The 136,966-nt window shown below is 43.4% G+C and overlaps 5 protein-coding genes across 9 annotated transcripts; 3 read left to right on the forward strand and 2 right to left on the reverse strand.

The window, feature by feature from the left end:
- Positions 1-3,172: 3,172 nt before the first annotated feature.
- On the reverse strand, positions 3,173-35,108 carry LOC123331736 (AP-3 complex subunit delta-1). 3 transcript variants are annotated; one of them, XM_044936664.2, is made up of 4 exons: positions 34,831-35,108; positions 15,221-15,357; positions 13,198-13,240; positions 10,571-11,910 (listed from the first exon to the last, which is right to left on the reverse strand). In XM_044936664.2, exons 1-4 carry the CDS (start codon positions 35,041-35,043, stop codon positions 11,899-11,901), a joined length of 405 nt encoding a protein of 134 aa, XP_044792599.1. In that variant the 5' UTR covers positions 35,044-35,108; the 3' UTR covers positions 10,571-11,898. The 3 variants fall into 3 exon arrangements, with proteins under 3 accessions (XP_044792600.1, XP_044792599.1, XP_044792597.1); XM_044936665.1 differs by lacking the exons at positions 10,571-11,910; positions 13,198-13,240 and adding an exon at positions 3,173-3,233; XM_044936662.2 differs by lacking the exon at positions 10,571-11,910 and having other exon boundaries at positions 12,258-13,240.
- LOC123331701 (translation initiation factor IF-2-like) lies at positions 35,100-45,133 on the forward strand. Its single transcript, XM_044936510.1, has 2 exons — positions 35,100-35,483; positions 44,868-45,133. Exons 1-2 carry the CDS (start codon positions 35,303-35,305, stop codon positions 45,131-45,133), a joined length of 447 nt encoding a protein of 148 aa, XP_044792445.1. The 5' UTR covers positions 35,100-35,302.
- ZBTB33 (zinc finger and BTB domain containing 33) lies at positions 45,044-52,725 on the forward strand. Of its 2 annotated transcripts, none has more exons than XM_006048789.4 (2): positions 45,044-45,233; positions 47,594-52,725. In XM_006048789.4, the coding sequence occupies exon 2, from the start codon at positions 47,596-47,598 to the stop codon at positions 49,591-49,593; it is 1,998 nt and encodes a 665-aa protein (XP_006048851.1). In that variant the 5' UTR covers positions 45,044-45,233; positions 47,594-47,595; the 3' UTR covers positions 49,594-52,725. The 2 variants fall into 2 exon arrangements, with proteins under 2 accessions (XP_006048851.1, XP_025132834.1); XM_025277049.3 differs by lacking the exon at positions 45,044-45,233 and adding an exon at positions 45,270-45,802.
- A 1,906-nt stretch (positions 52,726-54,631) lies between these two features.
- Positions 54,632-102,089, reverse strand: TMEM255A (transmembrane protein 255A). Of its 2 annotated transcripts, XM_006048793.3 has the most exons (10): positions 101,900-102,089; positions 94,960-95,102; positions 86,631-86,693; positions 84,384-84,473; positions 78,875-78,943; positions 77,064-77,135; positions 76,568-76,656; positions 69,122-69,284; positions 62,245-62,388; positions 54,632-55,328 (listed from the first exon to the last, which is right to left on the reverse strand). In XM_006048793.3, the coding sequence occupies exons 1-10, from the start codon at positions 101,955-101,957 to the stop codon at positions 55,170-55,172; spliced, it is 1,050 nt and encodes a 349-aa protein (XP_006048855.2). In that variant the 5' UTR covers positions 101,958-102,089; the 3' UTR covers positions 54,632-55,169. The 2 variants fall into 2 exon arrangements, with proteins under 2 accessions (XP_006048855.2, XP_006048856.2); XM_006048794.3 differs by lacking the exon at positions 77,064-77,135.
- On the forward strand, positions 67,830-68,069 carry LOC102391265 (cytochrome c oxidase subunit 7C, mitochondrial). Its single transcript, XM_006048790.4, has one exon. It carries the CDS (start codon positions 67,867-67,869, stop codon positions 68,056-68,058), a length of 192 nt encoding a protein of 63 aa, XP_006048852.1. The 5' UTR covers positions 67,830-67,866; the 3' UTR covers positions 68,059-68,069.
- Positions 102,090-136,966: the final 34,877 nt, after the last annotated feature.

Consider the following 136,966-nt stretch of genomic DNA (forward strand, 5'->3'; position numbering starts at 1 on the left):
AACTAAGACCCTACATGGCTCAGAGCAACTTAGCCACTCGCACCCACAACTACAGAGCCTGTGCGCCAAAATGAAATATCCCACATGAAGCATTGGAGATACCATGTGTCACAACTAAGACCTGACATAGCCAAAGAAATTAATAAATATTTTTAAAAGGTTACTTCACAGCCATGAATCATGTGCTCAATATGCACCAAGGGCCAATAACAGGCCAATAATTGTGTCCTGAGCTGAGTAAGACACTGCCCGATTCATCTCCAGATTTACCAAGAAAAGTACAGGGCCATCACCATGCAGATCCTAGTGGGACCCCCTGTCAGGTTGCTCATAATCTGATTCCTGGCCCAGATTAGAGTTCTTTAGGTGGGAAAGCCCATGAATCTCCCTTGAGGCCCCAGGATTGAGTGAGAAGACCCAGGGATGTCTTCGGGAAAACCCTTGCCCAGAAGGTCCAGAAGAGGGCACCTGAATACCATTTTTACATTATTCTTACCCTTGGTCTGTGCTGTGCTGAGTTGCTCAGTCCGACTCTGCGAGCCCACCAGACTCTTCTGTCCACAGGGATTCTCCAGGCTAGAATACTGGAGTGGGTTGCCATGTCCTCCTCCAGGGGATCTTCCCAACCCAGGTCTCCCAAATTGCAGATGGATTCTTTACCATCTGATCCACCAGGGAAGCCCATGAATACTGGCATGGATAACCTATCCCTCCTCCAGGGGATCTTCCCGATCCAGGAATCGAACCTGAGTCTCCTGCATTACAGGTGGATTTTTTACCAACTGAGCTACCAGGGAAGCTCCAATTTTTGCTATTTTTGCAGTAACTATTTTTTTCCTTCTGTGGCCAGGAAGAGGGGAGAATTCTGGTTTGAGGCGTGCTGTGGCACCAGAGGTTCATAGCAGTTGATCTGATGGGCTTTGTGGGATTCGAGCAAGTGAGAAGAACTGAGGCCAGTCTCCAGCATCAACAGTATTCATAGCTCTGGAGTGCGTGTGCTCATCAGTGAGGGGCCATGCAAATCCTCCTTCTTTCTTGGCTGCCTGGTATTGACCTTAGTGAGGGAGAGCTCAAGACACCTCGGTCCTTGTGGCACTGAGAAAATTCTCCCTGCTTCTGGGAAGCAATGGGCTCTTTTTGATTCCTCTGCTTTTTTGTTCTGTCTGCTGTATTAGTGTCTTCATCATATTCCTGGTAGCAAATGTTTCTTGAACATCTACAGCTTGCCATGTTTTCTTCTGAGTGCTCCACGTGAATCTCATCTTTTTTTCAGCTCTATGAACTAACTACTATTAAGATCTGGTTGTATACAACCGGAGGCTCAGAAAGCTGAAACAGTCTGTTCAAACTCACAGAGCCAGTCCATTGCAGAGCTCTGATTTGATTCTGAGTCCACAGTTTGTCTTCTTCTTATGAAGCCAGCTGCCTCTCACACTTCCTCCTCCCCACCCACATGCCTCTCCCTCTCCAGGTCGTCTCAGCGGCATCGTCTCCGTGTGGGTCCTGGGTTTGTGTGCTGTCCTCCAGGCAGTGAGCTCAGAGATGGCACTTAGCCAAGCACTTCCCTTTCTTTGTTGGGACGGAGGCATTGTCTTAACGGGAGAAACCAGCCACTCCATATACAAGCACCATGGTTAAGGGCAGGGGCTCCAAACCTTGGAGATTTCATAGACTAGTAATATTAGTAAAATAAAACTGGGTGTGGACAGAAGTCATAATCTTTTCATTTTACCAATTAAGACCTTGTCATTCTCCTCTTCCTACTAATATTTTAAGAGAAATAATATCTAAAGCTTATAGAGAAAGATTACCATGTACCATATACTATTCTCAAACTTTCAATGAATTACCTGATTTAATCCTCACAAAAATCATATGCAGTAGGCATTGTCATTTTCCCCATTTTGGAAGCAAGGAAATTAACAAAAAAGAAATGTTTTGTAAATTACTCCTGACTCTGCTGAAAACCATTACTGTATATTGTCTCTCATCTGTGTTTGATAAAAGATATTTTTTAAAAGAAACTGTCAAAGGTCTTTCCTGGTGGTCCAGTGGTTAAGACTCTGCACTTCCACTGCAGGGGGCACAGGTTCATTCCTGGTTGGGGAGCTAAGATCCTGAGTGCCATGTGTGGCCAAAGAAAGATAAGAAAAGGAAAAAAAAATAAACCATCAAGCACAGCCAGAGGCCCTGATCTCAGAATTTAGGAATAACCAATGGATGTCGGAAATTTGATCTCTAGTTCCTCTGCCTTTTCTAAATCCGGTTTGAAGGTCTGGAGGTTCTTGGTTCACATACTGTTGAAGCCTAGCTTGGAGAATATTGAGCATTACTTTGCTAGCATGTGAGATGAGTGCAATTGTGTGGTATTGGAATGAAACCTGACCCTTTCCAGTCCTGTGGCCACTGCTCAATTTTCCAAATTTGCTGGCGTATTGAGTGCACACTTTCATGGCATCATCTTCAGGATTTGAAATAGCTCAGCTGTTGCCATAGCAGCACTCAAACTTTCCTTCTAAAAATCCTGGGGAACAGGGAGTCATAAACTTCTTCTGAGGCTTTTGCCGCAGCTGCTTGCAGGTTGGATGGCCACTCAGGTATTTATTTATTTATTTTTCATTGAAGGATAATTGCTTTACAGGATTCTGTTGGTTTCTGCCCAACATCAACATGAATCAGCCATAGGTGTACATATGTCCCCTCCCTCTGAATCTCCCTCCCACCTCCCTCCCCATCCCACCCCTCTAGGTTGTTACAATGCCCCTGTTTGAATTCCCTGAGTCATACAGCAATTTCCCATTGGCTATCTATTTTATATATGGTATTACCTCTCTCCATACATCCTACTTTCACTAAGGTATTGAGGGTTAGTAAGGGAGGGCTCCTCAAAAGTCATCTGCAGTGGTTCTCCTCATTCATCACCCAGACCCCAAACTTGACCATGCTCTTGACCTTTCACACCCAAATAGCCTCTCATCGGGAAGGTAAAGGGAGGAAAGGAACTAGGAAAGGACAGGGCATGCTGCTGTGCTAAGTCAATTCAGTCGTGTCCAACTCTCTGTGACGCCGTGGACTGTAGCCCAGCAGGCTCCTCTGTCCATGGGATTCTCCAGGCAAGAATACTGGAGTGGGTTGCCATGCCTTCCTCCAGGGGATCTTCCTGAGCCAGGGATGGAACCCCAGTCTCTTATGTTTCCAGAATTCTTTGCCACTAGCGTCACCTGGGAAAGGCCCTTAGGAGAGAGAATAAAGAATGATTTTCCTCACTCATATGTGAGAATAAAATGGCATCCTTTTCCTTCTCATGTTGGAGCACGGGGCTCCACAAGGGAGTTCTAAATAGGATCTTTCCGTAAATAAACACCCTGCCTCATTGGCTTGGCCTTAGACGTCTTGGATTTGGCTCCAAGTCAATTCATCAAAAGCCATCCTTTTACCAAAAGTCAAGACACAATGACCAAATGAACAAGTGGGTCATTCTTTGAAGGAGTAAGATACTATATGAGTAATGTGCCAGAGCTTACCAAACTTACTGACCGACCAAAAACTTTATTGTTGTTCTATGTATTTCAGCTTCTTGTTACTTAACATACAAAAATGCACATATTTAATGTATACATTTTGACGAGTTTGGACATATATACAAACCCATGATACCATCACAGTGTTGTTACTTGTTTTAAGAGAAGAAATAATCTGTTTTGGCTTTTTTTTTTTTTTTTTTTTTTGACACTCTAACCCAGCAGTTCTTTATTTGGATGTTGGCCTGGCTTCCACGGGTAAGGGGTTGACAGGGCATGGGGGGGAGGAAGCCTAGAAATGGACATGGGGAATGGGGGTAAGAGACAAGTGTTTTGGCTTTTTAAAAATATTTTATTTGTTTTTCCTCACTGGGTCTTTGTTGCAGCAGGAGAGATCTTCCATCTCCGTTGCGGTATGTGGGGTCTTTAGTTGCAGCATGTGAACTCTTAGCTGCTGCATGTGAGATCCAGCTCCTTGACCAGGGTTAGAACCCAGGCCCCAGCATTGGGAGTGCAGAGTCCCAGCCACTGAACTACGAGGGAATCCCAATGCTCTTATTTTTAGAGCCAGAATTTACTGCAGTTCTCTTTGGACGAATCGCCTTGGCCAAGGGCTGGGGAGAGCCAGTTCCCTAAGGTTTGGTGCCTGGATGCATTCCCTACCAGTTCTTCAGTCCTTCCCTCTGGGATAGACAACCCAAGAAGACTCTTCCTCTGCTAGCAAATGACGCCCTCCTCCACCCCAACCACCAGCTACAATAGGAACTTGGCTGAGGGCCTTCTTTTCCTCACACAGCCTTTCCTAGAGGTTTTCTACCTGGGAATTCCATTTGAAGAAGGCAACACAAACAAAAGCAAAGTCTTCCTGCTTCTTTTAAATAACATGATTATCCAGCAAAAACAAGACCAGGAGCAGACTGTGGCTCAGATCATGTACTCCTTATTGCAAAATTCAGACTTAAATTGAACAAAGTGGGGAAAACCACCAGACCATTCACGTATGACCTAAATCAAATCCCTTACAATTATACAGTGGAAGTGACAAGTAGATTCAAGGAATTAGATCTGATAGATACAGTGCCTGATGAACTATGGACGGAGGTTCATGACATTGTACAGGAGGCAGTGATCAAGACCATCCCCAAGAAAAAGAAATGCAGAAAGGCAAAATGGTTGTCTGATGAGGCCTTACAAATAGCTGAGAAAAGAAGAGAAGCAAAAGGCAAAGGAGAAAAGGAAAGATATATCCATCTGAATGCAGAGTTCCAAAGAATAGCAAGGAGAGATAAGAAAGCCTTCCTCAGCGATCAATGCAAAGAAATAGAGGAAAACAACAGAATGGGAAAGACTAGAGATCTCTTCAAGAAAATTAGAGATACCAAGCAACATTTCATGCAAAGATGGGCTCAATAAAGGACAGAAATGGTATGGACTTAACAGAAGCAGAAGATATTAAGAAGAGGTGGCAAGAATACACAGAAGAACTGTACAAAAAAGATCTTCACAACCCAGATAATCACGATGGTGTGATCACTGACCTAGAGCCAGACATCCTGGAAGGTGAAATCAAGTGGGCCTTAGAAAGCATCACTATGAACAAAGCTAGTGGAGGTGATGGAATTCCAGTTGAGATATTTCAAATTTAAAAGATGGTGCTGTGAAAGGGTTGCACTCAATATGCCAGCAAATTTGGAAAACTCAGCAGTGGCCACAGGACTGGAAAAAGCCAGTTTTCATTCCAGTTCCAAAGAAAAGTAATGCCAAAGAATGTTCAAACTACCGCACAATTGCACTCATCTCATGCAATAGCAAAGTAATGCTCAAAATTCTCTAAAATAGGCTTCAACAGTACGTCAACAATAAACTCCCAGATGTTGAAGCTGGATTTAGAAAAGGCAGAGGAACCAGGGATTAAATTGCCAACATCCGTTGGATCATCAAAAAAGCAAGCAAGTTCCAGAAAAACATCTACTTCTGCTTTATTGACTAAGCCAAAGCCTTTGACTATGTCGATCACACAAAGTGTGGAAAATTCTTAAAGAGATTAGAATACCAGACTACCAGACCTGCCTCCTGAGAAATCTGTATGCAGGTCAAGAAGCAACAATTGGAACCGGACATGGAACAACAGACTGGTTCCAAATCAGGAAAGGAGTATGTCAAGGCTGTATATTGTCACCCTGCTTATTTAACTTATATGCATAGTATATGATATGAAATGCTGGGCTGGATGAAGCACAAGCTGGAATCAAGATTTCAGGCAAAATTATCAATAACCTCAGATATGCAGATGACACCACCCTTTATGGCAGAAATCAAAGAAGAACTAAAGAGCCTCTTGATGCAAGTGAAAGAGGAGAGTGAAAAACCTGCCTTAAAACTCAACATTCAGAAAACTAAGATTATGGCATCTGGTCCCATCACTTCATGGCAATTAGATGGGGAAACAGTGGAAACAGTGACAGACATATTTTGGGAGGCTCCAAAATCACTGCAGATGGTGATTGCTGCCATAAAATTAAAAGACGCTTGCTCCGTGGAAGAAAAACTATGACCAACTTAGACAGCATGTTAAAAAGCATAGACATTATTTTGCCAACAAAGGTCTATCTAGGCAAATAGATACGAAAAGCTATGCTTTTTCAGTAGTCATGTATGGATGTGAGAGTTGGACTATAAAGAAAGCTGAGTGCTGAAGAATTGATGCTTTTGAACTGTGGTGTTGGAGAAGACTCTTGAGAGTTCCTTGGGCTGCAAGGAGAACAAATCAGTCAATCCTAAAGGAAATCAGTCCTGAATATTCATTGGAAGGACTGATGCTGAAGCTGAAACTCCAATACTTTGGCCAACTGATATGAAGTGACTCATTTGAAAAGACCCAGATGCTGAGAAAGATTGAAGGCAGGTGGGGAAGGGGACGACAGAGGATGAGATGGTTAGATGGCATCAGCAAATCAATGGACAGGAGTTTGAGCAAGCTCTGGGAGTTGGCGATGAACAGGGAAGCCTGGCATGCTCCAGTCCCTGGGGTCAAAAAGAGTCAGACACTGAGCGACTGAACTGAGCTGATCCTGCATCAGTGCTCACGAACCACTCCTCATGTCTTCAGGCAGCACTCAACCAAGAGCCTCCTTTGCAGTGCTGAATTAGCAGAACCCAGGTTCTCCCCAGGAGGTTGTAGGTGACAAAATACATCTGAAGGCCTCTGAGCTGAGGAAGGAGGGCTATGGTTTCCACCTCTTTGAGAAGGGAAGGGGAGGAAGGGAAAAGGTTCTCACATTGGCCTAGACAGAGCCTCCTCTTACGTTTCCTCTGAAGAGCCAGGACTCTCACCCCCACCCCGCATCCCCTCCACAAAAGGGAAAGCAGTGAGCAGAACTATAAGAGAATCCGTTGAATGCCCAGCTCCCTCTCCTCCATAAAGCCTTGGAGACTCTCCTCCCTTGGAGATTCACGCCACTTGTCTTCCATATCTCGGTGGTCCCAGTGGGGCAGGGTGGGGGGAGGATGAGGGTGGAAGAGAACAGATGGGTCTCTGTACACCCCTCCTGGGCACCTGGGAAACTTTGGAGATGTGCGTGGCCTACTGATGGTGACTGTGGCTCAGCAGTTTCCATCAGATGCAATAACCCCATGTGACACACAGAACAAATATGCAGAGAATTCACAACTTGATTGGAAATACAGAAAATGTGCCCTAAAATAGTGGGACAACGTCTTGGCTCTTGTATTTAACACACTTGACAGGCACTGGGGGAAGTGTGCTTGGTGGTGAGGTATCAGAACTTCAATCTGGCTCAAAGGCACTTTGGAAGAAGCTGTCACGGAGACCGTTCAAGAGGAAATGGGGCTACAGAAAGGCCACCAGTGGTAGGGGACCAGGCCAGGCCACGTGAGCCCAGCTAGAGTGAATGAAGGGTGGAAGAATCCAGGGCAGAGGAGGCAGAAATGGAGGGGGAAGGTAGCATGGCAGCAAGGGCAGCCTTGGCATCAGCTCCAGGGGCTTCGGCCCCAGGGGCATCAGCTCCAGGGGCTTCAGCTCCAGAAGGACTCAGACCCAATCCGGCTCCTGAATGAGGACGGTGTTGCAGGGTCCACCCCAGTTGCTGACCACATGGTGGACCGGGAGCAGAGGTGGAGCATCCCTGAACCTCTGGCATTTCCTCCACTTGGCCCTTCTATGCTTAAACCACACCTCCAATCAGAGAGAAAAAGGGGGCTGGGTTAGTACATGGACCAGTTAATGTCAGACAGGAAAAAATGGAGCAGAGAAATCTTGGTGACTTGAAGATGGGAAACTACACCAGGAGAAGAAGCTATTTCCTTCTGGTTAAAATTTTTTAGGACATTTACTTAAAGGCCCTCCCATCACCCCCCCCACCCCCCACCCCCAGCAAGTGAGCACTGATGATGTGCCTGGCTCTGGACTGGCTTCTCGCCTTGTCTCTCCTCCCACCTATTACTATTCGTGCCACTAACGCCACTCACTAGGCAGGCGCACCTTCGTGATGGGGGAAGTTGAGCACATGATAAAGTGGGTGCCTTTTAAAATCATACTGAGAGGAACGGGACCCATTTTGAATGACCGGTCTCTGGTGCACAGTAAATAATCAATAGGCACGGGCTGGGTTTGTAAATAAAAGCTGTCCCCAGGGACTGCTGTGACGGTTCTAGAGACGGAGCTGGTGTTGCCAGTGAGGTTTGGTCGTGGGGGCCCAGGGACTCTGTGGCTCGTCTGCTGACACCAGTGGAGTTGAAGCCCTGGACACAGCCTTAGTACCGGACTGCAGATCAGAGAGGTTTATACCGCTGCTGCTTAGTGACTTCAGTCTGTCCGACTCTGGGCGACCCTATGGACTGCAGCCTGCCAGGCTCCTCTGTCCATGGTATTTTCCAGGCAAGAATACTCAAGCAGGTTGCCATTTCCTACTCCGGGAGATATTCCCGACAGGGATCAAACCCACATCTCTTGCATCTTCTGCATTGCTCTACCAAACACATAAAAACAGCAGGAAGATCGGGCACTTGGAACTTTAAGCTATCCCCCTCCCCATCAGTCTCAGCTAAACTAAACACACATTAGTTGCTCATATGCTGTGTTCTGAGGTGAATTATTCCCTTATGCAAATGGCTGAATACTTGTAAATTCACTCCTTGCAGAAAGAGCTGATGCCTGGATTAAAATATTTTAAATAATTTAGTATACTTGGATCCCCTTGTGTGCTTAGTCACTCAGTTGTGTCCAACTCTTTGTGTCCCCATGGACTGTAGTCCACCAGGCTCCTCTGTCCATGGGGATTATCCAGGCAAGAATACTGGAGTGGGTTGCAATGCCCTCCTCCAGGGGTGGACCCCCTTATAACCCTGAAAGGGTGCACCCAAAATCTCACATGCACCGGGACCCAGGGCAGAAGAAATGATTTGCAAGGAGCCTTAAGCAGACCTATCTGTTGATCTGGAGAATCTCCTCAAAAGGCAGGAAACAGCTACAGCTCACCCTGTGGACAACGACGCTGGCAGCAGCCATTTTAGGGTGCTTGTTCTACCGTGAGGACTCTGCTGCTGGCAAGCGCCATTTCAGAATCCTCCCTCCAGCTTATTAGTACCCAGCCCTGCCCACCAGTCTATTGGCACCAGTCCTGGCACACCCCAAGCCAAGCAGCTAGCCAACATGGGACACAGCCTCACTCACCAACAAGTCATTTGCCATAGGAGCTTCTGAGTCCCCAGTCACCCAAGAACCACACTTGCCCACCAGAGGTCCCAGGACCCAGCCCCAAACACCGGTGGGCCAGCAGCCTATGCACTAGGCAATGCCTGGTAACCAACAGACCAGGGGTCCACCCATGGTCCTCAGCCCACCACAACAGAAGGGCTCATGCAGCCCATATAGAAAACACCCCTGGAGCATATAGCTCTGATGACCAGAGGAAGTGACAGAGTATATTTAATGTGATCAAAGGGGAAAAATCTACAGCAAAGAATACTCTACCTGGAAAAGCTATCATTCAGAGTTGAAGAAGAGATAAAGACTTTTAGAGACAGGCAAACGCTAAGTGTTCAACACAAAACATGCTTTACAAGAAATGTTAAAGGAACTTCTCTAAGCAAAAAAGAAAAGGCTATTAACACAAATAAGAAAAGAATAAAAAGCAAAGTTATAAGCTTTTGCACAGAAAAAGAAGGCATAAAGAAAATGAAAAGTCCATAGGTTTACAAACTGGAAGAAAATATTTACTAAGGATGCAATCGACATGAGCTGAATTTTTAAAATATGCAAATAGCTCATACAAATCAATAACAACAACAACAACAAAAGCAACCCAATCAAAAAATGAGAGGATCTAAATAGACATTTCTCTAAAGAAGATGTGTGTGTTTGTGTGTGTGTGCATATGTGTGCTCAGTTGTGTCCGACTCTTTGTGAATGTATGGGCTGTAGCCCATCAGGCTTCTCTGTCCATGGAATTTCCCAGCCAAGAATCCATGGGGTCACAAAGAGTCGGACACGACTGAGCACATGCATGCACATGCACACACACACACACACATACACACACACACACACGTCTTCTTTGGAGAAATCTCTGTTTTGGTCTTCTGCCCATGTTTTGATTGGGTTGGGTTTTTATTGTTGCTGTTGTTGTTAATTTGTATGAGGCATTTTGGAAATTAAGCCCAGACATTTCTTCAAAGAAGACATGTAGATGGCCAACAGGCCCACGAAAAGATTCTCAACACTGCTCATCTCACATCTGGATATATATCTAGAAAACAGCAAAATTCTAATTAGAAAAGATACACGTACACCAGTGTTCATAGTGGCACTGTTTACAATAGCTAAAACATGGAAGCAACCTTAGGGTCCACCAACAGATGAATGGATAAAGATGTGGTGTGTATATACAATGCAATATTACTCAGCCATAAAAAGAATGGAATTCTGCCGTTTGTAACCATGTGGATGGACCAGGAGAGTATTACACTAAGTGAATTAATTCCGACAAAGACAAACTTTATATGCTATCAGTTATATGTGGAATCAAAAAAACAGTACAAATGAACTTTTTTACAAAGCAGAAACAGATACACAGATGTAGATAACAAATTTATGGTTGCCGAGGAGGGGGAATAAATTGGGAGTATGAGATTAACAGATGCACACTACCATATATAAAATAGATAAACAACAAGGATTTACTGTATAGCACACGGAAGTTTATGTAATATCTTTTAATAAACTATAATGGAAAGAATCTGAAAAAGAATACATATACAAACATATGTATATGTAAGTATAACCAAATACACTGCTATCTATATAAACTTCATGGTAACCACAAACCAAAAATCTATAATGGACACACATACAACAAAAGAGAAAGGAATCCAAACATAACACTAAAGAAAGCCATCAAATCACAAAGGAAGAGAGCAAAGAAGAAGAAAAGAACAAAAAGAAAAGAATTAACAAAATGGCAGTAAACATACACCTACCAGTAATTACTTTAAATATAAATGGAATAAATGCTTCAATTGAAAGAAACAGAGTGGCTGACTGTACACAGAAACAAAACCCGCATACATGCTGCCTACAGGAATCTCCCTTCAGATCTAAAGACTCAGAAAGTGAGAGGAGAGAAAAAGGTATCCAAAGCAAACGTAAATCAAAAGAAAGCTGGGGTAGCAACACTTGTATCAGATAAACTAGTCTTTAAAAACAGAGGCCATAACAAGAGACAAAGAAAGACATTACATAATGAACATGGAATCAACTCAAGAAGATGTAACAACTGTAAATATATAGGCAGCCAACATAAGAGCACCTAAAATACATACAGTACATACGAAAAAACATAAAGGAGAAACTGACAGTAAGCATCATATTCAGAACTTTGACACCCCACTTACATCCATGGACAGATCATCCAGACAGAAAATCAATAAGGAAACACTGACCTCCAGTGACATGTTAGACTTAATGGACTGATAGAGCATCCCATCCAAAAGCAGCAGAATACACATTCCCAAGGGCACACAGAATATTCTCCACAAAAAAAGTCTCAATAAACTTAAGAAATTGGAATCATATCAAGCATCTTTTCCAACTACAATGCTGTGAGACTAGAAATCAACTACAAGAAAAAAAAAAAAAAACTTCAAAAAACCACATACACGTGGAGGCTAAACCAAATACTACTGAATAACCAATGAGTCATCGAAGAAATCAAAGATGAAATAAATAAATACCTGGAGACAGTGAAAATGAAAACACAATAATCCAAAATCTATGGGATGCAGTCAAAGCAGTTTTAAGAGGAAGGTTTGTAGTACTTTAAGCTTACCTCAGGAAAAAGAAAAATCTCACATAAGCAACCTAACCGCACACCTAAAGGAAGTAGAAAAAGGAGAACAAACAAAACCCCAAGTTAGTACAAGGGAAGAAATCATAAAGATCAGAGAAGAAATAAATGAAATAGACTCTAAAATATATAAAATAGCAATGCAAATAAGAGTTGATTCTTTGAAAAGGTAAATAAAATAGATAAAACCTTTAGCCAGACTCATTGAGAAAAAGAGGGTCCACGATACTGGATGCTTGGGGCTGGTGCACTGGGACGACCCAGAGGGATGGAATGGGGAGGGAGGAGGGAGGAGGGTTCAGGATGGGGAACACATGTATACCTGTGGCGGATTCATTTTGATATTTGGCAAAACTAATACAATTATGTAAAGTTTAAAAATAAAATAAAATTTGGTTAAGAATTGGCCTGTCATTGCAGGGTACATGGGTTCGATCCCCCGTCTGGGAAGATCCCACGTGCTGCAGAGTAACAAGTCCCATGTGCTGCAACGACCGAGCCTGAGGGCTGCAACTACTGCAGCCTGCATGCCCGAGAGCCCGTGCGCCACCGTTAGAAGCCACCATAGGAGAAGCCTCCACACCACAACGAGAGAGCAGCCCCTGCCTGCTGCACCTAGAGAAAGTCCATGGGAAGCAATGAAGACCAAGCCCCGCCAAAAGTAAATAAATCAAACTGTGGTCTAAAAAAAAAGAGAATTCGTAAGGAATGTCAAGCTGGTCCCTTTTCATGAGGTGACATCCCTGAGTCACATTCACTGGGCCCTGCACTTCTCAGGCACATACAGGTGAAAGATGCGGTGGGGAAAGTCTCGGTGACAGAACGGTGTGCCTCAAAACGTGGCCAAGCTCCATTCATGATGAGGAGTTCAGGCACGAGCCTGGACACTAAAGGAATCTTCCTAAGAAACTACTGTTCATAGGCCTTTCTGGGAAGGCAGCATCCGAACATTCCCCTACTTTTGTTCTAGATGCTCCACATTCTGTTCACTGCTCTCCCTTTTTGTGGAGGATAGAGGGGAACAAACCATTCTGGCCCAAAGGAAACACAGGAGACTCCATCAAGTCCAGAAGGGCTCTTCTCCCTTTTCTCCCCTGCCCCCACCACAGGAGCCATATTATTGTCATCCCCGGCTCAGGAGTGACAATCATGCCTTCAAATGTATTCTGTCTCATTCAGAATCCTTGAGAGGAACCCAGTTCCTGAGGACTAAACACTAAAAGGAAACCTTTCAGTTGAGTGCTGCTGGAAGCAAGAGGGAGGCCTTGCTTAATATTCCACATGAATGGATCATTGAAAAGACGCGATGAGACCTTGGCTTTCTTCATGCTGTCTTCCTCATGTGAAACTCCCAGGCTACAAACAAACAAACAAACAAAAAAATGAACTGAAGAATTACTGTCAAATTTTTGGGCACAGTAATGGTAATACGGTTATGTTGAAAAAAGAATGTCTCTCTTTTAGAGAAACATGCTGATTTGTTTGTACATGAAATGACCCCTGGGTTTTGTTTCAGAATAAATGGGGGTGGTGGCAACTTCCCATCAGTTGATGATTCTTCAAGTTGGTTTGTAAATGAGAGATCATTACACTGTTCTCTATACTTGTGTATATATGTGACCTTTTCCATAATAAAAATTAAAGAAAAAAACCTGGTCATTTGTGTTTCCTTTCCTTTTGCTGGGCTTTTTTCCCCCTTCCTTTTGTATCTTCATATGAAAAGTAAAACACATTAAAATTGATAAAATGCTTAGCCCTAAAACATTAATATCTTTGACCAGGTAGACATAATTTTGCTGTCGCATTTGGTATATAACATAGATTCATTCATTGGGACATTTATGTCATGAACTGTTGTAGGAATTAGAAGCACAGAAATTACAGTTACACTGGGTATTAGATGATATAAGGAATTATTAATTTATTGAGTGAGATAATGGTATTGCATTTAAGAAAACTTCCTTTTTTAATGAGTTGCATACAGAAATACTTAATGTATTTTACCTGGAATAGCTCAATGACAACAAAAGATCCCTATCTGAAGCAAATGTCAAAGGGCTAACATATGTTACACCTGAGTGAGTGACAAGCACTGTATATGGCATTAATGACACTACTCCCTTCACTTTTCTGGATGTTTTGAGTATCTTCGTGATGTGTGTGTTTGGGAGGATGCTTTCCAGGAGCTCAGTCTAGTGGAGGAGACAGAGGGAAAGGGGTCAGTAGCATCTGAGTGACAGGGATGTGGGGAGGGAGGGGTGCCCAGGGCACAAGAGGAGTCTCACCTTCAGGCTGATTTCGGGAGGGTGGGTAAGGAATGGTTGACCATGGAAAGGTGACTCTTAAGCTCGTTCTTTCTAAAGTCAGCTTTATTACAAGAGTAATGCATGTCCATCTATGCAGCGAGTACGGCAAGCCACATGCAAGGAGAGATTGGACTGTAGGCAGCTGGAGTCTGTACCACATGGCAGACTCAGGAGAAAGGACGTGCAATATGAGGGGATGAAAGTCACTCTGAGGCCGCACAGGACGCTGCAGGAAAGCGAAAGTGTATGTGTGATGAGAGATCCACCGATCCACAGGGATCTGACTTTACCCTGAAGCCAAGGAGAGCTCTGGAAGGATTTTAAGCAGGGACTTCCATGCTCAGATCTGTGCTTCAGGAAAGCTCAGTCTTCCAGCAGGGAGGAAGAAAGGTGACATCAGAGGAAGGGGGCCTGCCTGTAATGTGTCCCCAGAGGAGGTACCCTCTGTCAATCACCAGCCAGAGGAGGGCATAAAAAGGGGGCTTTGTTGTGATGCAGCCCCACAGGAAGTGTCTTCTAGAAATCCACGGCTGGCCTGAAGGGTCCCCTACCTTGTGCCTCTTTGAGGATCGCACAAAGCTGCCCACTGAGTGTGAGAATCTCACAGAAGAGCCACTCCACTGGGCTGATGCAGCCCCCTATGGCCTGGTTTGGCACCTCATGTCTCACAGACTGACCCCAACTTGGTTCTCTGCCACAGGCCTTGTGCAGCTACACACAACCACCCTGGAGTCACATCGCTTGGCTAAGAGTCCCAGCTGTGTGACCGTGGGTGCAGGCGGTAATTTTAACCTGCTCGGGTCCTCTGTCTCCCCAACTTGAAGATGCGTCCTACAGTGCCTGTGTGGATTAAAGAGCAATAGTGCATATCAGGCACCCAGCAGGGTCCCTGACACTAAGTCAGTGAGTGTTCCAAACTCTTGGCTATTAAAAAAATAGTCTTGGCTATTATTAAGTACCTTCTTCTAATATCAGCTTTCAAGAAGTAGAACTTGAAAGCAAGGCGGGCTAATGATATTGGCTTTCTTACCACGGAGTCTGTGTCAGAATCAGAGTCGCTGTCACTGTCGGCACAGTGCTTCTTGTGTTTCTTTTAGATGACTTTTTCTTCCTCCTTTCCTTGGATCGTTCTTTTGAATGACCAGACTTCTTTTTTCTTGTTTTCTTCTACATAAAATATAAATAAAGTTTTATTGGAAATCTTCAATGCCAAAGTGTTACTGCCCACAATATAACGAACTGCTCCTCCCAAAGACAAGCTTCCAAAGAGCACATTAGTGATGGGCACACAAATGTCACCTCCTCTCCTCCACACCTGCACCTGTCATTAAGAATGAAATAGTTGAGGGACTTCCTTGGCAATTCAGTGGTTAAGCTCTGCACTTCCACTACAGGGAACACTGGTTCAATCCCTGGTGGGGAAAACTAAGATCCCACATGCCATGCAGCATGGCAGAAGAAAAAAAAAGGAGAGAGGTTTAAAGAATTTATCAACAGAATTAATGTTGATAAATGACAACAATGATTAATGTCCTCCAGGATAAAGGTACCTAAGAGGCTGTCTGATCAAATCCCCGTCGCCCTCAAAGGCAGGCTGGCTGATAGAGCAGCCTGGGCTCTGTCTACCTACTCCTGCTTCTCTATTCCAGCCCACTGGTAGAAGAGGGGCCACATGTGAAAGCGCAGTGAGTGGAACCACTTCATCCTCAGGGCAGCACAGAGCTTGTCGGTTAGTGACATTGAGCGATTCCACCCTGGTTTGACTTCTTTTAAAAGGGGGGGTGGATGATGATAATGATGAGGGGGCAGGTAGAAATAGGATAAATCAAATACAACATCAAGCACAGCACTCATAGGTAGGAGCTATTCTTAATATCCAGGATATTCACATGCCCTAAGACACCTGTAAACACCTCTTGTACAACCATAAAACCCTCAGTCTGGCCTGCCTTTCATTTCGCACTGCTCAGTGGAGAAAGCGAATTCCAGAAGTTAGAGGAGAAACAGAGCGGGAGGGGAGGGGAGGGGAAGGATGGAGTAGGGAGAAGGGAGGGGAGGGAGATGAGGTGCAGGAGAGAAGGGCAGCGAGGGGGGAGATGGAAACTCTTCCTGATCTAGAACACAGGCCCAATAAAGGGCAAACATGCCCCATTGTAGGGTGCCTGCAGCCAGAGGTGGGGAGCTGAGTGCAGCCTGGTATGCAGAGGTCCACAGTTACCTTCACAGTCAAAGGAATGGCCCCCTGCCCCACTCTTCAAGGTTGAGTTGCCTATCTAGATTTTGGGGGATAAAAACTCGATTTGAATTCTATCTATTATAAAAGAATTAAGTATTTCACATAGCTCTACTAAGCAATGTCATGGGTGTTTTACATGATCTGCTTCATTTAATTAAAAAAAAGAAAATCTACGAGGAAGGTGTTATCAACATTCCCAATTTACAAATGAGGAAACTGAGAAACAGGCATTATTAAAGTTACAAGTTGGTGAAAGAGATGCTTTTTGGAAAGCGTATTAATCTATCCTTAATAAACATTGTGGGAAAGGGCATTATCTATCTAGATTCTTGGGGGAAAACTTGTTTTCAATATTCTGTATTGAATAAAACAACACAATCAAGTATGTTACTTAGATCAAAGCCACGTCCTTAGTGTTTTACATGATTGGCTCCATTTAGTAGAAAAGAAAATCTATGAAGATGTTATCAACATTCCCATTTTATAGATGAGGAAACTGAGGCACAGAGGTATTAAAGAACTTAATAGTAAGTGAAGGAGATACTTTTTGGTCAGTAAATTTATGTATACTTAATAAACTTTGTGGAAAGGGCATTATTACATAGATTGTCAGGGAAATAAAACTCAATTTCCTATCTATTAAAAAAACAGAATATGTTGCTTAGATCTATGAAGCAGTGTACTCAGTGTTTTACATGCTCTTCTTAATTTAGTTAAAAAAATCTACGGGGAAAGTGTTATCAACGTTCCCATATTACAGACGAGGAAACAGAGGCACTGAGGCATTAATGAAGTAACTAGTAAGTGAAAGAGATGCTCTTGGGTTAGCATGTTCATGCATACTTAGTAAACTTTGTGGGAACGGGCATTATCTATCTAGATTGTTGGGGAAAAAATCGACATCTATACTCTCTATTAAACTTGGTCGGAAAGGAATTGTGTATCACGTTTGTTAGGGAAAAAGACTCAATTTCAGTTCTATATTTAAAAAAAAAATCAAAACTAAGTATGTTACTTAGATCTGCTAAGCTTTTCCTGGGTGTTTTATATGCTCTGCTTCATTAAAAAAAATTACTTGAAAGTGTTAACAATATTCCCATTTTATAGATAAGGAAACTGAGGCACAGAGGCATTAATGATGTTACTAGTAATTGAAAGAGATGTGTTTTGGTAAGCGTATTTATCTATACAAGTAAACATTGTTGGAAGTGGTTTGTCCACCTAGATCTTTGGGGAAAAAAATTGACTTCTATTCTCTCTCTTGAAAAAAACAGAATTAAGTCTGTTCCTTAGTTCTAACAAGCAATGTCCTGGGTCTTTAACATGCTCTGCTTTAATTAATTATATGGAAAATCTACAAGAAGCTGTTATCAACAATTCCCAATTTATAGATGAAGAAATTGAGGCACCGAGGCATTAATGAAGTTACCTGTAAGTGAAAGAGATGCTTTTTGGTGAACGTATTTTATCTATATTTATTAAACTTTGTGGGAAATGGCATTGTGTATCTAGATTTCTGGGGAAAGTTACTCGATTTCAATTCCATACTAAAAAAAATCAAATTAAGTATGCTATTTAGATCTACTAAGCAATGCCCTGTGTATTTTACATGCTCTGTTCAGTCAATTAAATAAAAATAGACAAGGAAGGTATATCAAAATTCCCATTTCATAGATGAGGAAACTGAGGCACAGAGGCATTAATGAAGTTACCAAAGTGAATGAGATGCTTTTGACGAGTGTATTTATCGGAACTTTGGAAACTTTGTGGTAAAGGGCAGTAACTGTCTAGATTGTGGGCTATATAAAACTCAATTTGAATTCCCTCTATTTAAAAAAACCCAAAATTAAGTATGTTACTTAGATCTACTAAACAATAATCTCAGTGTTTTACATGCTGTTTCATTTAATTAAAAAATCAACTAGGAGGGTGTTATCAACATTCCCAAATTATAAATGAGGAATTTGAGGCAAAGGGGCATTAATGAATTTACTAATAAGTGAAAGAGATGCTATTTGATGAACATATTTATGGACATTTAGTAAAATTTTCACAAAAGGTTATTGACTATCTAGATTGTTTGCGAAAGAAACTCAATTTCAATTCAATATAAAAAAAATTAAGTATGTTACTTAGATATACTATTCAATGTCTTTAGTGTTTCACATGATTGGGTCCATTTAATTAAAAAGTATATACGAGGAAGGTGTTATCAATATTCCCATTTTATATATGAGGAAACTGAGGCACAGAGGGATTAAAAAGTTAATAAGTGAAAGATTCTTTTTGGTCAGCGAATTTATGTACACATTTTAAAGTTTGTGGAAAGGGCATTGTCTGTCTAGATTGTCAGTGGGAAAATAGTCAATTTCCAATCCATCTATTTTAAAAAAAAGTATTAAGTATGTTAGTTAGTAAAAAAAGTTGGCTTAAAGCTCAACATTCAGAAAATGAAGATCATGGCATCTGGTCCCATCACTTCATGGGAAATAGATGGGGAAACAGTGGAAACAGTGTCAGACTTTATTTTGCTGGGCTCCAAAATCACTACAGATGGTGACTGCAGCCATGAAATTAAAAGACGCTTACTCCTTGGAAGGAAAGTTATGACCAACCTAGATAGCATATTCAAAAGCAGAGACATTACTTTGCCAACAAAGGTCTGTCTAGTCAAGGCTATGGTTTTTCCTGTGGTCATGTATGGATGTGAGGGTTGGACTGTGAAGAAGGCTGAGCACCGAAGAATTGATGCTTTTGAACTGTGGTGTTGGAGAAGACTCTTGAGAGTCCCTTGGACTGCAAGGAGATCCAACCAGTCCATTCTGAAGGAGATCAGTCCTGGGTGTTCATTGGAAGGACTGATGCTGAGGCTGAAACTCCAATCCTTTGGCCACCTCATGTGAAGAGTTGACTCATTGGAAAAGACTCTGATGCTGGGAGGGATTGGGGGCAGGAGGAGAAGGGGACAACAGAGGATGAGATGGCTGGATGGCATCACCGACTTGATGCATGTGAGTTTGGGTGAACTCCGGGTGTTGGTGATGGACAGGGAGGCCTGGCGTGCTGCGATTCATGGGGTCGCAAAGAGTCGGACATGACTGAGCAACTGATCTGATCTGATCTGATCTGATGTTAGTTAGATCTATGAAGCATGTCCTGGGTGCTTTCCATGCTCTGTTTAACTTACTTTTAAAAATCTATGAGGACCCATGGGATGGAATGGGGAGGGAGGAGTGAGGAGGGTTCAGGATGTGGAACACATGTATACCTGTGGCGGATTCATTTTGATATTTGGCAAAACTAATACAGTTATGTAAAGTTTAAAAATAAAATAAAATTAAAAAAAAATCTATGAGGAAGCTGTTATCAACATTCCCATTTTATACTTGAGGAAACTGAGGAACAGACACATTAATGAATTTAGTAGTAAGTGACAGACATGGTTCTTGGTGAGCGTACTTGTCTGTACTTAGTAAACTTTGTAGGAAAGAGCATTGTCTATCTAGATTGTTGGGTATAGTTGATTTCAATTATCTATTTTTTAAAAATCAAAATTCAATACGTTACTTAGATCTACAAAGCAACGTTCTGTGTGTTTTACGTGCTCTGGTTCATAAAATAAAATAAGTATCGACAAGGAAGACACTATCAACATTCCCATTTCATAGATGAGGAAACTGAGGCACAGAGGCATTAATGAAGTTATCAAAGGAAATGAGAAGCTTTTGGTGAGTGTATTTATCTGAACTTTGTATATTTTGTGGTAAAGGGTATTAACTATCTAGATTGCAGGTAATATAAAACTGGATTTCAATTCTCTTTATTAAAAGCAAAAACAAAATTAAGTATGTCACTTAGATCTACTAAACATGTCCTGGGTGTTTTACCTGCAATACTTCATTTAATTAAAAAGAAAATCTACAAAAATGGTGTTATCAACATTCCCATTTTATATATGGGGAAACTAAGCCTAGAGTCCTTAATGAAGTTATTAGTATCTGAAAGAGATGCTTTTTGTTGAGCGTATTTATCAATACTTAGTAAAATTCTTGGGAAAGGGCGTTAACTATCTAGATTGTGAGCAAAATAAATCTCGATTTCAATTCTGTTTAAAAAAAAACAAAATAAGTATGTTAGATCTACTAAGCAATGTTCTGGGTGTTTTACGTGCTTTGCTTCACTTAATTAAAAAGAAGATCTACGGGGAAGGTGTTATCAACATTCCCATTTTATAGATGATGATACTGAGGCACAGAGGCCTTAATGAAGTTACTAGTAACTGAAAGAGATGCGTTTTGGTGAGCATATACATGGATACCTAGTAAACTTGTGGGAAATGGCATTGTCTATCTAGATTAATGGGGAAAAACAACTCTTTCAATTCTATTTTAAAAAATTAAGTATGCTACGTAGATCTAGTAAGCAATGTTCTGGGTGTTTTACATGCTCTGCTTCATTTAATTAAAAAGAAAATCTACGAGGAAGGTGTTATCAACATTCCCATTTTATAGAAGAGGAAACTGAGGCACAGAGTTGTTAATGAAGTTACTAGTTAGTGCAAGAGGTACTTTTTGCTGAGCGTAGTTATCTTTATTTAATAAACTTTCTGGGAAAGGGCAGTGTCTATATAGATTGTTCAGGGAAAGAACATCATTTCAACTCTCTCTTATAAAAGAAAAATGAAGTATGTTTGTTAAATCTACTAAGCAATGGACTGTGGTTTACGAGCTCTGCTTCATTCAAATAAAATGAAATTCACAGTTATAGATGAGGAAACTGAGGCACAGAGGCATTAATAAAGTTACTAGTTAGTGAAAGATGTTTTTGGTGAGCGTATTTATTTATACTTAGCAAAATTTGTGGGAGAGGGCATTCTGTATTTAGTTTTTTTCAGAAAAACACTAGATTTCAGGTCTGTATTAAGCGAAATCAAAATTAAGTATGTTACTTTGATCTACTAAGCCATGTCCTGGGTGTTTTACATGCTCTGTTTTGTTTAATTTTGAAAAATCGACTAGGAAGGTATTATCAACATTCCCATTATATAGATGAGAATACTGAGGCACAGAGGGAGTAATGAACTTAGTAGTAAGTGACAGAGATGCTTCTTAGTGAGCATATTCAACTATACTTTGCAGGAAAGGGCCTTGTCTATCTAGATTGTTGGGGGAAAAAAATCTTGACTTCAATTCTATTAAAAAAATTAAATATGTTACTATATCTACTAAGCAATGTTCTTGGTATATACATGCTCTGCTTCATTTAAATAAAAAGAAAATCTATGAGGAAGGTTTGATCAACATTCCTATTTTATAAATGAGGAATCTGAGGCACAGAGACATTATTAAAGTTACAAGTTACTGAAAGATGCTTTCTGGACAGTGTATTTGTCTATACTCAGTAAATTTTGTGGGAAAGGGCATTATCTATCTAGATTATTGGGGGAGGGGACTTGCTTTCAATTCTTTGTACAAAAAAAATTATGTCTGTTACCTAGATCTAAGCAATGTCCAGGTGTTTTACATGCTCATCTTCATTTAAAAGAAAATCTACCTTCTCATTTATGGATGAGGAAACTGAGCCACAGAGGCATTAGTGAATTCACTAGTAAGTGACAGACATGCTTCTTATTGAGCGTATTTATCTATACTTAGTAAACGTTGTAGAAAAAACCATTGTTCATTTAGATTGTTGGGGAAATATACTCGATTTCAATTTTATCTAATAAAAAGAAAAAGCAATTCATTTAGATCTAGTAAGCAATGCCCTGGGTATTTTACATGCTCAAGTTCAGTTCAAATGCTCAGTCATGTCCAATCCTTCGCGACCCCATAGACTGCAGCACGCCAGGCCTCCCTGTCCATCACCAATGCCCAGAGCTTGCTCAAATTCATGTCCCATCGAGTCGGTGATGCAATCCAACCATCTCATCCTCTATGGTCCTCTTCTCCTCCTGCCTTCAATCTTTCCCAGCATCAGGGTCTTTTCCAAAGAGGTATTTCTTCACATCAGGTGCCAAACTTCAGCATCAGTCCTTCCAATGAATATTCAGCACTGATTTCCTTTAGGATGGACTGGTTGGATGCTATGCTACATTTAATTTTTTTAAAAATCTATGAAGAATTTGTTATCAACATTCCCATTTTATAGATGAGGAAACTGCACAGAGGCATTAATGATTTCCTAGTAAATGCCAGAGATGCTTCTTGGTGAGTGTATTTATCTATACTTAGTAAACTTTGTAGGAAAGAGCATTGTCTATCTAGACTGTTGGGTAAATACACTTGATTTCAATTCTATATGAAAAAAAAAAGAAAAATTCAGTATGTTACTTAGATTTATGAAGCAATGCCCTGGATGTTTCACATGCTTTGCTTCATTTAATTAAATAAATATCACAAGGAAGGTGCTATCAACATTCCCATTTCATAGATGAGGAAACTGAGACACAGAGGTATTAATGAAGTTACCAAAGTGAATGAGAAGCTTTTGCAGCTGCTGCTGCTAAGTCACTTCAGTCGTGTCCGACTCTGTGCGACCCCATAGACTCCACCATCCCTGAGATTCTCCAGGCAAGAACACTGGAGTGGGTTGCCATTTCCTTCTCCAATGCATGGAAGTGAAAAGTGAAAGTGAAGTCGCTCAGTCATGTCTGACTCCTAGCGACCCCATGGACTGCAGCCTACCAGGCGCCTCCGTCCATGGGATTTGCCAGGCAAGAGTACTGGAGTGGGTTGCCATTGCCTTCTCCGAGAAGCTCTTAGGTAAGCATATTTATCGAAACTTTGCAAATCTGTGGTAAAGGGAATTAACTATCTAGGTTGAGGGAGATATAAAACTTGATTTCAATTCACTCTTTAAAAAAAAAAAAAAAACAAAATTAAGTGTTACTTAGATCCCCTAAACAATATCCTGGGTGTTTCACATGCTCTGCTTTAGTTAATCGAACAGAAAATAAACGAGGAAGGGGTTATCAACATTCCCAATTTAAAGATGAAGAAACTGAGGCACAGAGGCATTAATGAGTTAATAGCAAGTTAAAGAGATGCTTTTTGTTGAGCCTATTTGTCTATATGTAGAAAACTTTGTGGGAAAGGGCATTTTCTATCTAGATATTTGGGGGAATAAACCTGCTTTCATATCTATTTGAAAAAATAAAATTTATTTAGGTCTACTAAGCAATGTCCTGGGTTTTTACATGCTCTGCTTCATTTAATCAAGAAAAAAAATCAACTAGGAAGGTGTTGTCATCATTCCCGTTTTATAGATGGGGAAACTGAGGCTAGAGGCCTTAATGAAGTTACTACTAAGGGAAAGAGATGCTTTTTGGTGAGCGTGTTTATCAATCAGTTCAGTTTAGTTCAGTTCAGTGGCTCAGTCCTGTCTGACTCTTTGCGACCCCATGGACTGAAGCACGCCAGGCTTCCCTGTCCAACACCAACTCCCAGAGTTTACTCAAACTCATATCCACTGAGTCGGTGATGCCATCCAACCATCTCATCCTCTGTCGTCCCTTTCTCTTCCTGCCTTCAATCTTTCCAGGCATCAGGGTCTTATCAAATGAGTCAGCTCTTCGCATCAGGTGGCGAAAGTACTGGGGTGTCAGCTTCAACATCAGTCCTTCCAATGAACATTCAGGACTGATCTCCTTTAGGATGGACTGGTTGGATCTCCTTGCAGTCCAAGGGACTCTCAAGAGTCTTCTCCAACACTACAGTTCAAAAGCATCAATTCTTCAATGCTCAGCTTTCTTTATAGTCCAACTCTCACATCCATACACGACCACTGGAAAAACCATAGCCTTGACTAGATGGACCTTTGTTGGCAAAGTAATGTTTCTGCTTTTTAATATGTTGTCTAGATGGGTCATAACTTTTCTTCCAAGGAGTAAGCGTCTTTTAATTTCATGGCTGCAGTCACCATCTGCAGTGATCTTGGAGCCCAGAAAAAGAAAGTCTGCCACTGTTTCCACTGTTTGTCCATGTATTTGCCATGAAGTGATGGGACCAGATGCCATAATCTTTGTTTTCTGAATGTTGAGCTTTAAGCCAACTTTTTCACTCTCCACTTTCACTTTCATAAAGAGGCTCTTTAGTTCTTCTTCACTTTCTGCCATAAGGGTGGTGTCATCTGCATATCTGAGGTTATTGATATTTCTCCCAGCAATCTTGATTCCAGCTTGTGCTTCTTCCAGCCCAGGGTTTCTCATGATGTACTCTGCATATAAGTTAAATAAGCACAGTGACAATATACAGCCTTGACATACTCCTTTTCCTATTTGGAACCAGTCTGTTATTCCATGTCCAGTTCTAACTGTTACTTCCTGACCTGCATACAGATTTCTCAAGAGACAGGTCAGGTGGTCTGGTATTCCCATCTCTTTCAGAATTTCCCACAGTTTATTGTGATCCACACAGTCAAAGGCTTTGGCATAGTCAATAAAGCAGAAATAGATGTTTTTCTGGAACTCTCTTGCTTTTTTGATGATCCGGCGCATGTTGGCAATTTGATCTCTGGTTCCTAAGTATTTACTAAGTATTTATCAATACTTAGTAAAATTCATGGGAAGGGGCTTTGACTATCTATATTGTGAGCAAAATAAATCATGGTTTCAATTCTCTCTGTTTAAAAACAAAATTAAGTATGTTAGTTAGATCTAAGAAGCAATGTCCTGGGTATTCTACATGCTCTGCTTCATTTAAATGAAAAAAGAAAAATCTACAAGTAAGGACTTTTCAACATTCCCATTTTAAAGATGAGGAAAATGAGGCATAGAGGCATTAATGAAGTTAATAGCAAGTGAACAAGATGCTTTTTGGTGAACGTATTTATCAATACTTAGAAAACTTCTTTGGAAAAAGCATTTTCTATCTAGATTGTTTGGGGAAATAACCCGCTTTCAATTCATTTTTTTTCTTAGGTCCTAGCTAACCCTCTGATTTTACCTACTATTTCTCCGTTCCCTTCAGCCTAAGCTGGCTTCTTTAGTATACTGCAGACACACTAAGCCCCTTGCCATCTTAAGTCTTGCTGTGCACACTGACTTAACTCTGTTTCCTGGTTTTGTTTTGTTTTTTTAGTTCTTCAATTGAAGGATAATTTTTATACAGGATTTTCTATTTCAATGCTATCTATTAAAAAAATTAAATGTTACTTAGGTCTACTAAGAAATGTCCTAGGTGTTTTACATGCTCTGGTTCATTTAATTAAAAAAAATTCAACTAGGAAGGTGTTATCAACATTCCCATTTTATAGATTAAAAAACTGAGGCACAGAGGGATTAAAAAGGTAATCATAAGTGAAAGAGATTCTTTTTGGTCAGAGAATTTATGTATACTTAGTAAAGCTTGTGGAAAGGGCATTGTCTATCTACATTGTTGGGGAAAAAAAAAAAACTCAATTTCCAACCTGTCAATTAAAAACAAAACTGAATTAAGTATGTTACTTAGATCTATGAAGCAATGTCCTGGGTGTTTTGCATGCTCTGCTTAATTTAGTTTGAAACATACTACAAGGAAGTTGTATATCAACATTCCCATTTTATATATGCAGACACTGAGGCACAGATGCATGAATGAAGTTACAAGTAAGTGAAAGAGACATATTTTGGTCAGCAAATTCATATATACAAGTAAACATTGTGGGAAAAGCATTATCTATGTAGACTGTTGGGAGGGAAATTTTACCTCTATACTCTCTATTAAAAAAAAAGCAAAATTAGTATCTTGCTTAGTTCTACTAATCAATGCCCTGGGTGTTTTACATGCTCTGCTTTACTTACTTAAGAAGAAAATCTACCAGGAAGGTATTGTCAACATTCCCATTTTATAGATGAGGAAACTGAGGCACAGAGGCATTAATGAAGTTACTACAATTTGAAGAGATTTTTTTTTGTGAGCCTATTTAGCTATACTTAGTAAACTTTGTGGGAAAGGGTATTCTCTATCCAAATTGTTGGGGGGGGGGACTCATTTTCAATTCTATCTATTAACAAAAATGAAGTATGTTCAGTTCACTCACTCAGTCGTGGCCAACTCTTTGCAACCCCATGGACTCTCAAGAGTCTTCTCCAATACCACAGTTCAAAAGCATCAATTCTTCAGCACTCAGCTTTCTTTATAGTCCAACTCTCACATCCATACATGATCACTGGAAAAACCATAGCCTTGACTAGACGGACCTTTGTTGGAAAAGTAATGTCTCTGCTTTTGAATATGCTGTCTAGGTTGGTCATAAATTTCCTGCCAAGGAGTAAGCGTCTTTTAATTTCATGGCTGCAGTCACCATCTGCAGTGATTTTGGAGCCCAAAAACATAAAAGTCTGCAAACTGGAAGTGGTCAAACAGGAGAATGCAAGAGTGCTTGCTTTCAGTGAGCATATTTAACAATGAAAGGGCAGGTCTGTCTAGATTGTTGGGGGAAAAAACTCGATTTCAATTCTATTAAAACAAAAAATTAAGTATGTTACTTAGATCTACTAAGCTACATGTTCTTCTTCATTTAATCAAAAAGAAAATCTACGAGGAAGGTGTTATCAACATTCCCACTTTATAGATGAGGAAACTGAGGTACAGAGGCTTTATTAAATTTACTAGTAATTGAAAGAAATGATTTTGGTGAGTGTATTTATCTATACTTAGTAAACGTTGTGTGAAAGGGCATTGTCTATCTAGATTTTGGGGGGGAAATTACTCTATTTTAATTCTATTTAAAAAAAATTAACTATGCTACTTAGATCTACTAAGAATGTCCTGGATGTTTTACATGCTCTGCTTCATTAAATTAAAAAGAAAATCTACAACAAAGACGTTATCAGCATTCCCATTTTACAGATGAGGAAACTAAGGCAGAGGCAGTAATGAAGTTATAACAAGTGAAATGGATGATTTCTTTGAGAGTGTATTTATCTACACTCAATAAACTTTTTGGAAAATGGCATTGTCTATTTAGATTGTTGGAGAAAAAACTCAGTTTCAACTCTCTCTTACAAAAAAAAGAAATTAAGTATTTTTTTTAGATCTACTAAGTAACATCCTCGATGTGTCATACGCTCTGCTTCATCTAATTAAAAAATATCAAAGAGGAAGGTGTTATCAACACTCCCATTTTATAGATGAGTAAACTGAGGCACAGAGGCATTAATGAAGTTACTAGTAAGTGAAAGAGATGCTTTATGGTGAGCATATTTATGGACACATAGTAAAATATGCAGAAACGGCACTGTCTCTAGATTGTTGGTGAAAAAAACTCAATGTCAACTCCATCTATTAGAAAAAAAACAAAATTAAACAAAGTCCGTCTTGTTTTACCTGCTTGCCTGCATTTAATTAAAAAGAAAAACTACACAGAAGGTGTTATCAACATTCCCAATTTATAGATGAGGAAACTGAGGCAAAGGGGCATTAACGATTTAACTAGGAAGTAGAAGAGATGTTATTTGGTGAACGTATTTATGGACATTTAGTAAAATTTTCACAAAAGGTCACTGGCTATCTAGATTGTTGGCAAAAAACTCAATTTCAATTCCATCTTAAAAAAAAATACCTAAGTATGTTACTTAGATCTACTATGCAATATCTTTGGTGTTTTATGTGATTAACTCCATCTAATTAAAACCAAAATCTATGAGGAATGTGTTATCAACATTCCCATTTTATAGATGAGGAACCTGAGGCACAGAAGGATTAAAAAGTTAATAATAAGTGAAAGAGATTCTTTTTGGTCAGCGATTTTTATGTATACTTAGTAAAGTTTGTGGAAAGGTCAAAGTCTGTCTAGATTGTCAGGAAAAAAACTCAATTTTCAATCTATTAAAAAAATTGAATTAAGTATACTACTTAGATCTACAAATCTCCTGGGCGTTTTCCATGCTCTGCTTAATTTACTTTAAAAAATCTATGAGGAAGGTGTTATTAACATTCCCATTTTATACATGAGGACACTGAAGCACAGAGGTATTAATAAAGTTACTAGGAAGTGAAAGAGATGCTTTTTGGTGAGCATATTTATCTATAGTTAGTAAACTTTTGGGGAGAAGACTATCCATATTGTTGGGGGAAAATACTCATTTTCAATTCCATCTATTAAAAACGTAAACAAAATTGAGTATGTTACTTAGATCTACTAAGCAATGTCCTGGGTGTTTTACATGCTCTGCTTCATTTAATTAAAAATAAAATCTACAAGGAAGGTGTTAGCAACATTCCCATTTTACAGATGGAGAAACAGGCTAGAGGCATTAATGAAGTTATTAGTGAGTGAAACAGATGCATTTTGGTGAAATATTTATTGACACTTGGCAAAATTCATGAGAGTGGGCTTTGACTAGATTGTGAGGAAATAAATCTAGATTTCAATTCTATTAAAAAACAAAATTAAGTATGTTACTTAGATCTACTAAGCAATGTCCTGGGTATTTTACATGCTCTTCTTCATTTAATTAAAAAGAAAATCTACGAGGAATATGTTATCAGCATTCCCATTTTATAGATGAGGTAACTGAGGTCCAGAGGCATCAATGAAGTTACTAGTGAGTGAAAGCAGAGAAGGCATTGGCATCCCACTCCAGTACTCTTGCCTGGAAAATCCCATGGATGGATGGACGAGCCTGGAAAGCTGTAGTCCATGGGGTCGCTGAGGGTCGGGCATGACTGAGCGACTTCACTTTCGCTTTCATGCATTGGAGAAGGAAATGGCAACCCACTCCAGTATTCTCGCTTGGAGAATCCCAGGGACGGGGGAGCCTGGTGGGCTGCCGTCTATGGAGTCGCACAGAGTCGGACACGACTGAAGCAACTTAGCCGCAGCAGCAGCAGTGAGTGAAAGAGATCCTTTTTTTTGAGAGCATATTTATCTACACTCAGTAAACTTTGTGGAAGGTGCACTGTCTATCTAGAATGTTGCGGGGGGAGGAATCAATTTCAGTTATCTCTATTAAAAAGAAAAAACAAAAGTAAGTATGTTACTTAGACTACTAAGCAATGTCATCGGTGTCTTACAGGGTCTGCTTCATTTAATTGAAAACAAAATCTATGAGGAAATTGTTATCAATATTCCCATTTATACTTCAGGAAACTGAGACATTAATGAAGTTGTTAGTAAGTGAAAGAGATGCTTTTGCTAACCATATTTATCTATACTTAGTAACATTTGTGGGAAAGGGCATCATCTATCTAGAATGTTTGGGGGAAAAATTTTGATTTCAATTCTATTAAAAAAAAATAAGTATGTTACTTTACTAAGCATGTCCTCAGTGTTTTACATGCTCTGCTTCATTTAATTCCAAATAAAATGTACAAGGAAGGTGTTATCAACATTCCCATTTTATAGATGAGGAAACTGAGACACAGAGACATTAACGGCATTACTAGTTAGGGAAGTACATGCTTTTTGTTGAGCGTATTTATCTATTTAGTAAACTCTGTGGGAAAGGGCATTGTCTGGCTAGACTGTTGGGGGAAAAAAACCCAATTTCAATTCTATTAAAAAAAAATTAAATGTGTTGCTTAGATCTTCTAAGCAATGTCCTGGTTGTTTTGCACCCTCTTCTTCATTTAATCAAAAAGAAAATCTACGAGTAAGGTGTTATCAACACTCCCATTTTATATATGAGGAAACTGAGAAACAGAGGCATTGAGAAAGATATTAGTAAGTGAAAGATGATGTATTGGTGAGCATATTTATCTAGACTTAATAAACTTTGTTGGTAAGGGCACTGTCTATTAGATTCTTGGGGGAAAAAACCGAATTTCAATTCTATTAAAAAAAATTAAGTATGTTACTTAACTCTACTAAGCATGTCCTGGGTATTTTACATGCTCTGTTTCATTTAATTAAAAATAAAAATCAGTAAGGTAAAATAAAATCTACAAGGCTGTGGGGAAAAAAATAAAGATTTTAACACTCTTTAAAAAAAAAACAATATTATGTATGTTAGATCTCCTAAGCAATGGTGGCTGTTTTATATGTTAAGCTTCATTTAATTAAAAAGAAAATCTATAAGGAAGGTGTTGTCAATATTCCCATTTTATAGATGAGGAAACTGAGGCACAGAGACTTAATGAAGTCACTAGTAAATGAAAGTTTCTTTGGTTAGCATATTTATTGACAGTAAACTTTTGGGGAAAGGGCATCATCTAGCTAGATTATTGGGGGGGGGGCTTGAGTTCAATTCTATTAAAAAAAACTCTAGTATGTTACTTAGATCTACTAAGTGATTTCCTGGGTGTTCTACATGCTCTACTTCATTTAATTAAATTGAAAATCCATGAAGAAAGTGTTATCAATGTTCCCATTTTATAGATGAGGAAACTGAGGTACAGAGGCATTAATGAAGTTACAAGTAAGTGAAAAAGATGGGGGTTTTGTGAGAGTATTTATCTGTACAGTGGCACCCCACTCCAGTACTCCTGCCTGGAAAATCCCATGGACGGAGGAGCCTGGTGGGCTGCAGTCCATGGGATGGCGAAGAGTCGGACACGACTGAGCGACTTCACTTTCACTTTTCACTGTCATGCATTGGAGAAGGAAATGGCAACCCACTCCAGTGTTCTTGCCTGGAGAATCCCAGGGACGGGGGAGCCTGGTGGGCTGCCGTCTGTGGGGTCGCACAGAGTCGGACATGACTGAAGTGACTTAGCAGCAGCAGGAAACTTGTGGGAAAGGGGTTTGTCTATCTAGATTGTTGGGGCAAAAAACTCGATTTCAATATTATTTAAAAAAAAATAAGTATGTTACTTAGATCTACTAAGAAATGTCCTCAGTGTTCTACATGCTCTGCTTCATTTAATTAAAAGGAAAATCTACGAGGATGGTGTTAACATTCCCATTTTATAGATGAAGAAAGTGAGGCACAAAGGCATTAATGAAGTTAACTAGTAATTGAAAGAGATGCCTTTTGGTGAGTGTATTTATCTATACCTAGTAAAGCTTGTGGGTGAGGGCATTGTCTAGCTAGATTGTTGGGGGAAAAAAAAACTCCATTTCAATTCTATTAAAAAACAAAACAAAACTTAAGTTTCTGAATTTTCCAAAGTCAAAATTTGTCTTACTCCATTTCTTCCCTCTATTTTAAAGTATTTGCACTTTCCTGTCACGTAGGCAAAATAAGCACACTCTACTCCTCTCATTCTGTCGCTTTCAGCATGCTATTCCTCCACCATAATCACAGCCCTAGAAAGGAGGTTAATTTGGACTAGCATAAAGGGGGCAGAAGAAAGCCCTGAACTCACTGTTACTCAATTTTTGTGCAGAGAGCAAGTGAAGTAGGCACTCTGCCCTCTTGAATAGTTCCATTCTTAAAGTTTTGATCACAGAATTGGGCTCAATATCCTCTCTCTCCTAATTCTGTGTTAATAATCATTCTGGTCAACTGTGCCGACAAAGGACCATCTAGTCAAAGCTATGGTTTTCCCAGCAGTCATATATGGAGTTGGACTATAAAGAAAGCTGAGCACCGAAGAATTGATGCTTTTGAACTGTGGTGTTGGAGAAGACTCTTAAGAGTCCCTTGGACTGCAAGGAGATCCAACCAGTCCATCCTAAAGGAGATCAGTCCTGGGTGTTCATTGGAAGACTGGTGATGAAGCTGAAACTCCAGTACTTTGGCCACCTGATGCGAAGAGCTGACTCATGTGAAAAGACCCTGATGCTGGGAAAGATTGAGGACAGGAGGAGAAGAGGATGACAGAGGATGAGATGGTTGGATGGCATCACCAACTTGATGGACGTGGGTTTGGGTGGACTCTGGGAGTTGGTGATAGACAGGGAGGCCTGGCATGCTGCAGTTCATGGGGTCACAAAGAGTCATACATGACTGAGCAACTGAACTTAACTGAACTGAGACATCTCCCAGCTGTTGTCTTGTCAATCTGCCCCTCAATGCCTGTAACGTTTGTAAATTTCTCATTTTTAACACATTCAAGGCACCTAGCAGGTATGAATACTTATAGAGCAATAATTAGAACTTTTCCTTCTTAAATTGGGATGGGTCAATCCTTATCCCAATTCCCAAGAAGAGTAGTACTGAAGAATGTGCTAACCATTGGACAACTGCACTCATCTCCCACGCTAGTAAGGCCATGCTTAAAATCTTGCATGCTAAGTTTCAGCATTATGTGAACCAAGAACTTCCAGATGTCCAAGCTGGCTTTAGAAAAGGAAGAGGAACCAGAGATCAAATTGCCAACATTCGCTGGATCATAGAGATAGCTAGGGAATTTCAGATAAACATCTACCTCTGTTTCATCAACTACGCTAAAGCCTTTGACTGTGTGGACCATAATAAAGTGTGGAAAGCTCTTAAAGACATGGGAATACCAGATCATCTTACCTGTCTCCTGAGAAAACTGGATGAGGGCCGAGAAGCAACAGTTAGAACGTGTATGGAACTAGTTCAAGACTGAGAAAGGAGTACAACAGGGCTGTCTGCTGTCACCCTGTTTAATCTATACAGGGAGCACACTATGAGAAATGCCAGGCTGGATGAGTTACAAGCTGGAATAAAGATAGGCAGGAGAAACATCTACAACCTCAAGTATGTGGATCATACCGCTCTAAAGGCAGCAAGCAAAGAGGAACTAAACAGGTGACGGAAGAGAGTGAAAGAGCTGGCTTAAAACTACATATTAAAAAACCTAAGATCATGGCATCCAGCCCCATTTCTTCATGGCAAATAAAGGGAGAAAAGGTGGAAGTAGTGACAGATTTCCTCTTCTTGGGCTCTAAAATCACTGTGGATGGTGACTGCAGCCATGAAATCAGAAGATGTTTGTTTCTTGGCAGGAAAGCTATGACAAACCTAGACAGTGTGTTGAAAAGCAGAGACATTACTCTGCCAACAAATGTCCCTATAGTCAAGGCTGTGGTTTTCCCAGTGGTCACGTACAGTTGTGAGAGCTGGACTATAAAGAAGGCAGAATGCCAAAGAATTGATGCCTTTGAACTGTGGTGCTGAAGAAGACTCCTGAGAGTCCCTTGGACAGCAAGGGGATCAAACCAGTGAATCTTAAGGGAAATGAACCCTGAATACTCATTGGAAGGACTGATGCTGAAGCTGAAACTCCAGTATTTTGGTCATCTGATGCGAACAGCTGACTCATTGGAAAAGTCCCTGATGCTGGGAAAGATTGAGGACAGAATGACAAGAGGGAGTCAGAGGTTGAGATGGCTAGATGGCATTACCGATGCAATGGACATGAACTTGGGCAAACTTACCCAGATGGTGAGGGACAGGCAGGCCTGGAGGGCTGCAGTCCATGCAGTCACAGAGTCAGACATGACTGGGCGACTGAACAATTTCTTAAACCATTTTCCCACTCCAATACTCACTTTCATTAGAGGAAAATTGATCTCACTCTTCCCTCATTCCTCAAGGTTAAGATTGAAATCACTTCACAAAAAAGTGGTCTCAATCTTAGCTTCATCTACTGTTACACACATCACTTTTCCTACATTCACCCAATCGTGTCTTCGGAGAAAGTTTTCTCTTTTCCAATGTAAACTCTTTCATTTCAACCCTTTCCTGCTGCTGCTGCTACTGCTGCTAAATCGCGTCAGTCGTGTCCGACTGTGTGCGACCCCATAGACGGCAGCCCACCAGGCTCCCCCGTCCCTGGGATTCTCCAGGCAAGAACACTGGAGTGGGGTGCCATTGCCTTCTCCAATGCATGAAAGTGAAAAGTGAAAGTGAAGTTGCTCCGTCAGGTCCGACTCTTCGCGACCCCATGGACTGCAGCCTACCAGGCTCCTCCATCCATGGGATTTTCCAGGCAAGATTACTGGAGTGGGGTGCCATTGCCTTCTCCACAACCCTTTCCAACTCCCTACAAAGAATTTCCACTTACACATCCCGTTATCATCTCAAACTGATCATTCAGCACACAATGGTTGAGCTCTTACTAAGCGCTATGCATTGCAAATTCTATGATGAATAAAATCAGGCTCCTCCTTTCCAGGAATTCAGTCTGCTGCTGCTGCTGCTAAGTCTCTTCAGTCGTGTCCGACTCTGTGCGACCCCATAGACAGCAGCCCACCAGGCTTCGCCGTCCCTGGGATTCTCCAGGCAAGAACACTGAATTCAGTCTAGTGGAGAATAAAAACTTGCTCACAAATGACAAAGTAAACACTATAAATCGATCTGGGACCCTTGGCCATGCCTGCTGCCAGACCAGAGCTGAAAGCGGGTGGAGGGGTCAGGGGCCCACATGAAGGCGCCCAAGGATGAGTAAGAATTAAGGGAGAAAACGGGCGAATAAGGAGCTGTCAAGGACAGAAGCAAAAGATGGAGATGGGTGCAAGGAAGGTAGAAATGCTTAACTGAGACCGTTCAGAAGCGGGACGAGAGATGAAGCGGACTCTGAAGGCAGGTGGGCTCCTCAGAGCGAAGGTGGGGCCGTATCACTCACCTCCTCCTGGTCCTTGTCCAGGAGATCGTCCCGGCTCGTTGCTCCCGCAGCCGCGATCCTGGATGCAGCGCTTGGAGGACTAGGAGGCAGAAGCGGAGGAGGGTCCGCCCCGAGGAGCCGAGGGCCGCTCTCGCGAACGACACCGCGAGCCGGGGTCTCAGGGCTGGTTTTGGGGGCCTCGGAGGAGGACACCCAGCTGACGACTGAGGCCATTCCGGTCCCCGGGCCAAGAGCAGGCGAGAGCGCCGGCTCCGCGGGGTCGGGGCTCTTCCAGGAACTGCGAGGCGTTCCACTCCAGACTGCGCGAGCCAGACACCAAAGCCAGTGTTGCCACGAAAGAGGGCACACTCACGAGCCGGGGAAGATCTCTGGTCTCTTTGGCCCCCAGAACCCGCCGCTGCACAAGCCCTACCAATGCCGAGGAAACCGCGGAAACCTTCCGGGTACGTCGGCAAAACCCTTCCCCAGGCCTATGTGGCGTCCAGCAGAAGTGAAACGACGTGCACATCCGTATAAAAAAGCCGCCGCTGCAACCGGTTCCGCGCATCCTTCCGGTTCCTCAGGAGGCTCGCCAGGTCTAAGTTGCCTCAGTGACCATGTCTTCCTCAACCTTGTCCTTGAAATGACTGAAAGGAAGGATGACACACCACAAGGTACATTTCAGAGTGGCCGTATCACCAACACAGCCAGTTCTGCTTGTGTTTCAGGTGCTTTCTATGCCTGTGTGTTACGTTATACTCTATACTATTGAGTGCTTACTGTTTCTCGTGTGTGTGTGTGTGTGTGTGTGTGTGTACATATACATAGTATATGCAGGTGCGTGCTAAGTCGATCAGTCGTGTCCGACTCTTTGCGACCCTATGGACTGTAGCCTGCCGGGCTCCTCTGTCCATGGGGTTCTCCAGGCAAGAATACTGGAGTGGGCTGCCTTTCCTTTCTCCAGGGGATCTTCCTGACCCAGGGATGCAAACTGGGTCTCTTATGTCTCCTGAATTGGCAAGTGGGTTCTTTACCTCTAGTGCCGCCTGGGAAGCCCAATATATGCACAGATGTGCATATATATGTACATACAGAATATATAGGAATGGCCCAAATCGAGTTACATTATTTTTTTAAGTCTGCTGCTGCTAAGTCACTTCAGTCGTGTCCGACTCTGTGCGACCCCATAGACGGCAGCCCACCAGGCTCCCCCATCCCTGGGATTCTCCAGGCAAGAACAGTGGAGTGGTTGCCATTTCCTTCTCCAGTGCATGAAAGTGAAAAGTGAAAGTGAAGTTGCTCAGTCGTGTCCGATTCCGCGAGACCCCATGGACTGTGGCCTACCAGGCTCCTCCGTCCATGGGATTTTCCAGGCAAGAGTACTGGAGTGGGGTGCCATTGCCTTCTCCTTTTAAGTCTATCTTGATTTAAAATAAAAATCTAAGTGGGAAGAAAAGAAAAGGCACAAAGTATTTCCTATGCAACTGACTGTGTGTTTATTTTAGTGCTGTCAGATTTAGCAGGAAAGAAAATATAGTAGGCTTGATTACATTTGAATTTCACTAAACAATGATTACTGTTTTAGTATAAGTTATGCCCCGGGCTTTCCAGGTGGTTCTAGTGGTAAAGAACTTGCCTGTGGATGCAGAGACTTGGATTCTATCCCCGAATCAGGAAGATCCCCTGGAGGAGGGCACGGCAACCCACCCCATTATTTTTGCTTGGAGAATCCCATGGACAGAAGAGCCTGGCAAGCTACAGTCCATAGGGTAGCAAAGAGTGGGACCCGACTGAAGTGACTTAGCACACAGGCATAAGTATATCCCATACAAAAATAATGCACTATCAACTATTTTCTAGTAAAGATAAGGAAATGGCCACTATTATACCTCCTCTCCCACCACCTCTAAAGTTTATTCCTGATATTCTAAGGTTTTTCACTTGCTGTTAGAGACAGTGGGTTTGAAAGCATCCCCTGATATCTGGAAGCCGGCTAGCACTCAGGCCATGTTCTTCTGTTGGACATAAACTTACAGAACACCAGTCTAGATGTCAGTGACTGACAACATGAGACAAAACTAAACCACTTCATTATTTTTTCTAAGCAGTTCAGTTCAGTTCAGTTCAGTCGCTCAGTCGTGTCCGACTCTTTGAGACCCCATGAATCGCAGCACACCAGACCTCCCTGTCCATCTCTAACACCCGGAGTGCACTCAAACTCATGTCCATCGAGTCGGTGATGCCATCCAGCCATCTCATCCTCTGTCGTCCCCTTCTCCTCCTGCCCCCAATCCCTCCCAGCATCAGAGTGTCTTTTCCAATGAGTCAACTCTTTGCATGAGGTGGTCAAAGTACTGGAGTTTCAGCTTTAGCATCATTCCTTCCAAAGAACACCCAGGACTGATCTCCTTTAGAATGGACAGGTTGGATCTCCTTGCAGTCCAAGGGACTCTCAAGAGTCTTCTCCAATACCACAGTTCAAAAGCATCAATTCTTCGGCGTTCAGCTTTCTTCACAGTCCAACTCTCACATCCATGAATGACTACTGGAAAAACCATAGCCTTGACTAGATGGACCTTTGTTGGCAAAGTAATGTCTCTGCTTTTGAATATGCTATCCAGGTTGGTCATAACTTTCCTTTCAAGGAGTAAGCGTCTTTTAATTTCATGGCTGCAATCACCATCTGCAGTGATTTTGGAGCCCCCCAAAATAAAGTCTGACACTGTTTCCACTGTTTCCCCATCTATTTCCCATGAGGTGATGGGACCAGATGCCATGATCTTAGTTTTCTGAATGTTGAGTTTTAAGCCAACTTTTTCACTCTCCTCTTTCACTTTCATCAAGAGGCTTTTTAGTTCCTCTTCACTTTCTGCCATAAGGGTGGTGTCATCTGCATATCTGAGGTTATTGATATTTCTCCCAGCAATCTTGATTCCAGCTTGTGCTTCTTCCAGCCCAGCGTTTCTCATGATGTATTCTGCATATAAGTTAAATAAGCAGGGTGATAATATACAGCCTTGATGTACTCCTTTTCCTATTTGGAACCAGTCTGTTGTTCCACGTCCAGTTCTACCTGCTGCTTCCTGACCTGCATATAGGTTTCTCAAGAGGCAGGTCAGGTGGTCTGGTATTCCCATCTCTTTCAGAATTTCCCACAGTTTATTGTGATCCACACAGTCAAAGGCTTTGGCATAGTCAATAAAGCAGAAATAGATGTTTTTCTGGAATTCTCTTGCTTTTTCTAAAGTTAAGTCGCTCAGTCGTGTCCGACTGTTTGCGACCCCATGGACTGTAGCCTACCAGGCTCCTCCGTCCATGGGATTTTCCAGGCAAGAGTGCTGGAATGGATTGCCATTTCCTTCTCCAGGGGATCTTCCCGACCCAGGAATCAAACGCCGGTCTCCTGCATTGCAGGCAGATGCTTTACCATCTGAGCCACCAGGGAAGCACAGACCAAAAAAAAAAAAAGGTTGCTCTACCACCCACAAAACACCAAACACCCCTTCTCTTCACCAACATGGGTGACTGCTTCTTTATCCATTACAGATTTATCCTTGCCCTAGTCTGTCCTCCCTACAGATGAGATCATTGAGATGCCCAATGCCCTAAATCATCCAAATACTACAGTAGGTTCTTGCTAACGTTCTCTTACTGAAACACCTCTACAGTTTCCTATAGTGTTCGTTCTTCCTCCCTGCAAAGAAAAATAAACCCAACTTGTCAGCTATGAGTATATTCCTGGTGGTCTTTGGTTGAAGGGCATTGACATGTTCCACTGCCTAGAATGTTTCCCCAGATATTTGCATGACTCTTTCCCTTAGTTCATTCTGTTCTTTGCTCATGCATCATCTTTTCAGGGAGGTCGTCCCTGAAAAGATTTACAGTACCACCCTCATCATTCTCTCTCCCTTTATGCTGGTCATTTTTCTTCATAGCACTCATTGCTATCTGATATTATATTATATATTTAGATAATATGTTTATTGCATGTCTCTCCCATTAGAATCTAAATTTCCTGAAGACTAGGACTTCACCTTTTTTTTTAATGTGGACATGCCACATGGCATGCAGAATCTTAGTTCTCCAACCAGGGATCAAACCCATGTCCCCTGCCTTGGGAGGGCGGAATCTTAACCTCTAGACCGCCAGGGAAATCCCACTAGGACTTCATCTTGATGATGATTGTATCTACAGTGTGTAGAGCATTTCCTGGCACAGAGTAGGTACTAAGTGATATGAATTTAATGAACACATGAATGGATTTTTATTGTGTCAGGGTGTATATAATATTAATAGTTTCTTCTATCACATATTCATAATCAACCTTGTTGTCTGGTCTTAGTCCTCCATTTAAGTAAATTGGCTCATTGCAAAATGTCCATTCTTAATTCTTTATTTTGACTCATTTTTTATCGGATTTGATTTCATATTGCCAAATAGTTTTTCACAAAGGATGCCTGGGTAGTGCATTCTCTCAACTTTTTTCATATTTGAAATAGGCTACCTGTTGCTTTTGGGGGAGTAGATTGTATTATTGTCAGCAATGTCCACTTCCTCTTTCCCTGTAGAAGGGTTATATATCCCTATGCAATTGCCTTTGTAAGGTTTTAGGAAGAAAAAGAGAATCAGCAGTTATCAAGCAAGTCACTTAAAGAGATAATTGAGAGAGAATTGTTGGGATAAAACAGAAAAGGGGAGAGTGATGAAAAAGCAAACATATTTAGCACTTATAAGGTTCTAGACACTCATTCACTCAATAGTTCAAGTAACCACATCAATCTACCATCTGTTGGGTCAAGGCAGGCCTCACAATGGAAACTGTAAGCAGTTTGACACTATCCATAGTTAATTCATTTAATCCTCAAAACAACTCTATGGGGAGGTATTATTATCTTTATTTTACAGATGAAGAATCAGGCTCAGGGTCACACAGCTAAGTGGAAGTACCAGAATCCCAATGCTTTCACTGCTGCCCACGTCTTTGTTTTTTCCATGATACCTTACTGTGGTTTCTTCTTATACTCATGCAGTGACCTTTCTAAATTTGTATAGCTAAGTACAACTCAGGGGAAGGGCTATAGGACTGAATAAATGTCATTTTTTCTCTTTTATCATCATCAATTAATACATATTAAGCACCCACGAGGTTCTCTGTGTTTTAATATAGGAGAGGACAGTTGCTGGCTTAATGGAATTCTTCAAAAAAGGCAAAGACAAACAAACACGAACACGCAGTTTTAAAACCTGACTCCATTATCAGCCAATCAAAAATCTCTCTAGACTGTGAAACAATTGATACCTCCAAATCCATTTGATAAAGGTTCTTGTCTTTAAAAACTACGGCAAACAAATACTTTTTAAAAAAAAAAAAGCTACTAGATTATTTGAAGTAAGGTTATGCCTGGAGATAAAAATAAAGTGAAAGGTGAAATAACTTGTTGAGAAACAGAAAATTAGTGACTTTCCAAATATCTTGTCTCCAAAGCAACTGTTTAGGCCACTCAAATTTCTTGGTCTGACCTGCTTTTCCTATCAAAAAAGTCCTTTCCAGATTATTATTGTTGTTTAGTTGTTAAGTCGTGTCTGACTCTTTTGGGACCCTATGGACTGTAGCCTGCCAGGCTCCTCTGTCTATGGTATTTCTCAAGCGAGAATACTGCAGTGGGCTGCCATTTCTTTCTCGAGGGGATCTTCGCAACCCAGGGATTGAACTCACATTTCAGGATTATTAGATCCCCTTTGATTATAGCTAACTTTTTTCTTTTACAATTCTTTTTTAAAAAAGATTTTATTTATCTATTTATTTATGGCTGTGCTGGGTCTTCGTTGCTGCACGGACTTCCTCTAGTTGCAGCATGACACGTTGTGGTGGCTTCTCTTGTTGCCAAGCACAGGCTCTAGGGTGCTCGGCCTTCAGTAGTGTGGCTCCCGGGCTCTAGAACACAGGCTCAGTAGTTGTGGCACATGGACCCAGTTGCTCTGTGGCACGTATGATCTTTCTGGGTCAGGGATCAAACCCGTGTCTCCTGCAGGGATAGGTGGATCCTTTACCACTGAGTCACCAGGGAAGGCCTTAAATTCTTTTTAAAATTGAAGTGTAGTTGATTTAGGGCTTCCCTGGAGGCTCAGAGATATAAAGAATCCACCTGCAATGCACAAGACACAGGTTCAGTCCCTGGGTGGAGACGATCCCCTGGAGAAGGAAATGGCAACCCACTCCAGTATTCTTGCCTGGAGAATCCCATGGACAGGGGAGCCTGGCAGGCTACAGTTCATGGGGTTGCAAAAGAGTCGGACACAACTTACCAACTAAACAACAATTGTTGATTTACAATATTGTGTTAGTTTCAGGTGTACAACAAAGTGTTCAGTTATATATATTAATTTTTTCAGATTATTTTCCATTATATTATAAGATATTGAATATTGTTCCTGGTGTTATACAGTAAATCTTTGTTGTGTATCTTTTATATATAATAGTTTGTATCTGTTAATCCTATACTTCCAACTTGTCCCTCCCTCTCTCCCTCTCCCCTTTGGTAACCATGAGTTTGTTTTCTGTGTCTGTGATTCTGTTTCTGTTTTGTATACAGATTCATCTGTATTATTTTTTAGATTCCATATATAAATGACATCATATAGCATTTGTCTTTCTCTTTCTGACAAAATACTCTGTAGGTCCATCCATGTTGCTACAAATGGCAATATTGCATTCTTTTTTATGGCTGAGTAATAATATTCCATTGTATATATGTACCACATCTCTTTAAGTCAATCATCTGTTGATGGATACTTGGATTGTTTCCATGTCTTGGCTTTTGTAAATAGTGCTGCTATGAACATTAAAGTGTATGTATCTTTCTGAATTAAAGTTTGTGTTTTTTCCAGATATATACCTAGGAGTGGCATTGCTGTATCATATGGTAGTTCTGTTTTTAGTTGTTTTTATTTTTATTTTTGCTAGGGTATAATTGTGCTTTAATGCTTCTGTGTAATGTTATGATCCAATAGTTCTCAGGTTTACATATTATTTATACAATGATTTTCTGGTCACAAATGATAGCATAAGGGTTGTTTTTTTTAATCTACTTTTTAATTGAAGGATAGTTGCTTTACAGAATTTTGTTGTTCAGGAACCTCCATACTGTTTTTCATAGTGGCTGCATCAACTTACGTTCCCAGCAACAGTGTGTGAGGATTCCCTTTTCTCCACACCCTCTCCAACATTTATTATATGTAGACTTTTTGATGATAGCTATTCTGACTGGTTTTGACTTGTATTTCTCTAATTATTAGTGAATAATTTTTATGTGCCTGTTGGCCATCTGTATGTGTCTATTTAGGTGTTCTGCCCAGTTTTTGATTGAATTATTTGGATATTGAGTTGTATGAGCTGTTTTTGTATTTTGGATATTGAATTGTTTCGATATTGAGTTGTATGAGCTGTTTTTGTATTTTGGATATTAACCCTTTGTCAGTTGCATCCTTTGAAAACATTTTCTCCTATTCCATAGGTCGTCTTTTCGTTTTGTTGATGGTTTCTTTTGCTGTGCATAAGCTTTTAAGTTTGATTAGGTCCCTTTTGTTTCTTTTCACTTTTATTTCTTTTGCCTTGGGAGGCTGAGCTAAGAAAATATTGCAATGATTTATGTCAAAGGATGTTTTCCCTATGTTCCTTTCTAGGATTTTTATGGTGTCATGTCTTACATTTAGGTTTTTAAGCCAGTTTGAGTTGATTTTTGTATATGGTGTGAGGGAGTATTCTAATTTTATTGATTTACATTTAGCAAGCTTTCCCAGCACCACTTGTTGAAGAGACTGTCTTTTCTCCATTGTATATTCTTGCCTCTTATGTTGTAGATTAATTGATCTTAGGTGTGTGGGTTATAGGCAGTTTCTTAATTTTAGCTTATTTTTTGCTGAGTTAGGGAGTGAGCCATGTGGACAGAAGGGAAGAGGCAGTTTTCTACATTTTGAAGTAACAGGCCTTCATCATACCTCAGCTGGGGTTTCACACGTTGAAAGCCCTTTCAGGAAAGGGACAAAGACAAGGCAGTTTGGTTGGAGGTCTTGGTGCTGTTGGTGCTGATGTAAAAGAAATTGTATTGCATCTTACAGTTTACTGAGAGGTAACCAACACCTATTTGATATCAAGAGTGGCAGTTACTATGATCTATATTTCAAAGAAATATCTTGTTTTAGTTTTTGTCAACTAAGCTACTGAAAGATAAATAGATCCTAAACTTTCAAGATGTACTTTGTCCTATTTCCTAAATAATTTTTTGCTACTAAGTTTTGTGAGAGGATGACTCAGAAAAATGGTCATTAATGTTCTAAGTAGTTTTGTTAAGTGCTCAGTTGCCAGGAAAACACTACAATCTATTTTAGTTTCTTTGATAACAGCACACTTCTATTTTCCATGAAATGTGTTTATGTTAATAATGCAGTGATTCCTACATAGGTTTTTTTTTACCACAATACAAAACTTTGGAGAAACGCCTAGGGAATTTCATATGGATTTCTTATCTCCATGTGAAAATACAGCTGTATTACACTACTTTGATATTTTACTATGTGACTTGACTATATTGAGAAGAATGTAGAATAGATTAGAGGTCGATAGATGATGACATCCTTGTCTGCTTTTATGTTGAAGAAAATTAAATATAGTTAGTAGATCTGTTTTTATTCTGGAATATCCTGGTGGACATTTTCTCCAGGATTTTTGTAGGAAGGAAGTGGAAGGATTCCAACTGAATGGTAAATAAGTGCCGATTCAAGTTTTTGGAAACTGATGCAATATTATCCTGTATATATATATATATATATATATATATATATATATATGTATTTTTTTTTAAGAAAATGAACATAGCGAATGGCTCTAATTGTTGAAGAAAATGCTACTATTTTGGTTCCTTAGTTGAATATGATCAATAACCAGCCTGAAGGGAAATATTTGGCTCTTCAAATACCCATCCTGTCACTTCATTCATCATGGTACTCAGTCAGAAGTGGATTACCAGAGGAGTTTTTCAAATTACCACAACTCATTCATGTATTCATCCACTTAACAATTATTGACCACCTACTATGTGTGGACAGTAAAGCCCTCTGTGCAGGCAATGCTATGTAAATAAAAGTAATAAGCACACACAATGCAAGTGTTATTATTTATCTTTCAAGATGCAGCTCTAATTCAGTTTGCTAGTTCCTTCTCTGTGTTCTGTATTTTGTCGATGTTTGTATACCTATCTACTGAGCTCTTTGAAAAGGTAGAGACCTTGGCTTATTCATTTTGTATTCCACACAGTCTAACATAAGATTTGGTACAGATCAAACAGGTGGTCAGAAAAGAATAATTGCAATAAAGGAATTAACAATATTGCATCATTTAGTATTCAGTTGAGAAGATAGTACTTACCCCAAAACTGATTTCTTCAAAGTAGGTGTTAGAATGTGCTTGTTATCCTTCAACTTGAATTATAAATCATGACTTGATTCATTATGTTTGATTATATTCATTCTGATTATATGTCAAGGTGGTTTCAGTTTAGTTTAGTCGCTCAGTCGTGTCCGACTCTTTGCGACCCCATGAATCGCAGCACGCCAGACCTCCCTGTCCATCACCAACTCCCAGAGTTTACTCAAACTCGTGTCCATCGAGTCAGTGATGCCATCCAACTATTTCATCCTCTCTCATCCGGTTCTCCTCCTGCCTTCAATCTTTCCCAGCATCAGAGTCTTTTCCAGTGAGTCAGTTGTTCACATCAGGTGGCCAAAATATTGGAGCTTCAGCTTCAGCATCAGTCCTTCCAGTGAATATTCAGGACTGATTTCCTTTAGGATTGGTTTATCATCTAACAACAAGCTATTAAATAGGGCAGTCTCGAACTTTCAAAAGAAATGAAACCTTATTAGTCTCTCGAAGTTTTTACGCCCTAGAAGCTTACACGGAACGTAGAGGAAAGGGACTAGTATCCCTCGCATCCCAACCGTTATTGCCGCGTTACCCCATCTTTCCCTTTCCTTTTTCCCACCCTTTCGCCCTCCGGAAGGGGCCGAGCGCTCCCGGCGCTTCCCAGTCTTCCTCCGCCCCTTGCGGAAGGAGCCGAAGGCGGAGCCGGGCGCCGAAGTGGGACGGCCTAGCGCTCGGGCCTCTCCGGAAAGAGCCGAACCCCGCTCGGAAGAGGAGGGCTCCTTCGTCTTCTGCGTCTCGCCCCCGCGCGGTGCCCTCTGTCGGCGGCGTGAGGCAGCTGTGGCAGCGGTGGCGGCGGGAGGCGGTAGCCGCGTCGACGTTGACCAAGACTGGAGCGACGTTTAAAGAAGGAGCCGAATCGCCGCAGAGTCCGGCTTCTGACTGTTGGAGGATTCCTACCCTTCCGCGCGGGCTGACGACGGGAAGCGGCGGCGCCGGGAAGCAGGTGAGGAACCGGCTGCGACCCGTGAGGGGGCGATGGAGCGCGCCGGCTTCCTCCGTCTCTGGGCCGCGCCAGCCTTCGCTTTCTCCTCACTTGAACCAGGAAGCGGCGGAGTCTGAGGCTCCGCTCCTCCGGCCCTTTTCTTTGTGTGGGCTCGGGAGCGAAGGAGGGGACGAACCAGGAGGGCCGCGGCGCGGTCTCCTCCGCCGTCAGGGGCCGTCAGGGCCCGGGGTAGGCCCGGAGCTTGGGGAGCCCACCGCGGAGAACCACTCGGCGTTTTCCACGGCCCTCGCCTGCCTTTTTGCGCCAGTTCCCCCTCCTCACCCCGACTTTGATTTAGAGCTTTTCGGCCAGGCCCATCCTCCCCTTCCCAGGGCATAACAATGCCGCCTGCTTGGCCACATCCCCTCCCAACACCCCACCCTCCGCTTCGCCACCTTCTACTTTCCCTGGCCGGCCGCCTCTCCCGACTACCCCAGCCCTGACCGTGCTGGCCGGCCTTCCATCTGTATTTGCAAGAAACTGCTTTTCCACGTGAATCCGGGTTGAAAACCTCGGTTGCAGCCGGCCGGGTGCGAATGGGGAAGAGGGGGTGGACAGAGGGAGATGGGGTTCAGCTGCCGCGTGTAGGTTGTTTCACTCTCGCGGGTGGCGTCTCTCTTTTCCAACGTCACCTGCCCTCGGTCAAGGATTTGTCTCACGGACGTGCAGAATGGCTTTTCCACGGTCAGGTCGCGAATCTGGGGTTGGGATGGGTTCAGACCGATTTGTGCTGTTCCTGGGTCCACCTGGACGGGAAAGACAAAATGAAACAACAAAATGAAACCAAGTCCTGGTGTCACCTGGACGCATACATTGAAATCCTTGCCCCGTTGGGAAAACCCATTTGCAAAGGACAAAAATAGTGGGACTGTATTCAGAAAACCTGTCTATCCACTGAAAAGTGACTTGTGTCGAAATGCCCGTATTTCGGAAGCACTGGTAGCTGGCTCCCTGTCCAAAGGTCACCCTTTCTGATGAATGCCTTTATGGTAACCTGGAATTCCCTGGTACTGTTAACAAGCAATGCCTTATAACATGATGTTTTAAATCCTTGATTTCTAGACATTTCTCCTATTTTTTTTGTTTTTAAGCTATAATTTTGAGAAATTTAGAAGACATTTGAGACGCCCTGCCTTCCACATGTGTATAACTTAAGAACTGTGACAGTTGTACTATTTTGGTAACTCTAAAGGGAAAGAATATATACTAGCAATAGAGGTGTCTCTTTACCAAAAGTACTTATCAACTAATTTTTAATTATATATACATGTATCATTTTATGTATTTAAATTGTTACCAGAAATATCTTCTGTGAAGTGCTGAAAATTGTTTAGAGGGTGGTACACAGCAATACTATTTATTGACATTCCCTCTCCTCCTTTTCTAGAGTGATGTCTGGTCTGTTCCAGTAAGTTTATATCTTCGTTTTCACTAAATCATTCTGTGTGAAGAAAATTCTCATATCAGTGCTCATAATTCTTTCCCAACAAAATGAAATGTTTTGTGTTTTCATGCAGTTGAGCTTTAAGAAATGGTAAACTTTTCCCTTGTTTGGTTTTTCGCAATAGTATTTATTGACTTCATTTGGCGTTCTAACATTCCATCTCTGCAGATTGTGGGGAGTAGATAGGTGAGGGGAAGAAGAAAAGAGGAGAGGGTAAGAAAGGTGTTTCATAGTTTATCCAGATGAAGCATCCCAGTTAAAATAAGAACATAAAAACTTTAGAGGTAATAGTCACCAGTGTTTATGAATGCTGGTTCAGTCTGGCTGCAGGGAGTAGCTGTTGAATATGTTGTTAAAGATAAGTTAAATGTTTAGGAAGACTACCTATTTTGGACTTAGTATTGCACACATCAAGCTTTTCTGACACATCATTCATTTACAGGTGAAATAACTTTTTATGTGTTCACAATGAAGATTTTTCTTAAAGTGTTCAGACAGTTAAAAATTAACTCTAAACTCTTGAGGAGAAAATCCAAAATTGGAACAAAAAAATTAACTTTAGTCTTTAAAAATTGCTTAGTGGTGATGCATGTATCTAAGATTCAAAGGAAGAGATTAGTGTTCAAATCTGTAGATCAGTTTAAAACTTGCTTGTCTCTTCTCAGGGGGAAGTCATGAGATTTAACATGTGGTCCAAATAACAGTTATATATAAAAATCTGTAAGAACAGTTTATATAAAAACCAAAAAGTTACACCAAACTTCCACTAAAACTCCAATAAACTATTTAATGAAGCTGTAGCTCAAATTCTAAATAATGAAATACTTGTGTTTTTCTTTCCTAATGCACGCATCTCCCCTTCTCCTTTCTCTTACAGGGATGGAGAGTAGAAAACTGATTTCTGCTACAGACATTCAATACTCTGGCAGTCTGCTGAACTCCTTGAATGAGCAACGTGGCCATGGACTCTTCTGTGATGTTACTGTTATTGTGGAAGACCGAAAATTCCGAGCCCATAGGAACATTCTTTCAGCTTCAAGTACTTACTTCCATCAGCTCTTCTCAGTTGCTGGGCAAGTTGTTGAACTGAGCTTTATAAGAGCAGAGATCTTTGCAGAAATTCTCAATTATATCTATAGTTCTAAAATTGTTCGTGTTAGATCAGATTTACTTGATGAGTTAATTAAATCAGGGCAGTTATTAGGAGTTAAGTTTATAGCAGAGCTTGGTGTCCCGTTGTCACAGGTTAAAAGCATCTCAGGTACAGCTCAGGATGGTAATGCAGAAAACTCACCTCCTGAAATACAAAAATCAAAAGATGAATCCCAAGAAAATGGGGCCACTATAATGCCAATTATAACAGAATCTTTTTCCTTGTCTGCTGAAGATTATGAGACAAAAAAGATCATTGTTACTGATTCAGATGATGACGACGATGATGTCATTTTCTGCTCTGAGATTCTGCCTGCAAAGGAGACTTTGCCGAGTACCAACACAGTGGCAGAGGTCCAGCCTAACCCAGGCTCTGTTGCTATTTCAGATGATGCACCTTGTGTGAGCAATAGCTCTCCCCCTTTAACAAACATCACACCTACTCAGAAACTTCCTACTTCTGTGAATCAGGCAACTCTGAGCCAGACACAGGGAAGTGAAAAATTGTTGGTGTCTTCGGCCCCAACACATCTGACTCCCAACATCATTTTGTTAAATCAGACACCACTTACTACACCACCAAATGTCAGTTCTTCACTTCCAAATCATATGTCTCCTTCAATCAATTTACTTGTACAGAATCAACAGCCACCAAACAGTGCTGTTTTACCAGGAAACAAGGCCAATGAAGAGGAGGAGGAGGAAATTATAGATGATGATGATGACACTATTAGCTCCAGTCCAGATTCTGCTGTCAGTAATACGTCTTTGGTCCCACAGGCTGAGATCCCCCCAAATACCACTTTTGATGGATCGTTGATACAAAAGATGCAGATTCCTACACTTCTGCAAGAGCCAGTTCCTAATTCTTTAAAAATTTCAGATATAATTACAAGAAACACTAATGATCCAGGTTTAGGATCCAAACATCTAATGGAGGGTCAGAAGATTATTACTTTAGATACAGCTACTGAAATTGAAGGCTTGTCAACGGGTTGCAAGGTTTATGCAAATATTGGTGAAGATACTTATGATATAGTTATCCCTGTCAAAGATGACCCTGATGAAGGGGAGGCCAGACTTGGGAACGAGATACCAAAAACACCTAGCAGTGAGACGGCAAATAAACGTATGAAAGTTAAACATGATGATCACTATGAGTTAATAGTAGATGGAAGGGTCTATTATATCTGTATTGTATGCAAAAGGTCATATGTCTGCCTGACAAGCCTGCGGAGACATTTTAACATTCATTCTTGGGAGAAGAAGTATCCTTGCCGTTACTGTGAGAAGGTCTTTCCTCTTGCAGAATATCGCACAAAGCATGAAATTCATCACACAGGAGAGCGAAGGTATCAGTGTTTGGCCTGTGGCAAGTCTTTCATCAACTATCAGTTTATGTCTTCACACATAAAGTCCGTTCATAGTCAAGATCCTTCTGGAGACTCGAAGCTTTATCGTTTACATCCATGCAGGTCTTTACAGATCAGACAATATGCATACCTCTCTGATAGGTCAGGCACTATGCCTGTAATGAAGGATGACGGTATTGGATATAAGGTTGATGCTGGGAAAGAACCTCCAGTAGGGACCACATCTGCTCCTCAGAACAAGCCCATGACCTGGGAAGATATTTTTATTCAGCAGGAAAATGATTCCATGTTTAAACAGAATGTAACAGATGGCAGTACTGAGTTTGAATTTATAATACCAGAATCTTATTGAACTCCTTTGAAATATCATAAAGTTTTGGTTTGGATTTAAGGGTCAGGGCTTTCAGAAGACCTGTAAAACAAAGGTGAAAACAAGTTCATTTGATCTGCCATGTCATTTGAAGGTAGTCTAGTTGGATTATTTGTTCATAATTTTTAGAAGCAAATTATTCTGAAAGTTTGAATAGAGGTTGAGAACTTCCCCCTCCCCCAAGTATCTGTTTATATAGTTAGCTTTCAGCACATTTAAAAGAGGCAAAAAGAAAAAAAAAGCTTGGAGAGATAGTTTCCTGAATAGAATTTGAATCAGTTTGAATGTTCTTTGAAAATAACTGGAGTTATTAGCATACCCTAGTATATCTTGCAACTTTCCCCTTCCGTGTTAGCACTTTACTGCTGAATTCTCAATTTTCTTATTATTGAGACTATAAATGTGTGTTGTGTCTTGTATATGGCATAAAGAGTAAATGAGAACTTCTAAAGTTGTCCTGGAAATTTTCAGAGTAAGTCTCTGCTTGGTTGTGTATTTTGCTAACCCAAATGGATAGCAGCCTCCTGCCTCCCACCCCTCATGAAAATAGCCCTGCAGACAAGTTTCTCATTTGAAGAATGAACAAGTTTTAGCTAATTAGAATTAAACTTCACTTTTATCACCATAGTCTCGAAAAGACTTTGGTGCCTGGACTACTGTATATATATACCTTTGCAGTGTGGTTTCTATGGGCAAAAAAGAAATCTCTGTAATGCAGACAGGAAGAGATTAAAAGTTTTTATCATATTTGCTTTAAATTCTGTGCTCTTATATGATAGAGACAGAGAATGGAAGTGAATGGAGATTTCCTTTTTGCTCATTATGGTTAAAAAATATTCCCATGAAATTTTTCAGATTTTGAATTTGAATACCACCAAACTAATCTTTATGTATGCATCTTTATAAATGACAAATTTCATAAATGAGACTCTTACATATTTTGGGTGGGAGGCCACTGGCATGTATTTTTAAATGTTCATATTACTTAGAATCTCTAATAGGAAGTTTTTATTTGACATAGCTGAATCAGATATCTAGTATTTTCCTTTCAGCAAGACCTTTTAGGTTTTTACTCCTAAAATAAGTTCCATTCCATCTGCAAATTGCTGCAGTATTATAGCAATCAGAAGCTATACAAGGAAGTTAAATAGGCTTGTTGATTCCCATTTATCTTGAGAACAATGAATACCATCTTTCTCCCTTTTAAAATGACACATGTTTAAACACTTAGAAAATAAAGTCAAAACTTATTGAAGTGCCAGTACTAAAAGGGAAGCAGGTTGGAACAAATATATAGCCTAGCGTTTATAATAGATTGACTTGTTGAACTTCTGTAAATTTTTGCAAAGGAAAAAAATATGATTAGATACTGAAAAAGATTGTTGTGCATAGTTATTAGTCCTTTGTAACCTTGCTTAAGTATTTCTTAATTCAACATAGATATTTTCTTTCTCCTTAACGATGTATTTTTGAAAATAGTCTATTTCTTGACTTTGAACTTAAAGCTTTAATCAATTTCTCATGTATACATCATCCTTCTGACAGTAAGCTAGACTTGAAGATAATGATTTCAGTATTTCTTGAGATGGTAACTGAGAGTATCAGGCATCAGTGTTTGCAGTAATACAAGGAGAAAGAAAAATTAATACAGTCCTTTGCTTACTGAGGGTTAGAATGATGTGCATCTTTTATGTTTTCCATTCTGTGAGTTGAGACCTTAAGACCATTTTGTAAACTAATCCTTGGAAAATTTTTAAATTACCATACAGCTTACAAGTCTGATCTCTGGAATTGCAATATCTGTTTCCTTTGTGTATATGTATTGATAACATTACTCTTTGACTATAGGGTACACTCTGAAATGTTTTCAGTGGAAATTTGTTTCATTTATGCTGTTTCACCAGTTAGACATAATTCAACAAGTGTGAATGATACTTCCAGTCCTTTCAGACTTAACTGCTAACTTCCTGGATGGCTCAGATGGTAAAGAGTCCACCTGCAGTGCAGAAGACCTGGGTTCTATCCCTGAGTCAGGAAGATCCTCTGGAAAGGGAATGGCTACCCACTTCAGTATTCTTGCCTGGGAAAGTCCATGGACAGAGGAGCCTGGCAGGCTACAGTCCATGGGGTTGCATAGAGTCAGTTACGACTGAGCAACAAACACTTTCACTTTTTCAATAAAACTTGGTTTCTACAAGGCCATTATGACAAACTAGGAATTCTATAATGGAAAACTATCCGTTCAGAATTATCTTGATATAATTATTTGCTGCTGCTGTGCTCTATCTAAGTTCTGAGTCTGAAATTTCAACTTTGCCTACTGAAGGTATCTTCTAGTTTTTTGGGAGGAGGAAAACTGGAAAATTCACTTTAAATTGTATTTTTGCCAGAAGACTCTTACTTGAACGTATGTCAGGGTCTTCAGTTTTTTTAGAAGTCTCTATATCCAAAGTTCAGAATCCATGTGGAATACTCTCTGGGAATTAAAACCGTTCACTCCCAGTGTTTATGGGGTTGGAAATCTGTAGCAAGATGCTGTTCAAAACCTGTCATGGTGTTTTCCTATTTTAGACTTAGTTTTCTGGCAATTGAACTCTTTTTTTCATTCAAGTTGGCTTCATATTTGCTCCTATGCTAAATTACCTATAAATATTCTGGATAGGAACTGTTTGAAATAGCAATTTGTTCAAAGAGATGACATAAAATGAAAGTGCTTAGTTTAAGCAAAGATTTTTATATGCCATAGCAATCTTGAGAGATTCATTTTAAAATATATTTTGTCATTTTGCTGGTAATGATCCCCCACATACAACCACTATGAGGAATCGATGCTGCATTTTTCCCATTGTACCAAAAAGATAAAGGTAAAAATGGTAAAAGTTTTTTGTATTGTCAAGGCGTTCATACTCTAAAGAATTAAATACTAATTCAGCAGCACTGGCTTTCTCACCTCTGTCAATCTTATGAAACTTTTGTTCATTTCCACCCAGTGCTGTAGTGTTCATACTTGTACAGTCTTCCCTGTCATGACTTTAAGTTCTACTTTTCATTAACCGTTACCTGATATTAGTTCGTAGAGCTTCTTATGGCAAAAATAAAATGTTTTAATTCTGATTTTTTAGTGTCTTTTTTTTACAAGATGATCTTTCATTAATTATATAGACTATTACATTCTGTTGTTTTTCAATTTTTGTAGCAGGAGACTGGAACTATATTTCTGATGACAGTATGACAGAATTTCCTGTTAGGTTTTATATGTTGGTTAATCACATGCCCATTATATCTTGAACCATAGTAGTCAGAAGTGAGTCAGCTGCTGTCAGTTGCTTTAGAGCATTTGTGATACTTCTGTTGATTCCATGAAGACACATGTAAGTTGATAAGGAGGAGGATAGTTTTATTTATTTGAAACATCACAAAAGCAGTCTGGGTTTCCAACATGGCAGTGATACAGATTTTAAGCAATATCCAGTTTACACAGGTTCTGGATTAATATTTTAATTTTTCATGCCCAGTTCAATACTTTAAAGCAGAATTAGGAATAAAGCGGTAAATATTACAAAATGCAGTCAAGGTACATTTTGGAAATACAAATTCCTTCATTACAGCAAATGTTTTTGCAAAAGAGTAAAGCAGCAAATATTAACTTTCCTAAGGTAACATGCAGTTGTTATAATTCAATGTAATAAAAAAAGAAGCTGCTAAAATTAAGTTACAAAATCTATACTGTTTCAAGTTATTTTGTAAAGTAAGAAAAATACATAGAAATGAGTCCTAGAATCTTAACACTTTAAGAAATGTGATAAATGTAGGATATACTGTGTAATGGTGCCTTTTAAAAAATTAAATACTCATACACGTTCATTAAAGCAAAATGTCAAGTGTAAACAGCAAGAAATTTCATTGAGTATCACAAGTTGATATTTGTATGGTAAGTCAATTGGTTATTAGTCCTTTTTTGAAATCCAATAGAATTTTAATATGCTCAGAACAGTAGAAAATAATAGTGTTATATAACGCAAAAAGATTATAATTGTTCAGATTTGAAATTCAGATGAGACGTCATTTGTGATGTCAAAAGTTAAACAATGTTTTGCAAACATTTACTGTGAACAGTGAGCGCACTTGTTGTGCCTTGAGAATTCTTGATGGCTGGGTGTCTACAAGGTAGATGGGAGCACCAGCATTTGCCTGCTACCTCTAATCCATCAAGTTGGGAGGTAGCAAAATTGGCTGGAAATTTTTCCTGTATATGTTCTGTCTAAAATACAATAGCCCTGTATTTTTTTTTTTTTACAAGTGTAGGATTTTCAATCTTCCTTTAAATCAATTCTCAGGTTAACATAAGATCGCAATGAAAGTGTTCATTCTGAAGTGAAGGCATGGGTGCCAAAGTGTTAAATTCATCAGGTTGAGGTTTAAAGCTATGTATAATTAAAAGAACTGTACAAATACCACAATGTGCCAGATGGATTTTAAATCTACAATAACACTTAAGAGTTTGTCAAGTTGGCTACATTTGAGGTTTTGCAGACTTAAAGCGGCATTGTAACACTTCCATAATCTTGAACACTGTCACGATTGGTCTCAACAGAAAAAAGGACCAATTAGAGCAGTGGCATTAAAATACAGATGATTCTTTTGGGGTAGGGTGCAGGATACGTGCGGTTTGCTGGGGTTGAAGCACAATATTTGAAGATTAAATAGTCACAAAGATTAGTGACATTTCAAGAACCTAATCTAGCATTTTTAAAACTCAGTTTTAACCGTAAGATTTCTATCTCCCACAGCAAATGCAACATGTAGTAAACCGCTGTTTTCCTAAGTTACCTGATGTATAACTGGGATCTACTTAAAACATCTCACGTGCTGCTCTGTGTATGTCAGTGCTTCTTGAACAATCAATCCTGTTCCCCACTACTCGAAGGAATATTGCACTTTTCCCTTTGGGAGGTACCAATCACAAAAGCTGAGCTGAATGATCACAACAGCCATTTTTACAATACAGAGAAGAAAGGAGTAAGGGATATGGCCAGCTTTATTCAGCATCAGACACAAGCAAACAAAATCTTAGCCAGAACTCTCTGCACTGAAACTACCGTGTAGCCCTATCATCTGGGAAATTTTCCTTAGGGACTGACTTTAGTGGGAGGGAAAGAGAGGGCCTCTAAGCCAGGCGCTTCAACTGAGGTGCTAGGGTGGCAATCTGCCAAGGGTGAGGACAACACTTCTTTTACACCAAGTGAAGCAGATGGCAACCATGCTTCTGTGGCCTATAGAGGTGGGGCCATAGGGTAATGCAGGCCCAGACCAGAGACGCTGCTTGCTGAGATGGCTCCCCAGCCTCGCGCTGTCCTGCTCAGAACTGCTGGGCTCAGCCTGGCCACCCCTCCTCTGCACTAATAACAAATAAACTTCTTCTCTATCTTTCCCTAGCCTGGCAGGCCACTGTCAAACTTTATGTATGAGTCACACTTTAAATTTTGTACCCTACACACTTCCACTAAAGCAGAAATACAAAAGCCACAATAATCTCAACAGCCAGCGGGCATTCCTCTTTAGGGGCTGTAAGGGGGTGGCTTCTCAAAAGGCGGATAGTAAGGTGGAGAGTAACGGGGTGGAGCACTCGAGGACCACATGTAGCTGGGCGAAGGCGAGGCAGACTGGGGCTCGTCAGAAAGTCCAGAGGGAGGGGAGGATGGAAAGACGCTGGAATGCTGTGCAATCAAAATAAAACATCAGTTTCCACCATGAGGTTGCAATTCCCCAACATTAGTCATTATTTAAAAATGAATATGGACCCAGTGTGTTCCGGTTTGGAACAACCAAGAGCCCCTAAACCTCGCAGGGTTATTGAGGGCCATAAAACGGAGCTGGTCCAACTTTCTCACTCAGGCTGCAAAGCTCAGGCAGAGATGCCTTGGAATCCTCTTCCCCAGCCCTTTGGACCTCTCAGTCAGTCAGTTATCCTGTTGTTCCTACTTCTGGGTTATTTGAGGGGGGCTTCCCAGGTGGCTCAGTGGTAAAGAACCCGCCTGCCAATACAAAAGACATGGGTTCGATCCCTGGGTTGGGAAGATCTCCTGGAAAAGGAGATGGCAACCTACTCCAGTATTCTTGCCTGGGAAATCCCATGGACAGAGGAGCCTGGTGGGCTACAGTTCATGGTATCGTTAAGAGTTGGCTATGACAGAGCAATGGAGCATGCATGGCACTTTGGGAAGGGAGTGAGATATGGGATACAAAAAAAATTCCCAGTGAATCAGCATGTTAGGAGTCAATCTGCCACTTCTCTTTCCCGGCCAGTGTACACCCTTGACCCTGACTTTCCTACTCAAGGAGAGTTGACCTGTTTTGGTCACTGCTCTCTCTCCCAGAGCGCAGAACAGTGATTGGCAAGTAGAAGTTGCTCAATCAATGTTGGATAAGTGACTAAGACTTCAGTCACTCATAGAGCACAGAAGAATTTTTTAGAAATAAAATCTATTTTCAAAGACTACAGTCACATCTTGTGGAAAATCTATTTTCAAAGACTACAGTCACATCTTGTGGGTACCGTGGCCTTGCTCCAGTGGTGGAGCATGGCTGAGGCCTGAAGGCTGAAGGGGTCTCCAATAAGAGCCAATGAATAGGGCTGTAGAATGGCAATTTTCTGTTGTGCCTTAGCTCTAGGAGGAACTGCTGTATTTTTTTAAAAAAAAGACCCACTTATACCAAAATTTCTCAAGAGTTCAAGTGCTGCTTGGGGAGGTCAATACCTTTACTTTGTTCTGCTGGCCAAAGTGGTTGACTGTTTAGTTGTTAAGTCATGTCTGACTCTTTGATACCCTAGGAACTGTAGCCCACCAGGCTCCTCTGTCCATGTGATTTCCCAGGCAAGAATACTAGAGTGGGTTGCCATTTCCTTCTCCAGGGGATCTTCCTGGATCAGAGGTCAAACTCATGTCTCTTGCTTGGCAGGTGGGTTCTTTACCACTGAGCTACCTGTGAAGCCCTAGAGTCTAAGCTGATCATGTCATTTCCAGGCCTAGAACAATCTAGAGTCAGCTTTGCCGTGAGGTGTCTGGAGCCTGAGACCAGTTGGCTGATTCTCCTTATCCCCAGTCCTGACTTCCGTACTCCTTAGAAAGGGGTATCCTGGTTTCTAGGTATTGCTTTAGACATTGAAATCTCTGTCTCCTACCACATAATGTCAGGACTGATCCTCCCCCATCCCATCCACCCTTTTGATCTGAGAGAAGGAATGAAAGGGTCATAGAAAGCCTTTAAAGACGAAAAAAAAAAAAAAAAACCTTGAGGGACTTCCCTGGTTATGTGGTTAATGCTTACAATGCAATGGTTAATGCTTCCAATGCAGAGGGCACGGGATTAATCCCTGGTTGAGGAACTAAGCTCTCACATGCTGCATGGTGCAGCAGAAAAAAAAAAAAAAAAAAGATAAAAGAGCTTGAGGCAGTTGACTTGAGACAAGCCAGACTGCTTCCAAAAATCTCCAAATTTCTTCTCCTTCCAGGAAGAGATATGCTTCCTTTGACATTGATCTCATGATCTCTCCTCTCTCTCCCTCCTCCTCTGTTGCTTTCGCTGTCCTCTTAAACCAGAGAGGAGAGCAAAATCCCACCAGGAACAAGATCTCTGTGTCCAGGGTTGTGACACTCTGCCTTTCTAAATCCCGCTCCAGGATAGAGTCAGGAGGCCAGTTCTCTGCCCACTAGACACAGAAGGGAAGGCAAGTTTCAAAGGTGGAGCTAAAGGCCATTCTGTCCTGAGAGGCAGTAACAGGCTGCTGGGGGCAGTTGTAGACTTTGATCCTAAGGAGACTGGTACAGCCACCTAGGGTTTTCACCTCTCAGTTTCCCGTGACGTGAAAGTGGAAGTCGCTCAGTTGTGTCCAACTCTTTGTGACCCTATAGTCCAATGGAATTCTCCAGGCCACAATACTGGAGTGGGTAGCCTTTCCCTTCTCTAGGGGATCTTTCCAACCCAGGGATCGAACCCAGGTCTCCCGCACTGCGGGCAGATTCTTTACCAGCTGAGCCACAAGGGAAGCCCAAGAACACTGGAGTGGGTAGCCTATCCCTTCTCTAGGGGACCTTCCTGATCCAGGAATCAAACCGGGGTCTCCTGCATTGCAGGCAGATTCTTTACCAACTGAGCTACCAGGGAAGTTTCCCATATAAGAAGGTATTTAGGGGGATAGGGGTGGGATGCTTCTCACTGCCCTCTGATGATGCTGGAGTCTTAGGGATAAATGGCAGAGCGAGGGAGCTAACTGGCCATAGTCCACCACCCCCTTGGGATAGCGGGTTGGAGGGGGTGGGCACCACCATGCAGTTTCCTAGCAACAGGCAGGCACCTTGGGAAAGCTTCGGCTTTGTTGCAGCTGGGGAGCAGGCCCGGTACATTTTAGTTCCTGCCTAAGACTTGACTAACGGACAGGACGGCCACTCAGAAGAACAGAGCTTTGAATCTTTTCGCACCACAAAGCATGAAAAGCATGAAAAGCATCTAAATAGCCTACTGCTGGGCTCTGAGCTTCCTGAGCTGCTTCTGAGAGGCTGGGGTGGCTTATCGCAGGGACAGAGGAGGTAGGAGCACCCTCACAGACACTCCTCTCCCGCCTCAATCTGCCCCTCCCTCTCCCACTTCAATCTGCCCCTCCCTGCCCCAGGCGGACCCACACTCTGCAAGACCCATGTGCATTTCTATCACGTGTGCTTCTCTCTTCAGAAGCGCTGGGAGGCAGTGACTCCCTGAAGAGCCCTGGAACTGGCCGGGTGATGAAGGTTACACCAGCAAAAGATGCTGTGTTCCAAGGGTAAAATCCAGGGTCTCTGGTTTCTTTGCATTCCCCCTCTGTTTCTGGCCCAGAAAGCAAACCCAGGAGAGACAGAGAGAAGAGTGGGAGCAAAGCGAGGGATCAGAAACAAGAGAGAGGAGGAGAGGCAAGGAGAAGCTTGGCAGGAGAGGGGAAATAGAAGGCTGAGTGGCGGTGGCAGCCTGCTAAGGTTGTCAGTCACCTGCTCCATCTACCATCTCCCCCAAGACAACCTCCACTCTCTCATTCAGTAGGCCCAATTTATAATGGATCCTTTTCAGTGGCTACATAGAAACCTAGTGTACCTTTCTGTGATTTAACAAAGACCATCCACAGAGGCAGTGGCATTTTGCAAAGGCTTTTGTTTTAAGCTAAACTTGGCAATTCACCAAATGGACAGGACAGGGACATGGTTAGAGTGAAGTCGGGATTCTGGCCCAGTAGGTCAGACTGGAATCGTTAAGGGATTTACCCCAAAGCTTGTTGTTGTTGTTTAGCCACTAAGTCAGGTCCGACTCTTTTTCAACCCCATGGACCATAACACTCCAGGCTCCTCTGTCCATGGGATTTCCCAGGCAAGAATACTGGAGTGGGTTGCCATTCCCTTCTCCAGGGGATCTTCCTGACCCAGGGATTGAACCCACATCTCCTGCATTGGGCAGGTGGATTCTTTACCACTGAGCCCCCAGGGAAGCGGACCCCAAAGCTACACAGGGTTGAATTTCCCAGCAGAAGTAGAAACTGATGTTTCATACCCTATAGGATATGGACTGCCTGGCTACCTGGAAGTGGGTGCAAGGCACAAGAGAAGTGAGTGCAGGAAGGTGAGCAAGGAGGCACTGACAGCCTTGGCTTCAAGTCCAAAGTCTGCAAGAATCCTGTTTCTCCAAGCTCAGCCCTCACGACATCCTCAGGGCCACCTGACCAGACCCACGTCCTTGCTCCCATCTGACCACAAGAAATGCTTCCCAAGCTTCCTGACTGGACAGCTACCCAATAAGGGTGTGACTTTGCGGGGTTAAAAGAACACCCTATAAATCTCATCAGCCTCAGGGGTAAAAAGGGAGAGAGAAGTCTTCAAAGTGACATAAATAGTTCTATTTGGAAATGATCAAATTGGGGAAATCATTCAGAACAAAGCCCAGAAAGATCCATTTTCCTGCTATTATTTGGGCCCCCAATACAATGTAAGAGAATAAGGGAGCTCTGGCTTGTTGTTGTTGTTGTTAGGTCTGTGCTTCTGCTGCTTTTATTGTCAGAGCTGGTATGCATTTTGCTGACTGCTTTCCATTTATCTGGGAACACAGCAGATGGCCCTAATCCTCCTGGCTTTCTTGGGTAAAGACTGGTATTTCCTTGTATGAAATGATAAGGGACTGGAACTTGGTGAACAAAAGAAAGCTCCATTCAAATACTAAAACAAAATGCTGTATAAGTTCTAGAGGGAAGCAAATACAACTTAAAAACATATCCCTTAGGGATCTCCCTGGTGGTCCAGTGGTTGAGAAACTGCCTTCCAATGCAGGGGACACAGGTTCAATCCCTGGTCAGGGAACTAAATTCCCACATGCCAACATGCCACAGGGCAGTTAAGCCCATGCAACACATCTAGAGAAGCCCATACAGTAACTAGAGAAAGCCCATGCACCTCAACGAAGAGCCTGTGCTCTGCACTGGGGACCCAGTGAAGCCAAATAAATAAATCACATCCCTTAAAACCCACAACTTTAGAAAGTCTCCAAAAAGGAAATAGAAAAGACAGCTTGAACCTCTGGAAAGAACCAGGAGAGGTATAAGAAGTGGCCCAGCAGTCCTTGGAGTGGGGAGCCATGTAATCACACGGTAAGGGTGAGTCAAGAGAACCTTTCTGAGTAATGATTATAAAGCCCATAATTTAAAGCAGTAAAACATGGAAATATTCTGAAACTAACTGGGGAAAAGATCAATAGTGTGCTCAGATTTACAGCTTCTCCAAAGAATCCCCCAAGCCAGCCTCTGGCCTCAGACAGACCTAGATAAACATCCCTGTCCTCGCTGCTGTCCCTGAGCATCCGCACTCAGGTCCTTAGACTGATCTTGTAATGCAGGCCTAGGTCTCACTCAGTCTCTACATCCATAGCTCCAAGCACATGTGAACACAGAGTAAACACTGACTGAACTGAAAACGACAGCCTGGGCCACCATTGGCATTGGGGAACCTTGTTTTCATGCCTGGGATGGTTTTGAATGAGTAATGATGGACAGAAAGATAGCTCCATTACATAAACAGGGAGTTCCTATCTTAAGAGTTTGCAGCAGCCTAAGGGGGTTACTGTTCCTACTCCAGAGGTTTGTTATAAAGTGAAAAGTCCAAAAACCAATCTAATCAATATAATTTACTTCCATATAAAAAAAAAAATGGAAGCAGCCTCTTGGGAGCCATGCGTGGCCCCTCTATCCTAGGATGACTTTTGGTTATGGATACCTCAAAGAATGGTGACCCTCTCATGCTAGGTTCAATGTCCCTTAATTCTCCTAAAGGATTCCTTTTTGTCCCTGTCACTACTGCAATTATCTATGCCCTTTCAGAGCATATTTGTGTTTTCCAGTCTGTATTATCTATTTGGGGAACAAGTTCCCTGAGTTGTCTACCTGTGAATACAGTAGGCTTTAAAACAAGTTCTAACGCTTTCCCCCAGGCTTTAATGGATGTCTCCTTGTGCTGGTGCTGTATTTTGTGACAGTGAACAAGTCCACATTCACACTATAGAGACGTATTCCTATTGCAGTATAGAGTCCTAGACCTGCCCATACAGTGTCTAAATCAAACCAAAGTACACTTTACTCAGCTAAATGGGGAGGGTTTTCAGTTTCAATTATTTTGTTAATCTGAGGCAGAAATTAGGTTTTCCAAGCGCTCTGTTTTTCTAAACTGGCTGGTTAATTGGAAGCACCCCCAAACAGTCATGCTTTTATGTCCCCTTGGAACATTCAGGACTCTTAGTCAATAGAACGAAATTCATTATGGGTTTGCCTCCTTTCAAAGGCATTTCCCTGGTCCCCAAATTTTGAATTAACCAGATTTGAGTGGAATCCCACTCTTCTGTGGTCCGGGGTTTATAATCACTGTAAATGCCTAAAAGACCGTTTCATTTGTTTTCCTGAAGTGTCTAGTTCAGCGCTCTGCCCACATACAATGAATTCCCTTTAATGAAGTGCCTTTTGGGTTCTGTTTTTCTGTGCTTCATCTTAGCTCAAAAGGAAAGTGGGAAAGTGCAAATTTGGTAACACTATTTCTGACCCACATGATAACAAGGCAAAAAAATTAAAAAGGAAGGGAGAAGGGTGTTATAAAAAATATTTTCTCTGTATAGTCCCAGTTAGGAAGTCTAGAAAAAACGAAGGGACTGCTTTCTCATTACAGATTTGATTCAAACCCTTGTGTGACTCAGCGTGTCCTTGTGCTATGGAACAGGACTAGACAAGCCTCTTCCTGTGGCAGAGGAATGGAAAAAGCCACCGTTGGACAGGGGTCTGTGGTGATGTACTCATGAGTACCTCAGGGGAGGTCAACGCCCCTTGGGACATCTGAATCCTATCTCTGTCTCTCCCCCTTTCGTCTGTCACTCTGTTGCTTCTCCTCTTGTGTCTTTCCCAGCCTCCACCATCATTGCCTGCATATGCAGTTCTTAAGCTTCACGGGTACCCACAGGCTGCGGGATGGAGAGCCTGGCTACCTCATATATATTAGGAAGGATCCAAAATAGGGAGAGAATAAGAGAGGATGAGCAAGAGCAAGGGTAACAGGGAGTTCTTTTTTTTCTCTCAAAACGTACCTGAAAGTCATAAGCAGAATAAGGTGGCAGGCGAGGAGGGCTATGGTAGTAGGTGTTGTAGGATGCCACTTGAGGACGAGCATAGTAAGAAACAGTTGGATGGGCATTTTCAACAGAGCAGTTCAGTGCTGGGAGAGTTGGGTTCTGTAAAATCAAAAAACAATATAAATGTTCATCACTAGGGGAATGGTTAAATAAACCACGGGACATCCATTCTACAGAATACTATGGAGCTGTTAATAAACGATGATGTGCACCTATAGTTAGTGACAGGGAAGTTGTCCAGGATATATTTGTAAATATAAAAAACAAAAACAGGGCTTCCACAGTGCTTCAGTGGTTAAAAATCCGCCTGCCAATGAAGAGGATGCAGGCTCAACCCCTGGTCCGAGAGGATCCCACATGCCACGAGATAACTAAGCCCAGGTGCCACAACTGCTGAGCCTGAGGGCCTAGAACCCAGCCTCTGCAACAAGAGAAGCCATGGCAATGAGAAGCCCACACACCACAACGAAGAGTAGCCCCTGGTCACCGCAACTAGAGAAAGCCTGCATGCAGTCAAAAATTAAATTTAAAAACAATGTTTAAGAAAGCAAGCCATTGACAAAACTATGGAGACAATAAAAGATCACTGGTTGTCAGGGGTTGGGATTGGGAAGAAGGATGAACAGGCAGAACACAGAGGCTACTTAGGGCAGTGAAAATACTGTGTGCTGCCAGAATGATGGATATATGTCATTATACACCTGTCCAATAGAATTCATTTGTCCAATACATTTGTCTAATATTCTATGTCCCATGGAATTACAACATCAAGAGTGGGCCCTAAGGTAAACTATGGACTTTGGGTAATTATGATGCGTCAATATAGATTCATCCTTGCTAACAAATGTACCACTCTGTGGGGGATGTTGATAATGGGGGAGGCTGATAATGGGGAAGGCTGTGTGTTGGGGAAGAAAGTTCATGGGAAATCTCTGTACCTTCATCTCAGTTTTGTTGTGAATCTAAAATTGCTCTAAAAATAAAATTTTTTAAAAAGTCACCATGTTCTATTACCATAGCATAATCCCAGCTTATGTAAAGACCCAAACAATTATATATAAATATACACTTGTCAATGAAATTAATCTGGAAAGATTCACAACAAATTGTTAGCTATGGCTGTCTCTGGGGAGGGCAGTGGTATTAGAAAGTAAATGGGGACTCTTTACTCTCAATTAAACAGCCTAAGTTTTCGCAACTACTATGTATCACTTGTGTCATTTCCCCACACTATTTTGAAAAATTCAAACCAATAGTTGAAATCTTTGACTTTCAAAAACACAAAGGAAAAAAAAATTGAGAACCACACCCCCAATACAAAATGTTAAACCAACAAGACTACTGCTCTTGCTGTGACAAAAATATGATTAATCATGAAGAGTTTGGAAAAACTGTAAGGATTCTTGCAGATTCCAACCTCACTAAGGAGCTCGCAGGCACACATGAAGGTATTCACTTCGCCTCAGCCCTGTGGGCTGGAGGCAAAATCTTAGCACAGAAACCAAGAAAGACCAAGTAGAGTATATTGATACCCCTCCACACACACACACATTTTGGGGAAAATAAAACAATGCAGAAAGAATTGAATACCCTTTTTATAACATGGTGGTGTGTGTAGCCCTTCAAGGGTTAAAACCAATCTTGTCTAGGATGGGAGTCTGGATTTCAATAAGGCCAAAACACTGCTAGAGGAAGTCACCACTGCTCATGAGTTCCCAAGCAGGACTGTGCTTTGTACCTTATGAGTGCCACATGGCTCAAGGTGTGGGAGAAATGTCCTTTCCATGGTCCATGTCATTGACACCCCCTCTGTTCGTGCATATAATCTAGAGCTGTCCACAAAGTCCATGTGTCTTGTTTCTGTATACTTTGTGTTAACGGTGAGCAGAAGCTTCCTCTCAAGTGATGAAAATGTGTGGGCAGGCTTTGGCAATGGCACAGACAACCATGTTGGGGTGTTGGCAGAGGAAACTCCCATAGAGCAAGTTTCAACACAGTCTGTTGCTCTCTTCCTTGGAGTGGGTTACTGTTTACATCTCTAGGAGGTTTGAAGAGCTACAAACCTCAGTCATTATGACGCTGCTCACAGACAACCACAGAAATGTTTCTCAGCCTCTCTCATGTGTGAGAGAGGGCTGAGGTCTTGACCATTCCAAGGGCTGGCTCGCATTACAGAAGCAGAGTGTTCAGCAATGCCCTTACCTCTCCACCAGGATTCCAAGAAGAAATGTCACGCCTGAGGAAGTCCCAGAAATCATGTTCCCTTGGCCTTGTGCCAGTTAAAACCACACCCTCCAACTCTTGCAAAACGAAACCAGCTCTTCTATGCAAAGAGAGGGCTTCTCAGGTGGCTCAGTGGTAAAGAACCCACCTGCCGGTGCAGGAGATGCAAGGGACGCAGGTTCAATCCCTGGGTCGGGAAGATCCCCTAGAGGAGGAAATGACAACCCACTCCAGTGTTCTTGCCTGGAGAATCCCATGGACAGAGAAGCCTGGCGGGTCCAAGAGTGGGACACGACTGAGCATATACACGCAACCACAGAGAAGCAATTGGGGAATATAAATGATCTAGAAAAGGTTTTTTGTGTGTAGCAAGGCTGGGGGTCCAGGATCCTCTTTGAAAGGAAATGTGCTGTGCTGTGCTAAGCTGCTTCAGTCGCATCTGACTCTTTGTGACCCCATGGACTGTAGCCCACCAGGCTCCTCTGTCCATGGGATTCTCCAGACAAGAATACTGGAGTGGGTAGCCATTTCCTCCTCCAGGCACAGGAAATGGTCAAATCCATCTCACCCGGACAGAACTGAGTCCCTTCAAAGACAATGATCGTGGACTTTGGAAAGAAGACCACTTTGATTTCTCCCTACTTTACACCAGAGACTCTAAGTAGCAAAAAACGGCAAGATAGTATTACTTCTTATGATTCATCTCAAGTTCTCATATCTTTGAGCCACAAACACTGTGGTCATCCAACATTTCTTTAAGATCCTTGGCACCAAGCCCCTCTGGTCGGGGAATGAAGACGTCCTTTTTCCTTTCAGGCTCCCACAACTCTGGAAACAGTGCTCCGAGTTGATCCCATTGAAGGCTGCCAGCTCACAGCCTTTGGCTCCTGGCCTCACTCCTCAGGAATGCCTTTCATCAGCCAGCTCCTCTGGGCCTCCCTGAGGCCCCCAAGGCATTCTACTCAGGGTGGAGATACATCACCACGAGGCATCAAGCACGTTTGGACGTAGGCCAAGGATTTTCTGGTTGATGTTCCAGGATTTTCTACACCATGTCTCATTTTCATAAAGCGATCAAAACAATGGTTCCTCTTTGGTGCCCTGTCGTAATATATAGCTCATACTTGCTCTCTCCTGTCATGAATCAAATTTCCTGCCTCTGCTCTTTGCCTTCATCTTTTATTTTCCCCACTGGCCCTCGATTGGGTTCCCAGGCTTGGCACTGGATGAGGCTCAGGTTTTCCCTCACTCTCCCCCTCATTTCTCAGAGAAGCTCCCAACAGTTGGAAACAACTGGCTTTTAATTTTTAAAATTAAAGAAACTAAACAAACAAGGTGATGTCTGTCAAAACACCTATGGAACCAGAAAGGGCTGGCCGAATGCTCCTCAGGGGCATTCAGAGTGTGATGGAGTGGCAGGAGCAAAGGCTCTGGCATTTGACATACCTGGGGTCCACTCCCAGCTCTGCTATTTAGCCCTCGGCAGGTCACTTGACTTCCTATGGGCCTGTTTCCTCAACTGTTAATGGTGGGAGTAATACTTCATGAGGCAGTAGTAGTGGGGGAGGAGCGGAGAAAGGAATTGTGCAAACGCCCTTTATTGAGAGTAAAGGGGCTATTACTGCCACCTCTCAGGACAGACTGTCAACAAACCCCTTACTCCCCTAGAGATCAAAGGTCACAGTGAAATGAACAGTCCACATAGTACACCTGAAACTAATATGCTATAGTAAAGTCAACTATACCTCAACGATTTTTTAAAAAAGAGTTAAGAAATAAATCGATACATCAATGGTCAGCTGAGTTGTGACGGGGGTCCTTGCAGGAGCCCCACAGAGCCTAGCAGGTGGCCACCAGTCATTCTGTGCCTCAGGGTGCTTAGCTGTCCACCTCTCAGAGCTCAGAGAAAATTCAGAGAACCCTTAACACCATCGGATGTCCCATCTCAACTCGCCAACCCCAACCAGAAGCTTCTCTTCGTCTGTCCCCTGGGAAAACTCTACTTGGTGCTACATGGTGACCTAAATGGGAAGGAAATCCAAAAAAGGAGGGGATATATGTATATGTATAGTTGATTCATTTTGCTGCACAGTAGAAAGTAACACAACCTCGTAAAGCAACTATACTGCAAGTTTTAAAGAAAAGGACAAAGTGCATTCTTTTCTCCAAAGAAGCCCCAACCCAGAAACAGCTTTTCTGAAGAAGCTTTCTCATGCCAAAGCTCCGTCAGGCTCAAACTGAGAGGACAGCCTTCTCCCTCCAAGCCACCCCCCACCCTAGCCCCATGCCTCCACCAGGCTTAGGGCTTGAGCTCTCCTGATTGGGAGAAGGGGTGTGGAATAATAAATGCATGTATGCATGTGTGCTCAGTCACAACTGCTCTTCGCGACCCCATGACCTGTAGCCCACCAGGCTCCTCTGTCCATGGCATTCTCCAGGCAAGAATACTGGAGTGGGTTGCCGTGCCCTCCTCCAAGGGATCTTCCCGGCCCAGGGATCGAATCTGCATTTCTTGCATCTTCTGCCTTGGCAGGTGGATTCTTTACCACTGAACCACCTGGGAAGCCTCACGTATGAGAGAGGGAGGGAAAAAAGACAGACAGACAGGCTGGATAGGAGCAGGGAAGACTTTCTCTGGCCATAGGGTCAACAGCAGGAACATTCAATACTACCAGTCAGTCCGGTTCTGCTGAGAACTTGTTGCCTCAAACTACAGTTTTTTCTCTTCCGTGGCCCTTTTCCACCTTTCAGTTTTCATTACTCATCCTTTTGACGATCCAGGCCCAAACTACAAACTGACTTTCAGCCTCCTGTTCCTCAGCCACCCTGCAAATGGGACAGAAACAGCCAAGGGCCTAGGGGTTATCTGTGTCATTTCTGGGATCAAAGGAAGCCCTTTTAAGGCACAAAATAATTTCCTAGACATGGGGGAACATTCCTTTAAAGCAACCCTACCCAACCTTGGGGCTTCCCCGGTGACTCAGCAGTAAAGACTCCATAGGCAATGCAAGACATGTGCAGGAGACGCGGCTTCGATCCCATGGGTTGAGAAGATCCCCTGGAGGAGGGCATGGCAACCCACTCCAGTACTCTTGCCTGGAGAATGCCATGGACAGAGGAGCCTGGCGGGCTACAGTCCATGGGGTCGCAGAGTCAGACACAACTGAGCAACAGAGCATGCACGCAGTATAGCCACAGACTGGAATCACTAGGAGGGCTTTTTTAAAAGTACTGCTGCCCTTTTGATCCTTGCAGTTAGAGGAGCAAGGTCGTGAGGCAAGGAGCGGAAGGTTTGCAGCCGCCATTTCTTCCGCCTCCGGTCTCTGGTTCTTTTGTAGAGTGTCCAACAGCGCTATGTTGGGACAGAGCATCCGGAGGTTCACAACCTCAGTGGTTCGTCGGAGCCACTATGAGGAGGGTCCAGGGAAGAATATACCATTTTCAGTGGAAAACAAGTGGAGATTACTAGCTATGATGACTTTGTTCTTTGGGTCTGGATTTGCTGCACCTTTCTTTATAGTAAGACACCAACTGCTTAAAAAGTAATCCATGAGACAGATAGGAAGAGGAGCATATTAAGAGGTGCAGTCTCTTAAAAGGATCAATCCCTTGAACTCAGCATCCTAGATATGTTTGTAAATAAACTTATAGCATAAAAAAATAAAAATAAAAGTACTGCTGCCTGAGCTTCAATTTAGACCCATTTAATTGGCATTCTGGAGGAGTGGCCCAGGCTGGCAGGTTTTTTAAAGCACCTCAGGTGATTGTATTATAATCGGAGGCCAGGTTGAGAACCAGAGCTCTAAAGGTATTATCTCCATAATTAGAGATCAAGGTTTATTAAATAAACAAACAAAAGCTTTGAAATGCTTTAAAAGCAAAAGAGGGAAGGCCCCCAGGACTATGGAGGACCTCCTGGGTGCTGAGCCCTGAGATGCACATTCACACCCATGTGAATATGGACAAGCAGCTCAGCCTGAGGCTGGGCTTTCACTTTCACTCTTTCTGGAGAAACTGCAGGAGGAAATTCCTGGGGAGGGGGAGACAGCCGTACTTCTTACCTGTAGCTAAAAAACGTCTTTCCTTCCAGCTCTCCCAAAGTCTGTAACAGGAAAAACTACCCCAAAAGATATTCTACTAAAAGTGTGTGTGGGATGAGTTGGGGTAATGACAGGCTATGTTTACATAACCAGCATGAACCCCACCCGTCCCCAGAATGTGCATCAAAAACACAGGCAGTGTCTCATGTTAACAAGACATGTTTGCAGGCTGAGGACATGACCTGGCTCCTTCGACTTAAGATGTTTGAAGTCAGCTACATTTTTTTTTCCTTTGGCTGTGCCATATGCCATGTGGCTTGTGGAACCTCACTTCCCGGACCAGGGATTGAACCGGCGCCCTGGGCAGTGAAAGCAGGGAGTCCTAATCACTGGACCGCCAGGAAATCCCACCCTCCCCACCCCCTCCAAGGCAGCTACATTCTTGAAGCAATGGTTTCTGTTCCTCCCTTCAAAACGTGGGTCCCCATGGCCCCCACCCACTGAGCCTTGCCCCACCCTTTACAGGAAGAGGGGCCTCTGTGGAAATTCGAAGTCACTTCCTTCCTTACCATGTCCTTAAAGCCCCCCAGGACAGCGGCAGTGATGATGCCCAGGAAGAGGCCAACGATGTTGAGGATGGTGGCAGACCAGAGCAGGTGGTAGAGGTGGATGATATCCTGGCAGCTGCTGACGTCGATGTACTCGTAGTAGCCACCAGTGATCTCTACCCGGCTGGAAGGGGAGAAGGGCACCCAGTCAGTCGCCAGGGAGCAAGCTGTCCCCCAGGGCTTTGGCTACCATGCAGCCCAGTGAAAAGACAGGGGGTCACGTGGGGCACTATCATAATGGACACGGAAGCCAAGAATGCACTTGGGGATAAAGATAGTATAATGAATCAAAGTGTCACTGCTGTTTATCCCCCTCCCCCAAACCCCTCCTATCTGCCAGAGAAATACTTGTTACCATCGCTAATGTTAATCCTAAATGGGAATTATTAATACCTGCTGTGTGTAGGCACGGGGCTAAGCATTTTACAGACATGGGTTCATCACATCTATGCTACTATGGCAGCTCCTAGTCAACAGGTGTCTATTAAAATTAAGTTAAAAATTCAGTTCTTCCATCTCACTAGTGAAAGTGAAGTCGCTCAGTCGTGTCTGACTCTTTGCGACCCCATGGACTGTAGCCTACCAGGCTCCTCAGTCCATGGGATTTTCCAGGCAAGAATACTGGAGTGGGTTGCCATTTCCTTCTCCAGGGGATCTTCCCGACCCAGGGATTGAATCTGGGTCTCCCGCATTGTAGGCAGACGCTTAGGCACACGTTAAATGCTCAGCAACCACACTTTTAAGGGTCATGCTAGTGGCTGGTTACTATACTGGACAGAGCATTTCTGTCATCACAGAAAGTTCTATTAGGCTGCACTGTGAATCCTTACAATATTTATGATGTAAGTATTAGTCCCCATTCCCATTTTACAGATGAAGAAACTGAAGCACAGAGAGGTTAGGAACTTCCTCAAATTGTAAGCAGTAGAACTGGGATCTGAATTCAGGCTTCAATGATTTCAGTATTTCCTTTCTCAAAACAAAACGAAATGCCAAAAAAGAACGTCCCAATAAAGTGCTAAAGCTGAGTTCCTGCACAAATACTGAATAGCGCCTCCTCAGAGAGACCTTCCCTGAGCACTCTGTCCAAAGATAATCCCCCATCCAGCCCCATCATTCTCTAGCCCACTACTTTCTATGAACTGAATTGTGTCCCCCTCTGAAACTCATATATTGAAACCCTAACTTCCAAAGTGACTGTATTTGGAGAAGGGCTTTTTAGGAGATAATAAATTAAGGTTAGATCATAAAGTCTAAGGTACAGGATACTGTTAAGTGCTCAGTTGTGTCTGACTCTTTGCAACCCCATGGACTGTAGCCTGCCAGGTTCCTCTGTCCATGGAATTCTCCAGACAAGAATACTGGAGTGGGTTGCCATTCCCTTCTCCAGGGGATTTTCCCAACCCAGGGATCAAACCTGAGTCTCTTGCATCTCCTGCACTGGCAGGCGGGTTCTTTACTACTACCGCCACCTGGGAAGCCCCTAAGGTCTAAGGGTGGGGTCCTAATCCGACGGGATTGGAGGCTTTTACAAAAAGAGGAAGAGAAATCTCCACACACTTTCACACACTGAGGAAAGGTGTTAGCTGTTAAATTAATTAAACAAAAGTTCCTGTCTTTCTGGACGTTGCAAATCAGTTTACAACTTGGCCACTGGAATCAGTAATGAATCTCAAACACTGATTCTTAAACTTACAACCAAACACCCTGGCATCAGTATGGTTGTTACATGCAACTCTCCTGCTATAAGAACACCAAAAATGAAAAAAATAAATAAATAAAGGTTAACCTCCAAAATGAATCAGGGAGAGATTATTCACACAAGACTTTTAAACTTTACAGATGAATTATCTTAGAATTTTGTAAAACCAGTGTATCTCTAAAGAATTTAAACCAGTGTGGTTATGGGACAGCCTGTGTCAAAATCATCTGTTTGTATATCTGTGTGCCAGCCTGTGTGTGTCAGTGTATTATTTGTGAGTGCCTCTGTGCGTCTCTGTGTGTGTGCATACATCTTTGAGAAAGAGATGGTTAAACATGCAGACTCTGAGGTCCCGCCACTGGGGGTGAGGCTCTGGGATTTGTGTTAACTGAGTTCATTGATCTTTGAGACCCACTGTGTTAAACAGTAAGCTTCCACAGTGGAATTTTAACAGTGTTTCAATTCACCAGAATTTGAACTGGATTTCAGGATTTGGGGGAACATAGCTGGACACCGCCTGGAAGCATACACTGAGCGCCTCCTATTAGTGGGCACAGTACTCAGGCCTGGGGATGGGACAAGGAAGATACACAGATGACTTACTGCTCAAAAAGGCACTGCTCTACAAGGATGCTCCCCTTTACAGGGGAGCCCTGTGTGGAATGGTGAGTGTAGGGTTGTAGGGATGCAGGGGAGGTTTGAGAATCAGCTTCTGACTTCTCCCAAGTTATCTCTGAAAGTAGTGAAGTGCTTACATCCTAATACACCAAGGGCAGGCTGGTAACACCTGTAGATATATAGATGGGCAGTACAGTGAGCAGATCTGGAGGCAGACTGCGCTTGAACCTTGGCTCTGTCACTTATTTGCTGTCTGACCTTGAGCAACTTTCTTAACCTCTCTGAGCCTGGGGGGTTTCACAAGTGAATGCATGAAAGTAGTATTCCAGCACAATACAAGTACTCTCGCAGTACTCTACCACCTGAACACTGTAGCTGTTTTATTTCCCTTCTAAGAGCCAGCCTCTGGCAAAATGATTCAAACCCCTGAATTGTGTTCTTAAAAGTAGTGATGCTTTATAAGGACACAGACCACAACATGGGGCTTGGTTAGTAGTTCGTTGAAAAATATTCAATAATTGTAGAGAATATATGTTTGGTTTCAGTTTGAACGGGTTCAGCAGCTACTATGTTATTTTTACAGAGCCATGAAGCAAAAGAACATTAATACTAGATCTGGTTAAGGGTTTAGCAAATTAATGTGGTTTGTTTCTGTTTGAGATTCATGATTCCATTTGGTTCAGTCTTGGGGCAGAACTTCCTCTGAAATTTCATCTTTTGTATTCTCACAGCTCCCACCTTCAAATTTTCATGACTGCAAAGTCTCCTTCCAGAGCCCACCACAGCCTGCTTCAGCTTCCTAACACATTTAAAATACTAAGTCATTCAGCTAATCAAAACCCTTCCACAGCTCTCCATTACCTTCAGGAAAATGTGCCCCAATTCCTCAGTCTGCCATGATCCGACTCCAAAATGGAATCCACACTCCAGCCAGGCTGGTCCTCAGAAGCACCAAACTAGCCAGGTGGGGTAGTTATTCCAGACCTTTGTTCAGATTTCTCCCCCTGCATGGGAGGTACTGCGGTCTGTTCTCAGCCTCTCCTGATCTCTCCCACTGCACAAAGCTTCCACACACTCGTCTCATTCTTCAAGGACTCCAGTGCCCATTCATCACCTTTCTCCCTGGGCTCCCACAGCCTCAGTCTGTTCTTCTTAGTCCGGCACTTTGCATATATCAGTAATGCAGCTATTCATTTGATCCGATGTTTACCTGGAGCCTAATTAGAGCTGAAGCTGCAACCAAGGCCAAGGTGGACATGATAGCTCCATCTAAATTCTAACCTCTGGAGGGCAAGGTTATCTCTTACACTTCTGTTGTGTCTCCCTCACTGCCTCTGAGCTCAGTGAGAGAATTGTTGTGGGTCATCAACAGATACTTGGGGAATGAGTAATTGAGTTCAAAGACAGATCATTGCATTGATCATAAGACTGATTACCCAATCTGGGCTTTCACCCACTTGCTCTTAACTTGCTGGGTATATCTGGAGAAACAGATAACCTCTCTTCGTTTCAGTCCCCACTCAACAAATTAGGAGGCACTGGATCTTGGATAAAGCCAAAGGGCATCCTTCTGCTCTTCCATAAGGGCCTGGAATTATTCACCAACTCCCCATGGACAGATAGAGGCTGTGTGCCACCTCTGGACACATTTCTCCACCTCCCCATGATCCCCCTGGTAAACTCAGTTACTTAAGGGCAAAATGTTATTTTATCAATATGTATTCTTCTAGAACAATCCCTGGCACATAGTAGGAGCTCAAGGGAGGAACGGATGAAAGCGAGCTATCGTCTTTCATTTTATTACCAGTGGCGGCAGTTCACAAACCACCCCCATGTCCTTTCGCTTCCTGTAGGTTACACGACAAAAACCAGTGATATTGACTTGACCTCTCCAAAGCCAAGGGAAGGCTAGAAGGCAGCCGCTGAGGAGCTGTATCCTAAAGAAACCACCTTCCTGCATAGGCTGAAACAGAATCATCTAGGTTTGGTGTTAAAACCTCACTGCCCCTGACGTCAAAGAAGGTCTGTGGCTTCAAGGGGACAGTAGAAACTCTGTTTCCGTAGTGCCCTACAAATGACTGCCTGATGTTTTTGTTTCCACTTTTTTTTTCTTGGCCTCCTTTCCAGGAAATGGACTGGAGGAGCTGGCAATTGATTAAAAATAGGCTTTGTGTGAGGAAAACAAATATGCATTTGGCAAAATTAAAGTCTCTGAGCCTTAGAAGGCTTGCAGCTAGCTATATTTAGGCTTAGAAGTTAGGTCTCCTTCGAGCTGGCTGGGAAAAGCCTCAGGTCAAGGAAAATCTTTTCCTTATATTGTAGGATCATCGCCTCTGAAGTCTCACAGCCTTGGTTTCTGATTGCATGGGACGGTTTCCTGAAGAAAAGCTCAGGAAGTGCTTTCCTGGTGGCTTTGCCATCGGAATCTCAACGTTACAGACCTGGGCAAGGACTCGATGACCGCCTGAAGCTGGTCTCCAGACATCAGGTGGGTGAGCAGCATTTCCAGCTCAAAGGCCTTTATGAGCAGTACCCACACCCCGCACCCCCACTCTCCACCCATAGCCCTCTTAGTCACCTGGTCTAATACTTTATATTCCTGGAGAAAAGGGTGTTCCTCTTTTTGATCCTTTCCAATACATGTCACTCCCTTGTCATCAGGTTTTTTAATCGAGCCCAGTCCTGTGCTGGGGCCTGAGGATACAGATAAGATGAAGTCATGTTTGCTGCCTTTAGGGAACCCAGACTTTTAGCAGAGCTCCTCATAAAATTTCTTTAGGGCCTTGAAGACAACCCTGGCATAACTTGCTTTAAGAAAGCCACTGATTATGAAGTTCAGATTGACACGAAGATAAATTGGGCTTGAGTCTCCACTTTAAAAAAAAGTTCACCTAAGGGCTCAGCTAAATGGAAATTAAAGTAGGATTTAGTTTATTCAGACCTTTTTCAGAAACACACCTAATTGCAGAGAGAAAGGTGTGCCCTCGAGGAATCACTTGTCAGCCCTCCCAGCCCGCCTCTTCTCACCTCCTGGGATCTCAGGAGGCCTGGGAAGGGAAAAAGGAGACCTGGCCAGAGGACAGGTTGTCCAAAGGAGGGAAGAGGTAAAAAGAGAGGGGCGGACTGAGCAGGGGGAGGGAGGCAGATAAGGGGAGGCAAGAGGAAAGATAGTAAAATAACCCCAAATCCCCTAGGACCTATTTTACATTTCTTTGATCATTTTTGGAAGGATGGGCTCAGGAAGTACAATTATAGCCAGCTCTCCATCACTGCTGAGGGAAGTCCTTTTCAAGTGTTAGTTATTATTACAACATGAATAATTGAACCCCCCAGATAATCCCCAAACCTCATTTGAGTCTTTCAGTTTCTCTTCCTCCACTGCCAAATCTTTTAACGAAATGAGACCAGTGCTAGCAGAGAAAGTAAACAGGCTGGGGTGAATCTCTCTTCTCCTCCTACTCCCCCTTCCCCCTCCCCTGCCTCTGGTCTTAATCCTCAAAGTGAAGAAACTGGTCCCCCAATACCAAGAGTAAGGAGTGTGAGTGAGGAGGAGTGCATCCATCTGACCCCTCTGGATCTAGCTTCATCCTTCTGCCAACTCTTCCCTTCCTCCCTTCCCCTCCTCAGCCCCCTTGCACTGAGAGCTGGAAGAAAACACGTGCGTGACGTGCAGGTCCATTTACTTTTGTTCTGCATCACGCGTTCACACACTCCTGTCTACTCCACCTTCTAAATTCCTCTTACAAGTACTCCCTGCTTTCCACCATCCCCACAACAACTTCATCTAGGCTCCATTCCCTTTGGCCTGGACTCTGGCAGTGGCTCCCTCGCTGTCTCCAGCCACTCAACTCCATCTGCCATCCTGTACCCTTCAGTGGCTCCCAGTTGCTTACAGGGTCAAGTCCCAAAGCATTCCTATGGTCTAGTATATGACTAGGGCTCTACTCCTCACCTCCTACTACCTTGTAAAACCACCCCCACTCCACAACTGCTGGGAAGACCCTCCCCATCTCCACCCCTAGTTTAAGTTTGCTCCTAACTCCCGCCTTATCTTTTAAGCCTCAGCTGCCACATCCCCTCCTCCTTGACACGCCTCCTCCCCCACGCCCCCAGCAACTCTGGCTTCCAGTCTTTTGTGTTGAGAGGTTCCCTAGTACCTCCCCAGATCCCCACCACACTTCTCACACTAGACTGTAATCAATGGCTCATTAAGTCTGTCATCCCTGCTGGCCTACAAGCTCCTCAGCAGGACTCTGTATTTCTGGCACCTAAATGTGTTTTGAAAGAGAATAAATGATGTTTCAACATTGAACAGTAGTGGTTGTAGCAGAACTAGCACCACCAAGCCTGCTCCTGCCTCAGGGCCTTTGCACTTGCTGTTCTGTTTGCTTGAGATACTCTTTCCTCAAGTATCTACTTGGTTGGCCCTCTGGCATCATTCAGATCTCTTCACAAATTTCACCTCCTCAAAGAGCTCTTCCCTGGCTCCTTTTATCCAACATGGTACTCACACTCCACACTTTGAAACTATCTATACCTTTCCTGCTTCATTTTTTTTCAGGGCTCTGATTGACACCTGGCATGTTACATATTCACGTGTTCATTGACTATCTTCCCTAATAAAATCTAAGTTCCATGAGGGCAAGGAATTTTTTTTTTTTTTTTGGCTCCTGCTGCTGAATCTCCAACATCTGGAACAAGGCCAGGCACAGAGAAAATGCTCAATAACTGTTTGTTGAATGTTGTTGAACTTGGACTTAGAACTGGGTGTGAACCCTCCCTCTACCATTGTCAAATTCTGTGTGACCTTGGACTAGTTGTCTGTTTCCTCTGAGCCTCAGTCTTATCACCTGTAAAATGGGAAGAATAATTGTACATAAATCATGGGTAAGAATGAAATGAGATCAGCACTTTGAAAGTACTTACTTAGTATGCTGCCTGGCACAGAGACAGCAGGTAACACCTGTCAGCTGAAATCCATGGACACACCAATGTCTTCTGCTTCTCTGATCCCTACTGTGCACCCTTCCCCCACTTAGTCCTTCTCATGCCCATGGTGGTCACACCACCAGGGGCTTGGCACTCACTTGCCGCAGTTGTAGAGGTCACAGCAGAAGCAGGTGTTGCCCCGGATGCGAGGTGTGCAGAATCCACGGCTGAGGTGAGGGCAGTTCACCTGCGGACACACAGCAGTGAGCAGGTGAGCTGGTGTTGGGTGGGAGCAGGACCCTCTGGGATTGGCAGTGCGAGCTAGTGAACTGATGGAGACGGTAAGGATGGCTGTGAAATGAACACACCAAAGCACAGCCGGGATGGGGCTGGGTGGGCGGCTGGCTGATCTCGTGCATGAGGCAAGTCACTGTGGAGCTGGGCTCACATCCAGCCTCAGCCACAGCCCTCAGCACCCCATCCCTGGAGGGTGGAGATGGAGAGGAGGAAGGACGGATGGAAGGGCGGACAGAAGAACAAATGGACGGTAGGAAGTGAGTCTATGAGGCGGAATCGGGGTACAGGAGGAAAGAGGACCACATTGGGGAAGGAAGACAGAGGGGCGGTCACATGCAGTCTGAAGTACACTAGTACCTCTCGAGCTGCCTGCGTAAGGTTCCTCATAACCCTCGCGGAAGGAGAATTTTTGGTTGAGGAACTTATGACCTTATACAGGAAAAATAGGGTTAGGGGGACCAGGGTTACAAGTGAACCTATGGAAGTCATCATTCATATTTTTACAGTCACCAAGGTAACACAAGAATGCGATCATGATGAAATCAAGAGAATAACAATGACATTTTATACATCTCGAGTTTGCCCACAAAAAAGGAAAAATTAACTTCCATTTACCGTCTTTTGTTTGTGAGAAATCTTCCAGGCTACCCTCCCCCCAGTACAGGTGCAACCAAGTGCTTGTAAATGTGTTTTGCTGTGTTACAGAGAATATGGATGGTAAACAGGCACTTTTTCTATATTGGGTCCTTCATCCAAAAGCTCAAGCCTTTCTGACACACTGTCGGCACGTACATCTTTCTACTCCTTTCTAACCCGAGAATAGTTGGGAAAAATAGTGAATTGCTGATCAGGGAAGGAAAATGGGGCAAGTGGGTGGCAAAGTCACCATGTAAGTACTTGCCCTAATGCCTTGGGAGCAGGGCCATAGCTTTGCCGGCCTCCCCAGGCACCGTTCACACTGGATTTTAGGGAGAAGGCTTCCCCTGATGCCGGTCCATTTTATGGAATGCAGTCACCATTTTACACCCACTTCTCAGCCTTTTCCAACAATCACAAGTTTACCATTTTTCTAACTATTCTCAGAGTGGGGGTTGATTCATAATGGCACCCCACTCCAGTACTCTTGCCTGGAAAATCCCATGGATGGAGGAGCCTGGTAGGCTGCAGTCCATGGGGTCGCTAAGAGTTGGACATGACTGAGCGACTTGACTTTCACTTTTCACTTTCATGCATTGGAGAAGGAAATGGCAGCCCACTCCAGTGTTCTTGCCTGGAGAATCCCAGGGACGGGGGAGCCTGGTGGGCTGCCGTCTATGGGGTCACACAGAGTCGGACACGACTGAAGCGACTTAGCAGTAGCAGCAGAGAACCAAATGGTCAATGTTGCTAGAAGCATACGGTAGAGGTTCATGTTAAAGGGCTCTCTGGGTTGGGGAGGGGTGGTTGTGAGCTGAAATGAAAGCTCTCCGAGAATGACCTGAAGCCTCACCTCACCCAGCCGCCCACTGACTGCCTCGGCTTCTCCATGAGGTGAAGGGACCCAAGGAGAGCTGTGTGGGGTGGGAGAGATACCACCTCACGTGTCCACACAAGCATCATCAGACTGGTCTCCTGGGGGTGTCATGACACCAGGGGAGTCAGGGCCAGGCCGACAGCTGCCCCAGAGCCTCAAATTGAAGCAGGCTTCTCAATGACCTTCATTTGGCTCCTGACCGCCGCCACCACCCCGCCCGCATGTAAGATTCAGGCTCTGCCTCCCGGGTCCAGGCCTGCTGCCTTGGTGGGCCTCCCACTTTACTTCCAGCTAGACATCAAGTCCAGGCAGCTGAACCATCCTCCGCAGATGTGGGGAACGACCTGCCTATGGCCTCTGTACTCTCCTCTGTCCCTCTCAGGATCAAAGCCACACACAGAGAGGCTGCCTGTTGGGGTCAGAGGGGCAGCCTGTGACCACAGAACAAAGTGAATCTGATTAGGCCTCAGGACGTGCTAAACTATGACCGTGGCCCCATTAGCACCTTGCCTTGAACTGAACCACTAAACAAATCAACTAAAGACACCTCACAGCAAGCTGCAGGCCTCGGGAAGAGAGTTAAAGAAAAAGGGTTCTAAGCAGAACAGGAGACTTTTCCCAAAGGTAAGACGGGTAACCCCATTCTGGCTCTTACCTCCTCAGCTTCCTTCTGAGATGTCTTGGGGACATAGTGGCACCGGTTAGCATAGAGGGGCTTCAGATCCTGGAAAGGGAAACAGCAAACCAAAAGGCTTTGGACTTTGGAAAACAAAGTGGCAAGTGCTCTGATGGGTAAGAAAAGATTTGAACACACACACATCCCAGACCAGGTAGTGTTGGGTTAATTTCTGTGAGGATCAGATAAAAATGTTCTAATAACTACTTTCTATTGGGCCACTTAGTTAATGAGAAATTAGGAAATTGATTGAGAAATGTGTTTCTTAACATTTCCATTCTGGTTTTCTTTTATTTCTGGTCTTTGTCTCTTTGCAAAGAATCCCCAGGGAACAGGAGTCAAAACTCCAGATGATCACGACATGACCCTCTGCAACGGAGGGAGGCCAGCTCCAACAATGAGGTCTCATCACCTGAGGACAGGACCAGGGCAGGCTGATGCATCCTCCCTGTTGTCATTGCAATAGCTTTTCCAGAAAGAAGAGCTCAGGAAGCAAATCCCAGGGGGATGGGCAGCCACGGAGCCCACACTAGGTTTTAACTCAACTGAACTATGAGCCATTTTCACTCAACTACACAGATTAGAAAAAGACAGTGAACTCCAAAAGTACTGCTAAAGCCCAGGAAAAGTTGACTAGCCCTGCTGGTTTGGCCAGCTGCCTGTGAGGGAGCTCTCAGGCATGGGGCGAGGAGGGGAGGGGGGTGTGCATTGGGGTGGGACAGACAGATGCCACCCAGTGCTGCCCAGAAGTTGGCAGGCAGGGGATGCTGCCCAACTTTTACAGGACACTAAACATCCCCTGAGTGGGAGGGACCTTCAGCCAAGAGCAGGTTAGCACAGGATCAGCAGTTTATACAAACTGACCTTTGGAGGTGGGCCAAAGCACCCTGGCAGAGGGAATTTATCTATTGCCCCATCCCCACTGAACCCACTTCTCTCACCACTGCCAATCATCCTGATGGCTGCTTGCCCCCACACATGTGATTGAGCATCTCCTGTACCTGACACCCATGTGCCCCCTGCCTCCCTGTCTGCCACCCCGTCCAGTTGCTTCTACCTAGCTGCTCTGTGTTCTCAAAGTATCCTGCCCTGGGGCTCAGCCTGGAGTCAGGCTGGAAGGCATGAGGGTTCTCATGGTCACGACTGGCAGGGTTTATTGTCCCCATTTGGGCAACGGTAGAAGTAGTTATCATTCCACGGTTGTGGCAGGGCCGAGGCTCGATGTGCTGGTTGTAACCTCCTGACCTCCTGGTTCTACTAAGAGCATTCAGCTGCCAACTGCCTAAACGAAGATCGACGTGTGTGTGTGTGTGTGTGTGTGTGTGTGTGTGTGATGGTGGCCCGTGTGCTGCCTGTGGCTGCCCTTCTGCACTGAGGCCCCAGGGAAGGAATAAGCCCATGTGACTGGCAGGTAAGAAAAGGCCACTGAGCTGGCCGTCAGCCTTTTATTTATGCCTGAAGGGCGAGCAATGGCCGGTCTGAGCGCTGGCCACTGGCTGCCTTCCACTGAGAGTCTGAGTGCTCAGGGCCAGGCCCTTCTCAGGGTGCCTTCATGCCCATGATTTCATACCGTCCTCATGTTACCCCTGAGAGGTAACTAAGTTCCTATTACGTCCAGGTAGAAGAGAAGAAACTGCCACAAGAAGGTGATGTGACTTTCCCGGCTAGTTAATGGCTATCTTCAGGGAAGGGAAAGGAAGGAAATTGGAGGCAAGGGAGAGAAGGAATGAGACACATTCAGAGGGCTGTGTCAGAAGGCAGGTGAAGCTCATATGCCCCTGAGCCAAAGGACTGGGCACCATGGGACTTCCCTGGTGGCCCAGTGGTTAAGACTTGCAGGGGCAACACGTTCAATCCCTGGTCAGAGAACTGGATTCCCACATGCCATGGGATGCAGCCAAAAAATAAACAAAAGGACAGGGCACCATGAGGTTAAAGGGGCTCCACAACAGGAAAGGCTGGTTCTAACCCACCCAAGCAGTGCTGGAGTCCAAATGTGCCTTTCATTTAAGCTGACCAACAGATATCACCATTGATTAATAAAGCCTCCTTCCTCAAAACTTCACAGGGTCATGTCACATATGGAAGTAAAAAAAAAAAAAAAAACCAGAACTGGGTGTCAGTGAGGACTGGTAGATGTCTCAGGACAGGTACAGTATAGGCAAAAAGGTTTTCTCAAAGACTCATCCAGCTTTACCCCAAACCCTTGCATCAAATGCTCTGCTGCAGGCCACTACCAGCAGGAGGTACAGATGACCTAGAGTCAGAGGCTGGAAGAAACTTCCAGTAAATATAATTTAGATTTTTCTTCCATTGCCTTTTGGCTAAGGCCACCAATGAAAACCTTTTGGAGTTTAGAAGTCAGGGAAATGCAAATTAAAACCACAATGAGAAACCATCTCATACCTGCTAGGATGGTTAGAATTAACAAGTCAGCTAATAATGGGAGACTGGCACACTCAGACACTTCCAGTGCAACTATAAAATGATGCAGCCACTTTGGAAAATTGGCAGTTCTTCAAAAGGTTAAATATAGTTACCATATGACCCAATACTTCGAATCATGCACAAAGAAAATGAAAACATAGGTCCACAGAGAAACTGGTACACAAATGTTTATAGCAGCATTATTCATAAAAGCCAAAAGGTGGAAACAACTGTATGTCCATCAACTGGTGAATGAACTACCAAAGTGTGGTATATCCATACAATGGAATATTATTAGGCCATAAAAAGAAAGGAAGCACTGACATACGGTACAATATGGATGAATGTAGAAAACATTATACTAAGTAAGAGATGTCACAGAAAACCACATATTATATAATGACATTAATATGAAATGTTAACTAATAAAGGGAAATCTATAGAAAAAGAGAGTAGATTAGTGGTTGCCTAGGACTTGGAGGAGCAGGCAGATTAGGGAGGTGATAGCTAACAGGTATGGAGAAGGCAGTGGCACCCTACTCGAGTACTCTTGCCTGGAAAATCCCATGGATGGAGGAGCCTGGAAGGCTGCAGTCCATGGGGTCGCTGAGTCGGACACGACTGAGTGACTTCACTTTCACTTTTCACTTTCATGCATTGGAGAAGGAAATGGCAACCCACTCCAGTGTTCTTGCCTGGAGAATCCCCAGGGACAGGGGAGCCTGGTGGGCTGCCATCTATGGGGTCGCACGTGTTCAGAGTTGGACACAACTGAAGTGACTTAGCAGCAGCAGCAGCTAACAGGTATGGGGTTGTTTGGGGGATGATGAAACCTTCTAAAATTGATTTGGTGATAGTTTGCACATATCCATGAATGTACTAAAAGCTCTGAATTATATGCTTCAGATGGATAAATTAGATGAGATGTGAACTATGTCTCAATAAAGCTGTTTAAAAAAAAATTAGAAGTGGGAAGAGGAGGGAAAAGGAGGAAGCCATTTTAGCTCATGATGCCATGAAAATCTACCACAGGCTTCTTGGCCACTATGCCTGTGTTGCCATGGAGACTGCCTCCGAGTTAAGAGTGCTTGTCAAATGGGGATAATCATGCCTGCCCTACATATCCCACAGGATGGTTGTGGGTCTCAAATGAGATAATAGATGTCAAGGCACATTGAAACGCTAAATTCACCACACAAAAACAATTATTGTCATTAAGATGGCGCCTGTTGGAACAAAACAGCACACAATACTATGAGTGACTATAAGCATGCTACAAAAATAGGTATATATTCTCAGAGGGTAATATGTGAAAATTGCCTATGTGATAGAATCGCTATTTTAGGGTTGTTAGGGTGGTAGGAGAGTGGATGTCACAAGTTCCTGTTGTGTCATTTGCCTTTTCAAAAAGAAAAAGATGGCTGCTGTCAGCTAAAATAATAAGGGATGGATCTGATATAGGAACCGATGTATTCTTGGCCCCAAAAGAGAACTGGGCAAAAAACGTCTCTCTCCCACCCCATACTTTTCCCCCTGCTCAGAAATGATCTCCTTACACACCAACACTGACTATGTGAATTCCACTAAGCTTGGCAAGTGAGGGACTGACTCTTAAGTTTGGGAGGAGAGTCCAAGAACAAGTTGGGATTAAAACAATGTTGCAAATCACCCTTGCCCAGATCATCCATACCCAGGACTCTCCCTCAGGCTAACCTGCACTGTTAGCCAAAGACTGAAATGGAATAAAATATCATTGATCTACAGAATATTCTATGATTCAATTTTGCTCTAATTCACTTGTTTTAGAAAATACACAGTTCCAACTAGTTCACAGGATGTTTTCATTTTCTTTTTTATTTATGGATTTTTAATTGCTTTATGTTTTCATTTTCGCTGTTGGTTCAGTAGGGGATAAAAATAAGTGTCTGAGTGGGTTGTGGGGGCTCAGTAAGCAGCTTAGCTGACTCTTGCTTGGGATTCGTGGGCCAGATCAGGGCCACGCTATGACCTTCCTAGGACTATTGCCTTTTGCGACTCCTTCCTCCATTCAAAATATTGAATAGGATGTTTCATTTATTTTAATTATATGTTATGACTGCATTGGTATAAAGACAAATTTCTATTACATGTGAAAACTTTTTTTTTTTTGCCTAAAAAGTCATCATTTTTCCTCTGATTTGAAAATAAATTCTATTTTTCTGGGACCCTATAAAAGTTCATGGTTGTGGGCACTGTGTCTATTGAGCCCAATGGAAGAAGGTGGCCTTAGGCCAGATTAAGAAAGCGCAGAGTGAGGGGTGAGGGTTCCTCTAGTGGGGCCCATGGGAAGGACCCGAATCCCAGGTTTCCCTGAGAAGCACAGATTTGGGTTTCAGGCCTTCCTCGAGGCCTAGCTTCTCCAGAATTTGAAGCACTTGGCGCCTGAATGCCAGGACTGGGATTGTTCTGGAGACTTTAAGTTCTGGGGCTCTCTCCAGACCCCAATCACATCACTCCTCTCCAACTATGAAGACAGCAAAGTTCAACGATCCTAGAAACAGTGTCTGGGGGACTTCCCTGGAGGTCCAGGGATTAAGACTCTGCGTTCCCAATGCAGGGGCACACGGATTCCAGCCCAGGTCAAGGAACTAGATTCCACATGCCAAAAACAACGTATCTGTCCTCATGGGCCACTCTTGTTGCTGCTGGAGAAGGCAAGGAGAGGTCAGCTACCAGGGCTCTCTCCCTGCCTCCTCACTCCCAATGCCAATTCCCCGGCCCCAATGCCCTTGTCTTTGACTTTTCCAAATCTCAACGACCTCCAGCCCTTCCCCCACTGGGAAGCCCAGCCTGACCCAAGGTAAACCACTCTGGCACCTAGAGTTCACCCCCCCAGCTCAGCCCCAGTTCTGTAGTGCATTCCGTGAGGTCCTCATGTTGACGTCACCTCCATGGGACAGGGATCCTGTCTTCTACTTCTTCCGCACCCCTCATAGCCCTCAGCATACACCCAGCACACACCCGCTCGATGAAGCCTCCTTGTATTGCACACTTACTTTAACCCCAGACTAAAAATACTCACAATGTGTCTGGCAGCAAAGACCCCATCAACTATGGCACAGCAAAAGGCCGCAATCACACCAAAGCTGATAAAGACGATAGAAGCCACCAGCTGTGGGGGGACAAAGCAAAAGTGTCTGTTAGCCTTCCACGCCACCCCACGGGGAGGCCCTTTTCAGTAGCATGAGTGGGAGGGGGATGCAGAGAAGGAGCCACTGGATCATGTCCTACATTTTCAGGGCAAGCTAAGAAATTTACTCCGTGAGTCAGTGAGTACCCAAGGAAGAGGAGGCTGAGGAATCAGGCTACATGGCTCTTCCACTCTGAGACTCAGACCTTTGACATCATGTAGTCCAATCCTATTTTATTAACTGTGGAGTTGGAGGCTCAGAGAGGGGAAATGATGTGTCCCAGGTCACTGGCCAGGCTATGGGAGAGCCTGTGCCCGCCAACTCCTAGTACAGTGATCTGCCCAACCCCTCATGACTCTGAGGCCCCACACAACCCGACATGGCCCTGCATCACAGAGGAAGGAGACCACACAACTTATGGCTTAGATGTCAAAGACATTTTACAAGGGTTGAAGTCTCTGAAATTGATCAATTCTGTGCAGTCAATACAAAAAAATTCAAGTACAAAAATTGTTTGCTGGAACTAGACTGCCCTATTCTCTGATCATGTTAGGTAACAGAAATTTTCCTAATAATGTGTCTCCATTACAAGGGTAATAATACAATCCAGTGAGAAGGTAGGCATTTCCAGGTGTTTCCAGGGTCGGGAGTAGGTACTGCCTGAGCCCACCATCCACCCTTGTGAAAGTGTTAGTTGCTCAGCCGTGTCCCAGTCTTTGCGACCCCAAGGACTGAAACCTGCCAGGCTCCTCTCTCCATGGGATTTTCTAGGCAAGAATACTGAGTAGGTAGCCATGCCCTCCTCCAGGGGATCTTCCTGACCCAGGGACTGAACCCAGGTCTCTTGCATTGCAGGCAGATTCTTTACCATCTGAGCCACGCGGGAAGCCCCCATCTGCCCTTGGTGACCCTCAAAACAACACTCCTTGAGGTGCTTTTGTGGGGGAAGGGGAGAAATAGGATGACATTAGGCTGCTCTCCAGGCATAAGACCCATCTCAACAGGCTACAAGGAAATACAGATCTCCTTTGGGAGTCGTTCAGAAACCTTGTCCCATAAATCTCACTTCACAGCAGTACAGAGGATTGGTAAATAATGGATGAACGATGTCATGAAATTGGCATTATTAGCTATGCTATGATCAGCTCTACAATTAGAACTCCCTTATTATTTTGAATAATTTAAATCCAAAGTGCAAACACAACCGGCTGTGGGAGAGCCCAGGTGACATGGAAGAAGAGGACTATGAGAACTCCCCTGAGGCCGACTCCCCACATTGCTGGCGGAGAACATATGGTTAGAGTTCTCTGTCCCTGGAGCTATTACGTTATCTGATTAAACTTGCTGTTAAATAGACTCCATTATCAAAGTCTAGATGCCACGGAGACTTGTACTGGGGAGCCTAATCAGTCCACCATCTGACCACTCACCAGGCCTCTTGATTTACAAGCCTATAAAACTGCAATAAGCTTGCAATTCAGTCTGTACTTTCTTCTCTTGCCCTCTACGAAGCCTTCTCAGGCTGAAGCAGGAAGACACAACAGCTTGCCCTTGCAGGGCCCCATTCGGACAGAGAATTTGGTGACTTTTACCTCCCAGTATATGCCCATCCTTCCTCTTCACTTCATCACACAGGTAGCTTTGAACCAAGGGTCATGGGACTATCGGAGACCAGCTTTGTAATTTTGTCTTCTTGTGCCCTATATGTATTTGTTCTGTTAATTCAAGTCCCTTAGATGGAAATCTCAGGCTATACATCAGAGAGGGAGGGATAAGGGTGGCCATTGAATGCAGGAATCAGAGTAGCAAAGGCACCCCAAGTGAGGACAGTGGCCTGACTGGCTAGGCTGGTGCACTCATTCACTGATGAGGGGAAAAGCAAAGGGGAAGATACAGATTATTCTATCCTTGTGACTTAAGGAGATGAGCTGTGCAACTGAGCGAGCATCAGGCAAGGTGAGAACAAGTCCCACACCACAGGGTCGCTTTACAACAAGTTTCCTGGAAGCTTAGGGGAAGGTAGCTGTTCCTTTTGTGGTCCAATGTGGGCAACCTTAGGAAGTGTGTTACCCATCCACAGAAATGTTGAGCTCTTTCAGATGAAGAGGTGGTCTGATTGTGTAGCCATGAAAACTTACCATCTGCCGTTTGTTCTCCACGAGGTTTGATCCAATGATTCCAAGGAACGATCCAAAGCCAAGCTGTAAAGCAACAGGGCATGGATGGTCAGCCTGCCCACGCACACAACCATTCCAGCCCCAGGACAGGATTCAGGATCGCAGAAAAGAACCTGCTAAACCTGTGCAGTTGTTATGCACACAAATACAGTATGAGCTAAAAAAGCATTTCTTCCACCATTTACCAATTTGCCCCTGTAGATATGAATCACACCTAAAAAGAAACCCATGTGCCCAAAAGCTAAAAGTAAAAGTCAACCATAGCTTTTCAGAGCCTGCTGATTTCAATTTCCATATCCATTACCTAGCATGTGACCAGTGAGTCAGTAAGAGTCGGATAACGGTGAAAAGCATGCATTATATTCTGATCTTTATCTTTTCTTTGAAAAGAGACCTTCTACCCTGATGCACTAATCACAAAATAAAGGTTGGAAATAGCAATTTTTGATGCATCTGCTACACTAATCAAACCCAGGAAGTACTTTAGAAATCAGCAAGCACCTTAACCTAGACATAAAAAAAAAAAGAACAATTTTTTTGAAAGCCTGTATTTGTGGTTGACCCACTGCAATTTATGTGAGCACTTATTCACCTCTTCTTCCATCTCTGCTTCATTTATGGACAGAAAGCATTCATTAAAGGGTGAGCAGAAATGGCAGTGTAAAACACTGAGAAACAATCTCCCTGTCTTAGCGTCTGGGACGATGGCTCGGAGTAGCAAATCCCACTTTGCTCTCAGTTCTGCCATTAGTGGACTGAGTCTGCCAGTCTCGGCTGGGAACAATCACTAACTGATGGCCGTTACCAGGAATGAAAGTGGAAGAAGTAAAATGTGGTGGGAATGGACCAATAAATCTTAACGCAAGTCCAGTGGTGTAGTTACATTTCTCTTGAGCCTTACTAATGATCAGGCTTTCCATCTGCAGCCTTACTTTGGCTCACAGGGTTATCTCTCTCAGCCTGAGGCCCCCCAAGTCTTACACCAGGCTTGGAAATCTAAAGGACCCAAAGGCTGGGCAAGAGCCTGGTGGGACAGTGTAGGGGGACTGGGCACTTGCCTCAGAGACCCAAGGAAGAAAGAGACTGAAGGGAAGGAATGAATACAAATTTCCAAGGCTCATTCTGTAAGGCCACTCAACCAGGAGCCCCTCTTGGGAAATGCAAGCTGAAGAGCATAAGGGTGTATTCCATGCCATCCAAGACCCTACAGAGAACATCCTCTCAACAGTTACTCTATGCCTGTCTCCTACCTGGTCTTGTTTGAAATGTAATTAAAATGCATTGTAATAAAAGTATAGTGATTAGGGACATCCCTGGTGGTCCAGTGGTTAAGAATCCACCTTGCAGTGCAGGGAAAACAGGTTTGATCCCTGGTCAGGGAACTAAGATGCCACATACTGTGTAACCCTGAGCACCATGACTAGAGAGCCTGTGTACCACAACAAAATATCCCATATGCCACAACTAAGATCAGACACAGCTAAATAACAAATAAATAAAAATTTTAAAGTACAGTGATTAAAAGCTGGTCATCAGACTAGCCTGGCTTCTAAACCCAGCTCTTCCCCTTGTGTCTGCAACCTCGAACAAACTGACTGACCTCCCTAAACCTCAGTTTCCTTAGCTGGAAAATGGGGACCATCGAAGTGGCCATCTTGCAGGATTTTTTAAGGATTAGCCAGGATGCTACAGTCAAAGAACTTTGCACACAGCCTAGCACACAGCAAGTACTCAGTAAATAGGAGTTATTGTTCTAGCGATTATTATCACTTTTTAAAAAGACATTTAACTTTTGAGCAGCTCTAACCTGATTTGAGCTGGGAAATCCTATCATTCTTTGCTCTATTTCAGAAGAGTTTCATATTCTATCTTATCTTCCCTTCCAATATGTTCACAGTTTCTATTTTTTCAGGAAGAATTCCATGAATAGTCTGTGCTTATGACACTCTGGGCCATTTGTGGAGATTGAAAGAAAGTCAGAGGCAGCTTCTAACAAGGAAAATAAGTCCTTTTACTGAGTGGTTCATCAGTTTCCACAGATATTCACTGAATGTCTCTTGATCCCCAACGGCAACCTTTGCCTTAAGACAGGAAGCAAAGCAAAGACACTCGCTTCTGCTGACACTCAAATAACTCTCTGATGGCAATACCGGAAGAGGCGGCCTGAAGCCTCATGGAATTGTCTGGAAATCCCAGGGCAGCCAGTTACTTTACCCAGTTCCCTCCCCTTTCCTTCCATTCCATTTCTCTTCCACTCCAACTCATTCCATTTTCTAACCCTCACTGAGTACTTTTGTCACATAAATAAGATGACATGGCCCTTGCCCTGTACAAATGCATAGCCTAGTAAGGGAGAGAGTCTGTGGCTGAACGACCACAGGTGAGGTAGAAATAAGGTGCTCAAGAAGCTGAGAATAATTCATTTTGTATTATATCTTGACTCTGCTATTCTTGGAAACTGTGTGGTCTTGGGCTAGTTCTTTAACCACTCTGTGCTTCAGTTTCCTCCTCTATTAAATGGGAATCACAATGATCTCGACCACACAGGGCTGCTGTGGGGATGAAATGAGACAAGGCATGTATGTAGTGTGACCTGTATAAGTGAGGCTGCTAAATACACGGTCGTTTCCAGATCTCACAGAGGAGGAGAGAAATGGGGCCAAAGACAGGCAGAGTTCACCAGGTGGGACGCTAAGATCACCTGAGTTCTGGCTAGAATTCACGCATCTGGATGATGGCACTAATTCGCCAGTGCCAGTGCCACTAAAACTACTTTATATATGAAAAGCATTTGAATTTAAAGAAGCACTTGCCCTCCATGTTGATATGAGTCCCATTTGCTAGACAGCAAAATGGAGGCCTAGAGAATTGTCTGGGCTTGTCCCCTCTGACAGCAAGTTCAGGCAAAACCAGGAGTAGCCCTCAGATCCCCTGACTAACAGCTGGTGTTCTTCCAGCCACACTTCGCTGCATTTGTGGCCACTGTGAGCAGAACAGTGACCTTTGCCACTGCCCACTCCCCTCAGGGAAGATGCTCTCTGCAAGGAGGGAGTGAGAGATCCTATTTGAGAAAGAGCTGAGGCAGTGAAAGCAAAGGAGGAAAAAATTCAACAGAATTTCCTGCAAATAGGCAGCAGCCTCTAATCAACTGTTTGCTCCCCAGAGGCCTCAGAGAGGTAAGCTCTATGGTCCTCCCTCGAGAACACTGAATCGTGGAATGTTTCAGACCTTTGGACCTTCATCTTGACTCCCCATTACCTGAACAAATAACCAGCTTGCTTTGTTTTGGCTGCTCTCCAATTGTAGGGGAAAAAAAGACAAATCATTAAAAATCAGATTCCAGGGCTCTTTTTAGACTGCACCCATGCCTATTCCCATCCTGGAGATGAAGCTCAAAAAGATTAATCATTTGATAAGTTTTCATTGGACAGCTACTCTGGCAGGCTCAGTACTAGACCTGTGATTTGGAGGCCAGGAAAATGAGGTGGGATACGATACCAAGACCAATGAGATAGCCTCAAGGAACTATAATTATGTAATGGGTCTACAATCCCATTCTGTAATCCTGAAATCAACAAAGCTCTTAACCAAAAGGCTTTTTTGTAACTAACTTGGTGGCAAAGCCTGACCTCAAACTGCTGTAAGGTTATTTTATAACGTTTATCTACTTAGTGTAAAAATTCACAGTTTACTGTAGAAAGATGAAGATGCTTGATTACTGGGTGTATCTCAAGACTCCACTGGGATGTTAGATAGTATTGGGTTGGCCAAAAAGTTCATTCAGGTTTTTCTGATGCTAATGAAAAACCCAAATGAACTTTTCAGCCAACCCAATATATGACAGATGCACTGTACTATCTTTCTAAAATATAAAAAATAAATCAATTTGCAAACACAGCTGGCCCAAGGGTTTAGATAAGGGATTGTTGATGTGTATAAACAAAGCTAAATGAGAATATAGCCCAACATCCCACAAAACAGAATGTGACTAGTTTTCCAACAATTATGAGTAGAAAGAATCTAAGGTAGGGAGTTCAAAGATGGTAGACACAACTATGGATCCCAGTAGCTGAGAAATGTGCCAGCTGTCTTTAAGATAGGATTGAAAAGAACATTTGGATAAACAGAGAGAGAGAGCACTGGGAGGATGTCCCAGCCCATGTAATGTTCGGGGGACTGTGAATGGACAATTTTGGGAAAAGAAAGGTGTGGGAGACCAGGCTGAGGGCATCTTCAGAGAGCTTTGAATGACAATGCTAAGGAGGCAACAGGAAGCTAGTGGAGGGTTAGTCTTATCAAGCAAATCAAGACTCAAGACTCATCTTTGAAACATATTTACTGAGCAAGGAACTTTATCTTAGAATGATCTTATATTTTAGAAACAGTTTCAAACAAGAGGTAAAAAAAATTTCTGCCTCATTCACAATGCTGCTGCTGCTGCTGCTAAGTCGCTTCAGTCGTGTCTGACTCTGTGCGACCCCATAGACGGCAGCCCACCAGGCTGGTGACTACAAAACTATTTTGTGGCTACAAAACCACAAAATCCCACTGTTCAGAGCTCCTTGTATTTCCTGAGCATTCCAGTTAGTCAAACTTTTGTTGGATTTCGAGAGTATTCACATGTGAAGCTGAAGCCACATTGGCCTTAGAGAAGATTTCTGGGCTATTGATGGTTTTGAATGATCCCTGTTGTCTCTGCCTCCTACTCCCCCATGGGAACTCTGATATAATTTTCAGTTAACTGAGCCTCCCCTTCCCCTGCCTGGGAAAGAGGACAGAAACTCCTGGTTTCTTTCCTGAAAGAAAACCCAGGTGGATGTGGGCCCTAGCAGTACAACAGGTAGGGGAGAAGATGTTGGTATGAAAGACTTTTAGCACTGATCAAGTGGCCAACTCCATCTTGGGGGTTGCAAGGGGAACACATTTGGAGGCCTTGCTCTCCTGGATCTAAGGCTAGAGCTATAGAGAAGGAATGGGCTTTCTCCCTTGTCTTTTCCAGCTTCATACAAACAAGGCTCTTGTTTTATTTCATTATTATTATTTTTTTAGTCCTCCTGGGTAGAAAGTTCACTGGAACTCTTCTAGAATGGACTATGTCTTGAATATTTGAGGACAGTAAAAATCCTAAGCCAGTTTGTCTTTCTGGGTTGGTTTTAATTTTTTTTAATGATACAGTTCAGCCTGTAGAGATGAGCACACCTTTAAAGATGCCTGTTGCACACATGCCTTAAGATGATGACACCGCATTCTGGTTCAGGTACAGTAGTTAAAACCCTATCAGAATGCACCTCATTGTCGAAGGGCATCTCATTTGATAAAATAAAGATGCTGCAGAAAAGTATCTCACGTGATAGAGTTTAATAAATACAATTAGATTTTTCAATGCTTGAGATCTCAATATTTTTAAATGAAGTGTATGGTAAGTCATCATTTAATCTAATAATTGCCCCCTAATTGGTCTGTTTTAAAATTTTACATTCTCACATACGCATTTAACCAGAGTCCTAAAATAGCAGAGTTCCAAATAACCTGACATTTTTTTCCCCAAATCTATACAATAGTTATTTATATTCAGACTGGCCAACTAGATAGTGCAGAATCTAAAGATGCCACATTTGGCTCATTCTGGTTTTATTGCTAAGCATTGTTTATTTATTGTGTTTTAGTTCTCCAAGTGGCTGCCGATCCACCTGAATTAAGACTTCCCCCAGGTGTTTCTTAAAATACATGCCAAGGTAGGGAAACCACTGGTTTTAGAGTCTATACAATAACTCTCTAATAACCAAACTATTCAATTAGTGAAAGCACCCAGGTCCCGAATAAATCTAGATTCTCAGGCATTTATTTTTTCAGAGGTATGAGTCATTATTGTATCTGTTATAACATGATCTGACCTATCACCTCAAATGGATTTTTCGGCTGTTCAACCTGCAATCTTCCCCCCTTCACTTTCTATAATTAAAATCTATTTTAAAGAAACAATCTACAGGAACTATAAAAGCAAAAATTTTAAGGTTAAACCATAAGGCCAGTTCTCTGATTAACATTTCCATATCAGCTCTCAGTGAGACACACACACACAGATACTCTCCCACTGCTTCAACTCCCAGTGCTAGCTGAACATCAGGTACTCCAATAACAATCACGAGCCCTCCTTCCTTTGTTAATGTATTCCAACCCAGCCACCCACAGGCAGATATTCTACGGAGAAGGTTTAGAGCCACCGTTCATGAATAGCAGCTGCTACTCTTAAATGACATGGAAAATACCTTCCCCTCACCCAGGGTGAGTCTGAATCTTGGCTTGAGCATGTGCTCAGCAGTCAGAAATCTCTTACTAAATGTAGTTACCTGAAGCCCACAAAGTCACACAGACCCTATAAATTGCTTTCCCAAGCCACCAAAATGCAATCTTACCCCCCTCCCTCCATTCCCCCCTCCCTAATGTGTTTAAAAATAAAACCCAATTCTGCTGACGACTGGTTTTCTTGCCTCACCACAGGAAGTGGACCCGGTGAGTTCTCACGTCACATGCTTAGCAGAGGGCACCAAATGCTGTTTGTGGGACACCTGCCCTTGGCTGAGGGGAGCCCTGTGGGCCCAAGGAGGAACTCCCCCAGTGGGGTGGGCGGCCTTCAGCAGCTGGGTGCCAGAGTCCAGGGCTATTGAGGAGGCTGACTGTGGAATCGGTGACCTAGGCAACAGGCGTCAGGCTTGGTCACTCACAGTGCTGACTTGTCAAAGGCATCCATCTTTAATCCCTTCCCCTTCCTTTGCTTCTCTCTCCAACCCCCACCACACCAAAAAAAAAAAAAAAAAAAAGAAGAGTGAAAAAGAAGAGAGACAAAAAAATAATAAATTCGCCTGTCCTCTCTGATAACCTAAAATGTAAAAAACAAAAAAACAAAATCCCATCCTAACTAACTTTCTTCCTGCCCTCTAGCAGTTACAATTGAGAAGCCATTTAATTGGTATTCAATTAAGTTTTGGCGGTCAGTAGTAGCATGTGTAGATCCAAATGAGGTTTTTGTTTGTTTTTCTTTTTCCTCAATTCAACTGAGGCATAATTGACAAAATGGTATATATTTCATTTCATATATGATGTGATGATTTAGTATCCAGTGAGGTTTTGTATGCAGAATTCAGCACTTTCCAGAGTGGATTGCATGCAGCCTGGGGATGGGTAAAACAATCCACTCAAGTAGGGAAAGAAATTTTTCCTATTTTTTGTTTATCTGAAAGAATAGGAAATTTCGCATTACAGTTATTCAACGCACGGACTGTCACGGGCGCCCTCCCTCGGTGTGAACATCAGGTGACAAGGCAGCTATCCTTTGGGAGGAGAGCAGTTTGAAAGCAGCAGGGGGTTGGGGGTGGGGCAGATTATGTGTGTCCGGATAGTCTTATCTAGTCTTAACTAGTGGCAACAAAACGGACAAGGGGTGAGCAAAGACTCCTGTTGATAAACTACAAAGAAGATGACCCTAATAAAGTAACACAGTGAGAAAATGACAGGAAGTCTCAGGGTAAATTCTTTGCCACCCTGTGAGAGTACATTCAAAATGCAATGATGCCAATGACAATCATATCTGAAAAGAAAGTCCCACATATTCAAAATTATGTAGTAGGTTACTTGAAATAAGGATTTATAGCCACTAACTTTAATGAGACTTCATACAAAGTGTGTATCATTCCTTGAAATTTTAGTGTTAGTATGAAGATATCAAAAATTAAAAGTGCATTCACTTTTATCTAATTTTTGAATTTCCATTTTAATAGGTTTATGAACATGTATATACTTTGTAAGTGAATACGTATACATATTTTAGGAGTGGATATTCCACATCTTTTTCCTGAGAGGACGGCAGGATGACTTTGGAGATCAGTGTGCTGTGGGTCATAAGACTATCAAGCTGCAAGGGTCCTCAGAGTTCAAGTAAGGTTGGGTGACCTCTGTTATGTATAGGACACCAGATGCCCAGAGAGGAAAGAACCTCAGCCTAAGGTTAACACTGCTAACTACTAACATCTCCTAGATGAGAAAACTGAGGTCCAAAGAGTGAGGGGAGATTGCTCGGGATCACACTGCTAGTTAGGCATGGAGCTAGGGTTCTTCTTAGTCCAGTGCTCTTCTAAATAGGCCCGAGTTGTCTCTCTATATGAACACAGATACATAAAGGAGGAAAACTGAGCAAACACAGAAACTCAAACAGAATTGAAAGCCATCAGAGTAGAACCAAACGTCTCTAGCTAGCAAGCTGCTGAGACCTACCTATGCTTCTGATACTTACAATAACTCCTGGGTAATAACCTCCAACAGTCACATTCTGGGTCCTGGTGGTTGCAGCAAGGCCCACCGTGAGAATTAACACGGACACAATGAGCAAAGTCACGGTGACATAGATGGAGTTTCGTTTCCTCCGATTGAAGGCTCCTGAAAGCACACAGAGAAACTGAAATTGCCCATTTCGGCCGCAGAAGGGATAGACTTAAAGAAAAAAGTCACTAGGAAGGTGTTCCTTCCCTACTCCAACTGGTAACTGGGGTGATCTCTGGGGAGTGGGATGACGGAGAAGAGATGGAGCTTTAGGTTTGTGCAGTCCTCAGGGGTTACGTTTACAGTAAAATATATACATTTCCGGTTTGAAAATAAACATCAGAAGGAACTGTACCAGTTACATAAAAACAAAACACATTTTTGTGCTTTTGGCATCTGATAAAAGATGTGTCATACCCACTTAGTGGAGTGTTTTTTTAAGCCAAATTACAAGGTGTATGATAAATGAAAAGGATACTATGAAGATATTAAATGACAATATTTTAAAGCCAATATGCAACTAAGAAGGGTTTTCTCATAAGCTGGAGATATGAAATTTCATTTTCAGTGTAAATACCAGAACCAAGCCAGGTACTGGGATTTTTTTTTTTTTTTCATTTATTTCTGACATTTGCCACCTCATGTATAAACTTTAAAATGGTGTGTTGGCAAGATTTGCCACAAAACAAATGTGTGTAATAAAGTAAATGTTTGGAGGCCATTAGTCCCCAGGGGAGGTAGATGGGGAGGATTATAGCTTACATTGTTTAGGCTTATGTGAGGGTGACATAAATACGAATGATGAGAGACCCGTTCTACTCAGTGCTTATCAGACATGATAGCGCAAACCAATATTTTTTTTTTGAAAACAGGCTTATGAAGTCAGATAGAAAAATGGTATGTAGACTCGCTTTTCAATTTAATTTTTTTAAAGAAGTAGAGCATTGTTCAACACTCCTCCTTTGGAGAGGGTTCTCAACAGGAAATAGGAGGGATGAGGTACCACCTAGGAGTTCTCATAAAAATAAGCAACTGGGGGACTAGTTCTGAGAGTCCAGTTCTCTAGAGGAGTGTTATGACGGGGTCGCCTACCCAGATGGCTTGGCTGTCATTTATGGGCCTGAAGAGGCCACTTGGGACTGTTTCTAGGACCCCGTCATTCTGGGAGGCCTCGCTGCAGCCTCGGGAAGCGGCTGCCATTGAAGCTCAGACTGCACCACTGGGAGGGAGGGAGGGGAGAGGGGATGAAGGAAGCGGGGGAGAGGGGAACGAGAAAGCCTGTGAGACCCAGGAGGCCTGGCGGTGCTGAGAGGGAGGGGCTGTGGCTGGCCCTGCAGCCCCCAGCAGATGCCCCTTCCCCGGAGGGAAGAAGATGATGAGCCCCACCATCCATCTCCTCTCCCCTAGTGCGGTCCTTGCCTCAGGCTCCAAGGGAGGGGGGAGGGGCTGGCGGTCTCTCCCTTGACGTCAGCCTCGAAAGTGAGGGACGTGACTCATCAGGGTCATTTCTAATATGGGCCTATTCTAAGACCATTTTACATCGAAATGTAGAAGTGGCCTGAGTGTTTAGAGGCATTCACAGACTAAAGCGTCATGTCGCACCCTGGGGGGAGAAGTAAAGTGAGTTGGGAAATGGGGCTCCTCTGGGGGGTGTGTGCTGAGTCCCGCCTCCAGGGGAAAACCTCAGGAGAGCTGGAGACACCTGTGTTATTAGGGCCCTTCGTGTGAGAGGGCTCTTTGGGCTGCAAATGGGGAGCTGACTGCTGGTAATCAGAGGAGCTGAACAGGGAGGCTTGGACTGCCAAGGGTTGGGGGTGGGGGAGCAGGACTGATTTCTCCTGTTTATCTGAGTGTGTTACCCTTCCTCAGGATTGCAGGGACCTTAAATGAGTCTCTAAACCAGGGTCCTCACATCCATTTGATGACAGCTTCTCAGTGAATCTGCTAGTTGGCTCCACAGAGGGGCTCTAACATAGACTTTACTGGTAAAGAATTCGCCTGCCAGTGCAGGGGACACAAGAGATTTTGGTTCGATCCCTGGGTCAGGAAGATCCCCTGGTTAAGGAAATGGCAACCCACTCCAGTATTCTTACCTGGAAAATTCCATGGACAGAGGAGCCTGGTGGGGTCCCGAAGAGTCAGACACGACTGAGTGTGCAAGCACACAACATAAACTTACCAACATGGCCTCCCATTCCTGTCTGCATTTCTACACCATCTGAGCCTTCCCAGACCCCAGGCTAGCCAGAGAGAGTGAGGAAACAGCTGGACACAAGGGTATCTTTGTGACACATGAAAGTGTCTCAACACCTCACAGGGAAAACACTTCACCTTAGAGTCTAGAGGTGGGGGACTGTGTGTATACGGTCTTGGTCTTTCTAAATTTGGGGCTATATCACTCACCTGGCTCCTTCCTGGCCAACTGGCTTCTGATTTTATTCACAGCTCTTGGGTCTCCTTAGCAAATATCACTCTAACTCTTAAAAGCATAGGAGCCAGGTCAGAAAAGTGACTCAGCAAACCACATGGTGTCATTTGAAAATGTTTTGTTTTTTTTTCTACTGCTTCAGAACCTGAATTGGAAATCCAATCAGCTGAGAAACCCAGGCAAAGATCCTGGAGCTCCACAGGGGCCTGGCCCCCAGATAGGATTAGCTTTGGATCAAATTCCTAAGAAAACTCTCCCATCACTAGATTGAATATCTATCCTCTGGCCCCTCACACCCTCCCCCAAGTCACCCCTTGTTTTATACTATAAGGGCTAAAATTGTGTAGAATGAAATTATCTCTAGCTGAACTTAGGGAGCTGACCATTTTAAGGAACCACAGGGTGAATCCTTCTTAAAAGTTAAGAATCACCCTTCCTTTTATCTTTAGAGGCACTTTGAAAAGTCACATCTACCTCGAGCAAGAAACACCTGTTCTCTGACGGTATGGTCCAGGCTCCCCAAAACAGCTCTTTGTGTCTGCTTGGGACATTTTCCTGGCTGTTGTTTTATTGAAGAACGGAGAAGCAGAGTTCTGTTCTTCTTGGGGTACAATGTGGGGCCGGCCTTAGATGTTCCCATATATACAGGGACATCTTATTCTGATTTTAAATCAGTGTATCAAAAAAAAAAAAACAAAACCCTCAAACACCATGAGGTACTTCAGTACAGCCTCAGGTATGTGAAAACAGCGCCCACCAGTGTCTGATACCTAGTGAGCAGTCAGTACTTGTTGAATAAACAAGAGGCCACATCTCAGAATCGCTTCCTTTCTAATCAAGAAGGCTATAGGTGGGGGGGAGGGGGGTTCTGTGAATAAACATGAGGGACACTCATAGAATTGTTTTTTTTTTAAATAGGGTGCATCTCAGGGCTCCCCAGCACAAAAAGCCTTCTGCCCAACCAGTGGGACAATTCCACTGGCTGCCAGTAGCCTGTCCATGTGGTGCCCAGTATCTTTCTGTTTAAACAACAACCACCCCTGCAACCACCAGCAGTGGGAGAGTCTGAATCCCGTCATTGGCATTGCCTGCCCCCCTCTCCGCCCCCAGCAGCCTCCCTGCAGAACCACTGCAGCCCTCCCTCTCTGCAGTGCCCCACCTCCACCCCAGATTCATGACGACCAAGATGCTCTGCTCTTGAGAAGGGCCCAATTATTTGCCATCTCCACCCTTCCAAATACAGCCAGCTTCTCTCTCCTCCCAGTCCCCTCCCTGGTCAGAGCCCCCACCTGCACTGCGGTCATTGAATCCGGGTCCCTCCCTTCCTCTCAGACCTGCTCAAAATTCACCTCCTCCAAGAAGTTCTCCTTGATCAAGCTTGCTCTCCTCTTAATCACTCATTATTTCATGTCCCTTAGTTCCTAGCTACCTCACTCAGAAGTCTATTCATTATAACTGCTACAGTTATGCTGTAATTGTGCGTCTGGTCCACAACCCGTAAGATATCCACCAGTCCCAGGATTATACATCTGACAGGAACCAAGGTGTGGGTTGTCAGAAGGTAGGATGGATGGTGTCTGCTCACTTTTTTTTTTATAACCTTGTACATGTTCCCGATGCCCACCTTGATGACAGGGGATGCAGTCTCTATCAGAGTGCAGCAAGGACTGAGGCCCATAATTCTGTCCTGTGCACTAGGTTGTTGTTGACTGGCTAATCCTTTGCGCTGACCTTTGAACCCACTAGGATTTGCTTACCTGGGTCAGCTGGACCATACAGGGTGGGTCTCAGGAAGTCCAGCCTTGAGCATCCGTAGAAATAGGTGGCTGCCCACGCAAGAGCCTCAACGCTCTGCCAATCTCCCAAACGTTTCCTTAAAGGTGCTGAAATCCCCGCTTCGGGCAATACTTTGATCAGAGACCTCCAAGTCCACCGGTGAATTACAAATGTGTTATTTGCAAGGGAAGGTGAGCCCCGCTGCAGTAGAGGTGCTTTAGCGCCTGGGGGCGGTGTTGCCAAAAGGGAGATGGGGGTTGCCGGGAGGAGCATGAAGGGGCGCCGGAGTCAAATTACCGTCCAAGCGCCTGCTCCGCCCAGGTCACGGACTTATCGCTCATTCCTAGGCAGCTGGCAAGCGTAGAGTGCAGGCACCTTGGTGCAGTTTGTGTCTGTGCGTTTTCTATTTTATTGTTTTGGCTGAGGTTGTGTCCTACGTGTAGAGGGAATTCCCTCAGAAATGCTGCCCTTGGAGGCTGAAACACTAACCCACCCACCTCCACTTCCCCTCCCCCATGCAAGGGAAGGTGGCGTTGCCAGGGCTGAGGTAAGTGGGAGCAGCTCCGAAGTAGCCCAGACGCTGATTCAGGCCTGGGCTGTGCGGGACCTACGCCAGGGAACTCCGGGGAGACTCCCCTGTCCAACTCTGGAAACCCAGGGTTACCACTCGACTCGGGAATTTGCTCTGCCTTGGGTCTGCGCACTTTACGAAGCGGGCTGCGTGGAGCTGGCTCGCACGTCCATATGGGATCTGTAATTCTTTTTCCCGCAGTGTCGAGTCTGGACTGGGCGAAGCCCACTCATCTTCTTGTTGCGCAGATGTTTCGGGAAACGCCTGATTGGCTGAGGGCCCCTGTGAGCCCAAGAAAGAACTCTCTTCAACCCCGTTCCCCAACAGGGTGCCTAAGAGCAACGCTCTAACCCGGGGTCCCTAACCTGCCCACTCCCGCACTGGCAGAGGGGCTGGCACGAGCTGCCGGATTTGCAGGTGGTTGTGGCCGCTGCGGGAATGCGCGCAGCTGGAACCTCGCACTCTGCCATCCGGCCCTAGCCCGCACGCCAGCCCGGCGTCGAGGAGCCAGGGCTGCGTTGGCGCCACAGCTGGCCAAGGTGAGGAGTGCATTCTTCGTCCGTGTGAGCTTGGGGGGCGGGGGGGGGGGGGGGGGTTGCGCGCGCACGCGCGCGCGTTGAGCGGGGGGAGCGGGTAGAGAGACCTGGGGAGTGGGGCGAGTCTGGTACTGCTGTGTTCTGGATTCGGATCTGAGCCCTTGGCCTTATTTGTACCACGTTGCAAATAACTACACCCTTAAAAATAATTTTTTTAAAAAGCAAATTCTTGTACTGAATAGGCAAAACCATTAAAAAATACGGATCTTTCCACCATCCAAAAGAGAGTTTCTGGGGCCCCTCGGGTGAACGAATTCTGTTGAGACGGAGTCTTTTGCAGGCAGTAGGGAGCTTACGTAGGGAGTTCAGCCCTCTCCCTGCCCCCTCCCCTCGATGTTCCCGCAAATTCTTTGGAGAAGACCTGAGCAGGCTGGATGGCAATAATTAGGGACAGAGGGATTTTGCAGAATGTAAAGTATGTTGGAAAGCGGGGATTCGATGTAGTTCAACTGTATACGAGGCGAATGTGAAGATTAGGTGGAATCGTGGCTTGACGATCCCCTCCCGCTCTCCTGGGCTCCAAATTAATTTCTCCGCCCAGTGAAATCATAGGGCTTGGGAAGGTGCCTAACAGCTGAGGGGGGACGGGGGTTTTTGTTTGTTTGTAACTACCTAAAAGCGGCTTCGAGGAGCAGCCAAGTTGATGCCTGGAGGCAGCTGCCCCCCACTTTTCAAGAGGAAAGGTGTTGAACAAAATCAGGCTAGTGGATCCCCCCCTCCCCCTCCCTTCCACCCAGAGAGGAAAAGCGGGACTTCAGAAGATGCGCGGGTTCGCGCTCGCTCTTTCTTGCGCTTTCACTCGTTCTCCCCCCTCCTTTTTTTTTTTTTTTTTTTTTTTACAACCAACGCACACTCCGTGCACTAGGAACAAAATAGGAATCATATTCAAGGAATGTTGATCCTGCCGCTGCAGACAGCCGAGCTGGGCTGTCTTGAGAGATTCCTAAGGAATTCCCCTCCTGCCAGCCCCCCGCCCCGTTTCTTCTTACCCACCTCCTGCTGCCCATCCCCCAGGGTTGCGCAAACCCCCCCATCAGCGAGGTGCAAGTCAGGCTTCCCCCCAATGCAGCTCTGAATTTCAGGCCAGCTTCGCCTGAGTTGAGAAGGGGCGAGGACCCTGTTTCTTCTAATTATCTTTAGTGGTGAGCTCTTAGAAGTGACGGGGACTTTGCAAAGAGGGAGCGTCGAATGGAAAGCGAAGGCGCAGGTTGCAGGTAAGTGTTTTGATCCCCCAGACAGCTGAGATTTACCACCGGCTGCAAGTCTGTCGGCACACGCACACAAACATGCGCACACCCGCACTCCGGTAAGGGATACTCCGACGCAAGCTGGGCGCTCGCAGCTCCGCGCGTCGCCCCCGTCCCTGCCGGGCCGCTCCCCTGGGGCTCGGGTCCGCGACCCCGATGCTGGAGCACGCGGACCCCCCTCCCTCGCCCCGCTTCCCACCCCCTGGCTCCCCGGGGCGGCCCGGGCGCTCGCGGTCCAGGGGGCAGCGTACTCACTCCTGGCCGCCGCCGCCCCGAGGCAGGGCGGCTAGACTTACCCATGGAATCCGGCAGGGACATGTCGCTGGACCGCTGCTGAGTCAGGGACTGATGCATGGTGAGAGCTGCCCTGTGGCCCCGGCCCCCGAAGCTGCTTCAGGCGCCCCCGGCTCAGGGCGCCCCGCAGAGCATCCTACTCCGCGGCTGCCGCTCCCCGTCCCTCCGGAGAGCTGAGGAGAGACTGCCTCGGTTGCAAGCTGCAGCCCAAGTGCCTCCTCCCCCTCCCTTCCCCTCTTCTCCCTCCCTCCTCTCTTGCCTCCCTCTGCTCCGGGAGGCAGCAGCATTGGCGGTCCGAGCAGCGACGTGCGCTTGCGCAAGACCCCTCTCCTCCCTCCCCCTCGGCCTCCCCCCCCATCCTAGTTATCCACCTCCCAGCCTTCCAAGCCAGACAGGGAGCCGTTTTAGCCCCTTGGGGCCAGGACTGCGTAGAGAAAGAGGGGGAGGCTACAGCCTGGGGCTGAGTGGCCTTCTCTGTACTTTGGAGAGAGGGTCTTGGACTAGCATCCTGTTCTAGGATTTATAATTGGGGAGGGGGCAGAGTAAGAGGTTCAGAGCTGAGAACACACACACACACACACACACGCGCGCGCACGCACATTTGTGCAGGTTTGGTCTTAGTGCTTCCAGAATGACATAATGGAGCTGGAGATGATCCAGAGAAGGGCCACTCTATAATCAAGGGGATGGAGGAGGGTGGAGGGGGTTGCCATATGAAGATAGATTAAACAAATGCAGACTCTTCAGTCTAGAAAGATAAAGGCTGGGAAGGGATGTGACTAGAGTGTATAAAATTATGCAGAGATGGAGCGGGGAACACAGCCTTATTCACCAAATCTGAGAATTCTAGAACTAATAGCCCCCTAAAAGCTAGATGTAGATTCAGCAAAAGTAAATATGACTCTGCATCAACACCTGAATTTGTGCTTTTGTTCAAGGTTCTTTTAGGTCAATGATCTCATTTTCTCATCACAGCAGCCATGCAAGGAAGGAAGAGGAGGTATCAATAGCTCCATTTTACAGATGGAAAAACTGAGTCTCAGAGAAGCAATGAAAAATTCCTGTATTCACTCAGCTAGTCAGTGACAGAAGTGGAATGTGAACCTAGATTGGTTGGCCTCCCAGGTCAGTGCTTTTCCTGCTAAGACAGCTAGTAGAGAAATGCTATTGTGTATCGCACGTTGAAAACCTGAAGAATTCATTAGCCTGGAAAGGTGCAACAGGATGAAAACACAAGTAGCTTCGCCAAGAGTGAGAAAGTCATGGCTGACAGACCCACTGTGGATTGCTGAGGGAAACTGGGGATGCAGTAGGAAGGTCCCTGCTCTTGGGAACAACCAGGTCCTCCCCCAACCTGTCCTTCCGGACCCCATCAGGCTCTTGGGCTGGAATCACTCTGTTGTTGGCCCAGAGGATGGTTCTAACATCTCCCAAATGGCAGAACAAGAGGATGTCTCCTTGGTGTGCCTTGAGACATCTGCCTGGTGGCCAAAGGAGGTGGAAGGTGAGGGAGGAGAGGGCAGTGGGTGAATCAAGGTTCGAAGGCGTTCATTCTGCCCCAGTGAGAGCTCCCGGGCTCTGCTTGCCAGGCCTCCTTCCGAGCACCTCCCCTTGATGACTGCTACAACCCTCTCTCAATGTGTACCCTCAAAACATACCCAGATCAAGTGTAAAACTCTCCTGAGAGTTGATGGGATGAAGAATACCTGTTTCTTTCCAGCTCTGCCTTGCTAATCTACTTTCTTTCCTTACCCAGGAAATGGAACCAAAGGCCCTTGTCCTTTCCCATCTTCCCAAGGAAGAAGAGTTGCTTCCTGAAGGTTGAAAAGGGAGCCCTTTGTCAAGAACTTGGGCACCCCAGGGGCCAGGCTGAAGGCTGTGTCAGGTATTATTAGCAGCTCTAAGCTATAGATGCCGTTTCAAAATCTGGGATTCATGTCCTAGATAGAGATAGGATGCCCACGATTGTAGAGGTGTGTGTCTTAAGCATGTTTGGCTTATGTGTCAGAGTCTCCAAAAGCCCCACAAAGGCAGAGAGAAATCCCATATATACATTCTGCCACATTTGTCTCCAGTTCTGTTTACTCGTCTCTTCCTTCCCCAACTCTAAATATCCACAGATTTAACGGGAAGAACTCCTGCAACCAGCACTGATTTCTCAGGAGTACTTCATAATTAACTGATTTTGTTGCTCTGAAAGTAGCCTTGAAGAGGTTTTTATACAGGCGGGAAAAGACAGCTTTACACCTTCTTCCAGGATCTGTGTTCCCCAATAGCAATCATACGGCTAGAGAGCCCTAAGGAAGCCAAACAGAAACTTGTTACTATTCTGGTTACAATGGATGGAATGCTGTCTTTTCCCTTGAGAGAGAAGCACATTACCTGTGAGTTGACACAGAAGGCATATGTAATTTGACCTTTATAATCAAAGCTGGAAACTCGGGAGGTGCCCTTAATTGGGGGAGTGAGCCTTGCTTTATGCACCATCTGTATTCCTGAATCTGGCGTGAAAATGAAACACTGTTTTAGAAAATACTAGAGAAGCTGGCTATTTCAAAGAACAGTGTACTGTGTATTTCCTTCACACTGTCTCTCGGGGTACCGTATGGGACTTGGAACACAGCAGGCTCTCAGTCAAGTTAAAAATGACTTGGAGACCAGTAGCAGTGACAATAGCAGCAGCTGCGGCAGCTCAGAGAGTAGTAGCAGTCTTCTCCCCGGAGATGCTGGGCTTGTTTGCTCAGAGGACCTGCCATAAGTGGAGGGACTAGAATGGGAAATCGAAAAAAAAAAAAAAAAAAACAACAAACACACACACACACACATTTCAGCTGAGCCTGGCACAGGGACCCCCTTTCCTCCAAAAGAAAGTTTATTTTAACTCAGAATGAGCCGGACAATTAAAAAGCAAGAGGCGATTTTTCATGGGCTCTATTCTGATTTTCTTCCTGTCAAAACACTTGTGGGTTTTCTACATACATCAGCTCATAGTAAAATTTACCAATAGACAAGCCGCCTAGATGAATGAACATGTCTTTCATGCTAATGAAGGCTACTATAAAACTGCTTGGTTAGGTTCTGATAAAAAAGAAATTATTAAAATGGCTTAAAATAAATCCTTTTCGTTGCAAGCTTAATCAAGCATACAGTGTTGCCCTGGGTTGCAAACTGAGGAGCATGAGGAGACTTTTGCCAGTGGGGCTGCAGCCTGCTTCTCTCTTCTCCTTCAAACCAATGATGAGCATGCTCCCCAAAAGCCTTCCAACCACTAGAAAAATGCCAGATGGCGCCCTGCCTCTAACACGTTCACTCTGGCAATAGCCATAGCACTCCATCACTTCCTTATTTTGATGATCAGTTTGACTGGTTACTTGGAGAAGGAAATGGCAACCCACTCCAATACTAAATTGCTATAGTACCTTCATGATTCCAAATTTGGGGATGTAGACTAGATGTCTACATGTGTACATACACATATATGCATCCATGCATATTTGGAATAGTGGCAACACCAGTATTCACAAATGCACAGACACACATACATACACATACATATTTACATCCTAACTATTCCCTCTCTGCCGTGGTTAGCACCATCTACCTCTCAGCTCCAGACATGAGTTGATCAAGGATAAGAAAGGAGCTTCAAAATAAAGGAGAACCTGAAAGAATCCAAGCATCTCTAATTGATGCCAGAGTTGTGTCCACCCAGACTACCACAGGTCAATATCTAGTACCCAGTGCCTGTACTGAAAACAGATAAATCAGAGGAGAACATGGTTGATGGTGTTATTTCGCCAACAAAGCACGACTGGTTCCCATCATTAGCTGGTAATTTTCTTTGCATACCAGGAAAATCACCACAGCACCAGGAAACAAAGCTGGTACTTGTCTTTACTTTGTTATTGTTTCCTTCCTATTCTGTGACCTGCATCAGTTACCAAACACTGTCTCATTAGTGTTTTCCAGTACCAGTAAGAAATTTTTGATGACATGATTTTAAATGGATGGAACATCATTTATTTATCATTCCCTGCTATGGAATATTTTCAGTTCAGTCTCTCAGTTGTATCCAACTCTTTGCGACTCCATGGACTGCAGCATGTCAGGCTTCCCTGTCCATCACCAATTCCCAGAGCTTACTCAAACTCATGCCCATCGAGTCGGTGATGCCATCCAACCATCTCATTCGCTGTCGTCCCCTTCTCCCCCTGCCTTCAGTCTTTCCCAGAATCAGGGTCTTTTCCAGTGAGTCAGTCCTTCACATCAGGTGGCCAAAGTGTCGGAGCCTTAGCTTCAGCATCAGTCCTTCCAGTGAATATTCAGGATTGATTTCCTTTAGGATTGACTGGTTGGATCTCCTTGCAGTCCAAGGGACTCTCAAGAGTCTTCTCCAACACCACAGTTCAAACACATCAATTCTTTGGCACTCAGCCTTCTTTATGGTCCAACTCTCACATCCATACATGACTACTGGAAAAACCGTAGCTTTGACTAGATGGACCTTTGTCGGCAAAGTAATGTCTCTGCTTTTTAATATGATGTCTAGGTTGGTCATAACTGTTCTTCCAAGGGGTAAACATCTTTTTATTTCATGGCTGAGGTCACCATCTGCAGTGATTTTGGAGCCCCCCAAAATAAAGTCTGTCACTGTTTCCACTGTTACCCAACTATTTGCCATGAAGTGATGGAGCTGGATGCCATGATATTAGTTTTTTGAATGTTGACTTTTAAGCCAGCTTTTTCACTCTCCTCTTTCACTTTCATCAAGAGGCTCTTTAGCTCCTCTTTGCTTTCTGCCATAAGGGTGTTGTCATCTGCATATCTGAGGTTATTGATATTTCTCCCAGCAATACTTTAGTGGTATCTAATTTTCAACATTATAAATAACACAGTGAACTAAATATTGGCATCTTTATTACCATGGGATACCACATTACAGTGGAATCGTTGGTTTCAAAGTTTCAAATGTTTATTTCCCAATTAAAACATGTTTATCAACATACAGTAAAGTGCACAGGCCTAAAGTGTACCTATTAATGAATTTTTACATAAATATACTCTTGTCACCACCACCCAGATCAAGATGTCGAACCTTTCCAGCATCTCAGATGACTCCCTTTAGCCCCCTTTCCAGCCAGTAACCTTTCTAGATGCAACCACTATTCTGATTTTGATCGTTAAGGCTGAATATATTCAAGGTTTTTAATACATATTGCCAAATTTCCCTCCAAAATATTTGTAGTAAATACATTCCCATCATCAGCATGTGAAAGTGCCTGGATCGCCATCCTCGTGGCTTTACCTTGGAAAGGAGATGTTTTAGCACTTAAGACACACCTGGTTACAGTCAGCGACCAGAAGGACCAGTCAAGAAGCCAACCTGGGGTTCAGCTGGGCAGCAGGTGTCCACAGGGAACCACAGATGTAGGAGCAAGAGGTGGAGGGCAGGCCCAGAGGGCAGCAAGTGTCCCAGTCCACAAGTACCTTAGAAACAACTGCTCAGTCCTTTCCTTATTTTCACGTTTGTTCTCCTTCACACATACCCAATGTCTTTTTTTGCAGCTTTCAAAATTTCTATAATGATCTCTTAGTTATGCCTGGTATGAAGTAGGAACTTAGATATTTGTTGAATATATGGCACTTTTTAAATTGATTGATTGACTTTAACTGAAGGATAATTACTTTCCAATATTGTGATGATTTTTGCCATACATCAATATGAATCAGCCATACGTATACATATGTCTCTGGGGAGTAGAATTGTGGGAGGGGGGTAATTTACATCCTGTATACCTGTGGCACTTGTTATCCCCTAGCTTTTTTCTGCTTCCTGAAATAAAACATAACACTAAATATTCTCCAAACTGCAGAGATAAATTACCCCCTCCCCCACAATTCTACTCCCCAGAGATAGCAAGTTGGAACGCATCTTTCCTGAGTTTTTTCTCCATGCATACTTTTACTTTTGTTTGTTTTGAGAGTTAAATACTCGTTTTAAAAAGTAAACTTTCTCAATAATAAGATAATATATCTTTTGTTAGGCATTGTAAGCTGCATTTAGTAGCATTCCAATACTCCACATCAAAGTTCATCTTCAGTCAAGCCTAACAACAGTCCATCCTTGCACAATAAAATCCCCTTCAATTTATATTACTACACCTACTTAGCTCTTATGGGCAGGGAATGGAAATTACATCTCACTTCTGATCACTAATGTGTGGTGAAGAGTATCAAGAGAATTATATGAAAATGAATATAAAAAAATGATTCTGATTTCAAAGTAGGTGGTTTGGAAACATTACCAAAAGCATAAAAAATGATACAGGTATATGTACTTCTAGTAAATTCTTAATAAGAATGTTCTGAAGAACAAACAACCTGTTTCTTCCTACAGAAAGAAGGTAGTTACTTTTTAAAACCTAGTGGTTTTTTCCACAGAATTTCATGTTTTCCCAATTCAAAGGCCTAAAGCAGAGAACAATAATGAATGCAGCCGTGAATACACTGGGGAAATCTTGATATTCAAAAAGGCCAGATAATGCTTTTTTGAATTTTAGAATAAATGTGACAGAGGTTAATAATCACAGAATGTTAAGGTTAGAATGAGATCAGTCAGTGAGTAAACATAATTAACATTTTATACTGTAAACTATTTACTGAAGGAAAAATCCGTACAGAAAAATTCACCATACATATTGTTTTCTGATCAGGAAGAAGGGGCAGGAGATGAAGTCGAGTGGCCTCAAGCCCACAGAAATGGGTTGGGGGATTGTTTGGTGGGTTTCACCGTTTGGGTGCCCTGGTTTACCTGCCAGAGATGGTAGTTGGTGGGAAGCATCAAATAGGATTTAGTGAAGCTGTAACTGCCTTGTTTCCTTCCTCTAATTAATTACAGAGCTCAGTACATCCTTTTCCCTTATCCCCATCAAAAAACATTCATTAAACACCTAATTAGATGTGGCATTGTCGCAGGCGGGGGCGTGTGTGTCCAACTGCTTTGTTCAGGTTTGGACTGGAGAGGATTTCTGTGTTCAGTGTTTTCTGGGAAGCAATAGATTTGCTCCCAATTCAAACTGCTCCACAGAGCCTTTGAAAATGTTTACACTCTGTGACCCAGTAATTCCACTTCTGGGAATCTGTACTAAGGAAAGAGAAATCTGGACTGAGATTTATGTGCAAGGATGTCCGTGGCAATATTATTTATAATAAGGAGGAAAACTGGGGAAAAAAACCTGAAATGGCCAAATTTAGGGGAAAGATTAACCAGGTGATACCACAGCCATAGGATGCACATGTTATATAATGAATGAAATGGCCAAAAAGGTCATTTGTGTTTTCTGTACCATCTGATGGAAAAATCTGAATGAGCTTTTTGGCCAACCCAGTATCAAAGCTGTTTCAAATATTAAGGACATAGAAATATCTATAATAATGAGTGAACACATAGGTTAACAACTGCATGCATAGTTTGATCCCAATTTTGTTTAAAATTGCATCTATATGCAGGGCAAAATGACTAGAAGGAAAGTCATAAACATTCACTGTAATTACCTCTGGAGGTGGGATTCAGGCGACTACCTGCTTCTTTATACTTTTCTGTATCTTTCAAATATATTCAGTGAGCATGTATTCTTATTACAATTAGTCCCCCAAACCCTCCAGATTCTATTTTATAAACAAATTGAACAGGTGAATGTGTCATAAATTGCACTCTGTCCTTCCTGCAGTGTGCGGTTGGGCCACTCAGGACTCACTTGGGTTCTTCTCCCTCATACACACACACGCACACACACAGACACACACACGCTGCTGTGCTTTCAGTCTTCCTTGCCTGAGTGCAAGTTTCAGGCAATGTGTCGCCTCTCTAAAGGGAATGTGTGCTTCTTTTTCATTTTGTGATTAAAGCTTGTTGATGCTGGCAGGTGGCAAGTACTTTTTCTGATCCAGGTCTTTCTATGCCCTGGAAATTACACCGGTAGGGGGCTGTCTACTCTGTGGATTGCCTGAAAGGAACAGCTTTCTGGAAAACTGACCTGTCTGGGAAAAGAAGAGGAACACTGCCTGGGGTAAGGTGGGGCAGTGGGAATTTGAGGGAAAGATAGCCTAGAAAGAGGGTAAAATGAGCAGCTTTGTTTATTAGAAAGGATACCCTTAGTAAAGTTGTATTTTAGGGTCTTACTGTTTAAAAGAAATACAGCCCTGTAGTTCAGTTAGACCTGTATCAAGTTCTGTTGAAGGTCAACTGCCCTTAACTCCATGCCTGCCTCTCAGCTCTGTCAGATCCTCAGATCCTACTGTAACGAGGAGGGGGCTCAATAAAGGTTGACTTCCTTTAACAAACACCCAACAATTGCAAAAGTGAAATATGAATCTAAATTTTGAACAATACAGCAATTTGTATAAATTAAAAAGTGAAATTCTTTTCCTCCCCAGTCTCACTCTTCAGAGGTAACTTCTATTAAAAGTCTGGTGTGTGTTTCCACTTTTCCTACGTGTATACAAGAATAGGCACACACACAGAGAATTACACACATAGTGAACAAAAATGGAGCCAAACTATAAATATTATTCTGCAACTAACTTTTTTTAAAAGCCCAATATTATTTCATGGGCATGTTCCATGTCAGTATGTATAGGTTTCCCTTATTTTTTTAGCAACTGTGTAACATTCCATCGTGGGAATGCTTCAGACTTATTTAACCAAGTCCCCTTGGTTGGACATTTCATTTAGATCCAGTTTTTTGTAGTTACAAGCAATAATGCAATAAACATCCCTGTGTATATACCATGGAATCAACTTTAGGGGGAATCTTCTTTCCATCAACTGTGCATTACCTAAGCATTTGCAATTAGTTTCCTGGGCTCTGGAGAACAGTTTTTAATGGCCATGCCAAATGTTCTGTAGCATCCCGAACGGTCTAAGGCATCCTTTCCAATTAAGCTGCAGTCTACTACACACTGCATTCTAAATGACATTATGCTTTAAGGACAGGGCACTGTCTTGCATTACTGACAGTGTCATAATGCTCTATCTTCATACTAATGCCCTGGACCGGAGTGGGCACTGCGGCCCAACGCAGGGGGACACAAATATGTGACCTTCCCTCACCCACTTCTATCCAGCATCTCTCTACTACTTCTGGCAGGAATATCCGATGAGATATAAGGTACTTTCTTTGCCACCGACTGGCCTGGGGGGAAGAAATAGGAGAACAGTAATAGTAATATCTGAATTGAGGGAGACCCGACTGCTTTCCTGGAGAAGGAAATGGCAACCCACTCCAGAGTTCTTGCCTAGAGAATCCCAGGGACGGGGGAGTCTGGTGGGCTGCCGTCTATGGGTTCTCACAGAGTCGGACACGACTGAAGCGACTTAGCAGCAGCAGCAGCAGCAGACTGCTTTCCACCCTTCTCCCCTCCCCATGTCTCCCCACTACGCCCAGGTGCTCATTGTCTCCACTAACCTTCTGGTGGCTTGCAGGCCCTAGAAAGAGCCACCCTCCTTGGAGGCGACCTCAGCCTGCACCCCCATCAGAACACATTTCTTTTCAGAACTCTCAGTTGCCAGTGTTCATTTGTGTTAGCATGACAGAGAGCGCTTAACGCTTGGCATCAAGAGACCATTTCCTAGCCCTCGGCCTTTGATCAAATCAATTAATCTCTCTGAGCCCCAATTTTGACATCTGCAAGATGGAGCTAGTACTAACGTCTTCTCAGGGTTGATGTAGAGATGAAACGAGGTAGTGTAGGGAAAAGGCCACTGAAAGCAAGGAAGAGTGTTCTGTGATTGTGAGGTGCTGTTATTATTTATGGATTCTCTCTTCCAGATAAACCAATTTGATTTTATTTTGTTTAGATGGGGGATTTCTGGAGACTACAGTGTTTTAACTGGGAGCAGTGCTTGCTGCTGCTGCTGCTGCGTCGCTTCAGTCGTGTCTGACTCTGTGCGACCCCACAGACGGCAGCCCACCAGGCTCCCCCGTCCCTGGGATTCTCCAGGCAAGAACACTGGAGTGGGTTGCCATTTCCTTCTCCAATGCATGAAAGTGAAAAGTGAAAGTGAAGTCTCTCAGTCGTGTCCGACTCTTAGTGACCCCGTGGACTGAAGCCCACCAGGCTCCTCCACCCATGGGATTTTCCAGGCAAGAGTACTGGAGTGGGGTGCCATTGCCTTCTCCGTCTTTATTCTCAGTGACTTTCAAATCTATTTTCATGAGTTCGTGTCTGACTCTGCGACTTCATGGACTTTGGCCTCCAGGCTCCCCTGTCTATGTGATTCTCCCCACAAGAATACTTAAATGGGTTGTACTCCAGGAGGAGTGCTTATGAGGGTGAAAATGTCAGGTTGTGGAGTGGGCCAGTGGGGAAGCTATTTTGAGATGGGGAATCCCTTCCAGACCTTTAAACTCACATATGGAGGGGGTTGCTGGCACCCCAAGATGGAAGGCTGACCAGACTCCCCCGGGCTAAAATGGAAGAAAGGTCTCTGTTTCCCTTTTCTGTCTCCAGGGAAGAGGAAGATGGGTTGGAATGGGGGCGAGAACAGCATAGATTTCTGTGGGTAGGCCTGTGTTCTAGCAACTGTTTGGTGTATTTTTAAAGGTCAGAGAGGCTTTGGCTCTATAGGATGGAGTGGCTGTGACACCTGATTAATGTCTGTGCAGTACTTTCCAGAATGAAATTTAATCAGCAGAATGATTGCAGCAAGCAGCTGCCTGGAGGAAAATGATCCTGTTCTAATGGTGGCTTGTTTGATGTGTTGGCATTGTAGTGGGGCACGTACATTATTAGTCCAGCCCGGGGGGGGGGGGCCAGCTAGGACACTGGCTCAGCTAGTAAGGAAATGCAGCTAACAGCAGCAGCCCTTCTATGGCTCTATGTGGGGTCACTTCTTTCAGATTGTCAGCTCCTTGCCACTCAGAAGACCTTTACTGTCAGCCTCCTGCCTGCCCCTGGGGGTCTTCCCTGTCACCTCCTTTAACCCACTCCTATCATTATTCTCCGTCCCCAGAGCCTCTCAGATCCATCATTCTCAGTGCTCCCCCCAGCAGCTTCAAGGCCTTCCCTGACAGCTTCCTCCAGCACACTCAGACATGCAAGCGTGCGTCCCTCCACTCCTCCCACAGGTGTTCTCAAGGCTTAAGCAAAATGAAAATGGTCTCTCCTTGGTCTAATTAACCCTTCTTCGCCTATTTTCTCATCAGAAGCACAGAGGCCATGATACTGACTTGCAGAAATTCTGTAGTCAGTATTTTTTAAATGATTTTTCTAACATGTTTTTGGCTACACCATACAGCCTTTGTGATCTTAGTTCCCCAGCTAGGGATTGAACCCACACCCTTTGCATTGGAAGCCCAGAGTCTTAACCACTGGACCATCAGGGAAGTCCCTGTAGCCAGTATTATACTCCCTAAAAGGTAGGAAATGCAGCAGATATCTAGGTGATGTGTGTGTGTCTGCGTGCATATACAATCGGTCGTGTCTGACTCTTTGCCACCCCATGGACTGTAGCCTGCCAGGCTCCTCTGTCCATGGAATTCTCCAGGCAAGAATACTGGAGCGGGTTGCTGTTTCCTTCTCCAGAGGATCTTCCAGACCCAGAGAATGCAACCCTCGTCTCTTGCATCTCCTGCATTGATAGGTGGGTTCTTTACCAACCTAACCACCAGGGAAGCCCCTGACTGCCATGTGCTGCCACTCAAATGCCATGGTGTGCCTTCCACCCAAGCTGACTGTGCTGGGCCGTCCTCACCAGGACCTGTGGTTTGAGAAGTTTTCTCGGTAGTAGAGCCAGGTTGAAGGAGCTAGTCACACTTTCTTGCTGCTGTTTGTTTCCCGAGTTTGAAAAGCTTCCACTTAACCCCTCCAGGGTGTACCCCAGAATCACCACAGGGACCTGACCCAGCACAGGGGAAGTGCTTGGAATTATTAAGGCCCCGGTTTACAGTGGAAATGGTAGCCTTTTAGAATGAAAAGGAATCAAAGTGAAGGCTGTAACAACCCTCTCTAAACTCAAAGTAAAGCTGAGCAGGCTCTTCTCCACCGGAAGTTGCAAGGACCCCAGGCTTCCCCAAGGCACCACCCCAGGGTCCTGTGTGTGAAATGAATCTGAAAACCAGGAAAGCAGAGGCCAGTGTTCCTGGCCCCAACAAGTGGTGGATGTGTGTGAGATGGTCTAGAGGCAGAATTAAACTGGAGAAGGTAGACATTGTATTCACAGTTAGAAAACATCTTGACTATTTTGAGCACTTGCACTGAGGCAGATTCTGTACCATCTGAGCCACCAGGGAAGCCCCTGCTATGTACCAGGTCCTAGAAATAATTAAGATTCAAAAAATAAATAAGATCCTTCCTTCAAGGAGTTTGCAGTTTTTTGTTTGGTTTGGTTTGGTTTGGTTTTTTCAGTTTGGTTGGTTTTTGTTTTGTTTGTTCCCCATACAGCTTGTAGGGATCTTAGTTCCTGGACCAAGGATTGAATCCAGGCCCTGGCAGTGAAAGCAAGAGTCAATTGAACTGCCAGGGATTCCTTTAATGAGTTCACAGTTAAGTGGGCAGAGAGAGGTGTGTAAATATATATATATATAAGTAAGTAAGTGAAAGTATTGTTCTTGCCTGGAGAATCCCAGGGACGGGGGAGCCTAGTGAACTGCCGTTTGTGGGGTCGCACAGAGTCGGACACGACTGAAGAGACTTAGCAGCAGCAGCAAGTAAGTGAAAGTCACTCAGTTGTGTCCGACTCTTTGCAACACCATGGACTATACAATCCATGGAATTCTCCAGGCCAGAATACTGGAGTGGGTAGCCTTTCCCTTCTCCAGGGGATCTTCCCAATCCAGGGATCGAACCCAGGTCTCCTGCATTGCAGGCGGATTCTTTACCAGCTCAGACACAAGGGAAGCCCTATATATATATATATATATATATATATATAATATATGATATATATATATATAATTTCAGCACAGGAAACTAAAAGGAATGATAAAGGAGATTTATGCTGGATTCTGAAAGAGGACCAAGAAGGGAGGGGAGAAGTGGTGCCTGATTTAAGTATTAAAAGATTTACTCATTCATTCTCTAGGATGTAAATCCCATGAGGTCAGGGACTTGTTTTGTTTGCTATTGTAGGTCTAACACCTAGAACGATACCTGGACTATGGTAAGAATGCAATATTCACTGAATAAATAAACACATGCCTACTATCTGCTAAGAGTTGGACACGACTTAGCGACTGAGCAACAACAACAAAAATGTGCTAAGCACTTGGGATACCTGGTGAGGGTGGGGTGATGAAAACTGAAGAGTCAAATGGAGATTTCTAGGTTTTTGGCTTGAGCAGAGGATTGGTATTAATTCTTCCTTAAAGGCTTGGTAGAATTTGAGAGGGAAGCTATCTGGTCTGGGCTTTTTGTGTCTGTGAGTGCATGTGGGAATTTTTGATTGCTGATTGAATCATCTTACTTGTATTGGTCTATTCAGACTATTTCTTCTTGAATCAATTTTGCTAACTTGTGTCTTTCTAGAAATTTGTCCATTTCATCTATGTTATCTAATTTGTTGGCATACATTTGTTCCTCATATGCCTTTAAAAAAATTTCCCTAAGATCAGTAGTAATGTCCTCAACTATAACTGTTGCATTGTCTATTTCTCCCTATAATTCTCTCAGGTTTTGCTTCATATATTTTGGTGGGGGTGTTTTTTTGTATATATATATTTATAATTGTTATAGCTCCCTGAATTAGTGACCCTATTATCATTATAAAATATCCTTCCTTGTCTCTTGTAACAATTTTTGCCTTAAAGTTTATTTTTTTATATTAGTATATCAACTCTCTCTTGGTTACTGTTTTCATGATATGTCCTTTTTCATCCTTTTAATTTTAACTAACTTAATTGTGTCTTTGAATCCAAAGTATGTCTGTTGTAGACCGCATATAATCGGATCATGCTTTTTTATCCATTCTTCAATTTCTGCCTTTTGATTGTAGTGTTTAATCTATTTGAATTTAATGTAATTAGCAAAAGGTAGGATTTATGTCTGCTATTTTGCTATTTGTTTTCTATGTTTCACATCTTTTTTATTCATCAGTTTCTCTATTACTGCCTTCTTTTGGGTTAAGTGATTTATTTTCTACTCTACCATTTTTATTACCTTGTTTCTTTTACTATATTTTCAGTTATTTTTAGTGGCTTCCCTGGGGGTTGCAATTAGTATATTAATTTATAAAAACCAACCAAAATTAATACAAAATTCATTTCAACATTATTTAAGAACTTTGCTCCAAGAACGCTCCATTCTCTCCCTGCTCCTTTATGCTGTTATTGTCACATAAATTATATCTTTATACATTGTATGTCATCAACACAGATTTATCATGATTGCTTTACACAGTTGTCTTTTAAAACAGAAAGAAGGGGGAAAGGAATGTGGTATATGGCCTAAAATTAATATTCTGTATTGCCTTGATGGGCTTCCCCAGTGGTGCAGTGGTAAAGAATCTGCCTGCTAATGCAGGAAACCGAGGTTTGATCCCTGGCTAGGGAAGATCCCCTGGAGAAGGAAATGGCAACCCATTCCAGTATTCTTGCCTGGGAAATCCCATGGACAGAGGAGCCTGGTGGGCTACTGTCCTGGGGGTCGCAAAGACTTAGACACGGCTGAGTGACTAAGCACACAGCACACACGCATGGCCTTGATATGTGGTAAAACTGAGAGTGTCTCGAATGACCTCACTGCAAATTCCCCTTCCCATTCTGCTTCCACAGATAAGGCCCTCTAGCAAACGGCCCTCTATCATGGAGACCATGCACAGTTCCTGCTTCTCCCTGAGTAGTGGGCTCCAGTTGCCTGCCAGCCCAGAGAACTAAACAAGCCAATCCCAGCCTCACACAGGAACCAGGGGTTACTCTGTCCTCTTTTTTTTTTTTTTTTTGGCTGTGCCTTGCAGCTTGCAGGATCTTAATTCCCAGACCAGGGATTTAACCCATGCCGCCTGCAGTGGAAGCACAGAGTCCTAACCACTAGACTTCCAGGGAAGTCCCCATCCTCTAGATACTACGAAGTCTCCTCTCACACCCCTGGTTGTTCACTCTGTTCCCAAGCGCAAACTGCTTGTGGCTCTGTTACAGGAAGTGTCCTCCTCCCTCAGGCTGTAAATATATGTGACTAATGAACTGCTGTCTGTCTCATCTGTCCAGTGTTGGGTGTTGCATGTTTGGTCATCCCCATAACCCTAGGGCAGCATCCATCCCTCAACAGGGGGTTGAAGAGGGGTAATCAGCACAATCAGTGTCACGAACAAGATGGACCAACCATGACCAAGGACACCCTCAGGCTTAATTAACTATTCATGGCTAATGAAATGGTTCCATCATGCGGCAAATGCTGTCTAAACTTGGCAGTTCTGTCCAGTGGACTTGTGCTTTGGCTTGCAAGGCAATTTGTTGTCTTTGTTCGTCTCTTTCCACTCTGAATGCTCTAATCCTCAAGATAAGAATGGTTGCTGTCACTATGGAGAACAGTGTGGAGATTCCTTAAAAAACTGGAAATAGAACTGCCATATGACCCAGCAATCCCACTGCTGGGCATACACACCGAGGAAACCAGAATTGAAAGAGACACGTGTACCCCAGTGTTCATCGCAGCACTGTTTATAATAGCCAGGACATGGAAGCAACCTAGATGTCCATCAGCAGATGAATGGATAAGAAAGCTGTGGTACATATACACAATGGGGTATTACTCAGCCATTAAAAAGAATACATTTGAATCAGTTCTAATGAGGTGGATGAAACTGGAGCCTGTTATACAGAGTGGAGTAAGCCAGAAAGAAAAACACCAATACAGTATACTAATGCATATATATGGAATTTAGAAAGATGGTAACGATAACCCTGTATGCAACACACCAAAAGAGACACAGATGTATAGAACAGTCTTTTGGACTCTGTGGGAGAGGGCAAGGGAGGGATGGTTTGGGAGAATGGCATTGAAACATGTATATTATCATATGTGAAACGAGTCACCAGTCCAGGTTCGATGCACGATACAGGATGCTCGGGGCTGGTGCACTGGGACGACCCAGAGGGATGGTATGGGGAGGGAGGAGGGAGGGGGGTTCAGGATGGGGAACACGTGTACACCCGGGGTGGATTCATGTCAATGTATGGCAAAACCAATTCAATATTGTGAAGTAATTAGCCTCCAATTAAAATAAATTAATTTATATTAAAAATAAATAAATAAATAAAATAAAATTACATTAAAAAAAGAAAGGTCACTGTTTGAGTATATCCCATCATGGTATGCTATTGGTTTTCACCCATATTTGGCAGGTGGTTTCTGAGGCACCTGCCTGTCAAGACAGCACACACAGCATCTTGACCAGTTGGCACTTGATCACAGTTACCAAAGGTGGGGCTATAGCTCTCTGGTCAGTGTCTAGCCTGGTGACTGTCACTAGGCATCCGGACAGCTATCACCTACTTTGTTCATGATTGTACACTGCCAGGACGGGCCTGGGGACACTTCTTCGTAAGGTTCAGGGAAAGGAAAGATACCATCATTCTGAGGAGAATTACTTGATTATTCGTTGCGTAATAGTCATTGTTATTCAGGCAAGGGTAGCATCCTTGCTTCACTCCTGTACTGCTGCTTCCCTTGCTACTGTCCTGTATGCTCTCCTGACTCCCAAAGGTATTGAGGTGCACATTCATGGTGCCCCATGGCCCAGGAACTCATGATTTTTAAAATGGGAAGGAATATTTCATACTTAGTTGCTATCCCAATCTATAACCCCTAGCCAGTGTGCCTGGGCTTTGCCTAACACTGCTTTTTGCCAGCACGCCAAAAGTCCTAATCTTGCAATCACAGGGCTTGATGAATCCCATTCAGGCCATAGACAAAATGATCTTACTGGATGTGGACCTCAACTCAGGGAAGATTAGCATTCCCTGGAGGAGGAGGCAGCTGCCTATGAAGTGGGCCCTAGGGGCCCTGAACCTTTCCCCGTAACAACCAAGAAGATCCACAGTACAGGTGATTGGGTAGAGACAGAAACTGAAAGCAGCAGTTCTACATGGCTAGAAACCTGAGTTGTTATGAGGAAATTTTAAGAAAAAGAAGAGAGGAGGAAAAGGGCAGTCCCTGTGAGGGAAAGAGTAGGGCTGTAGCAGACTTGTGGCCCCAGTGATCTGCTGCTACACCACTCTTCTGCAATGCACCTCCATTGCAACAGGAGCTCAATTCTCAGGGCTGCAGGAAAAAAATTAAGCTGAAACACAGGTCCCCAATTTGATACAACAGGAAATACAACATTGACTAAAATAATTTATACAGCAGAAAGACGAAAGGGCACTTTCACACCTCTACAACATAGGTTCTGAATTAACTTCAACATTTGCAATTGAAATGCGCCAACTGGCAAACTTTCATGGACTTAGTCAATACTGGAGCTCAAATTATCATTATACCTGGGGACCCATTAGGCTTCCCTGGTGGCTCAGACGGTAAAGCATCTGCCTACAATGTGGGAGACCGGGTTTGATCCCTGGGTTGGGAAGATCCTCTGGAGAAGGAAATGGCAACCCACTACAGTACTCTTGCCTGGAAAATCCCATGGATGGAGGAGCCTGGTAGGCTACAGTCTATGGGGTCGCCAAGAGTCGGACACGACTGAGCGACTTCACTTCACTTCACTTGGGGACCCATTATATTTAAACAACATACCCTCTATAATCTTAAGGGAATTACTAACTGTAAAATATAGGACAAATAGGAATGCCTTACCTTAACCATCAGAATTATTATTTTGCCTAAATTCCCCATGGTCACAGCACCCATTATCCTAAAATATCCTGTTGTGGGCATGGACACTCTGACCCAATGAGTAATTAATCAAAATTAAATAAAGTTTTAGCACTTACAAATTTCTTTGACTAAGTGAGGTGCCATGGATTCCCCAGTTAAAATAGTTGATATGACCTAATGTAACCTAAAATAGGGCCTTCAAGGATTAAAACTTATTACAGATAAGACCTAATTAGTGAAGGAGTGATTATCTCACTGCTCCTTCTTTTGACATCCTAGTTTGGCCTATGCCTCAACCTGGAAAGAACGAATGGTGCCTCATACTATGTAACTGCAGTCTCAATGCTATGGTCCTATCCATATTGCTCCCACATCCAATATTCAGTATTATTGTAATTACTGACTCTAGGCACTCAGCAACTATATTGCTATAAGTATTATAGATTTGGATAATATATTCTGTCCAGTATCTATCCCAATACCTTCTCAACTGCTGTTTGGCTTCGCCTCTGAAAGGTCACAAAACACCTTTCCCAGGCTACTCATGGGGTACCTCAGTGGCCTTGCCGTCACACCCAAGACCCCAACTGCATCTGCCTTTCTTTGGGAATACAGGTATGACATTACCTCAATGATATTCTACTTCAAGGAGGTTCATTTACCACATTTATTAAGTATATACAAATACTCACAAGGAGCTCACAAAAAGGGGACAGACCATTCCTCCACACACAGTGCAAAGCCTCACTACCTCTGTTACAATCCTGAAAATTCTTTGGTAGACTGACAGCTGCTTCATCTCTGACACTGTCAGGAAACAGCGATTGACCCTTTAAGTGCCCACAATGTTAATACAAGTCCAATATTAAAAACTTTTTTTTTTCAATTTTGGCTGCACTGGGCCCTCGCTGCAGCAGGAGGACTTCATTGACCTGGGTCATGTGGGATTTTAGTTCCCCAACCAGAGATCGAACCCGAGTGCCCTGCATTGGAAGGCGGATTGTTAACCACTGGACCACAGGGGAAGTTCCACATCTTTGAGTATTTCTTTTCTTCTTCTTCTTTTTTTTTTTTTGGTTCTGGAGGCACCATATTCTTCACTTACAAATTTTACTTTACCTCACTAATGCTGTTACTTGCAAACTGACCCATTTTAAATGGGGCCTTCTCCAACAACAAAGGACTTCCCTGGTGGCTCAGAGGTTAAAGCATCTGCCTGCAATGAAGGAGACCTGGGTTCGATCCCTGGGCCAGGAAGATCCCCTGGAGAAGGAAACGGCAACCCACTCCAATATTCTTGCCTGGAGAATCCCATGGACAGAGGAGCCTGGTGGGCTACAGTCCACGGGGTCGCAAAGAGTCGGACACGACTGAGTGACTTCACTTTCTTTCACTTTCTCCAACAAAAAGCTTTAGAATCTGTCAAATCGAGATCAACAAGCACTTCTGTTAGTGCCCTCACAGACTCCTTCACTTTAGCTTAGGCAAACTCCTTTCATGCCTCCTGGAATCTCTAGGCCACCTACAAATGACCATAGGTTGTCCCTAGGTTTCTGATGCAAGAAGCTGCCCTTCACAGGCCTGCACTATATACCATCAGGACAGCAACTGAAGGCCACATATTGAGATCTCGTGAAATTTGAGTTTCTCACAGTCCCTGAGCCTATGACCTTCTATACCTCGCTGTTCATTATGCCTTGGGTCTTGAAAGCAGCACCCCACAAGCACATCACAGCTAATGAGGCCTCCTTGACCCAGGTTGGAGCCAAACCTGGGCCCTCTAGTAGATTTCAGCTACAGGAGGCATAGCCGGTCATATGCCTCCTCAGTCATTTGCCAGATGCCATGATGCTGGAGGAGGTCAAGCCTCTCCCAGACCCTTGGCTACCATGGGACTCCCTTAGGATCAACTAAGTGACCAATAATGGGAGTTCATACGCTTTATGGGTGGTACTGCACCATCATACTTAATGGAGTTCAGTAGAATGTTGCTGTTTTTCATCCCTTAACCAGAATGTCTCTGAAAAGGATAGTATGAGAGTCAGTCAGCACAATGGGCCACACTTCAGGTAGTCACTTTAACATTGGATGCCCTGGCCAAAAAGCAGTCTCATCTACATATTTTTACAAATTCTTGGGTCATTGCCCAAGAAGTGCCCGCTTTGGGGTAAAGAACTCTGAAAATCTCTTGACTCATAGATACCCAAAATATAAATCAAGGTCACCCAAGTTTTGACATATACTAAGGCCACAATACAAGGCCTTACCAGGGTACTTCTTATCCCCTTTGGAGTTGTAGACATTACTGATCATGACAAAGGGACTCATTTCATTTTTCAGAATACACAATGCTGGCTCTTAAAGAAGGTATTCACTGGAACTTTCACCTCTACTGTGTAGGCCCTAGGAAGTTGATTTAATTGAACGGCAAACTGAGCTCCACAGAGAACTCTTATTTAAGGTACAGAGTGGCAAATGGACCCCCACTGGGTGTCACTATTGCCACAGGCTCTGATTAGTTTAAATTCATGCCCCCTGGGGACACGTACTCTCTTCACCAATGCCACACAGATCCCTCACGTGACTTTACTGGCCAAAAACGTATCACCTCTGAGGTTAATATTTTTCAATGTTCACCTCACCATGTGGCCCTCTTTCTCCTGGTCAAGCTGCTCCTTTACTTCCTAGAGAAGTACTTCTACTCCCTGAAACTCTTAGGCTGTGACCAAGATTTAAATTGATATCAAGACCTTCAAGAGGTCAGGTGTGATGTAAATCTTAGTAAGTGCTGCCTTGCCAGCTGGTAAAATCAGGAGGGCCTCAAATAGCCTAACTCCAAGTTCCCCTCCTCACTCTGCTCATATGGATGATAAAGCCCCCTAGCCAAAAAATTCTCCCTTACCATAGGGATTAGGCACAGTTCTTACTCAACCCAGAGTAGCATGCCTTAGTTGTCTGCCAGCCCTTGGAATTATTCAAACAAGCCAATCACGTCCTTCTGTGGAAACCAAGAGTCACCTCATACCCTTGATACTTATAAACTCTGACTCCTTCAGATCATGTTTGTTCACCCTGTTCCAAGTACAACCCCCTCATGGCCCTGCATGGCATGCGGTATCTTTTCTCCCCTGGGCTGTGAGTATATGTGACTCATAAACTGCTATCCATCTCATCGGAGAAGGCAATGGCAACCCACTCCAGTACTCTTGCCTGGAAAATCCCATGGACGGAGGAGCCTGGTAGGCTGCAGTCCATGGGGTCTCTAAGAGTCCGACACGACTGAGACACTTCACTTTCACTTTTCACTTTCATGCATTGGAGAAGGAAATGGCAACCCACTCCAGTGTTCTTGCCTGGAGAATCCCAGGGACGGGGGAGCCTGGTGGGCTGCTGTCTATGGGGTCGCACAGAGTCAGACACGACTGAAGCGACTTAGCAGCAGCAGCATCCATCTCATCAGTCCTAGCCATCCCCATAAACCTAGAATGGGGAATCCATCCTTCACCAATGAAGAGGCAGTGATCAAAACAAGGAGTTATAAAGGAAAAAAAATACATTTATATTGTCTCATACTTATCTATGTAATTAAATTTAACAGTTGACTTTTTTTCATGTGCATTCAAGTTGTTACCTAGTGTTCTTTCATTTAAGCCTGAAAATATCACCTTAGTATTTCTTGTAGGGCAGATCTGCCAGCAATAAACTCTCTTAGTTTTTGTTTATCTGAGGATGTCTTAATTTCTCCTTCATTTCTGAAGAAAAGTGTTGCTGGATATGGAATTCTTTAATTGACAGTCTTTTCTTACAGCAGTTTTAAAGTGTAATCTGACTGCCTCTGGCCTCCATTGTTTCCAATGAGAAATTAGCTGCCAATCTATTGAGTAACTTGTGTGTCAAATGAGTCACTTCTCTCTTGCTGCTTTCAAGATGATCTCTTTGTCTTTTGACAATTTTATTATAATGTGTCTAGGTGTGGATCTTTTTACATTTATCCTACTTGGATTTGTTTAGTTTCTCAGATGCATAGATTCATGTTTTCTTTTTTTTTAATGAAATTTGGGAAGCTTTCTAACCTTATTCAAGTATACTTTTTGCCCCATTTTTACTCTCTTCTCTGAGTCACCCATTGTGCCTACGTTTCACTGTGTCCAAGAGGTTTCTGAGGCTCTGTTTATTTTTCTTTTTATTCCTTCTTTCTGCTCCTCAAATTCAAAAATCTTAATTGACCTATCCTCAACTCATTAATCCTTTCTCCTGCCTGCTCAATTCTGTTGTCAAGTCCCTCTAGTGAGTTTTTCATTTCAGTCATTGTACTTCACAATTCCATACTTTCTATTCCATTAATTTTATAATTTCTGTCTCTTCGTTGATGATTGCTATTTGGTCAGACATCATTTTCATATTTTGCTTTTAGTTCGGGAGACTTGCATTCCTTTATTTCAGCATATTTAAAACATCTCATTTAAAGTCTTTGTCTAGTAATTCCAGTGTCTGGGCTTTCTCAGGAACAGTTCTTATTGATTTCTTTTCCCCACTGTGTATGAACCAATCTTTCATATTTCTTTGAATGTCTCAAACTGTTTTCTTTGAAAAATACAATGTGGCAACTCCTGAAATTAGATTCTTTTTTATGTTCAAGGTGTTTTATGTTTTGTTTTGTTTTTCTGTTTGTCTTTGTTATTGTTGCTATTTGTTTGGTTAATGACTTTTCTGAATTAATTCTGTAAAGTAATTCTTTCTCATGTGTGACCACTGAAGTTTTTGCTTGGTTAGCTTCAAATCAGATCAGTCGCTCAGTTGTGTCCGACTCTTTGCAACCCCATGAATCGCAGCACGCCAGGCCTCCCTGTCTATCACCAACTCCCAGAGTTCACTGAGACTCACGTCCATCGAGTCAGTGATGCCATCCAGCCATCTCATCCTCTGTCATCCCCTTCTCCTCTTGCCCCCAATCCCTCCCAGCATCAGAGTCTTTTCCAATGAGTCAACTCTTCACATGAGGTGGCCAAAGTACTAGAGTTTCAGCTTTAGCATCATTCCTTCCAAAGAAATCCCAGGGCTGATCTCCTTCAGAATGGACTGGTTGGATCTCCTTGCAGTCCAAGGGACTCTCAAGAGTCTTCTCCAACACCACAGTTCAAAAGCATCAATTCTTCGGCGCTCAGCTTTCTTCACAGTCCAACTCTCACATCCATACATGACCACAGGAAAAAGCATAGGCTTGACTAGACAAACGTTTATTGGCAAAGTAATGTCTGTGCTTTTTCAATATCTAGGTTGGTCATAACTTTCCTTCCAAGGAGTAAGCGTCTTTTAATTTCATGGCTGCAGTCACCATCTGCAGTGATTTTGGAGCCCCCAAAAATAAAGTCTGACACTGTTTCCACTGTTTCCCCATCTATTTCCCATGAAGTGATGGGACCGGATGCCATGATCTTCGTTTTCTGAATGTTGAGCTTTAAGCCAACTTTTTCACTCTCCACTTTCACTTTCATCAAGAGGCTTTTTAATTCCTCTTCACTTTCTGCCATAAGGGTGGTGTCATCTGCATATCTGAGGTTATTGATATTTCTCCTGACAATCTTGATTCTAGCTTGTGTTTCTTCCAGTTCAGTGTTTCTCATGATGTACTCTGCATATAAGTTAAATAAGCAGGGTGACAATATACAGCCTTGGCGAACTCCTTCTCCTATTTGGAACCAGTCTGTTATTCCATGTCCAGTTCTAACTGTTGCTTCCTGACCTGCATACAAATTTCTCAAGAGGCAGATCAGGTGGTCTGGTATTCCCATCTCTTTCAGAATTTTCCACAGTTTATTGTGATCCACACAGTCTGAACAGCTAATGATTAGGTAGAGATGTCCTTAAATGCCTGGAATCAATGTCTCAAGTATTTATTGAGGGGCTCTGTGTTTACTTTGGAGCTTTCAACACTGAGCCAAATCATTTGAAACTCTTGTCTTGGCTGTATTTCATGATTATGTAGAACCTCAAAATCATCCAGTGGTGAGAGCTTTGGGACTCCTCAGGTTTTTCCGGAGCATGCACATAGCCCAACACATGTATGTAGCCTTCTAGATTCCTAGAAATTTGTCAGAGCTTGTCAAGATCCCTATGGAGCTTTCATTTCCCTGCTTTTCCTTTTAAGTTTTGTGGTTAGCCTATTGTGTCCCAGCTATTATCCATTGCACCTAGTACCAATGATGTTAAATAAATACCACTTATTATTTCAACAAACACCCTCAGGGAAAAGGCTGTTCACACTGGGTGAGCTCTGAGTCAGGTCAAATAAGGACAAGTCTTGTGAGTGAGGTCTTCCAGAGAAATATCAGACAGGTCAAATGATGACAGTTATATGGGCATAGGGTTTTGAAGGAGCTCTAACCTCATTTTGCCTCCCCCAGTGGCTTCCAGGCTCTCAGTTTTCCACATGATTGTGGGTTGTCATTATTAAAGGCTACTACAGAGCTGGAGAGAAGGGGATGGGCATAGAGCAAGGCCACTAAGTTTGCTGTTCTTACCACAACTTACCTGTTTTTCTTCAATAAACACTCTCTGATTCCTGCAAGCTTTTGTTAATTCCCAGAGGTCTAAAAAAGTTGACTGTGACCATTATCACCAGTGTTCTCACTGCTTCTGTGGAAAAGAGTGTTTTCTGTGGTCCTTACCACATCATTACTGCTGACATCATTCTAATTCAATTTTGAACATTTGGAGTTTGAGATATCTGTAGGTTATCTAGGTAGAGATATCCAATAGGAAACTGAATATATAAATTTGAAGGCTGGGTCAATCTGATATAGAGATTAAAGCATGAAAGGTATCAGAATAGTTTAAAATACTGGAGTGGGTGAGCTCACTCAGGAAGAATTTGTATGATACGAAGAACAGACGTTTTTAGGAAAGAACTGTGAAGAACTGCAATATTTTTTTAAATTTATTTTTAATTGGATGAGAGTTGCTTTACAATGTTGTGTTGGTTTCTGCTGTATAACAACGTGGATCAACTATCAGTATACATATGATAGTATGTAGAGCCTCCATCCCCTCCCCCCTCCCCACCCCTCTAGGTCATCCCAGAGCACTGAGCTGAGCTCCCTGTGTTATACAGCAACTCCTCACTAGCTATCTATTTTACACATGGTAATGTATATGTCTCAAAGCTACTATCTCAATTTGTCCCTACCCTGTCCCCAACTGTGTCCACAGGTCTGAATAACAGCAATATTTAAGGGTGAATTTGAGACCCAGAAGGTTGAGAAGGCACAATAAGAGAGGTAAGAGAAACCAGAAAAACCTGAGTTTACAAATGTATTTGTCCTTGGCCATGTTCTTCATGGTTTGAAATCCAGTGTAGTTCCCAGCTTGTTTTTTTTGCCAAAATGACAGCATTATAAAAATAAGGGAACAGATTGGTGTTTTCCAAAGATTAGAGACAGGGGAAGGGGGTCAGAGGGAGGTGGGTGTAGTTATAATAGGGCAAGATAAAGGATTCTTGTGGTGTTGGAACTGTTTATTGTCTTGACTCTGGTGATGGATACACAAACTTGTACAGGTGATAAAATTGCATAGAACTTAAAATACACTCACATACAGACATATACACAAAAATGAATGTGAGTAAAACTGGGGCAATCTGAATAAGTTCAGTGGATATTAATATCCTGGTTCTGATATCACACTATTGTTTTTGCATGTTGCTATTGAGAAACTGGTACTTCCCTGGTGGCTCAGATGGTAAAGAATCTGCCTGCAATGCAGGAGACTTGGGTTTGATTCCTGGGTTGGGAAGATTCCCTGGAGGATGGCATGACAACCCACTCCAGTATTCTTGCCTGGAAAATCCTCATGGACAGAGGAGCCTGGAGGGCTACAGTCCATAGGGTCACAGAGTCAGATACAACTGAGCGACTTAGCACAGCACAGCATATTGAGAAACTTGGCAAAGTATACAAGATATGTCTTTGTATTATTACTTACAACTGTATGTAAATCTAAAATTATATCAACACAATTTTTAGTTTTAAAAAAGTAGCCAGAGAGAAAATACAGATTAACCCACAAAGGAAGGGCACTGTCAGCAGACTTCTCAATAGCAGTAATGAAAATCAGAAGATAGTGCAATGATACCTTCAAAGGGTGGGCTAAAATCTGTCAATTCTGAATTAATACCCAGGAAAAATTACCTTTTGTGCATGATGGTGAAATAAAGGCATTTTCATATGAACAGAGAATTTAGTAAAGGATGTACTTCAAGATAAAAAAAGATATCAAAAAGAAGGTCTAAATCACAAAAAGAAATATTGAGAAAGAATTGGTGATGATGTGAGTAAATCCAAAAAAATAAGGCAAAACAATAATGTATAATTTGTTGTATTTTAAAAAATATTACAGTGAAAATACTAAGCAATAATTGCATGAGAGTAAGTAGAGGTTTAGCAAGGTTGCTGGATACAAAATCAATATACAAAGGTCATAAATAAATAAATTCCACAAGTATGGGGTGGAACAAAAGCCCCAAATGGAGTAAAACCAGAAACAAACTAACTTAACAGTATTTCAAATAAATAACACAACCACTTTAGGGGTTGGGGGTGGAGAGAGAACTAACCCAGGAAATTTCTGAACACAATATTTTGACCAACCTAGACTTAAAATAGCTGTAAACAAATTGTGTACTCTAGGTAGTGGGTATATTTTTTGCAGGGGGGTATGGGTAAAAAATTCTGCAGCTGCTTTATGTGTGTTGTCTGCTTCCTTCACTATCCATCCTAAGTTCTTCTCACCCTCAGATACCACTTTTGCTAGTCCTGTTGGCTTACTTGGTGATGTCAGTGAAACCCTCATTACTGTGAAACCTGAGTCCCTGGCAACCATACACACCTCGGTTTGGGGTTGCTGCACTTGTCCATTCACAGTTAAAATGGAGCAAGGCAAGGGACTACCAGGAGTTGTCCAAATGGATTACATAAGCTCCATTCATATCTCATCTTGTCCCTGTTTTGTAACACCAGACCACAGGGACTTGGCATAAACTCTACAATACATATTTTCTCACCCCTATTCTTCCCACTCCATAGGGTCTGCTGGATCATATGGTTTAAGCAGCAGAACTGCTTTCACTTCCCGGATCTGTTGAAAAGAGTCCTTTCCTGTTCCATGACTTATTCAAAGGTGGTAGACTTCCCTGACTCCAGGTATATGACTGGACTAGTGTTCCTAGGTATGGAATGATTTGCTCTAAAACCCAAATAGTTCTTCCTGGTACTGGGTTTTTCTTCTTTGTTGGAGGGATTACAAGGTGCCAAAATTTGTCTTTTACTTTGGCAGGGATGTTCCTGCATGCTCCTAACCACTAGATCCTTTAAAAAAAAAAAAAAAAAACTTCATTAAATCTTGACAGGTTTTATCTCCTACAATCTGGAGCACGTATCTGTACCAGTACCAAGGCTTGTGGAGTAGTAGCCATTTCTTGCTCATCCTGCTCAATCAGCATAATGATGTTATTAATGTAATGGATAAATGTGATGTTCTATGGCTGTTAAGAGAGGCCAGATCTCTTTGAACTATTTTATGACATAGGGAGAAGAAGTAACATCCCTGGACAAAACAGCAAATAAATATTATTATATGTTCCACTTACTGTGAACTCTTTCTGATCCTCTTTCTTGTTTGGATAGCAAAGAACATATTTGCTAAATCAATGGCCATACATCATGTAATACCTAAAAGTCAAATTAATCAGCTCTAGTAAAGATACCATGGCCAGCACAGAAGCTGTAATTGGCTACTATCTGCTTAACTTACAGTCACCTCCACTCATCTTTCAAGTTCTATTCATTTCTGCAGGGTCTGTACTGGTGTATGTATAAAATGGGGAACACCATCCCTTCATCTCTGAGATCCTTAGGGTAGCACCAATCTCTGCCATGTCCCATCTTGAGGTAGGGGATGGCGTATTGATTTTTATTTATAATCTTGACTGTCACCTAAAGTTTTAGAACCACCAACCTAGTCTTTCCACTGTTGTAGCTCTTACCTGACAAGACACCCAGTGTGAAGGTTATTCCAGCTGCCAAGTATGCCAATCCCAGCAAAGACTCAGTGACCAGGGAAATGAGTATCTGGTAAGTCTAAAGACCTAGTGAACCTCTTGTAAGATGTCTTTTTGCAAGGACTCTATGTATTATCCAGTCTCCCTATAACCCACTCTCTAATAAGGGAGTCATGATGACAATTTGGGTGTCTGGGTATCAATGTTCAGTAGTCCTCTACATGTCTCCTCTTTCCCCAATGGACAGTCACCCAAATAAATGGCATTAGGTCCCTTTGGGGAAAAACTGGGGCTACTATAATAGTCTGTAATTTCCATGGTGATTTAGGGTCCTTCTTTCTGGGGACCTGGCCACTTTTTCAGCCAGTGGGTTCCAGGTCTTGAAAACTGAATCAGGTCCAGGAACTTGGCAAGGGATCATGGTTTTCTCAGACTCCTGCTCATTCATTGCAGGTCTATATATGAATGAGCACTCAGCTTCCTGGTAATGCTGCTGCCCATCTTGCTAGAACTTTCCTCATGACCTTGCTGAATAGTGTGTTCCCTGAGCACCCCCCATGAAACATAATCTCCAGTGGGTCTTTTGGGCTCACATAATATATGCATTCCAACGTGCCTATGGCCTTAGGTCTTTTAATCGCTTCCTCCACTGTCTCCCATGGCACTCCTCACTTAAGGTGAGATTCCCCAGGCTCACATTCCCCAGGCTTCTAGGAGTCACCTTAGCGGCGTCTGTGTGTCATTCCCTACAGTCCTGGCTGGATATTGCCTCAATCCGTTCAGGTGGCTGTACTAAAATACTACAGCCTGGGTAGCTTATAAACAATAGAAATGTATCGTTCACAGTTGTGGAGGCTGGGAAGTCCAAGATTTAGGGGCCAGCATAGTCATGTCCTGGTGAGGGCCCTCTTCCTGGCTGCTGCTGCTAAGTCTCTTCAGTCGTGTCCGACTCTGTGCGACCCCATAGACAGCAGCCCACCAGGCTCCCCCGTCCCTGGGATTCTCCAGGCAAGAGCACTGGAGTGGGTTGCCATTTCCTTCTCCAGTGCATGAAAGTGAAAAGTGAAAGTGAAGTCGCTCAGTCGTGCCCTACTCTTAGCCACCCCATGGACTGCAGCCTACCAGGCTCCTCCGTCCATGGGATTTTCTAGGCAAGAGTACTGGAGTGGGGTGCCATTGCCTTCTCCGTCTTCCTGGCTGACGCCCCTACTAATCCCTTTATTGCTTGGTCACGCTATCATGATCTCATTCCAACATGCTTTGTCAATTTTTTGCCACACGGATAGGCTGAGAATTTTCCATACTTTTAACTTCTGTTTTTCTTTTGCTGAACAATTTTAAGCCATTTCTCTCTTCTCTCATTTTACTATGAGAAGTCAAGAGAAGACAAGCTGCTCCTTCAACACTTTGCTTAGAAATAGATTCAACCAAATATCCAACTTTATTGTTCACAAATTCTGTCTTCCACAAAACTCTAGGACATGAACACAAGTCAATAAAGCTCTCAGCCACTTTATAAAAAGAATGGCCTTTCCCCCAGTTTCCAATGAAATGTTTCTCATTTCCATTGAGACTTCATCAGAATGACCTTTAGTGTCCATGCTGTGACATACTGTGACCATTCTGTTTAGGACCGCTTAGGTATTCTGTAAGAAGACTGAAGCTCTCTCTATACTCTTACCTTCTTCTGAGCCCTTACCCAAACCACCTTTAATGGCCCATTCATGGCAATGTAGACTTTTTCTAGCATGCACCTCCAAATTCTTCCAGCCTCTATCCATTGGAGGTGGTTGTTTAGTCACTGTTGTATCCAATTCTTTGTGACCCCATGAACTGTAGCCTGCCAGGCTCCTACATCAGTGGGATTTCCCAGTCAAGCATACTGGGGTGGGTAGCCATCCCCTTCTCCAAGGGATCGTCCCAACCCAGGGGTCGAACCCTGGTTTCCTGCACTGCAAGTGAGTTCTTTACCAACTGAGCCACCAGGGAAGACCCCTCTATCCATTCAGTTCAGTTCAGTCACTCAGTCGTGTCCAACTCTTTGTGACCCCATGAATCGCAGCACGCCAGACCTCCCTGTCCATCACCAACTCCCGGAGTTGACTCAAACTCACGTCCATCGAGTCAGTGATGCCATCCAGCCATCTCATCCTCTGTCATCCCCTTCTCCTCCTGCCCCAATCCCTCCCAGCATCAGAGTCTTTTCCAATGAGTCACCTCTTCGCATGAGGTGGCCAAAGTACTGGAGTTTCAGCTTTAGCATCATTCCTTCCAAAGAAATCCCAGGGCTGATCTCCTTCAGAATGGACTGGTTGGATATCCTTGCAGTCCAAGGGACTCTCAAGAGTCTTCTCCAACACCACAGTTCCAAAGCATCAATTCTTTGGCGCTCAGCTTTCTTCACAGTCCAACTCTCACATCCATACATGACCACAGGAAAAAGCATAGGCTTGACTAGACGGACCTTTGTTGGCAAAGTAATGTCTCTGCTTTTCAATATGCTGTCTAGGTTGGTCATAACTTTCCTTCCAAGGAGTAAGCGTCTTTTAATTTCATGGCTGCAGTCACCATCTGCCGTGATTTTGGAGCCCAGAAAAATAAAGTCTGACACTGTTTCCACTGTTTTCCCATCTATTTCCCACCTCTATCCATTACTCAGTTCCAAACCTGCTTTCACATTTGTTACAGCAGCATTCCACCCCACGTACCAAAATCTGTGTTAATAGGGCTCTTCAGGGACTTCCCTGGTGATCCAGTGGCTAACTCTGCCCTGTCAACACAGGAGGCCCATGTTTGATCCCTGATCAGGAAACTAGATCCCACATGCTGCAACTACAGATCTTGCATGCAGTACCTGCTGCAACTAAGACCCAGTGCAGCCAAATAAATAAATATTTTAAAAAGTAAGAGCTCTCCAGAGAAATATAATCAATCGGATATATATAGATATATGTAAGATGAGATTTATAGGAATTGGCTTACATGGTACTGGAGGCCAAGAAGTCCCATGATCTGCTGTCATAAGCCGGAGACTAGGTAAGTTGATGATATAATTTCTTCTGAGTCCAAAGGCCCGAGAACCAGGAACTCTGATGTCTGAGGCCAGGAAAAATGAACATTCTAGCTCAAGAAGAGAGAAAGGAAATTCGCCCTTCCTTTGCCTTTTTGTTGTTTGGGCCCTCAACAGATTAGATGATACTTGTCCATGCTGGTGAGGGTGGATCTCTTCATCAGTCTACTGAATTAAATGCTCATCTGTTCCAAAAACGCTCCCATGGGACACACAGAAATCATGTTTTATCAGCTCTCTGAGCATCCCTTAGCCCAGTCAAGTGGACACAGAAAACGAACTATTATAACAATTAAATCTTGTATCCTAAGAAACTGTGAAAGTGTCAGTTGTGTCCAACTCTTTAAGAGTGCCCCAAGATCTATAAACTCTCCCTTTTCCAGTCTTATGACATGGCCCCCTTGATTGAGCACCCTCACAATCAAGTCCCATGAATACCCTTCTGACTCCTGCTGACACATTCTAGCTAATTTGTGTGGTTCACTTGGGCTTCTTAGAGAAGGAAATGGCCACACACTGCAGTATTCTTGCCTGGAGAATCCCCTGGGCAGAGGAGTGTGGCAGGCTACAGTCCATGGGGTCGCAAGAGTCGGACACGACTTAGCGACTAAACCAAACCTTGGGCTCTAGGGCCTGTCCTCTGCAGTGGGCCCCTGTTGTTCTTACATGGGTTATGCTGCTACTTGGGGCTGGCAGGAGAAGAGGTGGGGGCAGATCCTGCAGGGGGTCTCCTGCTGCCTTCACAGACAGATACCTTTGCTGTGTCTTCCCACAAGGGGAATGGGGTGGGCTGGAGTGCTATTTCTTAATACGGAATGGGCCACTGTACAGGTTCTGAGGATGCAGAGGGGGCTGGGGTAGGGGTGTCAGATAATTGACTGGATGCCAAGTTAAGTGAGAATTTCAGATACATGAATAAGGTTTTGGTATAAGTGTGTCCCAGGCGATATTTGAATTTTTGTTATATTTTTATTTGCTAGATCTGGCAATGCGAGCCTAGAGAGCTGCTATGATCTGAATATTTGTGTGTCCCCCCCCCCCGCAAATTCATATGTTGAAATCCTAATACCTAATGTAATGCTATTAGAAGGTGGGGCCTTTGGGGGGTGATTAGGTCACGAGGTCGGAGCCTTCATGAATGGGCTTCAGTTAAGTTCAGTTCAGTCGCTCAGTCGTGTCCGACTCTTTGCAACCCCATAAATCGCAGCATGCCAGGCCTCCCTGTCCATCACCAACTCCCGGATTTCACTCAAACTCATGTGCATCGAGTCGATGATGCCATCCAGCCATCTCATCCTCTGTCATCCCCTTCTTTCCTGCCCCCAATCCCTCCCAGCATCAGAGTGTCTTTTCCAATGAGTCAACTCTTCGCATGAGGTGGCCAAAGTACTGGAGTTTCAGCTTCAGCATCAGTCCTTCCAGTGAACACCCAGGACTGGTCTCCTTTAGAATGGACTTAGTGCTCTTATAAAACAGACCCCAAGGAGCTTGCTAGCCCCTGCCACATATGAGGACACAGAGAGAACTCTGCAACCCGGGAAGAGGGCCCTCACCCGACCATGTTGGCACCCGGATCTCAGACTTCCAGCCTCCAGAGCTGTGAACAATAAATTTCTGTTGTTTCTAAGTCACCCAATCTGTGGTATTTTGTTAGAGCAGCCCAAACAGACTCAGACAGACGTCAAAATGTTCAGGCTTACTCATCAGCCCATGTCCCAGGTTTTCCCAACCAAGACTCTCACTTTAGCACAACAGACTTGCCTCCGTCAGATGTTCAGTCATCTTCGAAGCTCCTCAACTCTTTACAATAGTGAGTTTGTGGCCTTGAAACTTTTTTCTGTTCTTCCACTGCAGAAGACAAGAGCTTTGGTGTAAGCTACCAGAGATGTTCTGGATTTCACAGTGTTTGTTACCAACCCTCACCTTTTCCTTATCCTTCTGTAGGTATCAATGCAACTAAATGAGAGCTGGCAAATTTCATTGTCTTTGTATGATTCCCTCTTCTCCCCAACTCATTTCCCCAAAGCCTGAATCATTGCACTGACAAGGCATTATTCCCTTTCATAGACTTTCCCCAGGACACTACCTGCGAAAGTTTTAGCAAGAGCGCCACCATCTGGTGCCTGGGACAATCCATCCTTCACAAACTACTGGGTGCGGGGTCTGCATTGACAGCCTGGTCGTGAGTGATCCCATCTCCCAAATTCCATTACTGCCTGATTTCTTGGATCACTCCTGGTAGCAGATATGTTAGTTTAGGTCCTCTGGTAAGGAGACACTGAACTGGAGAACGAAGTACGAGAGGTTTATTGGAGAGTAACATCTGAAAGGACAGGAAAGCAGGTTTGGGAAAGGAGAACCTCAGATAGTGAAAGTGAAGAACTCATTAAAGAAAACCCCCAAAGGACCAGGCCTTAGTATGCCTCCCATGCTCAGGCACTAGCTAGGGGCTGCGTGGGAAGAGCTTGGCTTCCACTTAAATGCTTTAGCGGTCTCAAAGGTGCTTCACCTGGAGGCTGACAGCCAACTGTACTCCTTGCAACTGGATGGAAAATTCTTGAAAGAACAGCCAAGAGACACAGATGGTTCTTTTCAAAAATGGTGCTGGGACAATAGGATACCCATATAGAAAAAAAAGAAAGAAATTGGATCCTTACTTCAATGAATACCCCACGATCAGTACAAGTAGATTATACGCCTAAATTTGAAGGGCAAATTATGCTTTTGTGATGTAAATGATTGTGTTCACAACTTTGGGATGGTGAAGAATCTTAAACAGCACCCAAAACTATTAACCATAAAAGAAAAAATTAACACTTTGACTACATTAAAATTAAACATTTCATTAAAAGTTACCATTAAGAGAATTAAAAATTAATTGATACAATAGCAGAGATATTTGCATTATACATATAGCAAATAAAGTTCTAGGACTTGGGACATATACCAAGCTGCTGGAATATGATAAGAAAAAAATTTTAAATGGGTAAAAAGTAATAAACAGTTACTTCACAAAAGTAGAAAACCAAATGGCCAATAAATACATGAAAATGTCCTTAACTTCATTGCTACTGCTGCTGCTGCTAAGTCACTTCAGTCATGTCTGACTCTGTGCGACCCCATAGATGGCAGCCCACCAGGCTCCCCTGTCCTTGGGATTCTCCAGGCAAGAACACTGGAGTGGGTTGCCATTTCCTTCTCCAATGCACGAAAGTGAAAAGTGAAAGTGAAGCCGCTCAGTCGTGTTCAACTCCTAGCGACCCCATGGACTGCAGCCTACCAGGCTCCTCCGTCCATGGGATTTTCCAGGCAAGAGTACTGGAGTGGGGTGCCATTGCTTTCTCTGCCTTAACTTCATTAGAGAAATGCAAAATAAAACCATTATCAGATACCACCACATCTACCAGAAATGGCTGATGTTGTTTTTTAATCCTTACAATACCAACCATTAGTAGGGATGTGGAACAACAGGAATTCTGACACACTGCTAGTGGAGATGTAATTTGATTTAACCATTTCAAAAAAGTTTGGCATTATCTAGTGGATTTAAAGCTAATGCATTTTCTGTGGCCCAGCAATTCCACTTCTATGTAAACAGAAGTTTGTAAATATGTTCATCAAAAGGCATGTACAAGAAAGTTCTTAGCAGCACTGTTTTAACAGCCCTTACACTTGAATAACCCAAGATGTTGACCAGCAGTAGAAAAGATAAAAAACTGTGATATTTTCAAACAATGGAAAACATTCAGCAGTGAAAATTAACAAGCTACAGCTACATGCAACAATATGAATGTACCTTACAAACACACTGTTGATGGAAACAAGCCAAGAACAAATATCACATACTGTATGACAAACATTACATATTGTATGAAGTAGAAAAACAGGAAAACCTAATCTACATCGTCTAGGAACTCATACATAAGCAGTAGAACTATAAAGAAAAGCAAGGACATGGTTAAAAAAAGTCAGGATATTGGTTATTTCTTAGAAGCGGAAAAATGGGAGTGATCAGGAAAGAGTACATGGGAGGGCTGTTTCTATTTTTTCCCAATTTTTTATTATGGAAAATTTTGCAGATAGAGGAAAAGTTGAAAGAATAATACAATTAATACTCACCTACCCTCTAAT

This window comes from Bubalus bubalis, chromosome X (assembly GCF_019923935.1).
Source record: "Bubalus bubalis isolate 160015118507 breed Murrah chromosome X, NDDB_SH_1, whole genome shotgun sequence".
In the NCBI taxonomy this organism is placed as follows: Eukaryota; Metazoa; Chordata; class Mammalia; order Artiodactyla; family Bovidae; genus Bubalus; species Bubalus bubalis.

Excerpts from the sequence above, each read along its gene's own strand:
- TMEM255A (XM_006048793.3), bottom strand. The coding sequence starts at position 101,957 with ATGCATCAGTCCCTGACTCAGCAGCGGTCCAGCGACATGTCCCTGCCG. Across the intron at positions 95,103-101,899 it reads GTCCCTGCCGGATTCCATGG|GAGCCTTCAATCGGAGGAAA; the intron begins GTAAGTCTAGCC and ends GTGTGCTTTCAG. Across the intron at positions 77,136-78,874 it reads CTCAGAAGGAAGCTGAGGAG|GTCATAAGTTCCTCAACCAA; the intron begins GTAAGAGCCAGA and ends TTCCTGTATAAG.
- ZBTB33 (XM_006048789.4), top strand. The coding sequence starts at position 47,596 with ATGGAGAGTAGAAAACTGATTTCTGCTACAGACATTCAATACTCTGGC.
- LOC123331736 (XM_044936662.2), bottom strand. The coding sequence starts at position 35,043 with ATGGCCTCAGTCGTCAGCTGGGTGTCCTCCTCCGAGGCCCCCAAAACC. Across the intron at positions 15,358-34,830 it reads TGGACAAGGACCAGGAGGAG|AAGAAAACAAGAAAAAAGAA; the intron begins GTGAGTGATACG and ends TATTTTATGTAG. Across the intron at positions 13,241-15,220 it reads ATTCTGACACAGACTCCGTG|CCTGGGAGTTTCACATGAGG; the intron begins GTAAGAAAGCCA and ends GTTTGTTTGTAG.
- LOC123331701 (XM_044936510.1), top strand. The coding sequence starts at position 35,303 with ATGTGGCGTCCAGCAGAAGTGAAACGACGTGCACATCCGTATAAAAAA. Across the intron at positions 35,484-44,867 it reads GAAGGATGACACACCACAAG|GGGCCGAGCGCTCCCGGCGC; the intron begins GTACATTTCAGA and ends GCCCTCCGGAAG.
- LOC102391265 (XM_006048790.4), top strand. The coding sequence starts at position 67,867 with ATGTTGGGACAGAGCATCCGGAGGTTCACAACCTCAGTGGTTCGTCGG.